The following is a 144179-nucleotide window of genomic DNA, read 5'->3' as shown; positions in this document are numbered from 1 at the left end:
TTTTCTGCATCATCGCAGCCTGGGCTATTCCTTAGAACATTTAGTGACTCATTTCGATCCTCGTTCTTCTGCTAGAAATGATGTGAAAGTAGATCGATGGTTTTGTGACCATTATGCTTATCTTTTGTCTCAAGCTAGGAAACGTAGTGTCCATCAATGGCCTAATGATTTCCAACAGTGGAAATCACAATTTCATTCACAACGTTGTCAGCCCTGTTCAAAGTAGTTAGTATTTGAAGAAAAAAATGTTTCTGATTTGAAAAAAATTGTTTGATGTTATAGTGTTGGATTATTGTTAAAAATGTTAGAAATGTTGTTGTTCAGTGTTAAGTGATTTTTGAATAAAAAATGTTGTGATTTGAAAAAAAATGCCTTTGTGGTTTGTTTAGCTATAAGAATATTGGATTGATGCTCTTTCATTTCTTACTATCCCTCTCATGAACGTTGCGGCTCGAAAACCGTGTGGGGAATGTTTTCCTTCACGTCCGCGCTTTAATTTTAAGAACTGGGTTGTTCCCAGTCTAACCATCCATTGTCGACTCATCCTCCTAAGAAGATGTGCTCCAAACTAGCTAAGCTCAACGAAGCCTACGTGAATTTGCATAGGGTCAGACACAGTTTGATACCGAAGCCAGAAGAAATAGAGAATGTGAGAATGTTAAAAATCACTGAAGACCTGATAGAAGAGCTCTTCAGAGAAGAAATGAACAAGGAGAAAGAAGAATGGACAGAGAAGTACAGACTTCAGAGACAGCAGCAACAGCAGCAACAACAACAGCAGCAGCAACAACCTGAAGCTGACAGAGGCTTTGTCGATTGTCGTATCGACACCAAAGAATTCTTCTTCTCTTTCCGAAGAAGCAGACCTATTACCAGAAAGTCTATCCTCAGAGGACATCGCATTCTTAGAAACTAAAAAAAGAATGCCATAGCAAAACAAAAAACAGCCCTTTTCAGGGCTACCCAATACTCTAGAAAAGAAATAACTATTAATTTGCCAATGTGTGTAGGTAGAGTAGTGTGAAAATAAACACTAACTCTTTCTTAAAAATTTTGAGGGTATGTGTTTGTGTGATTGTGATTGTAAGTGATAAAGTAGGTTGGTGTGGATAGTAGATTAAAATGATGTTAGTTTGTTTTTTTTGGGCTGCTTGAGGTGTATATTTGGGGTTAGATTGGATTGCTTTGAGTATGTGGATAGTCTATTGAAGTGATGGGTAGCATAAAAAAGTGAGCGAGTGTTTCTTTTAGGTCCGCGCGTTGTTCTGGTTAATGATCTAGGTAAGATGAATTTTATGTTTTTAGGGGGATGTTTTCCTTCACGTTCGCGCTTTCAGTATAAATTGAAACTCGTTCGGCAGTCCAGCTACCCTTGTTGATTGATCAACACAGCCAGAAGAATGACTAGCAGAATAGTGAAACTGTTAGAACTCCAGATGCACCTGGAATATGCCAGGCGGATAGTAAATGAACTATCAGCGGAGGCTATCGTAGAAGAAGCAAGAATAAAGAAGGAAGAAGAGGAGAGAAGACAGAGGGAAGAGGAGGAAAAGAAAAGAGAAGAGAGGATGTCGTTTAATATTCCTGAAACAGAGGATTGGGGTGCTGAAGCGAATCATCCTCCCTCTGCGCTCCCCAGAAGAAAGGTGAAAGAAGACTGGGGAAGAAGATGCGTGTGCGGCGCCAGGCCAGGAAGGTGCAACCATTAGATAGGTGCATCTGGAGTTTAAAAAAACAGCCCTTTTCAGGGCTACCCAATACTCTAGAAAAGAAATAACTATTAATTTGCCAATGTGTGTAGGTAGAGTAGTGTAAAAATAAACACTAACTCTTTTTTATGATAGTGTGAGGGTATGAGTTAGTGTGTTGGTGTGTTAGTAAGAGCTAAGGTATGTTTGTGTGAATAGTAGATTATGGGTTTTTTAGCAAATGTGGAGAGTATAGTTAGGGTTATATTATATGAAATGAGAAAGTAGGGGGATGTTTTCCTTCACGTACGCGCGATGTTGGGTCATAATCTAGGTAAGATCCATTTTATGTTTCAGGGGGATGTTTTCCTTCACGTTCGCGCTTTTCGTATAAGAACCCACAGTATTAGTTGTTCAAACCATTCTGCAAAGAATACAAATAAGATGGCGTCAAACCACCTTAACAAAATGGAAAAATTGCAAAACGTCATGGACAATTTAGGAATGTTTGAGCAAATGTTGGTTAACCTAAACGAGGATCACTACTCATATAGTCCCCATAGAGTGAAGATGGAGATAAACAATTTACGAAAAATGAAGGTAATCATTAGTGATCTGTTGAAAGAAATCAAGGAGGAAAAGGAGGATGAAGAGGAAAGGATAAGGATGAGAGAATGGAATGAAAAAATTGAAAAAGAAGAAGAAAATGAAAAGAGGAAGAAAGAAGAGGAGGAAGAGAAGAAGAAAGAAGAGGAGAAGAAAAAAAAGAAAGAGAAGAAGAGTGTAGGAGATAAAATAAGAACTTGGTGGAGGAAAAGAAGAAATTAGAAGAAGAAAACCCAAAGGCCCTTTTCAGGGCCAGCCATATTTCTCGAAAAGAGATAGCCTTTCCATTGCCTACCCCTTTTTTAAAAAAATTTTTTTTAAATTAAAAAAAAATCCCATGTTAAATTTCCCTTGTCCGTAGAGTGACCCACGATTTATTGCCATGTTCAATTCCCTTGTACGTAGAGTGACCCACGATTTATTCCCATGTTAATTCCCCTTGTACGTAGATTGACCCACGATTTTTCTCCATGTTAAATTTCCATTGTACGTAGATTGACCCAAGGGTGTTTTTAATGCTAATTCCCATTGTACGTAGAGTGCCCCCCTTCACTACTGCCGATCGTGGAGACGAGAAGCAATGAAATAGCAGAGACTACCCAAGTTAATACGGACCTACTTCCAGAAAAGTAGATACTTTGAATTGGGAGTTTTTGGATTTTCTTACCTCGCAAGAATTTGTTCTGGTACCAGTACCTTCTCCTTCTTTACCACTCGCTGATCATTTCAAACAGAGACAGAAAGAAGAATTGGAGAAATTTATACAGCAGCAAAATGAAGCAGAACAAGCTTCTTCAACAACAGCGAGAAGAAGAGATAAGAAGGAAACGACAGGAAGAAGAAACAAGGTAGTGAAAGTCAAACGGTCAAGGTACTCTTAGACATTTTAGCAGAGTTAAGGAGTCTGAAACAAATGTATCAGACTTCTTTATTACGGCCGAAGAGAATAAGACCTTCCCGAACTAAACAACCCAACCCTGTGACTACGCCTGCTGTACCACCTCCAGTGATTTATACCAAATCATCATCGACAGGAGGCAAACTAGAAGTAGGCCTTGGCTGTGGCAAAGGCTTAAGGCAGTTAAAGTTGAATTAAACAAACAAATACCCAAAGGCCCTTTTCAGGGCCACTCACTTCTCTCGAAAAGAGATAGTATTTCAGTTGCCAACATCAATTAACACTAAAAAAAGCCCCTGTTACCCATCATGTAGTGTGAATGTACGAGTGCATGAGTGTAGGTTCTATTCTAAAACTCAAAACCAAGAGACACTTACGTTTTATGCCTGGTCTATTGTGATCCAATTTTTACAATTCACATCACAAGTTCATAAGCTTCTTCTTTGTCTGTCTTCACTGTCTCTGTTTTTTAAATTTCTTCACTGTCACATTTTTTTCTTCTTCACTTCTTCCTCACTTTCTCCATGTCGTCTTTTCTTCTCCTGTTTCTCTTTCTGCACGTGTCTGGGTTCTTCCTTGGGGGAGGGTACCTCTCTTCTTCCTCTCCACAATCCCTCTCTTCTTCTTGCTTCTGTTGTTTCTTAGGGCAATCTGAAGACCAATGTGCTTTTTCTTGACAAGATAACAAGTATCTTGACTTTTGTCTCTTCTAGCCCCTGTTTTGCTTTTTGACGGTCTGGACACTCTGAAGACCAATGCCCTTTCTTCTTTCACATATAGGAAGTATCGTGACTTTTATCTCAAAAGGAGGGAGAGTAATCCGTCGGCTTGTCTGAAGAAAATTTTCTGATGACCCCTCGCAAAGCTCTGATCAAACGTTCGATCTGTGTAGGCTCTTCCATCGTTCTGCTCGGTTTGAGAGTGAAATGAATAGTGGAAGGCATGATACATCATTTATATATACGCTGGTCTGTCATGGATATAAAGTGACCCATGGTGTTTAACATGTAGTCGTTTGACTTTTTTGCAGCCACGATGAAACGATCGCATCAATTCGTGAAGAAAGAAGAAGAAAGTAAGAGGCAGAAACATGATGTATCGCCTCGTACAGTCGCTGAAGTCTTGGCATTTGAAGATGACATGAGTGAACCAGAATCCAGACCCAGAGAGTCTTCACCTAACCAAAGTTCACCAGTAAACCCTGAAAAATATAACCACATTCGAGAGACGGAAAAGCGCTCCTCTAGAAAATTTAGAACCACAGCTTACACCTTCACGGTGAAGTTTAAAGATTTCAAGTTCAACGTTCCGTTGGAGAAAGCAAGGGGCTTCATCACCGAGATGCGGGATTCTTTGTTCACCACACTGAAACACCAATGTCAAGCCAAAGAAGACGATCGCTTGAGACTATCCATACATCACGACAGTTTGAAATCCCCTGTTTGGATCGAGTTTAGCAGTCTCGCAGAACTGACACCTTCCAAAAGTCATCGACAAGATTCAACACGTGCAATGACCAGTTTCACATCACCGATGATAAAGCGACACTGTCCATGACCCACGTCTCTCTCCCCCAAGGGACCGGACAACGCAGAAAAGTGTTATTGGTGGACGACCTTCGTAGTATCAAGCGTAGCCTCGTCCAAATTAACAACCCTCAAGACCACATGTGTTTAGCCAGGGCTATCGTGGTGGGACGAGCTTATGCCGACAAGAACGACACGGTAGAATGGAAAAGAGCTTGGAAAACTATTCAACAATCTGACCGAGCCAAACAACGAAACGAAACAGAACTCCTGTTACAACAAGCGGGTCTGTCCAAAGACACACCCTGTGGCATTCCTGAAATGCACAAATTACAAGATGTCCTAGTTCCACGTTACACCTTGAAAGTGCACCCTCAAGAAGTGCGCTGACCTCTGTTGTTTCGAGGCAAAGATTTTAAGGATGGAAAATACATTCACGTCTATTATCACGACGAGCATTTCGATGCCATTACCAGTATCATCGCTCGAGAGCAACACACACACATTGTGGTTCGAAATGCTCAGGATGTTTGGCCTCTCAACCCTATCTGGACGAAGGACAAGAACGAGTGCATTGTCCAGCTTGTCAGCGCACTATTGTCAGCCCTACATGTTACAAACATCATCTAAAGACACAAGGTTCACAGAAGAAATGTGCTTGTCAACTCCTGAGATTGTGCCCTACGTGTGGACAAGGCATATGTACCAATAATACCAAGGCACACGTATGTTCAGGAAAGAAACGATGTCACATTTGTCACCACATCGTGGACTTGGAACACCAATGCTACATTAAAAAATACCAGACCCAACAGCAAGATGATGCGAACAAGAAGAAAGGCAATTTCATCTTTTTCGATTTCGAATGCATGCAAGAGACTGGCATTCACATTCCTAATTTCTTTGTGGCTCATCGAGCGTGCGAAAAGTGCATCCAAGAACCTATCTTTAGTCATTGCCCTAACTACAGCAAGATTTCTGGAGGACGTGAAAAAATATTTCGGGGACCGAACACGCTAGCCGAATTCTCTCAATGGATCTTAGACCCTATCGACGAGACGTTGAGCCAAGAGGACATCGAACATTACGGAGATTGTCATCGCCATGCCACGGTGATGGCTCACAATTTCTCGGGACACGATGGACAGTTTCTTCTCAGATACTATACGGAACAAGGCACCACACGTCCTAAAGTGACTTTGAACGGAGCCAAAAGCATTTCCATGCAAGTGGGACAAGTACAGTTTAAAGGTTCGATGAGCTACTTGGCCATGCCTTTGAGTCGAATGCCTAAAACGTTTGGAATGACAGAAATGGCCAAAGGATACTTTAGACACTTTTTCAATACCGAAGCCAATCAACATGCCGTCCTATCACATTTGCCTGAGTCTAAATACTACAACCCCGACAATATGAGTACCGAACAACGAGAAGCTTTCTACGCTTGGTACCAGGCTCACGCTTCGGACCCCTTCGACGTTCAGGAAGAAATGTTAAAGTATTGTCGTTCCGACGTGGACATTTTACGGCGTTGCTGTGGAAAATTTCGAGAACTGTTCATGGAACACGGAGGGGTCGATCCTTTGAAAAAAGCTTGCACCATTGCCAAAGCATGTATAGACAACGATTCATGCCTGAAAACACCCTGACTTTCATCAGTCCTCAAACGACCAACTTTGTTAAACGTCAATACTCGGTCAAAGCCCTACGATGGTTACATTACTTGTGCAACAAGGAAGTCAAATGGATTCAGCACGCCCACAACGGAGGGGGCGAAAAGACCATCGGAACATATTCGGTAGATGGCTGAGACTTAGAAAACCCCAAGATTGTGTACGAGTTTAACGTTTGCTTATTTCACGGATGTCCCGTCTGCTACCCTGAACGTGGCACCAAATATCAGTTTTTACAACGAACCATGGAAGACTTGTACCAGGCCACTTGTCAGCGACGCTTGAAGTTAGAACAGCAAGGATACCAAGTGATGGAAATGTGGGAACACGAATACGATCACCACTTGAAAACCGATCCCGAGTTTAAACGCATCGTGGAAAGTTGCAAATTGATAGCCCTCCTGAACCCGAGGGATAGTTTGTACGGAGGACGGACAAATGCTACCTGTTTTCTGTACCACGCCGACGAAGAGAAAGGAGAAGAAATCAAATACTTGGACGTGTGTTCGCTGTATCCTTACGTGTGCAAATATTGTCGCTTTCCTGCAGGGCACCCGCAATTGTTGACGGAACACATTGACCTGAACCACATTCGACAATACGAAGGCTTGATCAAGTGCAAAGTTTTGCCTCCCACGAACTTGTACCATCTCGTGTTACCTCACCATTGCCAAGGAAAACTTATATTTCCCTTGTGCCGTACTTGTGCCGAAATGTGCAACCAAGACCAGCCTTGTCAGCACACCCAGAAAGAACGCGCCTTAACGGTAACGTGGGTTAGCTCGGAATTGTTCAAAATTCTGGACATGGGATACCAACTGTTAGAAGTGTATGAAATTTACCACTTTCCCAATACATAACAATACCACAAGGGTGACCCCACTCAAAAAGGCATTTTCGCAGACTACGTGGATGCCTTTTTGAAACTGAAACAAGAAGCCAGCGGCTATCCTTCTTGGTGTCACACTCACGAAGACCAAAATACATTCAAAGAGAAATACTGGGAGCATGAAGGTATCACTTTAGACCACATCGAGAAAAACGAAGGCAGGCGATCGTTTGCCCAAGTGATGTTAAATTGCTTGTGGGGCAAAATGGCACAACGACCGTGTTTACCCAAGACAGAATATTTGACAGAACCTTCCCGTTACTTCCAGATGATTCACGACAAAACCAAATACATGAAACACGTGGACGTCGTTCGTGAGGATTTGATCTTAGTCAATTATGAAGAAAATCTGGACTTTGTACAAGCCGACGAATCTGGAAATGTCATCATTGCGGCTTATGTGACAGCCCATGCTCTCTTAAAATTGTACGAAGCTTTAGAACTGTTAGGAGACCGTGTCCTGTACTTTGACACGAACAAGACTGTACGTTAACCCACTCACCAAATCGTCAGTCAACCCTTGGAAAAGGTCTATCAAATCGCGTACCAGAAGCGAGTGAGGCTTCCCAACTACTTCACTTTGCCGTACGGGCACGTCCGTCGATATTGGTCAGCATATAAAAAGGGACAATGTCCAAGATCTATAGTTCATCCGGATTTTTCTACTTGGGCGCAGGGATAAAGTCAAGTGCTTCAGTTGCGGTGTGTCACTTCACCAGTGGAAACAACAAGATTCAGCATATCTAGAACATGCTCGATGGTCTCCGATTGTCACTACCTACTTTTAGTGGGACCAAGTCATTGAAGTGATCGACCATGTCGTTTGAAAAACCAGACATTACCCGATGTTGAGACTATAAGAACATTACACACTGTTCCTAGGACATATTGGTTACCCAAAACATGTTGTATAGAGACTTGTTTCTATTCCACTTTGATCGTTTTGATGTGCATTGTAACGTTGTACTTATCCCTTTGGCTTTTATGTATTTTAGTCTTTCGTGGTTTATTTTGGAACATCAATAAACGTGTCCTGAAAAAGTATATAAAATCTTGTCTTTTCTGTCTTCGTGTCACAAGTGACATTCCTTGCACTATGGCTACCTCTACTGTCTCTGCTCACTCTTCCTCCACTTTCAAAGTCATCGACGAACACTTAGATCGTGCCAGTTGGGAGGCTTTGTATCTTCATCATCCCTTAACATGCCCATTGCTGGACATAGCGGTTAAGGCAAAACCGAATTTGTTAAACGTTTGATCGAACATAAACATCATTTGATCGATCGTCCACATCAACGAATTGTGTGGTGTTACAAAGTGTGGCAATCGGCGTACAGCCTCTTGCGAGAAAGTCAAGGCGATTCCTTCGTGTTTGTGGAAGGCATTCCTAACGAAGACGACGTAATCGTGTCTGAACCCCGTCAAACCCATCAATTCATTTTCGACGACATGTTAGGAGAAGACGAAGAAGAAATTAAATTGTGGTTTACGCGCAAAGGGCATCACCGTAATGCCAGCGTCATTTACATCACTCAATATTTGTTTCAACAAAGTAAAGCCCATCGTATCCTCAGCCTCAATCTCATTACATGGTCTTGTTTAAAAGCCCTCGAGATAAATCTCAAGTGCAAGTCTTAGCCAAACGGTTTGGAACGCCTTGGCTAACTCATGTGTACGACGATGCCACTCAAACTTTTCACGCCTATTTACTCGTCGATTTGAAACCCACTACCCCCGATTATTTGCGATTTCGTACCCATTTGTTTCACCACTGGTGTCAGGACGGAGGGCCTGTCCTGTACATGTCTCCGTCCTCGACTTGACCAAAACAAATTATAAAAACCTCATACACTGTCAGCATGACGTATTTTCAGTCTCATCTTCCCGTCAAATTGATTCGTGCCTTGTATGCATCAGTCGCGAAAAGAATCCACAAATACGTTCTCGTGTCTTAGAAGCCAGTCTCAAAGAAGTCTTACGATGGTTTACGGTGACAGCACGTCAATTACTGCAAGGAACCATTCAGATTACTCATCAAACCAAACGCGTTGTTGATAGAAACAAAGGAGCCTTGACACAACTGGCCAATCCCCGTATCGGCAATTAAAACCAGAAAGCAAATCATTTTGAAACCTGGAGGGAGCGGTACTCTAGGTGTGTCATCATTCGCTCCCTCTTAAAATGGGATCATAATGCTCCCAAAGTTCTCCCCAAGAAAAAAGCCACTCCCAAAAAAGCCAAACGAAGTCCCAAGAAGAAAAAGAGCAACGGTATCAATACCAGGTCACAACCCCAGAAAAAGAAAAGCCCACAGAAAACAGTTTCTACCCGCAAGAGAGGCACTTCAGCCAGGACACAACCTTGCATTCGCAAGCCACGACCTGCAACGTCGGTGACTGCATCTCCGGTAGCCTCAGGTTCATCCACTTCTCCGATGCTGACGATGCCTGCCCAACCGCATTTGACACCCGTTCGTCCTCAGTTGATGACACCATGGAAACCGGTGTCTCCAAGAACTTCTCCTTCAGCGGTGACACCCTTCTTCTCTTTAGCTGCAGTGGCAGCTGCTTACAAAATACTTGCTCAAAATTTAAAGTCCAAGAGAGATCGGGCATGTTACAGAGTTTACTGGATTTGTCCAAGCAAGAACTGTCTCGATTTAGTGCGTTGCGAACCCCTCCACGACGCGTGATGCCTGTCATCAAGTTGATACGACGTAAAGACAATCAGTGGCGACGCGTTCCAGTATAAAAAAAGGTCTGAGACAAAGCATGGGTATCAGTGTTTTGTGCTCCTGAAGACCCAAAGATGTTATCCCCCAGAAAACATATCTCTTCTAAACACGAAGGAAAGAAAACTAAAGGACTGCCTCTTCGTTTAGTCAAACATGGGGACATGTTGTCTGTCCTGTCCAAAGCTTTTCCACCCATGCGAAAAAAATCCTCATTCAAACGGCCTCCAAAGATGTCATCGATACCGTGTGCGAATGTTGTTTGAACGTCTTGAAAGGCATGATCCCTTTGTCAAAACACCAGAAACAATGCTTTGGCAAACATCGTCACGTTCTTCGCCAAATGGTTCAAAAGAAAATCCCCATTCGTCAAAAAAGGAAGATGTTGGTCCAACGTGGAGGAATTTTGCCTCTATTGTTAGGACCTTTGCTGAAAGGAGTATTGGGAACCATGTTGGGAGGACTCGTGGGAGCAAGATAAAAAGGACCTCTGGAGTCGCAAGATCTCAGACGTGACCCTTGACATGGAATGGAAGGACGAAAACTAGCTTTAGTGCCATACAAACGGTGGATGGAATACCATCGTTGGCAAGATCAACGAACCCCGCATTTGCCTCCCAGTCCCAGCTTGAGCGAGATGTCAAAGTTACAACACGAACTGGAGTCGTTGATGGATCGCCACGATTTGTCCGAAACAGAAAAATCACAAAAGTACGGCCAACTCTTGCAACGACTGCAACTCTTTCACCAGAAAGCTTTACAAGAAACAGCTCTACCCACTCTGAAAGATTTTAAGTCCACCACCACCACCACTACTAGTGCCAGTGACCAAGACAGAAAAAAGAAGAAGAAGAAGAAGAAGAAGAATGGTTTCAAACTCCGCCAGAAAAGGTACGCAAGTTAACAACACCACCAGAGAAAGTAGGCAAGTTAACAACACCACCTATGTCACAAGATGAAGCCGGGTTGGGACTGGATTAGGGAAGACACCCAACGCAACTGCGTTAATAAGATATTTATCATAAACGCAAATTAAATATTAACAAAATCTGACACCATTATAAACAAAAAGATAAGTAAAATTATAAGGTTCCTAACTTGAAACTATCAACAACAAGTAACTCAACGAAAAAACTCAAACATGAATTTAACAAATGGAATTTCAAACAAACGTGAATTAAGTCCTATCCCCGATCAACAAAATAAAAGTATATGATTTACGCCCCAATATAAACAAAGTCTTGAATGTATCGTTCATATAACGATATTGAAATGCATGTAAATTTGAATGTATCATTCAAATGACGATATTGAAATGCATGTAAATTTGAATATATCGTTCAAATAACAATATTGAAATGCATGTAAATTTGAATGTATCGTTCAAATAACGATATTGAAATGCATGTAAATTTGAAATGCATAGTTCAAATAACGATATTGAAATACGTGTAAATTTGCTCAGATAGCAATAGTGAAAATGACAACATGGAACACATATATATAACTATCGTGGCGCCCATTTTGACGTCCATTTCCACTCGCTCTAGTCAATGGTCAGAGAAGCTTCCACGCACGGTCCGCCCCTCTCAGTCTGTTGACGGATCCCTCGAGAGCCCTCACATTTAACACAGACCCGATGGTTGCGAAGCCATGGTCCCTCGCATCGAGAACACCAGTACACTCTTCCGAACCAACGTCACCAGACACAGCGTTCACGTCACAAGAAACCACACAGAGTTCTGTGACTCCACATCAAACCATGTATAAGGCAGCAAAAATTATAACAAATAAACCGTGTAGTACATATGATACGGTTAAGTATTTCTGCATTGATATATGTTGCGCATGCGCGCACATGAATTCTTTACCCATTCTATCAATCGTTTAATGCATGCAGCGTATAATTAAATTCAATTTGTCTGTTCAGTTACAACAAATAGCTAACTCGAACCAGACTACAGTATTTCTAATATGGCGTTGTATAACCTAAGTATTGAATCTCCGTAGAATTTAGAATAAATTCTAAAACATCTAAAGTATGAAACAATTATGTCATAAACCGAATAGTAATAAAGAATACTTAAATTTCATTACCTCTACAGCTGGAGATTTGCTCCCGTAAAGGTGTTAACACCTCTTAGCCCCATCCCAACACATATGGTTGGTTAGGACATAGAAGTGGCACCCTGGTTTTTTCCAAATAGTGTTGTATGCTATGGGGTTCTCCCTGTCCACCCACCAATGTATTATACATGTTTGTGTTTTAAAATTAATAAAATAATATAAATAATTTAGCAGTGTTACTCTTTGTTTTGTTCGTCAAATGTTATTGGTTTGATTATCCCTTTGAGGTTTGGAGAGAATGTACTATCTTCCCTTTGCCTGGGCTGGCAGTGGGCCTGATTTCCATTTTCTCATAAGAACTTAGGAGAGTACTAGCTCCCTCTAAAGTTATATAAACTTTGAGGTAGTTTTCTTCCCCTTATTTTGCTTATCTGTTTGCTATATTAGTGACTCTGCCAGAGTCAGTAAAGTCCAGTGTGTGTTGTTCGTGGTGTTTATGTTGTATATTGTCCCCATATTTGTGTATGGACGGCATTATTTCGATCAAATTCATCTCAGTTTTTGTTCCTTATTTAAGGCTTAACATTTTTTAAAAGAGGCTTTGCCTTTAGATCCAAATGATAAAAATAATAAAGTGTCTATACTGCATTGTTTTACTGTTTGTGAGTGGGTGTTGCTTGTATCTATTTTATGCCTTAGCGTAAGTTACTTGTTTATTGTGTGTATCAAAAAGTTTGGTATATTTTGTGCCATAGCACTTGTTGTTTGGTCTAATCTGGATTTTCCATTAGGGATGAGTATTTATTTTATATTTGCATTTGCTTGTGTATTTAGTATTTGTTTTATTTGTTTTATGTGTTGGTTATACGAGTAGGTACCTTGGCACCTTTGCACAAAAAGGGAATGAAAGTCTCCATCACGCGGACGTGATGGAGAACATCCCCTTTTGTATTTAGATTTTCATTTTGAAGCATCTTGAGGCTTCATTTTTGAAAAGGGATTGAAATGTTCAATCACGCGGATGTGATTGAAAACATGTGTGTTAGTTTGGGCGCAAGATTGTTTTAGATTAGATTATTAGTTATGTTGCAACATGATCACGAGAATAATGCAATTGCTTAATTTTGGACATAGTTTAGTTGCTAGGCTTGGGATTATGTGTACCAAATAATATAAATAAATAATATATATAAGTAATATAAACATACAGTTCGATGGGTGGTCTGGGGTTACCGTGAATACTTTTTGTATGTGATATTGTGCCAAAATTGAGAATGAGTTCCAGATTGTCTAAGAGATATATGTTACCTTAATTGATGTTAGTTGTACAGTACCTTGGTGCTTGTACATTTTATTAGAATGTGTTTTTGTATTGTAGTGTTTTGTCATATTATTTGTTATATTTCATACGGGGGGGGGGGTCTGGGTTTTGCTCTTTTGAGTGCCTAAAAGGCATAAAACCCAGTCCTTCCTGTATTTTTGTGATTGTTCCATATCTGTATTAGTTCATAACCGTGGTTTTTTTGCGAGAGGGCAGCCAGAGTGTATATTTTGCTATAAATATAAGATATTTCTCTTGGTTCCGTTCAGGATAGCTAGTTTTATAGCTCTTCCAAGGTGTTTGCTTTTTAGCTAGCATGTAAGATGCTATTCACAAAAGGGATTGAAATCTTCAATCACGCGGACCTGATTGAAAACATGTTTGTTTGGATCTGTTTAGCTAGCTCATCTTATAGATGGCTATTCCAAACGGGTTTTTTAGTTATCATTTATCCATATATTTTCTCTCCTTAGATCAACTGCATCTAAGATAAAGTTTATTGTTTTATTATAAAGATTTTTTTCTGCAATCATATCTGTATATAGTAAGTTTTCTTCATTAAAGAGTCCTATCTTTTTGGAGATTTCGTTGGTTACTTCTCTTCTTTTTATTTCTAATTTTTCACAGGAAAGAATTATGTGTTTTTATTATCATACATTTTTTTACATAAAGGACATTTAGGCATTTTCCTTATTATTTTTTTCTCAAAGGCTTTTTCTCCTGTCCACCACGCGTCGTGGAGGTAGGTGTAAAGAATTGATTTTTTATTTAAATCCTTGATTTTTGATCATTTGCTCCAAATTTGATCCCAGTTCAAAAGGGGATGTTGTAATTCAACTTTGTTTTTTGGCAGTCTCAAATCTCGAATTATTTCATATATTTTTGTTTTATTGGTGGGGTTCCATAGTTCATTGTTGTTTCTGTATGTTTTTAGTGCTGGTGGTTTGATTATTTTGATTAATTTGTTGTTTTTGTAAATATCCTTTCTGTGTGGAATTAAGAAACCAAACCAGTAAATGTATAGGCCTTGCCAATAGTATTCTGGTTGGGTCGTTAGACTGTTTATTCTCTCTATATGGTTGGTTCTTTGTTTGCTTATTAAATTAGGGAGATTCAAACCTCCCTGTTCTTTTTCTTTTTGTAAGGTGAAATTTGAAACTTTACTTTTACTTTGGTTCCACATGAAGTTTTTTAGTATTAAGGACTCATTTTTTTTTATGTAGTATAATTCAAAATCTATAGTATTAAATTCATACCATATTGAATTGAATAGATAGGTTTTCGCAATCTGTGCTTTTTCCATTAGTTTTAAATATCTCTCATTCCAGATTTGTATATGTTTTAATAATTTTTTTCTCTATTTGTTTGAAGTTTAGCATTTTATTGTTTAAACCTAAGTAAACACCTAATACTTTTACATGGTTTTTAATTTTTTCTGGTGGTAGACCTGGATTGTTTGCTGCCCATTTTCCGATTAAGAGTATTTCTGTTTTGTCTTGGTTAATTTTGGAGCCTGAGGCAGTGCCAAAGGCTTTGTATTGATTAATTAGGTGTTGGTAGGACTGCTGCGTGGTGATGAAATTACAGCAGTCATCGGCGTGTTGGAATGTTTTGCACTCGGTTCTAATGTTGGGGATTTTTATTCCTGTTATTTTATTATCATGTTGGATAGCTAGGTTTAGTGTTTCTATGCTTAATACATAAGTAGCATTGAGATCGGGCAGCCTTGCCGCACCGATCTTTCAACTGGAAATTGTTCGGTTTTAGCTCCGTTCACTTGTGCTTTTGATTTGATGTCCTTATATAGTATTTCTATCCATTTAGAAAATACTGGGCCAAACCCAAATTTGTTAACAATATTTAAAATGAAATTAAGTTCAATTCTATCAAAAGCCTTTTCTGGTCAAGCTGGATTAAAGCGCCATTTATATTATTTGTTTCCATGTATTCTATAATGGTTTTTATTGATAGTATGCTATTTTGGATGTTTCTTCCTTTCTCTCCACAAGTTTGATTTTTATTTACTATATTTTCCAGGGTTAATTTTAGTCTATTTGCTAGTACAGTGCTTAAAATTTTGTAGTCTAAATTTAATAAGGAGATGGGTCTCCAATTTTTTAGATCCGTTTGATCTCCTTTGATTTTATATAATAATGTTATTAGTCCTATTTTCATACTATTTGTCATTTGTTTTTCATTGAAGCAGTTGTTATAAAGTTTTTTTTAAAAGGGGAGTTATTTCTTTAGAGAATTTTTGGTAGAATTCAGCCGTTATTCCATCCAGGCCAGGTGATTTATCCTTACCTAGATTTTTTAATAGCTTCTTCTATTTCTTTCTCCGTAATTTCTTTTTCGCATATTTCTCTTTCAGTTTCATTTATTTTGGGGAAATTTATTTCTTTAGTGTATTTATATATTATGTTGTTGTTTATTTTTTTAGATTTATATAGGTCGGTGTAAAAGTTTTTATGTGGTCTAAATGTTTATTTTTATCTTCTGTTTCCCCTTCATTTGTTTTTAATGTTGTGATCATGTTTTCTGTACCTTTTCTAATTTCTTCTCTTTTATAAATCTTTCTTTCGCTATTGAAAATGTCCTGGTGTAAACCAGTTCTTATTTTCTGGCCCTTTTCTCTAGAGTCATATATTTTATTTAATGTTTTTGAACTTTTTCTTTTAAAGTTGGCTCGGAGTTTTGGTTTTCGATTAACGTTTTACATTCCTTTTCAATAAATTTTTCATTTTCAGCTTTGATTCTAGCATATTTTTGACTAATTTTTGTAATTTCCAGTTTTATATCATCCCATAAATAGAAAGTATTATAATCTGATAAGGAGTATAGAAAATCATTCATTTCTTCTTGGTAATTGACTAGTTCTAGTATTACATTATTCATTTTCCAATGTGTTTTACCCCATTTGGGGTTTTGGGGAATTCAATTTCTAGTGTTGTTAAATTGTGATCTCCGATTTTTGCTTGTAGGATCTGACAGTTAAAGATGTTGTCTTTAAGCCTGGAGTTTGTGTAAATTTGGTCAATTCTTGTAGCCGAATTGTGTCTGATGCAAGTGTATTCCCTTTGAATTGGATGAAGACATCTAAATGTATCAATCAGATTGTTGTTGACAATTAAACCCTTAAGTATTTGTGATGTAAGCATGTCCCATTGTTCGATTCCTCTTAGTTTATCTATATCTTCTGATACTGTGTTGAAGTCACCTGTGATTATCATGTCTTCAACGTTGTATGTGTGTATATAATCTGATAGTCTGTAAAGGAAAGGATGTTTTTGACTTCTTCTGGCAGGGATGTACGCATTTATTATATGCATTTTATTTGTATAAATATGAAATAGTCTTCCTCTGAAAATTTTGGGAGTTTGAATATTTTTCCAGTCAGATAGTAATTGCGAGTTTTTGATAATAACTCCAACTCCTGGACTTGGGTTGGTATAGTCTTTTTGTACTATAAATAATGCATCTAATTTATCTTCAATGTAATCAATTGGTTTTTTTATATTGTGAATTTCTTGTAGACATATAACGTCATAGTTCCTTGCTAAGTTTATTAATTTGTTAGTTTTGTTTGGATTTAGACCGTTAACATTGCATGATAGTATTTTTATTCCTTTTTTATCCATGATATGAGAGAATTTGTTTGTTTTCTATTGTTTATATCGGTTTTGGTTTATAGGAGCATGATTAAATGGTCAATTATTATATTACGTTCTTCTGTTGTTGTTGTTGTTGGTGGTGGTGGTGGTGGTGGAGGTGGTGTTTTTTTTTTCTTCTGTGTTTTGTTTGTTTTGTTTTGATTGGACTTTTTTGGGTCCCTCAGGCACTTTTTGTTTCCTGGGGCTTATTGGTGGATTTTTGTAGTTTAGTGCTGTGTAGGTGTGATTGTTTGGTGGTGTAGTTGTTGCTTGTGTTGATGCTTGTGGTGTTGTTTCAGGTGCTGTTTGTTGTTCATTGATTGGGAGGATAACTGCTGTTGGTTGTGTCATTTCCTTTAACATTGTTATTATTTTCTTTGTTCCTTGTGTCATTTGTGTCTCTGTTGCTTCTGTTGGTGTAGGTGTTGTCTGAGGTGTCGTTTTTTCTGCTTCTTTTGTAGGTTTCCTTTTGTGTTCTTCTTGTTTAGGTGAATTTGCTCTTCGTTTGTTTCTTCTGCGTCTTGAGGTTGATGGTGTTGTTGGTGTAGTTGGTGTTGTGTTAGTCTCCATGTCAACGTTTTCTGGTGTTTGATTTTGTGGTGTGATAGTTGGTGTTTCGTCATTTTCTGCCTCAACCAACATTTCGTCTGGTTCTGTATCTGAATCTTGTTCTTGTTGTTGTGTTGTTTTTGGTGTGTTCTGTTTGGTTGGTGGTGGGTTTGCACTTGTCACCTGTGCATAAGTTGTGTTCTGTTGTGTTAATGAGTTGTCATCAGGTTCATTTTCTAGGTCAATTTCTAACTCATCTTGGTTCTGTTGTTTGGTTTTTTGTAAGTGCATCGTCATTTATCATGACCCTTTTTCCCACAGTTGCCACAAGGGCGTACCCTGTGGCAATTGTAGAACCAGGTTTGGACCGGTAATCCATAGATTTTGAAAAAATTTGGTATGTGTGCAGCATCCTGATAGTTTACTCTTACAATAATTTTCCTGGTGCAGAGCACTGGGATTGCCTTATATGTATAATCTTGACACTTTCTTTGTATTAATTTTGTGATTGGTGGTGGGGGGATCACTTTGGCCACCCTCTCACACAGGATTATATTGCCTTTGGGCAGTAGAAGCTCTTTCTTCTTGGGATATAGAATGAAAATTCCCCTCCCAATGTTAGACAGTGTATCCATGTTTTCAGAGTTAATCCCTCTAGCAGCTAGGGCTGCTATGACCTCCATTGTGGTAGGTCTTTCAGTGACGTTTACCTCAGAGAAATCGATTGCTTGTGCCCAAGGGTCACGGTATGCCTTAAAAAGGCGCCCTTGTTCAATTTCTTCTGCCTCTGTCTTGAAAAATTGCTTGAGGAATGCCTCGCCGCTTACATGTTTGTTTATATTAGGGGCCATTTTTTTTTTGGGGGGGGGGTAATAGCTCTTTAAGAAAAGGCTTAATTTAAAACCACGGATATGGCTAATAATCTTGGTGTACTGTTGTGTACGACCTAGTGTTGCTTGCGTCATAGCAGATAGAGATGTTTTATCTATCCTTTTTGATCGTACGGAAAAACTCGACCGGATGTTGATTGTAATGATATACCTTCTGTAGTTCAATGCAACTCCCGTAAAGGGGTAAGCTTCCTGACAAGACTCGTCGTAATGTAATTTGGTTATAGAGAATTTGCTCTATATGTATACTAGCTGTGACAGATATGCGCAGCTAGGTACTTAGGTTTTTCGCTGCAGGCAATTTGCACGTGCAGCATAGCCTGCGTTTCGCTCAGTATTTCGAAATAACTAGAGCCGAAAAAATACACAACCCTCGGGTGACGCTGTACGCGGCAACGAAACCCGAGTACATTTTTGACAACATATATATATATTGATATAGCTCATACACAATTCCGTGACAACCCACATACAGAATTGGATGGATTAAAAAGATGCTGACCACCCCTTCTTCATCAGAAGAGAAAAAGATGGTGAAGATAGAAGTGAAACAAGAACCGAATACCCCTGTTCCGACAACCTCCTTCTCGACACCTATCGCTTGCCGGACATGCAAAGCATTACAAACCAAGATAATACCACACGAGAAAAAAAAAAGAGTAGCATCAGCGAAGAGTGGGTGACTTATTAACAAAAAAGTGGAGAAGGTGTTAGACAGCATTTACTACAATCCATCCCATCCTGCAGGTTACGGAGGAGTTCAGAAATTGTATCGTGCTGCCAAAACCCGGCTGAAGAGTCTCCGTTTACCTCAAGTGCAACGATTGTTACAAGAACAAGCTACCTACACTTTGCACAAACCCATTCGACGCAAATTTTCCAGAAATCGCACCCAAGTAGAAGGCATCCATCATCAATGGCAAGCCGATTTAGCCGATATCTCTCATTTGGCCACCTACAATCGTGGCTACAAATATTTGTTTTGTGTCATCGACATCTTTTCCAAATTTGCCTGGGTCGTGCCATTGACTTCCAAATCGAGCAGTGAATTAGTGCGAGCCCTGCAACGGTTGTTGAAACAAAGTGGTCGTCACACTCTTCGATGGCAAACGGACAAAGGTTCTGAATTTCTGAACCAAGCTTTCCAAAAAGAATTAAAAAAACGTGACATTCATTTTTTCACCACCGAGAATCCCGAAACCAAAGCCAGCATCGTGGAACGTTTTCAACGCACTTTGAAAGACCGCATGTGGAAATATTTTATGCATCACCACACTCTCAAGTACATCGTCATCTTACCGGACCTGGTTCAAGCGTACAACGAATCTTACCATCGAAGCATTGGACGTGCCCCCCAAGATGTGACTCCCGACATCGAAATGCTGGTTTCTGATCGCCTGTATGGTACGTCCCCGACGGTGGCTGTCCCCAAGAAAAGTGGAGTTTTCTCCATAGGAGATTGGGTGCACATTGGCAAAACCAAACGCACATTCGACAAAGGTTACTTGCCCAACTGGACCACCGAATTTTTTCGTGTCACTGGACGAGTGCATGGCCGTCATCCTGCCGTATATAAATTGGAAGACATGAACGGAGAAGTGTTAAAAGGAACGTTTTTTTGTGCCTGAGTTACAGTTTGTCACGAAACAAGAAGACGACGTGTACGACGTCGAAAGCATTCGCGAACGCAGAACCCGAAATGTGGGCAAAAGACGTGTCAAAGAAGTCAAAGTGCGTTGGAAAGGATATCCTCCCAGTTTGTATTCTTGGATTAACGCTTCGCAAGTCATCGACAATAAAAAAGCGACCATCATACCATTTCACACAGCCTCAGTTACCGCTACCACTGCAGCGACCGCTCCTTCACCCAGTTCTTCTCTGCAACATCTATAGATACATCCCTTGTGGGTGTGATGTGCAGAACTTGTGCATAAAATGCAAATCGTCTTTTTCTGCCAAATCTTTGTGGTATATTGTGTCATCGGTGCGGCCATCGCCAATTTGAGTTTGCAACAAGGAGACAAACAATTGTGGACCATTTTATTGAACAGCTGCATCGGTTACCTGCTTCCCAACCCTTCCCTGAAATTCTTGAACGGTAACAACGGGAATATTGCGTCCAGTGTGAGTCACCACTCCTACAACAACAACCCCATTTTGGGCGGAGACACTCATCTGACTTCCAATAACTCCTTGGATAGTCACAGAACTCTGAAATTATGAACAACCATAAACAATTTTACTTAACCTTTCCCAGTGTCCATGGAGGTGTTTCCCAATAATACTTTGTGCTGTTACACGGCCAAATTACCTCAGGCCATCCAATTAGATCACGAAGCCCATTGGGAAGTGGCTTTGGTGGAAATCATTTACCCGACACAAATTAAAAACGTCACCGAAAAGCAGAACACCTTCCAGGTGGAAATCCTGAATGCCCAATTGTAAGAACAAATAAATAAAATCGAGTTTTTAGGGGACACAAGACCAGCAAGCAATCCATCCTTCAGTATCTACACATTGAAAATTCCTGCAGGGTTTTATTTTAGTGGTGAACATTTGGTGGACACTATTGTGGACAGGTTCGACTTAGCCTTTGGCAAAGCCCTGAACAGAGCCAAAAGATGTGTGAAGATTGAGTACCATAAAGTGGCTCATCGCCTCATGATCAAATTTCAGGATACGGACACATTGTCCATCAGGTTTAATGGTAGTTTGTTTGAAATTTTGGTGGACATGCACAAATGGTAACAAACAATTTGAGCCCCAAGATCAACATTAATATGGATTTCTAGAGGGCTTTTGGAAACCCGGTAGAACATAACGAAGGACTAAATTTGATCTTTGTGTACTCCGATGTGCTGGAGTACCATGTGGTGGGACACACCTCCGTGCCGTTACTGCATGCCATTACTTTGAAAGTGGATAGTACCACGACTAATGACCAGGAAGGTGCAAACACCTATCACGTACACCGTGAATTTGTACATCCTCACTATTTGCCCGTCAGTAAGTCGTATTTTGACACTGTCAACATTGCTAAAAAAGGAGATCTTGGACAAAATATTCCATTCTCCAAAAGAAAGTCACGGTGAAACGAATTCTAAGTCATGTATCCAGTGTACCGAGGCGTTGCTCGAGAGCGAGGACATGGTTTAGGAGATATGTTAAAATCAGCCTTTCGTTCGGTGGCTCCTGTGTTGAAACCGATGGTCACACGAGGATTGCATGCCTTGAAAGATGCAGCATTGAAACACGGTAAAGAATTTCTCTAAAATGTCATCATTGACAAACAAAATCCTAAAGAAGCATTCTTGAGGGCAGGCAAAAATGTCTTGCTGCAAACGGGCAAAGACATTTTGGGCCGACGAGAAACTCCTATAAATGCCCTGAACGCTACGGATTGAGGCATTCCTGCTTCCCTGACGCCACAGCAAGGACAAGGCAGAAAGAGACGACGAAGAAAACACCCCTTCACAAATCTTCACACTTCTAAAGCTAGAAAGACAAAGAAAAGAAGACGTGCTGGAGACTTTTTTATTATTAAATATTAGAAACAGAAATGATGCACCGAGTCTTGCGCCTGTTCCAAGTCGGAACTGGATCTGATTGCCATGCCTCCTACCATGATGACAATGCAAGAATCCCAATGGATCGAATTTCATCTCGTTTCCTCTTTGACGGATTCAGCTCCCATCGAGTTTGAAATCAAAGGACAACCCGAAGATTACATCGATCTGTATAGTAGTTACTTGTATCTGAAATTCAAAGTGATCAAAACGGACGACACTGTTCCAGGAGCCGATGCTAGAGTAGCTCCCGTCAACAATTTCATGCATTCCTTGTTCAGTGAAGTGGATTTGTATTTGAATAACAAACTGGTCAGCAGTAGCATGGATACTTACCCTTACCAAGCGTACCTGGAAAATCTCTTGACGTACGGAAAAGAGAGCAAGAACACTCATCTGGATGCTTGCGTGGTATGGAAAGCTGACACAGCAGGTGAGAACACGTTTAACGACATAGCCCTGAGATCAGATGACGATGCTCACAATGTAGGTTTTAACGACCGTAGAAAGAAAATCCTGCATGGACGAAGTTTAGATCTAATGGATCGTTTGCATTTGGACATGTGGTTGTAAGAGAAGTATTTGCTGAACGGTGTGGATATCCGCCTGAGACTGAATCGTAGCAGTACCGCATTTCATTTGATGGCCCATACTAACGAGTACAAAACCATCATCCAAGAAGCCAGACTCTACGTGCGTCGCGTGGAAGTGTTACCTAAAGTGGGAAACGACATCAGTCACACTTTGAGCAGAATGGCCGCCAAGTATCCGATACGACGCGTGGAAGTGAAAACTTTCACTATTGCCTCTGGACTCCGATCCAAGATCGAAGATCATCTGTTCCAAAAACAGTTACCCAAAAGTTTAATCGTTGGCATCGTGAGCAATGCAGCACTCAACGGAGCCCACGATCAAAATCCATTCCAGTTTAAGCACTACAGAGTCTGCAAAATCTAAGTCAGTCGCGATGGCAAGGCCTTGTGTACCCGACCTTTCAAACATAACTTTAACCAAAAGAATTACATGAGATCGTACTTGTCCCTTTACGAAGTCGCGGGACAGTTAGGAACCAACACCAGTCACGGCATTTCGTACGATGATTATACAGGAGGTTACACTTTGTGGGCTTTTGATTTCACTCCAGACCATGGCAGTGACGAGGGACATTTCCACCTTATAAAATCTGGTCAACTGCGTGTGGAACTTCAGTTTTCAGAAGCTGTACCCAAGACGGTGAACGTCATCCTGTATGCAGAATTCGATAATACCATAGAAATCAAAAGTTTGAGAGAAGTCATTCTAGACTATTAGAAGCCATGGAAGACTGTTATCCCTCTTTATATTGTGATATTCTTTGGACATGGAATGTGAGGAGACTGTGGAAGGAGAACCCCAAGACAAAGACGAAAAGGACTGCGTGATAAAGTCCAGATGGCAAGAACAAGAACAACATTTAGTCTCCTGTTTTGATACTTACCTGTCAGAAAAAAATAAGGAATTCATCAAATAAGATTGTTATGGATGTTCAAACGATCATCCCAGATAAATTCAACACGACAAATGTCTGATGTTGAGTCAAGAAGAAACATTTGACGAATATCTGGACGAAGCTTGGAGTCTCATCTCGGAAGAAGACGTGTTGAATCAGTGGTATAAAGGCTTGCGTGAACATTCTTGTCCTTCATTAACGACTCAAGAGATCGATCACATCGAAGCTCTCTTAGCTCCGAGTTGGGAGACGAGGCGAAGAAACGGTTACTTGTCAGACAAATTCAAAGAGTCTGGATTGAATCGATCACTTATAATTACCTGTGAAGAAAAACAAGAAAAAGATAAACAACACAAAAATGGATACCTGGGAACTTTATTACGTTTTGAACCACAGTTCGTACACTGCTTCTTGGAATCCTGTCGTGTGCGCTAAAGATGAACTGCCTCATCGCAAACCTCAAGACCATCAAGCTTATGTGATCAGCACGGATGGCAGCCATCTCCCAGAATCCCATTGGGTAGCCGTCTACTTTCCTCAAGAAGGATCTGTGGAGTATTTTGATTCGTATGGATTGCTGCCTTTGGAAGACGATATCATTGACTTTATGAGAAGAAATGCTCAGACAGCACGATTCAATAATGTGAAATTACAAGGCACAGATTCCTTGGTGTGTGGACAATATTGTGTGTATTTTCTGCATCAACGCAGTCTTTGATATTCTTTAGAATATTTAGTGACTTATTTTGATCGTCATTCTTCTAGAAACGACGAGAAAGTAGATAAATGGTTTTGTGACCATTATGGTTATCTTTTGTCTCTAGCTAGGAAACATAGTGTACATCAATGGCCCAATGACTTCCAACAGTGGAAATCTCAATTTAATTCACAACGTTGTCAACCTTGTCCAAAATAGATGATTATTGGAGAAAAATGTTTGTTATTCAATTGAATTGTTAATTTTAATGTTTTTTTTATTGATTGTTAGTTGTGAGTTATTTGAATAAAAAATGTTGTGTTTTGAAAAAAATGCGTATGTCATTTGTTTTGCCATTGGTATCATGAACCATGCTCTTTGACTTCTCTCTATACCTCACATCAAACTATTTTAGTGTGCCGACTCGAAACCGTGTTGGGATGTTTTCGCTCGCGTCGGCGCTTTTACCATAAAAGCAGAGGTAGTCTCCAGTCTGACCATCCACTGTCGACTCATTTTCCTACGAAGATGTGCTCAAGATTAGCCAAACTTGAACGAAGCCTACTTGAATTTGCATCGTGTCAGATAAAGTATGATACCAAAACCTGAAGAGATAGAGAATGTCAGAATGTTAAAAGTCACTGAAGACCTAATAGAAGAGCTCTTCAGAGAGGAAATAAACAGGGAAAAAGAAGAATGGACAGAGAAGTACAGACTTCAGAAACAGCAGAGAGAGCAACAGCAAGAGCAACAGGAACCTGACAGAGGTTTTGTCACCTGCCGTGTCGACACCAAAGCGTTCTCCTTCTCTTTCCGAATAAGCAGACCTTATTCTGTGAGAAAGTCTGTCACCAGAGGAGGCCGCAATCTTAGATCATAAAAGGTTGCCATCACTCCTCGTTCACAAAAAGCAGCCCTTTTCAGGGCTACCCCATACTCTAGAAAAGAAATAATCATTCCATGGCCTATGTTATGTTAGTCAATTAGAAAAAAAAACAGACGTGCATCTATAAGCACATTATTTCTTTATCTGAGTTAGAAAGTGTGACTCTAAGTCGTTCGTTTCCGCAGCTTGTCAAAAATGGTGAATGAGTGATTGTCAGTACAAAAAAGTGAGTGCGTGTTTCTTTTAGGTCCGCGTGTTTTCTGGTAATAATATGGGTAATGTAAGCTTGGATATCATTCAGTCTGCAGCGAACATAGAAGGAGCAACACAATGGAGCTAGCGACGGAGGAATTAATCCCTGCACAGGCGTTGACCGCTAATCAAGGCTTAGGTCTAACAATAGCCTCCGGCTGGAGCCTAAGAGCACAGGCAAACAGAACCACGCTCTTATTAATATGAGAGGACAAAGAAATTAAAAGAATTAGGCCCAGAACTCGCCGTGAAGGGAAGAAATATACGCAACAGCAGCGGGAGCAAGAAATGCAGACCCAGCCAGTTAGCACTCCACCCACCTCGAGACCACAAATAACATCTAGCCAACAGCCGACTATACCTAACAAACAACCCACCCAGGAAAGAGTGGTGGCAGAACAAAGGGCCAATTATTTTGAGAAGCGGCATGGCAAACTCAGACTCAATTATCGGAGGTGCTACGTTCTTCTCTCACTCCGATACTACAGGCAATCCCAGCTGAAAGAACAACCACAACAACAATAACAGCGACTGACACCATAGCAGCGGATTTGGAACTATCTACCTCAACTGAAGAATTAGTATCAGAACCGGCAGAGGAAATAGAGGCGGCTGAGGAAGAGAAGGGGGACACTGACCCCCTCGTTGAGAAGTACACCGAAATGGGGCTAGATCAAGCATTGTATGACGTCAACAAAGCAGGGCAGTTTATAAGAGCCATACAATACGTTGCCTACAGATCCCTAGACACATTTAAACCAAGACATTCTCAATGGGTATTTGGGGTCAGAGTTCTCCCCCAATTCTACAGACGAGCCTACACTGGATACCCACTCAGTCAACTGGTAGAAACCGCTTCTTACATTGCCGCCCATCATGGCTACGCATTTCCTGATATCAAGAATCAAGAGACTAGGAGTGCGGAAAAGATCGTGAGGGCGGAAGAAAGACGTGGTACCTTCTAGCAGAGAAAACAGCTCTTTTTAGGGCTCCAAAAGATTGCCTTTTATTAAATAGGGAACCATATTTGGCTTGGCATCCCTCCCTGACCAAACTATTCTCGAAACAAACTTGGCCCATTGGAACACCGCAACAAATTTAACAACTTGTTAAACCTAAAGTGACAAAACTTTTAAATGTCGCTTAGACATATTAATTTAAATAGGACCAGTAGGGCTATTTTTATGTACAGTACGTACTAATATTAGATAGATACGCTAGGAAGTAGGAAATTTAACAGACTCGTAAGATTTGAACTAATTGTACAGGTAGCATAAACTGGACTTGATTTGAAATAAGTACGGGCTGGCGTTTTGGGGAGTACTTAACATCCATGGCTGGCTTGCCGAGCACCTTTTACTCCTTTACCACGCTCGGACATCGTACACGTGGCAGAATGTGGAACGATTTCCACCTGCCACACGCCCAGGTGTCCTAGTGTGACGTCATCGCTGCTGACCAATCGTAGCGGGCGTTACATACGGCATGGGTTGACACCTGGGGCATTTCAATCCAACTAAGAAACATGAGTGTGTGGTGAGACTATTCCCACTCATGTTTAAAGCCTTTCAGTCAGGTTGTTAAGGACTAGTTAGTCCTACACCTGAGTGGCTAAATTTAAAAGTACTTTATAAGTACATAAAAGCCTGGGGGATGAGGCTGTCATTCCTTCCCCCAGGAGTAATTAAAAATCACGTGGTGCGTGAATAAAACAGTAATGTATACTCTAGAGAGCGAAAAAATCGCTATAATTCAACTAAGCAAGCAAGCAAGTTTGGATACACTGGACAACAAATTTTTACAAAAGTCATGTTACTGAAATAAAATTAGTCAATTCTTATCAATTTTTATGTGCTGAACACGAATATGACAGTCAAATTGCAAAATTGGCTCTAGTTTTTTTGTAATCTGCAAGAAATTAATGTTTACATAACGAAATGCATTCCAATAGTAAAAGGTCAACTGTAATAGCCTACCTATAAAAAATCAAGTCATTGACTACATCTTAGATTTCTTCGCCTGTCTCTTGTACAGCTGTTCGGGAGCATCTCTGAGGAGTGTCCAGCAGTAGTCAGCCAGCATTGTAGTGGACCATTTTCCCTGGTATCTTTGTTCCATTGTTGCGATATCTTGATGAAAACGTTCGCCGTGTTCATCACTAACAATACCACAGTTGCTAGGAAAGAAATCCAAATGGGAATGAAGGAAGTGAATCTTTAGAGACATATTGCAGCCAAGTTTCTTATACTTCATCAACATGTCTTCTACTAGTTCCTTATAGTTTTCTGCCCTAACATTTCCGAGGAAGTTTGTAGAAACTAGGCGAAAAGCATTCCATGCTTGTTTCGCGTCACCTTCCAGCAAGTTGTTGAACCGGTCATCTTTGAAAAGCTCTCGAATCTGAGGACCCACAAAAACTCCCTCTTTAATCTTTGCTTCGCTGAGTCGAGGGAATTTTTCATGCAGGTATCGGAATGCTGGCAAAGTCCGGTCAATGGCTTTCACGAAGTTCTTCATCAAACCTAGTTTGATGTGAAGGGGTGGTAGCAAGATTTTCTGAGCCTCAACCAGAGCTGGGTGTTGGATATTCTTCTCTCCAATGGCTACATTCTGCCTGTGAGTCCATTCCTTCCTCATGTAGTGCATTTCCCTTGCTCGGCTATCCCACTCGCATAAGAAACACATGTATTTTGTATATCCTTGCTGCAGTCCCATTAAAAGGGCAACTACCTTCAAATCACCACAGAGGTGCCAGCTGTACTTGTTATACTCAATGGAATTCAGTAGCTGCCTTAAGTTATCGTATGTCTCTTTCATGTGGACAGCATACGCTACTGGAATAGATGGAAGAATGTTTCCATTGTGCAAAAGCACAGCCTTGAGACTCAGTTTCGAAGAGTCCACAAATAGTCTCCATTCTTGTGGGTCATGAGTGATTTTTAAAGCATTCATGAGGCCCTCAATATCGGAACAGAATATCAGATTACTTTCCTTTCTGAAGAAAGGCTCCAATTGCTGGTGGCGCTTTCGATATGCAGTAATTGTGACATCTTCTTCTAGAAGATTCCATTGTTGGAGTCTTGATCCTAGCAATTCTGCCTTGTTCTTTGATAAGTCCAAATCACGAATCAGGTCATTTAGTTCTTCCTGTGTTATTCTGTGTGGGGTTGATGATGCACCACAGTGAAAATCTGGATCACTGCATGCTGATGGACCAGGAGAAGAACAGGTCGACTCACCTTTGTCTTCGTCAGATGAATCAAGAGAATATTCTGCTGGAGGTTCTGGAATAGGAAGTCCCTCACCATGTGGAACTGGTCTCAATGCAGACGGAATGTTTGGGTAGACTATTCTCGACTTCTTTCGCTTCGTTATTCCGCCGGAAAGAGGAGGAACCAAGCAGAAGTAACAGTCATTTAGGTGGTTGCTTGGCTCTCTCCACACCATTGGGACTGCAAACGGCATTGATGACCTTTTGCAATTCAACCACTGTGAAAGCTGTGTTGTACATGTAGCACAGCATATATGCGGAGCCCAAGGCTTGTCTTGGTCACCAACCTTGCATCCGAAGTAAAGATGATATGCCTTCTTCACTTGAGAATTGATACTTTTCTTCTGGTTGGCAAATGTCACTTCCCCACAAATATAGCAAAAATTGTCCGCGGAATTAACACACTTTCGAGGCATTACTGTTCTTTATTGTACGTAAATGGATAAAATAATAAGTTTTATGTAACAGTAGCTTGAACTGTCTCGCACAACGTCTAAAATATTTTAAATGCTGAACCTATCTGATTGGGCTTTATATAGTACACTGCTTACGTCAGCTTCAGCAGCCGCCTGGCATTAGTATAATAGGCCTACACATGTATAGTACACTGCTGACGTCAACTTACTTCAGCAGCCGCATGGCATTAGTATTGCATTGCATCAGAAAATGATGCAATCAACTGTGGATGATGTGAGCATGATGGTATTATGCAATGTTACATCATTATTCCGGATGTTGCTGCAGTCCTACTGGAGAAATTTACACAGTGAAACATAGAAAATGAGGTATATGAATATCTTCAAAACGAGAGCCAATACAAATTTTTCACGGTTATATTCGTGTTCGGCACACCAAAATACTACAGATTAGGGCCTTTTCAAGTCTGTAATGATATCACTGTTGACCAGTGATATCAGAGGAGGTTTTCCTTCACGTCTGTCTTAAAGTATTTATAAGAAACGCTCGGCAGTCTAGCTACCCATTGTCAACGAGACAAGATTGAAGAATGAGCAGTAGACTCGCAAAACTCTTGGAACAACAGATGCACCTGGAATACGCCAGGCGCCTCCTGAATGAGCTAGCAGCGGAGGCCATTGTAGAAGAAGGTAGGATTAAAGAAGAAGAGAATAAAAGGAAGAAGGAAGAGGAGAAAGAAAGAAAAAGAACGATCCTGCCTCACCTTATGATAAGACCATTGCATGAGGTCAAGCCATTGTCCCTCCATAGCCAGTACCAGTACCACAACTACAACAATAACGTCAACAACAACCTCAACCAGTAAAAATGCTAGTTGTTCACTAGAGAGAAAACTGGGAGGAGGAGCTAGAGAGAGAACAGGAACAAAGACAGGACATCATCCTAGGCTGCTGGATAGAAGAAGAAGAAGACAGAGGGAAGTTTTCACCATCCCAGAGACAGAAGAATGGGGTGATGAGGCTAATCATCAAGCCTCTGCACTCCCATCTGCTACAGTCAACTGGGATAATGACTGGAGCAGGAGATGTGTTTGTGGGGCAAGACCTGGAAGGTGTCATAACTGATAGGTGCATTTGGAGTTCAAGAAAAAACAGCCCTTTTCAGGGCAAACCAAAACTCTAGAAAAGAGACTATTCAAGTTGCCAATTTGTATGAGTGTGGAGTAGTGTTATAATAAACACTTACTCCTTTACTAATATGACTCTGTGTGTGTGTGTGTGTGTGTGTGTGTGTGTGTGTGTGTGTGTGTGTGTGTGTGTGTGTGTGTGTGAGTGTGTGTGTGTGTGTGTGTGTTTAACTTTGCTTCTTCGCGTGTGTGGATAGTATAGTTTGGGTTTGTTAATCTTCTCGGCGTGTGTGGATAGTATATTTTGGGGTTTGTAAGCACTCGCGTACGTTTGTGCGGATAGTAGATTATTGGGCTTTGCAAGCGCTCACGTACGTTTGTGTGGATAATAGAGTGTGAGGTTTTCTAACCTTTCCTTCTGTGTGGATGGAAGATGATGTGTTTGATTTTGCTTCTTCGTGTGTGTGGATAGTAAATTTTGGGTTTGATTTTGCTTCTTCGCGTGTGTGGATAGTAGATAATGGTTAGTTTTTTGCTTCTTCGCGTGTGTGGATAGTAGATTTTAGATTTGATTTGGCTTCTTCGCGTGTGTGTATGATAGATTATGGTTATGATTTGGCTTCTTCGTGTGTGTAGACAGTAAATTATAGTTATGGCTTTGCTTCTTCACGTGTGTGGATAGCAGAGTTTTGGGTTTAATTTTGCTTCTTCGCGTTGTTTGGATGGTCGGTTATGGTTATGATTTGGCTCCTTCGCGTGTGTGGATAGTAGATTTTGGTTATGTTTCTGCTTCTGCGTGTGTGTGGATAGTAGGGTTTGGTTATGGTTTTCCTTCTCCGCCTGTGTGGATAATATAGTTTGAGTTTGATTTTGCCTCTCGGCGTGTGTGGATAGTAGATTATTGGGGGTTGTAAATGCTCACGTACGTTTGTGTGGATTGTAGAGTGTGTGGTTGTTTAACTTTCCTTCTGTGTGGATGGTAAATTGGGTTTTGTTTTTGCTTCTCCGCGTGTGTGGATAGTACTGTTTGGGGTTTGTTTTTGCTTCTCAGCGTGTGTGGATAGTAGATTGTGATTATGTTTTTGCTTCTCCGCGTGTGTGGATAGTAAAGTTTGGTTATGTTTTTGCTTCTCCGCGTGTGTGGATAGTAGAGTTTGGGTTTGATTTTGCTTCTTGGCGTGTGTGGATAGTAGATTATTGGGGTTTGTAAGCGCTCGCGTACGTTTATTTGGATAGTAGAGTGTGTGGTTGTTTAACTTTCTTTCTGTGTGGATGGTAAATTGGGTTTTGTTTTTGCTTCTCAGCGTGTGTGGATAGTATAGTTTGTGGTTTGTTTTTGCTTCTCAGCGTGTGTGGATAGTAGATTGTGATTATGTTTTTGCTTCTCCGCGTGTGTGGATAGTATAGTCGGCTTATGTTTGTGCTTCTGCGCGTGTTTGGATAGTAGATTTTGGTTATGTTTCTGCTTCTCAGCGTGTGTGGATAGTATAGTTTGGGTGTTTGTTTTTGCTTCTCAACGTGTGTGGATAGTATAGTTTGGGTTTGATTTTTCTTCTCAGCGTGTGTGGATAGTATATAATGTGGTTAGTTTTTTGTCTCATTACCTTTGTGTGGATAGTAGATAATATGAGAAGAGAAAAGTAGGGGATGTTTTCCTATATGTCCGTGCGTTACACATGAAAACTCAAAGCGTTCGTCATTGCACCATTCTACGGAATAAGCGCAAAGAAGATGGTAGCAGTCATAGCTTTATTTAACAACTTAAAAGACAGTTGGTACTGGATAGTGGATGGAGCCTGTGTAGTAGAAAGGCTTGAACATGAATGGAGACATCCAGTTACCAAAGATTTTGTGACGAGTCAAGTAACCAGCATCAATGTAGCTATGGATCTTGTCCAGGGAATAATAGAGGAAGAAGTAAAGAGATTAAGAGGCTTCATTCACCCTCCCTATGTGAGAGTGGGAACATTGAAGGAGGCCATTGATCATGTCACGAGAGTCAGGTGCTTCTTAGAAGATATCTTGGAATGGAGTGAGTGGGCCTTTGTAAAGTGGGGAGTAGGTCAATTAAAGAAAGCAGAAGAACTGATGAGGAAAGTGCTGACAGAAGAAGTCAAGAAGATCAAAGAAACCTGGACTAAAGAGAGAAAGTAAAGAGACAATATAAAGAAAAAAAAAAAAGAAAAAAAGAGGTCTAACAATAATTGGATCAAAGTCCAGGAGAAGTTTAGAGCATTGGGCCATCTAGACTGGATGCCAGAGTCGGAAAAGAATAAGAAAGGAATATTGGGAAAGGTCAGGAAATGGATAAAATAGAAGAAGATCCCAAAGGCCCTTTTCAGGCACCCTCATATGCTTCGAAAAGAAATTGCTTTCTTGCCTCCCCAATTTTTTTGTTGTTTCATGTTGTATAAGTGTTTGTCCCTTGTCTCTGTTATCTCTGTACAACTCGCTCTTTCCTCAGTACTGTGACGTCACCTCCCCCTTAGTTGCCACATTGTTACTAATCTCCTCTACCGTGACGTCAGACGCTATACAGACCCAACTATTCATCTTGACACCATATCGTCCCAAGGGGGGGTCTATAATGCTAATTCCCATTGACGCTATAAATCTTGACGCCATATCTTCCCGGGGGTGGGGATGGGTCTGTAATGTATTTTCCCATTGACGCTATATCGTCCCACTTCACTACTCGCGAGCAAGCACTGGTCAAGCTTGATCCACTGTTACCAAATTATGTTCGAGCCATTATGATTGATCTGTCTGGGTCTGGTAAAATTCAGTTGTTGATCAACCTGATAATGAGGTGGCCTAAAGGGACAAACTTTATTTAGTGGCATCATCTGTGGATATCATTAATTACGTAAATGCATTTATTATAAAATATTTATTATATAATCAACCAGGAAAACCTCTGAGGATGAACAATTACAACAAGATGATCTCTTAGTTCAACTTGATGCTGAAAAAATCAACGATGATTTTGAAATGATACAGCAACGACTGGAAGAGAGCAGATCTATACTAGTAGCAAAATATCACGGATCTCCTCGATTGATATAGTCGAGATTTTATTCTTCCGTCGTCAGTAAGTACAACGATGTTATATTTGGGTGCGCCTGAATCTCGCAAGATAATATCAGCCCAGCGTTGATTTACCACCACTAACCCTGAATGATAACAACCGCGTTTCTTCTGTCACTGACGGAGTCATCATTGGCATCCATAATGCCAGTTTTGTTAGTGCTACTTTACCACCATCACCCCCACCAATCGCAGCGCGCCAGATTGCATCGTTATCGGCGACCTTTCTAACCAGTGCAACCGTATGTGTGCTTGGCTCCGAAGATAACTTTTCTAACATGTCTACAGAATCTGAAAATATGTGACAGTGGTATCACACATGAAAATCGAACATTGTTAACGAATCCACGTCTTTCGTCTGCAGCATATGCGGTATCATCTTTTTTGAAAAGTTTACCCTGAACTTCAATGATTGTCTCGTAATCAGAATGTCGACTCAGGCCTGCAAATATACGATCTATACATTGATGTATATTGGATTTGTAATTCGATTCGTCCACGTCGGTTTTGTTATCGTGCTTCATATGAATAATATGGATAACCCCGCACATACTGATCCTTGAGCACTGATACGTCCATGTCAAATGCTGGATCAGATACAAGCTTGAACATTTTCATTTATATTCGCTGTTGTCTGAAACGATGTTCTCACTTACCAGTAAGTGGTTGATCAGCAACGACGATGTTCCAAAACACTTCCCGTTATTAGGTTTGCGGTTATTTTATTTTTTTTCTATCTTGGCTACGGCTTGTTTTGTCAGTGACGGCCCGCCAGCTAATTCTTTCAACCGCTCATTTTGCAGCTTGATTTAATATTTTACTGACACTTGCTGGTATCACTTAGGTGCTGAGCAATTTTACCGGCTGTGGTTTTCATCGTACTAATCGCACAAGTATGCCCTTTATCGATGAGAATGCTTTACAAGCAACATCACCAACAGTGCCAATACTCTTATCACTAACAATATTCGATAGTTTCATGCTTAATTGTTTTGCAATCTGGATCACTTTTGGGGCTATCCTTCCAAATAAACCTTGAACAGCATCACCGAGTCCATCTCCGTAGATCGCTTTAAAAGCCGGTAATTGTTAATTTATCATCCTCACGTTTTCAGGTCTATGTTGGGTATTGTGTATAATCATGTTATTTTGTTATCACCAATCTAATTGATCAATCACTGTGGTTATTGTCAACAATTTCATCGATTAGTGCCCGATGGATGCTGCTGTCCATGACGCCATCAGTAAATAAACGCTGAAAGATAGCAACTGTTTCACTGATCATTTCTAAGAAATTATTTCCGGCTCGTCTTCCACCAAACAAAATTTCTAGCCAATCAGCATCAGCGATGATGTTATTGGGACAAAGTTTGTCATAAATCACCAGCAATGTTTGTTTTTTGCGCCGTCGATGTGTTTGAACATCACTGTGACAAGGCCACTTCCGGTTGCTTCTTCATCATCAATATTAGGTGGTCTGAGTGGTGATTGTTGGTGCGATAACATGTCTCCAGTAAATGCGCTTCTTTAGCTTCATTGACTTGTTTCTCAAGTTTTTTTTAAATTCGTCCTTATTTTTATCACTGATTCGATCTATACCCTGGTACTTTCAAATTACAAAACGAATCCAGCAATCGCTATGGGGTTGTCTCGAAGTTTATCGGAACTTTTCTTCGTAAATTGGGCAGGTAGGTTTTTTAACATGTTCTGGTTCAGGTGCAACAAGATCACTGTCATTGCTAATCTTAACGCAAGCTTGATTGATATCCTGAATCGCTTGCTGCAATTATTGCTTTAATTGTCGTTAAGCAGCTGTTACACTTGGAAGTTCTGGAACAATCTTTTCTGGGTTTTTGTTGTTGCTATTTCTGCTATTTCTCCAGTTGCTTTAGCGGTTTGTTCCAGGGACAGAAGAAGACCGTTTGTAGCTTTTGTGACCAGTTTAAATAACTGTTATGTACCTTCGGTAAATTCCACTCGAGCTTCATGACGCTGTTATCGATGCTGTTTGACAGAATCATAGACGGGGATATATTTCTTAATTGCCTCTAGTCGTTATTGGGCTAGGTTAGCCGTATGAGACTGCAGAGTTAGTGCAGAATCACTCATTATTAGTTTATCAAAAAACGATTTAATAATTTACAAATCACAGGTCAGCGGATACAAACGATCAAAGTATACAGTAGTGTACGTTGTTTATTTTACCCACAAACTACAACACTAGGACCTCACTGTAATGCAGTCAAAAACATCCTGCGAACAAGGCTTGTTATTGGCCTTTTGTAACAAAAGATCAACATTTTTTTAGGCACCTCAATTGCAGAATGGAGTCTTTTTTCCAGGTATTGAATTGTCTCAATTTTGTTGTCGACTATCTTCGGATAGTTTAGGCCTGATTACAAAGTCGACGTCACACATTTTGCCTGCGATCCTGTGCTCAAACCAGGCTTACATACAAGTCCCAGATTAGCCTTTCGTATTAAAAAAAATAACATTTTGTTTCGGCCGGGATTACAGAATCGGGCCTTTTTTGTGGAGGTGTTTCACCCTAAAAAAAAACGGATCGGCGACCCCCTCTTGCTTCTACTTAATACTTATTTTATTATTGATTTATTTTATTTTTAATGAAAAGTTCGTCAACCAATCGCAAATTTGATCAAATTTAGACAGTTTTGATAGAAAAATGGTATAGCGTCCTATATGTACAATTATATTTATGTGGCAATCAGAACATATTGTTCTGCATCATTGAATACCCTCAAATATGTATCTGATGAAAATACTAAACGATTGATAACATTCTGTATCAAAATTAAGAAAAATAATTACGATACAAAATTCTAAATTTTCATCCACTGTAGCAAAGAAGTTATAACATAATATAATTTTTTTATCTTGAATTCCAACTGAAATAAAACTAGTACCGGTAAAGCAAAGACCATATCTTCCAAACATAATTTCTAACTTTTTTATGATAACTTTGCTTTATATTCCTATGATTCATTTCAATTTCAAAGACGTACATCTTAACAAAATGCTTACAAATTCGTAAGGTAAAATTTCCGATAATATTTTTTAAAAAAAATCATGTTCGCACTGCAGTAAAATTACACATGTAAACGGTCAAACTGTACTGTAATGAACCTGTTGTGCACTGCGTGCATGAAAACCTCAGCACAACGAGACGCTCGTGCATTTCAAGCATGCCGGTATCGTCACACGCTCTATATAATTTTTTTTTTGCATGGAATAATGGTGAGTACATTTTAACTGTTTTAAGATTGTTAATATCACAACAGACGCAACTTATCTTAGGAACAACGGAGAGTTTTCAAGACTGATGCCTTTTACAAGCTACATGTTCTTTCGTACGAATACTACAATTCAGAAATGTATGCAAATTTTCTCTCAGGGCCTGAATACAAAGGAAATTAAGAGTTTCTGTAAATAGAAGGGGGGGGGGAGGTCCAACTTGTAATAGTATAATACAAAGAAAGACATGATTCCTTACCCCTCGTTATCTCCAAACACGTTAGCTTCTACTATTTTCATCTCCTGGTTTAAAATGTGCACGAGCTATAATCAGTAGTCGACAAATTTTGAAAACATCTCAAAACAAACATTTCATTTCTTGACGATTCTGGCCGTTTTGATATATTTAACAAGTACTGGAACGGAAGTTGCAAAAAAGCATTTATGTAGCCATGGATTTCACCAGTGACGGAAAGCAAGCTCCGAACAACTTCTATAATGAAATTCAGCACTGAATACAAGCAGACGATATAAAATGAAGAAATGGATCATTTTATTGTATCATGCAAATATATACATAGTAGTGTAAATAAATATAGTTATGCAAATGTTAAATATATTCAATAATTTTCATTAGTTTGGAAATGTTCTGTTTGGAAATACTGATGGTGTGGAATCGGTCTTTATTTGTGTTATCTTGTTACAGAATGGACCACCCCACCCACCCCGCCAATTCTCTATCCATTTATCAATAATCTTAATGTCCCTTGTGATTTTTGTATAACCGAATTGCAGTGCCTTCCTGCGAGCTACGATTTTTCAATAGCTCCTCTACTCAGCCAGACGAAAAACATCCATTAACTGCTGTCCTTTTAGCCTAATGATGTGATTTTATGGGAATTATCGTGAATTCTTGTTTAACATTCAGTGCTTATTTCAAAATCAGAGATATTTTCTTTTAAAGATGTCATTTCGACGAAGAAAGTTTGAAATGTATGGTGAAAACATATCCAGAATAATATATGTATATTCCATTTTACCTTACTTTCAGATTATCCCTATCAGAACTGCCTGTTTTACAACTGCTGTATTCATCATCTTGGTGGCACCCACACGTAACGAGGCTGTGACTTACTGTAAGTGTTTCCTTGAATGATTCGATCTATTTAACCTTATCGTCCTCGTGCTTTTTATTCATCATCATCATCATCATCATCAACAACAACAACAACATCATCATCAACCTCAGCATCTTCACCACCACCACCACCATCATCATCAACAACTGCACCACCACCACCAACATCATCATCAATCTCTTCATCATCATGATCATCATCACCACCATCATCATCGTCATCAGCATCATCATCAACCATGACCACCACTATAATCATCTTCATCTTCCTCGTCTCCTGCTCTCTATCTTCTTTTTCTTCTTCTTTAGTGGAGAAGCAGAGATTACAGGTATGAAGAAATGTGATCCCGACATGTTTGACGTTTTCGGTGTTTTGGTCCTGTATGTGACAAATATTACCCTTCTGTGGCTTTAAACTGCATACTGATAAATCAAACCAGTGCGAAGTTATTAAAAACGCACGAGTGTGAACTATGACTCGTGATTGTGTGGTTCTTAGTTTCAATATAGAAAAATATGTTGTATTAATACCTTTAAAGGAACCTTACTGCATAATTAAAAAAAAAATCCAGAAAACTTTAGGGAATTATAGTCCTTGTAAAAGCACGATTTTCTGATCCTTCAAGTATCAAACATTAGGGTATACATAAATAAACGAATTCAAATAGAGAGATTTTGTAAAGCATCGAGCTTCGTTTTTGAGTTCATAAATAGAGCATAGGATTAAGGTATAACACATTCGAACAACTGCAGCTGTTATCGTAGAAGCTGACGGTTCCATCTAAACAGCATGACGAAGAGGCGCGTCCTAGAAAAGGAAACCTGTTTTGAGGAAAAACCGTCTGTACAGATGGGATTAGTTGCACGACGGAGAAGGAGAAAAAATAAATAGCTGGAAGTACAGCAGATACAGTGGAGGTACATGCTCTCGGCCCGTGGGAAATGACGAGGAAAAGAAGAGCGTCTCAAAACACTAACTGCAAACGATCGATTATTAGGACACGCGGTACTAATAATATGGAAAAATGGGAACTAGTCTGGAAATGGGTGAACCTAAAATAGAGTATATAAGGGTTTGGCTGGCCAGGATTGGTTAACAATGTAAGTTACGGTGTAGGAAAAAGAATCTTTTGAGAGCTTATCCTGGTTGTAAGTGAAAAGAAATAGAAACATTGTTTTATTGATGGAATTTTAGTCCTTTAACAGTCTTGAGTTTGGAACAATCATTACTAAAATTAGCACCTGACTCTTTGGTGCGGAATCGAAAGCACATGTTTCCAACACATGCAGGTCCAGAAAATGTCGCGGCTCGTAGTCCTTTCCTCAACACAGAAGCTGATATCCAGATTTTATCTATACTGATAAACATAGGTTTGATCACGAGCACTCAAAAATTTTAAGTTATTGAATTTTTAATATCATGGTGTTTGCATGGGTTTACTATGGAAACTGAATTAGTACCGTGAGTCCATCAATGATGTAGTTGATAGCATGACTATTGAATAAGAAAATTTATATATTATGAACAATAGGAATATCATACTATTATATGCTCATTTTTTTCTCCGTTAACTTTACATTGTCAGAATCGTTCAGTACTTTACGATATTTCACACCTTTATATTACATTCACGAGCATAAAGGAACTACTTTCTATTGTAAACAAACAATGCACGCAGATGCCAGCACTTTCGATTTGTAAATAAATCATGCACAGTCGCGTAGTAGGAGCTTTACGTTTTGGTCGATGAAATTTGTTTCTGAATAACGTAAAGCAAATGTTTCGTGGACTGTCACATACGAGCTGCTTTGGCACATTCCGCGTTAACTTTTTGATACAATGTTTCGGATTTAGGCTAGCAATACAGTAGACGCCAGAAAGGGTCCTTACAAATATCATGCAAGTGACAAGGCATAAATTGTCTTTAGCTGGTAATAAAAATGGCAAAAAACAAAGATATACTTACAGTTTTACATCTGAATTTCCTCAAAATGTACTCTCTTAGTTCTGCAAATCCGAATTACGTAAGCCATGTCATAGGTTCTCAATCTTGATTACACATTTCGAAATTGTACTGTAATTTCGATGATAACTGCAATTACATCCTTCTTACTGCACTATAATTGATATAAACATTAAATTCCATAGCGTCTTCTTGATAATGGCAATTGAAAGACCTCATATTTTCCCCACATTATGATTTCAAACGTTCAATAACAGAAACCGAAACACATTTGCAGATGTCAACACGCCTCTCCCTCGCTTCTTCAAACCGGTGTATTTCATGTGGAATTGTGACATAAAAATCCAGTCCATTATCACGAAATTTCGTAGAATCGACAAAAATACCAAAATCTATTCATTCCAGATCAAATGGAAAACTTGTTGCAAAGCGCATTCATTCACAATATGACTCCAAATTTCAATTTTAAGTAGACAAAAACGCCATCTTCTTTCGAAACTATTGTCTAGCGCGCGACTAAGTTCAAATTTATCTGGGCGGAGTTATGTGCGCATTAATAATGTTGTTGTTGTCTAATGATGAATCTGCGCTTGTGTATTTAGTTTGGAATACGCCATACATTCATTTGCTTTGTTTCTTGTATTGTATTTTGTTTGTATAATTAAACCTTAGGTACAATAAGAAAATGAGCATATAAATAAATGGTTACTGCATTTGTATGGGAAAATATGAACTTGTTTTGTTGGATGGATATACTGCACTCTCAAGTTCGTGCGGTATTACATCCGAAAAACTCGTTAATATTTCCCCTTACAATTGCAGTAATCTATAATTATTGGGTTAGATGGTAAATAATGTTTCATTAAGAATTTATGTTGTTTATTGTTGTAATGAAAATATAATTAGCATTGAAAATTTGAAGAAAAGTCTAGTCATTATAGTTAATGCGTGTAAGTTATTAGTTATGTCACTAAGTTCAGAGATATATAAATTTGTGTTTTGATAGTCATAATGTTTATATAAAACATATTAACATGACTGTTATCCTCATGCAAGTTTTAAAAAGGTGGCGATTATGGTTTCATATGTGTCCGTCTGTCTGTCTGTCCATTAGTACTGCAATGTATCCCCTACACTATTAAAGACACAAACTTGAAACTTTGGGATGACACGATGGGTTTATTTATAGATATGCACAGTAGTTTTAGGATTTTCATTATAACTCATGGGATGAAACTAGTTTTTGGGAGTATTTATTGTTTTTAAAAATAATCTATTAATTTAAAGTCTTGTAGGTAGACATATTAAGTTTGTGTCATCTTCAGGGCCAAATTTGATTCTTTCAGTTCCATTAATCCAAATAAAATTGACTTAATGTCTTGAAAAGTAGTTAAGGGTTACGAACTGTTTAAAATATTCATTTTTATACTTTCATGTCAATAAGCTGGCGGTATATGGCATTTAATTTGTCCATCTTTGTGGGTTAATCTGTCTTCAATGTCGATGCTGAAACTCATCTACACTTGTTAATATCAAACTTTAACTACGGGTGAACTTTGTATTAGCATGTGTTTACCATGTAGAGAAACAGATTGAGGGCTCATACTTTCATGATTTTGAGAGAGAGAGAGAGAGAGAGAGAGAGAGATGTGGTAACGCGCTGATTTGAATACTGCTTTCTTATTGGCCAACTGAAAATAAGCTATAAATAAATGCATGACGTCATTTGTTAAGCCAGTGAGAGGACAGTATTTCATTCATAGGGATTTCACGTGCATATAAAGCGGGCGCTATCATAGTCATGTCGAGCAGTAGCGTGGATAAAATGGACTGGCATTTTTAAAAGTATGATTGTACGCCAAATTTTGGATAGGCATACAAAGCTGAATACCTGAGCTAAACATCGGTACCAAATTTGTTATGTTACGCGGAATGTAGCTTAAAATATCAGCGCTGATTCTTAAATAGGTCGCGCGAGAAAGGTCAGAAGTGTCCTCCCTTGAAATATTTTATACTATTTGTGTGACTTATAGTTAAATTATAAGCAATGATAAGGGCCTCTTTGCTTTAAATGCGATTTTAAACATTTTTAGATCCGATATAAGGTTAAACATTTTTCTGAACATTTGAATTTAACAGATAAAACGAAAGCAAATTAGAAAAGTTTGAAAAATGTATGCACTAATGCTCCTTTAAGAAGCTATCAACTGCAATCTGATTAAAATCAGATCTCCACTGTCTACGTAAAGATCTGACGGCGATCGCTTTGGGGTCATTTTCTGGCGACCTTTCAATTAGCTCATGGAAATGCAGCTTTCGGAAATTTGGAAGTGAATCAAATGATTTTGCACACATTGATCCTCTTCAGTCACACTGTTCCGTTTCCCAGACGCGACAGAATAAGACTTCATCTGAGTGGCTGATAAAATTAGCAGGTATGCTAATAACATAGGTCACCAGAACATGACCTCTACATGGTTGACAGTGGAGATCTGATTTTTAATCAGATTGCTATTAACTGACAACGACATTGTCTTAAGATTCTTAGAAATGTGGGAAACTAAGTGCTCAAGCTATACTCGCTCTGTGTTTGTGACATTGTTTTTCCTTCACTCGGTTTTAAGACGAACTTAGGGACAAACCAATTGGTTTCGGAGTGGGGATGGAAGGGCAAGGATTTTATACCAAAAAAAGTCAATTTTGGTCACACATAATTTAGAAATACTCCTGTAATTTTTACAAACAGAACTACTTCTAATTCTATCGATCATATTAGTCGTAAAAAAATTTCTAAAGACAAAAAGTGTCCTGGTTTTGAAAAAATATCGCAACACCCCTCCATCCCAAAAAGTGTGCGTGTGTGTGTCTATATATTAGGGTTGGTTTCGTTGTATAAAGAATATGGGTTGCGTAAACATTATGATTAATTAGTTTCGTTCTATAATGAATATTGGTTTTCTATATGCGCTGAAACCATTATGAGGTGGTGAAAGCTGGCAACTAATATGGAAAGGAGACGGATATACTACGATTGTCCGTCCGGCTTCCGTCACGGCTGAAAAGTTTGTCAGGGTTTATTTAAGTGTACTCTCAATATTTGAAAGATACATTACATTTTCTAATTCTGGCGTAGTTCAGCTTGTATGACATTATATTATTAGCTTTATACAAATGTTAAATAAGAATATTTAATAACTCGTCCAAAATGTTGATACCAATGTACCGTACTAACTCGTCTATACTATCAATACCAAGACAATGTTCAATACTAACTCGTCTATAATATCGATACCGGACAATGTACAAAACTCACTAGCCCATACTATCAATACTAGTCAATGTACAAAACTCACTAGCCCATACTATCAATACTAGTCAATGTACAAAACTCACTAGCCCATACTATCAATACTAGTCAATGTACAAAACTCACTAGCCGATACTATCAATACTAGCCAATATACAAAACTCACTAGCCCATACTATCAATACTAGCCAATATGCAAAACTAATTCGTCTTCACTATCCATTCAGACTATATAAAGTACTAACTCGTCTATAATATCAATACAGACAGTATACAATACTAAATCGCTTATAATATCAATTTAAATAATTTGCAAAACTAAATAGTCTATATTATAATTACTAGACAATGTACAATCCTAACTCGTTAGTATATCAATACCAGATAATATACAAATTTTACGAAGGGATTTTCCGCCAACTTTTACGAAAGAATTTCTTCACCAGCTTTTACGTGAAGAATTGCTTCGTAAACTCTAAGTCAATCCGTTTCTCAATTCCGAGAGAGAGAGAGAGAGAGAGAGAGAGAGAGAGAGAGAGAGAGAGAGAGAGGAAGGAAGTTCAAGTCATTTGATGTAGTGTCACTCGATGATGAAGACGTGACTACATTCTTGGGGAATTGAAGGTACTCGGGATCGAGCTGCAAAAGACAAAGCCTGCTTGAGCTTCTGGCCCGCAAAACTTTATTGAAATACTCAACATATAAACTCACATTTCAATATCAACTACAACAAGCTCAATTTTCGGATATAAGAAATACATATAAAACTACGATATTCTTTCACTTACCAACATCATACTTGTATAATATCTGCCGTTTAGAATGTAATACAGATAATTAAATGTCGAATAAATTCACGATAGCAAAAGAATCTAAAATTCAATATTTCAGACTAATACCGTAATTGAAATATATTTTACTGAATTAATTCTAAAATGTCAACATATTAAACTCTATTATTTAAAGAGTATTTTATTTCTAAATTAACTATTACTGAGTATGAAGTTGGTAGCGAACGTTGATTTTACTATAATCAATAATATAATTATAAGTAAATACAAGTTATTCAAACAGTTAAACTTTCTTATACATTATGTTAAATAATAGTAAAGAAATATTAAAATGATCTAATGTTTAAACATACTGATGTTAGGTTAACATCTTAACACTAAAAATTCTTATAACACTAAAAAGTCTTATACTATGAAAAACTGTACATAGACGGTTATCTTACCTGCAAAGACAAAGCCTGTTTGAGTTTCTGGCCAGCAAAACTGGTGTCGGCCCGTGGCTGGGGCTTTTTATACCCGCTTTCTTAAGACAACGCCAAATATGGCGCGTTCTTTAGCTCTTGCGAAGGCCAGAATCTCAAAGTGAGGCTTCGTAGTCTCTTACAGATTATTGTCTAGGTCTATGTACATTATTATGTAAGTACTTCTGCAAGATCAGCACATTTGCCCTCTAGAAAAATCTATGGAATCTGTCTAGCTCGTCTATTTACGTAACCTAATGAATGTACTTTTTTCTGAGTCTGAGATACAAGCAATGTGCGTATAAGACGGTTCGTACTTGATCATAATAGCGTAATCTTTGTTGAATAGTAGTATATAATTGTAACACAAATAAATGGATTCAATCTCTATATATTTTAGCAGAAAATTGCTTCCAATATAATTTATCAATTTACTTATAATACAGTTTAATCAAAACTTACTCTTAATACAATTTAGAGGAATTTTCAATCTTGTTACTTGTACTAAAAAGTTCTGTCCTAATACAAACGCCAGAGGGAGCCAGCAGCATAGTTTATATAAATGTAAATACAAATCGCGATGAGGGAGCAAATGTGGTAGTACTTATATTAGTAGTTGTTGTTGTTATAGGGTTTAACACCATTTTTCAGCACAAGATAGGCTATACATGGCGGCCAGTATTAATGGTGGAGGAAGAACCGGGAAAACCCCGGAAAGAACCACCGACCCACAAGAAGCTACCGGCAAGCTTTCTCACATATCCACGTTTGCCGAGCCCGAGAATCGAACCCACGCAGACAGAGGTGAGATGACAGTGATCCGTGACGGAGAGCGCTTTAGACCACTCGGTCACTCGGCCACTCGGGGACCCCCTTATATTAGTAGTTCCATTTGTAGTGGCAGTGGTACAAAAATTAGTAACAGCTTTTGTAGTGGTGGTAGAACCAGTAGCAGTGGTCGTAGTAGTTGTCGTTACTGCTATTGTAGCAGCGGTATAATTAGTATTAGTAGCAACAAATTGCCAGCAGCTTTAGTAGTAATGGTAGTAGTACTAGTAGCAGTGCAAGTAGTAGCATTATTAGTATTGGTGGTATTGGTACTAGTAGCAGTGGTATAGTCTGAAGATACTTCCCCATTTGCTTGTAAACCCACCACCACCACCGATTTCAAGAAGGGAAATATTTAATGTGATTAAAAGTACACAGAACTTTGTCATTTCATTCACTGATTTATAATTTCTAACCTGACTGTGACCAGACTGGCATCCGCCACGCCTTTCATGCCTAAGGGACTTATAAGCGAGTCTCTTTTCCTCAGGCAACATTGTGACGGAGTTCATCCTATTCGGTAACTGCCAGATAATTGACCTATCGCCACTTGTTAATCATGCTAACCCATTAACCAATCAGTGAACGTAAATTAGACACACCACCAGACATTGCTTTCGTCTGCCATTTGCCTCCGACAAGCTGCCTGTGGCAATAATGAATTGACTATGATAAGTATTTACAAATTTTGCAATAATTTGTTGATTTATCGATCGATAAGGGTGAGAGAAAAACAGTCAGTGGGAGCCTTGTAGTTCTTACAGTCGATATCCAGATCGTCTAAATGGAGGAACTGTATTTGTTCCTTTTCCGAAACATAGACAAAACTTCGATGGACAAATACTTTTTTGTGGTTGTGTGTACGATCAACTGAATATGGAAATAATTTATGGCTATTACATCATGTTTGTTTGCATAAACGTATGTAGAAAAGCATGTCCTGTTGATGTTTGAAGAAAAAAAAAAGAAACTGAAATTGAAAATATATACATATATAAACGGTTCTAGAATAAGAGTGGAGAATCCCCTAAATTTCGGGCTTTGATGTACATTATTTTCTTGTATAAAAAGTACTGAACCCCAGACTCCATTATTTGAAAGTTTGAAAATATTGACATTAATGTTGGCTTGTCTTAAAAGTAATGATTTATCGTCTCGATCTTTCAGACACTAGAGCGACGAGACTTTCTCATTGGGCTAAGGAGGGGATGGGATACAAAAATGTAATAAGAAAGAAATACAAAAACAATGTTTTCATATAATTAAAGTCCGATATATTAAGCATGCATTTACATGTTTCCATCAAAAGACATCATTGATCAAAATTCCATCTGACGAACAATAGAACTTTACAATTATTATGTACAACAGTATACTTCTAAATAGTAACTATTTAGGATTTTGTTATTAATGCTTAATTCATTTGCTTCCAAGGAAGAATAAACATAAGCCAGAAAAGATTCATAGGAAGATTATATAATAAATACATTAGCGTCATGAAAAATGTCTGCAGCAAATCTAAAGTTTATTTTTATTACTTACTGAGAAAAAAACACGTAGGTTATTATTATAGGAACTTGAACTACAAAGATAAATATTGTCTACTGCAGTATAATTTATGCAACCTCTTAATTTTACATTTGTAGGAATAATACAAACCAATTTTAATAAATATATCACTTAAACTGAAACATATTTCCTTGTCAAACACTGCTTGTTTGTCGGATGTTAACAGGTGGTCATGTCACGTGATTTGGTAGGCGGAGCGATCTATCATATCGCATAAGGTCATTTCCGTAAAGAGTTTAGCTTTGTATCTCTTTGCACACATGAACATAGAACTTGCACCGGTTGTTAAATCCACGGGAAAAGCAAATGTGTGGTTGTCATTCTTTTCGTATGCTTGATTCTATATTGTAAATATCAGAAGCAGACAACATAGTGTTTTCCTTCTATGTACTCTTATGTATATTTAATCTAATTGTTTGTTTGTTATAATTTGTTTATTTCATTACATATTATTGTAATATAACACTGTATACTGGACTTGACCTTGTCCAAAATTTAGTTCATTTCTACTTGACCTGATTGACCTTTTTAAAATTTTATTTATGTGAACAACTAATAATAGCTTCATTATTCTCTTTGTGTATGAGCTTAATATCAGGATTATTATTCAGGTAAACAAGAAGGAGTCAGTATGTTGATTTGGGTCAGGGTTTTGGACTTTCCTAAGTGAATTGTACAGATTATTGTGTTGTAAATAAACAAGACTCATTAGATCATTCTTGAAGGATATTTTCCATTAGGTGATATTTTTTGGAATTTCTAATTGTGACCTGAGATCAGGTAGAGAACTGTACAATCTTGTGACTGTGAGGACTTTACCAGTCGTGCTTTAACATCTAGCACCTTCAAGTTGTATTATGTTGTGACCAGTTTTGGGCTGAATTTTATATTCTTCAAGTTATTGAATTCAAGTGATATCTTTTCTGGAAGTACAAAAGTGCTCTGATAAAAATTATTGGATAATGACATTGACTGGAATTTATACTGCATTTAAACCTGGAATAATATTTTTGTGAGTCAACAATAGACTGTTAACACATCAGCACTCCGTAGGGCTTTAACAGACACGTCATCACCCTCCGTTTTGGATCTCTTGTTGACTTTTACAGAATTTTATTCAGGACTTGAAATTACTTCGACTCGTGTTTTTAATTCTTGGATTATTTTGGGATTTAATTCGCTATACCGTAAGTTCTTTTTTTCTTCTCGTTTTCAATTTGTATTTTAGGGAAATAAATTATTTGTTAAATTTTACAAAGCTTGTTGTCTTTCACTCTTTTCTGTTACTTATTTTAAGAGCATATACTCCTAACAGTACATACGTGTGTAGTCCTGCATATACCCCTTCGGTGAAAATGGACTTGTTCAGAACTGGAAATGACTGGCGAGCACGGTCATCTTTACACTAAAAACTTCCGTTTGGAGTAAAACGCGCCGAGAATAACGGTGCAAGGACCCACTTGGGCATAATCAGGGTTGAAATTATAAATCAATAAATGACCGGATTAAGTTCAGAGCATCTTTCATCGCATTTGTGGTTTTCGTTGGGTTTTTTTTTTTTAAATCGGAAGGGGGTTAAAATCAAACGGGGAAGAATATATATATATATATATATATATATATATATATATATATATATATATATATATAATTGAAGTGGTTGTTGTTGTTACTGTGTTACTGTTATTGTATAAATAGTACTAGTGGCAAGAAACTCACCAGCAGCTTTAGCAGAAGTAGTGGTAGTAGCACTAGTAGCAGTGGTAGTAGTATTACTAGTAGCAATGGTGGTAGTAGTAGTAGTTGTTGTTGCTGTTACTGTAACAACGGTATAAATAGAATTAGTGTCAACAAAATCAAAACAAGCTTAGTAGTAGCAATGGTAATATTAGTAGCTGTTGTTGTTGTAACAGCGGTGTAAATAGTAGTTGTGGCAGCAAAATACCAACAGCTTTAGTTGTAGTAATAGTACAACTATTAGCAGTGGAGTGTATTACTACTAGATGCAGTGGTAGTAGTAGTACTAGTAGCAGTGGTAGAAGTAGTTGTTGTTGTTGCTGTTGCCATTATTGAAGCAGCGGTATAAGTAGTAGTCATGGCAACAAAATCAACACTTTTAGTAGTAGCATTAGTAATAGTACTAGCAACAGTGGTATTAGTAGTAGCTGTTACTGCTGTTGTAGCAGCGGTACAAGTAGTATTACAGGCAATAAAATTAGCATCATCTGTCGTAGTAGAAGAGATAGTATTAAAACTTAGCATAGTGGTAGCTGCTGTTCTTGCTCTTATATTTGATTTGGGGGCACCAGGTAGCCGACTCGTCGAAGGCGCTCCTTTTTGGATCAAGGACATCTCACCTATGTCAACCTGGGTTCGAGTATCGAGATCGGAGAATGTGTGTATGTGAGACAACTTGCCAGTAGATTCCCCTAGGATCGGTGATTCTCCCTAGGGTTTTCACGGGTTCTTCCTCCACTAAATACACTGGCCGCCATGTCTAACCCATCACGTGCTGAAAAATCGCATTTAACCAACACAAAATCAAACCTGTATTAATTTATGTCTGTTTCATGTAACAGGGTGTTTTCCTAATAACAGCGTGGTGATAGACAATCCAGATTCTTCCCTGTATAATACAGCTATGGTCGAAACTACAGACGAAGTAGTATGTGATGTCGGCTGGAACGATAACGTCACTAAAGTCTTTTTAGTGATAACCGGATGTAATCAGGTAAAATATTTATTATAATATTTCAAACCCGAGCTTTATCTTAAAAAAGACTGCCTATAAAAAGCGCACACAAAAAAAAATACAAAAAAAGTTGTCTCTTATGTACATACAGTTTTCTGTTTGTAAACATTTTAGAGAGCACGAGTGAGACATAAGGTCTAAGGTTTGTGTCCTTTTTGGTCATTATACTAAGTACACACTGCTCACACGAAGTAATGTGGCCAGAATACACCGTATAATGACCAAGGAGGGCACATAAACGTTAAACTATTTCGGAATGGTCTGGCAAACTTTATATATAGCTCACCGTAAATATTCATGCACCAGCAATTATCAAAGGAATGCATTATTTACAGATGCTCTGTAAAAGTGAGATATTTGTGAACGACAAAACTGCACAACGCCACGTGCAATTCCGGTGAGTATGTACTCGTCAAACCAGTTTCAACCTGCCCAATTATAGCCTGCAAAAGATAAAAAGAACTAAAGACAATCGGAAGACCGTGACGTAGTGAAGAAGGAAGAGTATCAGACAACAAATGTAATCTGAATTGTACACAGTATTGCAGATGGCTTATAGTCCGTACTGTTGACAGTCAAACGTCACAAGATCTGGTGTTTTTCCAAAGCTTTTCATTTCCATTTACTGATTACGGGATTGCGGACTAAACGCAAGACCTACTTGACTTCGAAACTGAGTAGCTTAACACCGTGCACAAAACAACGCCTCAGAAACTGATGATGTAATGTTTATTTAATCTATATTATGCGCCTGATATTTGTCCATGACCGAGGATCGTGGATAGTTTTTTCATACATGACTTTTATCATGTTCGAAAGTTGTAAGCGAGATGGTTACTAGGATTTTAGTTAAAGGTTAGTGGAATTTTACATGGAAATTATTAGTTTTCAGAACATTGTATTGCGAATTAGGTCAAATAGGGATGTGTATAATGGGGACTTGGTAAACAAATTATTTATTCCTGTTTTAAGATCAGTATGTGCAATACTTTACAGTTGTGTTCAGGTATAATTTGAATCGCACCGGTGGTCTAGTGGTTAGAACGTCCTCCTTGGATGTGGGAGGACGCGGGATTGAACCCTGTCCGAGTCATATCAAAGACTTATGAAAATGGTACTAAAAGCTGCCTTGCTATGCACATAGCATTATGAGGTTAGTGTTAGGACTGGTCAGCCTGGTGTCAGGTTTATGTGACTGGGTTGGACATGATGATATATGTCTGCAGCATGATGCCCCAGTGCTAAACATCACTATAAACTGTCAAACTTCGTAGCGATATGACTGAAAATTGTTAAAGCTACATTAAAAATCCAAAACACACACACACACACAGAGATATATTTTTAGAGGAATTATTTGTTCTAAAAATTGGCATTGCAATTACAAAGTGCTCTTTGACTTTTAGACTAAAAGATTACTTTGGTATTATTGAGCACTTTTTGACAGACCTTCGGGAATGTATCATTGCAGTACATCAGGACATTTATTATTGGTTCACCAAGACATTCAAAACTATTGGAGTTTGTTCGGAACATTCTAAACTATTTGACTTGTGATACGACATTTAATATTATTTTGGATTTATTTAACAGTTCTGTAAGTGTCTCTTAAATGTTCTCTCTGTAATATATATATATATATATATATATATATATATATATATATATATATATATATATATATATATATATATATATATATATATATATATATATATACACACACACACACACACACACACACACACACACACACACGTTTATAATGTTTTTAGGCAGAAAAAGTGATTCAGTCAAATGAGTGATTGTGCTGATTTGACATTTTCAGCATCGGACAAAACATGAGAACGAATTTTATCGACCTCAAAAAGCCTTTGACAAAGTCAACCGTCGAGGCCTTTGGAACATCATGTCGAAATTTGGTTCCCCAGGGAAATTCAATAACTTGACTATGCAATTCCACGATGGTATGCTCGCTCGCGTTGTGGGGACGACGGCGAATCGTCTGAGCCATCCCCAGTCACCAACAGAGTCAAGCATGGCCTTGTTGGCCCCATCATTCTTCAGTACGATGTTCTCTGCTATGCGTACTAGTGCCTTCCGTAACTACGATACTAGTATCGACATTATATACCTGACTGATGACATGCTCTTCACTCTGAGGAGACTACATGAGAAGAAGTTACAGGAAGTGACTATTCGTAATCACATATTTGCTGACGACTGTTCCCCGAGTGCTAAATTTGAGTTTGATATGCAATAGAGTATGGACCATGTCTCTTAAGCTTGTTGCGATTGTGGCCTCACAATCAGTATAATAAAGAGAGAGATGTTGTATCAACTTGTGCCAATACTGCCTTACGGAGAGTCTACCACCACAGTTGTTGTTTTTGTTGTTATTGGGTTTAACGCCATTGTTAGCACAAGATGGGCTATACATTCAAGTCTAGCACTGAAGTCACCAAGGATGACGAGCTTGTCTCCATTTGGTACTGATGCAGTAAGGGTCTATAGGTCTTCATAAAATGAGTCCTTGTTCTCATCCGAGTTGGTCATTGTGTTTTCACAGTCACTAATAATAGTTGCATGTCTTTTTTTTCTTCTATTAATACAGTGGTAGTCTCGTTTGCATCATTCATGTCATTCACGACTTTGGTAGATTTGTAAGCTTGTTAATTAGCTGTGATTTGACGGAAACTCAATACCAGATTCACAGCACTCTTCTGTACTTCGGACACTCCATTTGGTGTGATTCATACTTCAGTGAGTTATGGTGGCCCCGAGTGGCCGAGTGGTCTAAAGAGCTCTCCGTTACGGATCACTGCCATCTCACCTCTGTCTGCGTGGGTTCGAGTCTAGGATTCGGCCAAGTACGTGAGAAAGCTTGCCAGTAGCTTCTCGTGGGTCGGTGGTTCTTCGCGGAGTTTTCCCGGGTTCTTCCTCCACCATTACTACTGGCCGCCATGCATAGCCTATCGAGTGCTGACAAATGGCGTTATACCCCACAACAACATCAGTGAGTTATCTTTCCTCGGCTCTGCTCGGTTAACACAGAGCTGCTATTTGGATGATGAATCTGGTCAGTTCTCTACCAATGAGAGCTGTTCCTCTCTCTCTCTTTATCCCCCTACCCCTCTCGTCTGCCAGTTCGCGTCTCGGATTCAGCCAATGTGGGTATGTGAGAAAGCTTGCCAGTAGCTTCTCGTGGGTCGGTGGTTCTTTCCGAGGTTTTCTCGGGTTCTTCCTCCACCATTAATACTGGCCGCCATGTATAGCCTATCGTATGCTGAAAAATGGCGTTAAACCCCACAACAACAACAACAAAATATCCTTTCTCACGACAAAATCATGAGATTCTTTTCGGCGAAGTTAATTTTGTTTCTTATAGTGGGATACCATTTATTTTCGTGGACAAAGCTCCAAAAACTGTTAACTGGTCACAGTTGTACATGTGTCTTAGTCATTTATATATCGCCCTTGCTACATTACTGAAACTACTCTTCTAAAATTCACACAATCAGAACGAAACCTAGGTGTTACTCTGGACAGTACTCTCACATTGCACCAACATATCATGAACATATGCAAGGCTGCATATCTTGAGCTGAGACGCATCAGCTCAATTCGCAAATATTTTTCAGTTGATGCCACTAAAACTCTTGTGTGTTCATTAGTACTTTCAAGACTGGACTATAGTAACTCAATTCTGTCTGGTTCATCTCAATATCTGCTCCAGAAACTAGAAAAGGTTCAAAACACAGCTGCTCGGATCATACTTAGAGTATCACGATCAGAGCACACCTCGCCGCTGCTCTGTACCCTAAACTGGCTATCCATTCGATCCAGAATCAAACACAAAACTTGTTCTCTGTGCTACATTTCACTGTCGGACTCTAGTCCAACATACCCATCCGACCTCACCCGTGTGTACACACCAGCAAGATACTTACGTTCCTCTTCTGACAATCGTATACGCATTATTCCAAGTATGAAAACAAAGTCATATGGACAGCGTTCTTTTGCATACCAGGGCCCAGCAACGTGGAATGAATTGCCCACTGAACTTAGACACAAAGACACAGTGATCACATTCAAGAGGGCTCTCAAAACTCACTTATTTCGACTGCAAGAACAAACTTAAAGACCTAATAATGTTTCCTACCTTAAATATTCTCAGCATGTTTTTTTTTAAAAAATGTTTTCTAATTTCATGGTGTTTGTTTTTGTAATCATATCATTATGTTCTTTATCTTATAGGTGTTGTCTAATGTTGTAAAGCGCTTAGAGCTTCTAAAGATTAGGCACTATACAAAGTCCTCATGATATGTGTCCCTTGATGTGTGTGTGTGTGTGAGAGAGAGAGAGAGAGAGAGAGAGAGAGAGAGATCATACTAGCTCGCAAATAAAATCATACGAAAACCAGATTTGAATGTTAAATCACTTGTAAAGACACACTAGGTCCATTTTCAGAATGGTACTCTGGTGGTATACTTTAATAGCCGGAAAACATGGGATGGAATTTTATCTGGAAAAGTCGCCATATTTTCATTGTTATGCACTGCAGCGAAGGACGGGGTCATCGGAACGATTACTATACGACAAGGAATCACACTACTGTAAGTAAGTAAATAAGTAAGTAAGGAAGTAAGTAAGGAAGGAAGGAAGGAAGGAAGGATGGATGGATGGATGGATGGATGCATGCATGCATGCATGCATGCATGTACCGAAGACAACGCTCTTGTCATAAATGTACGTCTGCGATGCGTCTGTTATTATTTGGAATTTTGGAATTTGACTGTATATGTATATTTTTAAACAGTACAATTTACTCCAAAATTTCTGTAACAGAGAAATCTCTTTTTGATTTTATACAATTAATATACCTATTTGCCTTTATCTTCCATATTGGGCGTTTCCTATTTTGGATTGATAGTTGTTGTTGTAGGGTTTAACGCCATTTTTCAGCACAAGATAGGATATAAATGACGGCCAGTATAAATGATGGAGGAACCCGGGGAAAAGCCCTAGCCCGTAATCCGTAACGGTGAAGGCTTTAGACCACTCGGCCACTCGGGGCCCCTGAATTGATAGTAATAAGTATATATTGCAAAATGTAATGAGCCCGTAACTTTTGATCCTAACTAACCATTTTGGAATAATGTGCAACAATGAGTTTAAAACGCATGTACGCTGCTTATTTAAGGATTAAATCAACGAAAAGTAATCAGAGAAAGAACTCACATTGGATTATAATGATAGTTGTCTAGGATGAATTCTATGCATATCAACAAAGGATGAAGTGTTTGCTCCAGTAATGGAGGTCAGCATTAGAAAGCAAATACCATCAAAAGTGCTATCGATCATTTGGATTTTTACGTACAAGAAAATTATGTCTTGTAATGTCTTTAAAGAAATGAGTACATCAATATCCAAATAACAGTGAATACCATTTATTTCTAAGACATTATACGCTCGGCCGTTATGAACCGCAATAAATAACATACCCCGTGTTTGTCGAAAATTCAAAATGAGTACATCCAGCTTAAGAGTGTTCAATGGTTATTATATTGGTAGAAACAGAGTCAAATGTTGGACTGGAAAAAAAATCCGCAAATTCCCATTCAGGGACAAATGATCTACTGAGCGAGTGAGTGAGTTTGTTATTTTTTTGTGTTGTTGTTTTCAAAGACGAGTGTAAACTTCAGATTTTGTCAGAGAAACCTCATTCAATGTCTTCCTATAATGTTATGCAAAGAACAGCTTTATATACAAGGTATACGTAAATTATCAATGTTTTTCAGTACTTCACCTGAAAGAAAAATACATATTTGCTAAATTCTACCCACATCTCACAACAAACTCGTACAAAAGCAACAATAATTCTGCAAAAAGTGTCAGAAAGATTTCACAAGGATAACCATATTGTTTCGTTTTTGTTTCAGTGCCTCATCCTTAAGGCCTGACATCGTGACGCCGGCTTTTATGCTGACAAGTAGGATTTATTCGGACTTCTCAAATACAACACAGGTCCAGACGGCTTACCTAGGGCAGCGACTTTATTGGTTCATCCGGGGACCTGGTAATATTAGCAAGGTCAAGGTTAAATAATTTATCGTATTTTTGGCACTGCAAAGTTCGGGTCCAATGATTTATATTATGTTTCTTATTTTCTCAGATTGCTACGTGAGTATGATCGTTATATCCAGTGTAGAACATCCCAGGGGAACATCACTATCTTTCATATAATTACGCGATACTCCACGCAATATCTAGTTTTCTCAGATTCCTACGTGTTTCCAGTGTAGAACGTCTACGGGGAACTTCACTATCTTTCATCATATAATCACATGATACTCCATTGCGATGACAGTGCAGATAAGCAGGTAAGATCTCCCTGATTTCCATCAGTACTTAATTATTCTTCCGCAAAAACCAAGATACATTATTTTCGGCACATTATAAATCGTACAGCGGTTGGAGTTAGTATTTTGCAACCAGTACATTGTCTTTGATCAACCAAGTAACATGCACAAATTCAGCTGTCCGACTTCGAATTGAATAATGTCGTTGTTGTAATTTTTTTGAATTCATCTTATTATTATTTATTAGATGAAAATCGATTCTAGATCAAAAGGCTACTCGGTGATTATATCGTTACCTTTTCAGTCCAGTTAAAAATAAGTGATACCACGAGTGGACTATTTGTTGACCTGTTCAAATTTTGTACCACTGCGCAAGAATTCTCCTGCACAAAGTTCACGCGTTGTATATTGCCATTTATTCGAAGGTCTTGATCACACTTTTTGGAACGATATTTTACATAAAATGTAAACTTTACTCAGAATTAACAATACGCCATTTTGGCCTTCAACTCTCATTTTTCGTTTAGGAATATGAGAAGAATACGCGTCCACTGTCCATCAGTGTAGGATAGGAAAACTGCTGCCCTTGGGATAAGAATTTTGATTCGGACACTCAGCCTAATATTGTGTCTGATGGAAAATGCTAGCCCAATGGTGGAATTCTCTTATCGTACACACAAATATACGAAGCATTCTATGAGTCTGCCACTACAAGATATAATTCAAATATCTGTTTTTTTTATAGAATCTACCCACTAGCGTGCCTGTTTTCAACCCTTGCCCTATAAATGTGACCTTTCGCTCCTATCCCCATCACCGAGGGCCTTTCATTCTTCTCCACCTCTACTCCCACGGGCTGCATTAAAAAACTCTAATGGATAATAAAAAAAGGTATAAAATTTAAGGAATCTATAAAGGAGTGTTGTCCTTGTAAAAATACAACTTTCTGCCCATAAAGTTCACGTGGAACATTTGGACAGGCATAGCTAATCAAAGTGCAACTTCCAGATTTAAAAACAAAAACGTCTGCGTTAGTTTTGAGACCAGTAAATCACACCAAAGTAGCATTTGATTCCATGTAAGTACTAAGATTATCGAAGACGCACATCCCAAAATAATTAATGTAGTTTGTAAAAAAACTCCTTATACATAACGAAATTATTTTTGTCAAGAAGACGAAGAAATAAGAAACAGAAAACAGGACAAAAGATACATTGGAGCAATACGCTTCCGATCTCAATGGAGAATGGCTTAAATAAGCTGATACGAGACAACGAGGGGTGTCTCAATGCTGACATTGCTTTAAACGGTACTGTAATTTCCAATCGATGCTTTACTCAACATTTATTTGCTGTGCATTGTGCTTATCTTGGTACCCTTCACAGCCAGATGAGAAACACAAGGTTCACACCTTCCAAACCAATTCATGTAATAGTATCAAACTGTTAACAAATGTTCACATGTGACACATTTTAGTTAATGTTGTTTTGCATGACTCCATAGCAACCAATCATTTTTGACATCAGCCAGGTAAAATCTTGTTTAAATATTCTTAAAATATTTAATGGCAATTAGATTCAAACTTAAGAAATAAAAAAGTATCTTTTACATTTTCTGCAATTGTTGTATGTATGGAGAATAAAATACTGTCTGCCAAGGGACAGACCAATTATTTTGGCTGAGAGGTGTGTGCCCTTAGATTTATTTTCAAATCAGAAATATTTTTCTCTGTTATCTCCAGATATTTAAATTAATATAACTGGATATAACTGTTTCCACAAATCAGAACTGTGTTGGTTTTTTTTAAAGCTATCAGAAAGCTGGAAAAGTTTTTTTTTTTTTTTTTTTTTTGGTATTAAAATATTTCCCACCCCCTCAACCCTTTAGAACCAATTGGCAGTTCTGGAGTTCAATGCCAAAAATTAGAAAAATCTCTAAACCAAGTGCAATTTATTTTTACTGCTATTTCAGTGAAAGCTTATTGAGCCATACTTGGTTCTAATAAAGACTAATTCCTTTACCCATTGATAATTTTCTTGTTTCTGAAAGGAGCAGAGAATTACACACGTTCAAAATATTTATGTTTATAATATGTCATTATGATGACGGTCATACCATAGACGGCCTGTGTTTAATGCATTTATAATTTATTTATTCTTGAACTGTGAAGGATGTTTAATGGTAATTTCAGTCTTGAAGTTAACATTCCAGCCCAGTTGATCTTTGTTTTGGTGTTCCACAAGGCTCCGTTCTCGGCCCAGTTCTCTTCATTCTATACGATTGGCCACTCTCATGTGTGGACCGCTCCGGTGGCCTAGTGGTTAGAGCGTCCGCCTCGGATGCTGGAGGTCGTGGTTCGATCCCCGGCCGAGTCATACCAAAGACTTACAAAAATGGTACTAACAGTTGCCTCGCTTGGCGTTCAGCATTAAGGGGTTAGTGTTAGGACTGGTCGACCTGGTGTCAGGATAATATGATTGGGTGGGACATCATGCTACATGTCTGCGGCATGATGCCACAGTGCTAGACATTACTGTAAACTGCCACATTGCAGACATCGTAGCGATATGACTGAACTTTTTTCAAGCTACGTTAAAAATCCAAATCATATCACATCACATAGATCATAGATCAACATCCGGTTTCTCACCTATTGTAGGCTGATGACGCTCAGATATGCAAATCTAGCTGCGCAACTGACGTTGAGTCTGCCATCCAAGACGTATAGAGGTGCATTTCCTATATAAAGTCATGGATGACATGTAATAAGCTGCAGATGGATGATTTTAAACCTGAAGCCATCCTGATCAGCACGCGAAGAATTCCTCATTCATATCCTTTACCTGAAACAATAAGTATCAGCAATATCAACATTCAGTTTAGTCAGTTCGAAACCTAGGTGTCACTCTCAACAGCACGCTCTCGTTACTCCAACATGTAACGAACATATGCAGGGCTGTGTATCTGGAGCTGAGACACATTAGCTCCATTCCCAACTTTTATCGGTTGATGCCACTAAAACACTTGTGTGTTCCTTAGTACTTGCAAGACTTGATTACTGTCCTTCTCTTCTCTTTGGTTCGTCTCAGTATCTACTATAGAAACTAAAAAAAGTTCAAAACAGGGCTGTTCATATCATCTTTGGAGTATGAATAACTGTGCACACCTAACTCTCCCTCTGTAACGTTCCATGACTACCCGTTCGATCCTCGAATCAAACACAAACTATATTCACTATGCTGCATTTCGCTGACTGATTCCAATCCAATATACCTATCTGATCTCACTCATGTGTACACCCCACCCCCAACAACACCAGAAACTTGCACTATTCTTCCATCTGTCAAATTCGCATTTTTCCACTGTTTAAACGAAGTCTTACGGACAACGTTATTTTGGGTACCGGGGTCCAGATACGTGGAACAAATTGTCCATAGATCTTGGACACAATGGCACTGTGATCTCTTTTAAGGGTGCACTCAAAACTCAACTGTTTTGACGACAAGAACAGACTTAATAATGTTAACTTTCTTAATTATTGTCAGCATGTTTTGTTTTGTTATTTCATGGTGTTTTTCTTTGTAATCTTGCTGTTGTACATGTCTTTATGTGTTATCTAATATTATAAAACTCTTAGAGGTTCTAAAGATTAGGCGGTGTACTAAGTCCAAACTATTATTATTATTATTATTATTATTATTATTATTATTTTCATCTGTGTATGTGGATCCATTTGTCTTACCTATTCATGATAAAACTCTTCTAAAACTTCACTTATTAACATTAAAACTTGTACAATAAGTGAATTTAGGATGAGTAGGCTGACGTGCTATATAAATAGATAGAGAGCTCATCCGTTGATTATTTTATGAGAGAATGAGCGCGCGCCCGCGAGAGAGAGAGAGATTACTACGTGCATTTTCATTCCGAAACACACTGAGATGTCACCCATGATCTTATTTAACAACAAAATACTTGCTTTATCCACTGATCTAAAACTGCATATTAAAACTGCTATTCTCAATGGAGAGCACACTATTATGTATTAAAACTTTCTCCTCCCATATGCGACACCATTACATAGTCTTTTATTATCACGTAGATTAATGTAAAAGGATCAAGTCTCTCTCACGTTGTAGATTATTATTTTGATCTGTGCACGTGATCGTATAAGTGTAGTCAAGGTCTGTGTTTACTATTTTTAGACTAGGAAACCGCTGCGTACGTCAAGGTTTGGCCTAATGTAAGGGCTCTTTTTAGCCTTATTAGATTAAAATTGAGCTTAATTACGAACTTTTTCGACATATTGAATCAACCAGAGAAAACGAAAGCCAAGTTAATAGGTTTTGTAAATTTTTCAGGATAGCCCTTTAAGGACTCGAAGACTTTCATCCTTTGGAAACTTGATACCAAACTTTTTAGAAAAAATTCACCTCTGAAGCAGGTATACTGCTGAACAAGACAAGTTAACCCCTTCAATGGTGTTTGTCAGAAATCTCGAAATGGACTTCACTATATCTTAGTTATTTCATTGCCTCGTGTGTTAAGGGTCAGACATATATATCGACATTTTCAGCGGAGATGACGTCGTGATCAGTAATATTAAGCATTCTGCGCCATAATTGTTTGAAAATCTCATCTGCATTAATTGTTGTCTTTATTTAGACTTAAGTAGATTGTTACTATATGGTGCATATTTGATATGGTAGGATTTGTCAGCTGCGTTAGCACACATACGTAATTACAACGCTATTCACACACGAGTCATCGCGAGCCATGAACCTTTTGTTTTATTTATTTATTTATTTTATTTATTTATTTTACAGAGGAGTATGACAATCTTCCCGTTAACTGCACAGCTTACCCGGGAAATGTGGTTGGTGGTTACCAGTCAATAACCTTTATACAGAAAGGGTAAATGACACAAATCATTCTCATTTCTTGTACAAACATCTCCTGTCGGTTTACGTTTGTCTGCCTATTGTGTAGTCTTTTGGTTATCATCAGTGTGGACTTGAGATAATGGGAAAATGGAGGTTACTTAATGTCATGTTGTAGGATTTCTTTTCCGAGTATTTCGGGACCGTAATATAGCACTTTATTAAACTTGCTTAGTCGCAATATGACACTATCGCAAGTAAGCATGCGAGATTGTCTTTCTTCTGTTCATCTCTGTGTCTGAGTTGTCTTATCTTTGCTTATATTGTGAGGCCTTATTTTACCACCAAAAGCACTAGTATTACATTTATCTGATTTTGATTAAATCGATATAAAATCTTACAAACTTCGACGGAAAGAGGACATATTAGGCTCACATTTTTCGATAGTGTCAAAAAAGAAGCAAGATGTTCACAGTCATTGCTACAGGAAAAGATATTATTTTTGAAAAAAATACTTTTACATCAAATTGTTTACCATATTTGAGATTTCATTATCTTTTTAGTTTTTTATTATAAGTATGCACACAGCCAATTCTTGAAATCTCAATACATAAAGATCCTGTTCTTGTTTCGTTTAAACTCTCATATTTATCCTCAGTATGAGATTTCCACCTCACGATCTCCTTGTAAACAGCACAGCAGAATAAGCTCAGCTTGATACCTCTTTTTGAATCAAAACGGTTCATCGAATATTTAGTCAGAAATAAATTTGAACTGTTTGAAATTGTGCTTCCAACGGAAACAATAATAAGGACCGATGAAATAAACAAAAAACCAAAGGAAAAAAAAAGAAAGAAAAAAAACAAAACAAGAAAACCAAATTAAAAACAAACACAGGAAGAAAACTGAAATAAAAATCTGTTAATTTACAGTTTACGATATTCTTGAAAAGCAGAGGCAGATGGAGCAATGCGATGTATGAATTACACAGCGTTGTTTTGTATGAATTACACAGCGTTGTTTTGTATGAATTACGCAGCGTTGTTTTGTATGAATTACACAGTGTTGTTTTGTATGAATTACACAGCGTTGTTTTACACAGCGTTGTTTTGTATGAATTACACAGCGTTGTTTTGTATGTTTTACACAGCGTTGTTTTGTATGAATTACACAGCGTCGTTTTGTATGAATTACACAGCGTTGTTTTGTATGAATTACACAACGTTGTTTTGTATGAATTACACAGCATTGTTTTGTATGAATTACACAGCGTTGTTTTGTATGAATACACAGCGTTGTTTTGTATGAATTACACAGCGTTGTTTTGTATGACTACACAGCGTTGTTTTGTATGAATTACACAGCGTTGTTTTGTATGTTTTACACAGCGTTGTTTTGTATGAATTACACAGCGTTGTTTTGTATGAATTACACAGCGTTGTTTTGTATGAATTACACAGCGTTGTTTTGTATGAATACACAGCGTTGTTTTGTTTGAATACACAGCGTTGTTTTGTATGAATTACATAGCGTTGTTTTGTATGAATTACACAGCGTTGTTTTGTATGAATTACACAGCGTTGTTTTGTATGAATACACAGCGCTGTTTTGTATGAATACACAGCGTTGTTTTGTATGATACACAGCGTTGTTTTGTATGAATACACAGCGTTGTTTTGTTGATTCAGGCCTTAAAATGTCCTTATTTTACATTCACTGATGCAAATTTGACGAAAGAAAAACGAACAAATAATGTCATTTATTAATAGTTTATGCACGAAAGCTGCAGTAATCTAAATCGCGTTTCGAGAGAAGTGAACACGTCACACGGGGAGCATTTCATTGATTCACTGTTGAAAATTTGACAACAACATTATGATTTAACTGCTGATTGCAAAGTCATTCAAAAAAGACTGCCAGTGTGTTTCGTTCGGATCAGGTTTAATCCATCTATGAAAGTAGCATTAGGTTTGAATTTTGTTTGAACCATGTGTCCTTATCACAATTAGGGCTAGAATTTACATTGGGCAGGGCTCCTGATGGCCGAATATTCTAAAGGACTCGTCTTGAACAATCGATGTCATCTCACTTCTGTCCGCGTGGGTCCGAATATCTATTAGGTGCCGTAGCGGACAAAAGCTGGTCCAAAGAGAAAGTTGCAGTTGAAACTTCGATGTTGTATGTCGAGAAATCCAAAATCACGTGTTGGATCGAATTGCATGTCCTTAAAGTTCCATTTTCTAGATCGAGATTTTACATTGTATCTGTAGAATTAAACAGTATTTTTGATACAGCACGTAAAATTGGAATTCTGGACATACGACATTAAAATGTCAACCATAACGTTCTGATTGGACCAGATTTTGTCCTCTACGGCTGGGCTAATGTGGGTACGTGAGAAAACTTGCCAGTAGCGTCAAGTGGTTCGGTTCTTTAACCAGGGGTTCCCCGGTTTTTCTTCCAACAGTTATACTGGCCCCCATATGTAGCCTATCATGCCCTGAAAATGGCGTTAAACCCCAAACAACAACTACATCGAGTTGGAAGTCGACTAATAACGTGATTAAGCTCGGACGGTCACGTGAGCGTCACCATTTCTTATAAACAATAGTCTTAATTTATAACTGGATTCAATCAAATATGACGAAGATACATCTTAATAACGACTAGTACATGCTAAATTGTAATATCCGTTAACAGTTGTCGGTGTCATGGCCCTTTTTGATGTAAAGTCATGATAATGCTCGTTACCCTTACTTATCTGATTTTTAATTAAATTTTATATGAGGATGTATCTTTGCAATATCTCAGATGAATATTATAATTTGCTATTACTTCCAAAATTTGACTAGGTTACTTTTGTCCACAAAATGCAGTAAAACGTTGTTGTCAATACTCCACGATGTTGTCAGATGTCATCCAAATGAAGAACTGGATACATCCCACTAATATCACGAACAAGATCAATAATCACCTTTTCCGTCCGTATTCGAGTTGTGACTCTCGCACAACTCACTAGGCATAAAAATGTTGGTATTCTGCAACATACCTCTGAAGCTATTATTCGATCATTTCAAAGTAAGCAAATTTGGAAGGCTACCTTTGATGCTGCAATTTGACTGGCTAAAATTCTCTGCAATACACCTCCGACTCTTCTGAACAGCTGTCACAATATTGAAATGCAGATTCTTTTTAATGGTTTCTGTGGCATATTAGGTTGTTAAATGCTAATGTACAAACGTGAAAAGATTGCAGCGTTTTGATTGGATGAGCTCATTTGAACATCTTAAATTAAATTTGCTACAAGATGAAAACACCTTTTTAATCTCACTATTGAATGTTCCAATTGCAAATCGACTTTTTCACCTCTGGTGCTTTCTTCTTGGAAAAGTTACGACGAAATGGCAAATAGAAACAGACATATTAGAGTAAATATTTCTCACTTGATGCAGTTTTCAACGTCTGATTTGACTCCTACATATATAGTATAATATTCATACAGAAAATGGCAGAAAATGTGCACTGCAAGTCATCATCACTGTATAGAATGAGAACATATGGTGATTCTTGTAGTCCAAAAAAAAAAAAAATACGGAACATAACGCACGCACTCACACGAGCTGCAATCCGTTGTGAAACGGAGCTTCTATAGAGTAGAAGAAAATATATTGCTGCAATCGGCGTCATATTCCTCCAATCGGCACTATTGTTGTTGTTTCAGGTGCAGCCTTGACCCCGACTTGGCATCTGGATTCAAAAGAAGGGATAAATATGGATACGAAATAATGTCCTATCTTTATGCCTTCCGGTTTTACAATAGTGGTTACATTATAATTGATTGCCTCGTGAGAATATGTCTGAGAGGGCAGCCTAACTGTCGACTGGTAAGTAGTAATTGTGGCGTCTTATTTTCTTATTCTTCTCCCTCCCAAGAGTATGTCCCATTTAAGTGTTCCATTGGTTGGATATTAAAGGGTTTCATATTCCCGTCATTTCTTAATTAAATATTGTATGGCTTACTTTATGGAAGAAAATGAGCACTATAACTACACCCAAGTAGACAGATACGGACTGAACAGTCATTTTTGCGCACACAAAAAACGACAACAGCCTACCTTCCCCCACCCCCGCAAAAAAAGCATTGATCATATAGAGACATACAACTTTAATCTATTTTCAATATAGTACTTGCGCGAACCTACTAAAGGAAGCTGCTGTGCCTACAATATTCTTTTGATAAAAATGACACCATTAAAACGCTACATCTTTGTGCTCAGCCACGTGACATGTTAGTGGCAAGTAACGTTCGACGTCTCTCTTTTACAGTATAGTCTGCTTGTCACTTTAGAGCAATTTATTACATGGGCAGCACTAGATCAAAGTGAAATTGTTATCACGACCGCGTCGTTTCTAGGGTAGTACTCGCCTACCATCTTAATTTTGTCTCTTGTGAGAAAGTTGTATTTTTCATTCTCTGTCCCTCTCTCTGTGTCTGTACGTCTACAAAAGTTTCTTACCTAACTTTATATGATCATTTTGCATTTGAAATACTTCGCACAATGTTGCAGATGAGCTCCTGGATCTTTCTATTGGCTCATATAAAATAAAATCAGAATTTATTGTCCTAGACACTAAACATGGATCACACCTTGGAAATTCCATTAATTTTGTCCTTATCTGCATTATGCTCCATTAACTCAGAGGATTATATCATCTCAACGTAATATTAAATTCCCATAACTTCCATGCTGGCCCAAAAGGATACGTTAAATTCCCATACAAGCCTGTAGTGACATTGTGACTTTTAAGTTCTGTTTTACTCCATATTGCCCTCTATTACCACTTATATGTGATGTTTATCCTCTAGACCCTGTTCCTAAGCCTCGGATTTGCTAGTGTATAGACACATCCATTTTTCCATCTTTCTACCCTAATCAACCCCACTAAATGCTGGTTCCATATCTCACAAAACCAAATACGATGCTCGTGTTCTCTTGAAACTGTTAAATATGTGTGCGTGTGTATCTATACACACACACACACACACACACACACACACACACACACACACACACACACACACACACACACACACACATATATATATATATATATATATATATATATATATATATATATATATATATATATATATGATATGATATGCTCATTTTTTCATCCCGTTAACTTTACATTGTCAGAATCGTTCAGTATTACCCGATACTGAACTCGCGCGACAATACGCATATAGGATTCACGTGCATAAAGGAAATACTTTCTATTATAAACAAACAATGGACGCTGACACCAGCACTTTTGATTTGTACACCTATCATGTACACTCGCGTAAGAGGCTCTTTACGTTGTGGTTGTTTAAATTTATTTCTGAATGAACTAAAACAGATGTTTCGTGGACTGCCACATACCAGCTGTTTTGGCACATTCCGCGTTAATACAATGTTACTCATTTAGGCTAGCTACAGTATATAACAGACGCAAGATAAGGTCCTTACAAATATCATACAAGTGACAAGTCATATACTCTCTTCTTTAGCTTGTGATAAGAATGGCCAAATAAAATACACTTACAGTTTTACATCATGAATTTCCTCAAAATGTATTTTCTTAATTCTGCAAATCCGAATTACATGAGCCATGTCATAGGTTTCCAATCTGTATCACACATTTCGAAATTGTGCTGTAATTTCGATGATAAGTGCAATTGCATCCTCCTTACTGTTGATAATTGCAATTGAAACTCTTCTTATTTTTCCCACATTATGATTTCAAACATTGAATGACAGAAATAGAAACACATTTGCAGATGTCAACACGCTTCTTCCTAGCTTATTAAATCTCATGTATTTCATGTGGAATCGTCACCTACAAATCCAGTCCATAATCACGAAATTTCCTAGAATCGAGAAAAATACCAAAATCTATTAATTCCAGATCAAGCAATGCACATTCATTCACAATATGATTCCAAATTTCAATTTTAATTAGACATGCCATTTTCTTTCCAAAGTTATGTCGAGCGCGCGACTAAGTTCAGATTTATCTGGGCGGAGTTATGTGCACAGTAATAATGTTGATTTGTGTAATGATGAATATGTGCTTGTGTATTTAGTTTGGAATGCGGCATACAATCATTTACGTTGTTTCTTGTAGTGTATTGTGCTTATATAATTAAACCTTAGGTAGAATAAAAAAATGAGCATATAATAAAAAGGTTACTGCATTAGTATGGGAAAATATGTACTCGTTTTGTCGGAAGGATATACTGCACTCCCAAGGCCGTGCAGTATTCCATCACAAAACTCGCTCATATTTTCCCATACAAATGCAGTAACACACACACACACACACACACACACACACACACATATATATATATATATATATATATATATATATATATATATATATATATATATATATATATATATATATATATATATATATATATATATATATAGATAGATAGATAGATAGATAGATAGATAGATAGATAGATTCTAATATCATGTCAGGTGTAGAGTTTATAAATATGAACACTATACCTAATTTGTTAATTCATTCCGTCGACATTGGATAAGGGGCCCCGAGTAGCCGAGTGGTCTAAAGCGCTCTCCGTTACGGATCACTGCCATCTCACCTCTGCCTGCGTGGGTTCGAGTCTCGGATTCAGCCAATGTGGGTATGCGAGAACGCTTGCCAGTTGCTTCTTGTGGGTCGGTGGTTCTTTCTGGGGATTTTCCCGGGTTTTTCCTCCACCATTAATACTGGCCGCCAACAACAACAACAACAACAACAACGACATTGGATAAAGAAAACTTTCAGGACACATTTTAGTTTGCATATTGCTGAGCTTCTTTGAATTCGCTGATAACCTTTCTATTTCAATTGCACTCAGTTTACAAGAATGATTGCTCTGGTTTTTGCTTTTAATTAAAATATTCCCAAGATGACAGCTATTTAGACTGTACCATTCTTTTCTCTTTCTGTAGAACTGCTTTGATGGAAAACGCCGGAGGTCTAGTTTTCCTGATGAAGCAGTGAGTGATAATATTGAATTATTAAAACTGCAGCTTTACGTAGAGTTACCAGATCAGTTAACAGATGGTGGTACTCAAGGTTAGTATTAACTCAATTGATATCGTTGCATTTATAATGGATGAAGATATTGTCCTTCTTTCAGTTTTTATCTTCTACTCATCATCATCATCATCATCTTCATCTTCATAATCATCATCTTCATCTTCTTCTTCTTCGTCATCTTCATCACCATTGTCATCATCATCATCTTAATTCAATCCATTTACAATGTTGATTATAATAGCAAGACTTGATGACAAAGTCCGGGCAACAATTTTAGAAAGACGCATTTTCTCCAAATTGTATCAGCTAATATGGCGCCATTGCACATATTTTGCTTTATTTCTTCTTGTAACCGCTTCGGTGGCCGTCCGCCTCGGATGCAAAAGAGTGGGGGTTGGAACCCCAGCCGAGTCATATCAAACACTCGTAAAAATTATACTAGCAGCTGCCTTGCTTTGCAATCAGCATTAATAGGTTAGTGTTAAGAATGGTCGGCCTGGTGTCATGATAATGTGACTGAGGTGGGACACAAACCTTCATGTCTGCAGCATGATGCGTCATTGCCAGACATCACTATAAATTGCCACACTGCAGACGTCGTAGCAATATGACAGGAAATTTTGTTAAAGCTACATTAAAAATTACACACACACACACACACACACACTCACTCACTCACTCACTCACTCACTCTCTCTCTCTCTCTCTCTCTCTCTCTCTCTCTCTCTCTCTCTCTCTCTTTTCTTCCTTTCTTTCTTCCTTCTCATAAAGCTTAATTCAGTTCCTTTTTATTCGTTTGCTTGTGACTGATTACTATGTTATCCTTTCTTGTTTCTGAATAAAAGCCAAGACCCATTTTCAGTATTTTTAAGATGAAAGAATCGTTATTAGTCATAATATCAAAATATTTAAGTTACTAAATTCATTCAGCTTATTATTCCTTAGTCTTCTTCTGTGTAATTACATACATCTTATTAAGTATTAATGTTTTGTTCTTCCAGAATTGTATAGGCAGCGGGGGGGGGGGGGGCGACCAGAAAAGACCGATTTTTGATTTTAGAATCTGAGGCTAAAAATATATATTTTTCAGACAAGTAATGGCGCCTCATTAACTATCCAGAGGTCGACACGAAGCTTGTATGTAATCCTGGTACTATTCATAAAGGGGGCCGACCACATCAATTGACCTCCCATCAAGGCACTAGTTTGCAAATCCGGGACTAAATAAAATGCTATTTTAGCCAGGGCAATGTTGACTTTTTAGTCAAAATATCCAAATGGCCAATCCGAGGAATGTATGCAAGTCTAGTCATACAAAACCGCGTTTTCGTAACCGACCCATTTTTATTATTAACCCAGTTACTTAATTATGAGGCCTCTAAGATGTTTTGTTTCCACTTGATAACAATGGCCAACAACAATTAATGTCTTTCCGGTCAACAGATCACTGATAATTCTTTGCACACGCAGACCCCTGGCGAGACCAGCCGGGTGCAAAATCGCAACATCACGTTGCTCGGAGTGGTGGAAGGTGCGCGCGAACAGTCAGTGATAAGTATTTCTTTTGATTTTGGGGCTCTACACCCCTCACCCTTTCATACTTTTTTTTTTCAAACGCGGACAATATGTCAGTCATACTCTTGGAAATCGAACACGTGAGGCAAGTTTCCACAGTCTACATTAAGAATATACGGCTTAAATAATTTACATGAACTATACCAGCGGTGCTGTTATATCAGTACCTTCGCACTTGCAGATAAAAAAATTAGTGTACACACATTTAACAGAATTTACTAAGCATTTGAGTTCTATTATCACAACAGGTATTCATTTTGCCGATTGTGGGAAACTCAGTATGCTAGTATTGGCTATCAATTTATAACATGTATTTTTAGCTGCTTGGCACGTAGGCCGGGGCAATGTCTGAATGTGTGTCGAACTAGAATTCCGGCAATTCGCTGCGGTGAAACGTACGCTACTGATATACTAACATCTTTTATGCTGGTTGACTCAGTGATCTTTAATTAAATCGTTGTTGTAATAATAATAATAATGAGCGTTTCTGCGCTAACTGTTGAATCTCCTACAGCTAGATTACCTAGAAAGCTACTAGATGCAATCAAGAAATATATTCCAGTCCGTTATTCAGTACAATAGTAGCTTCAACAACGCCAGGAAGCTCATGTGGAGTATGCAGAGGGCACAGCGCGGTACTTAAACCAACTGTTGAACAAACGATTTTTTTATACAGCAACTGAGGCAACATTGAAAACTCTTGAGACATTACCTGGTGGTATAGCTGACCGTCTTCACCCCTCCCACCACTTCCACCAGTTCAGTCACCACCCGAAGTTTATCAACAACAACCACAACCAGTTAAAGTTAAAACCGACATGATGTATTAATTTTCTGAGGAAATTATTGTCGCTATCATGGATAAAACCCACATACTTCAAATTGCCGCGTTTGGGTGGCAGGAAAAAGAAAAATATGTGAAACCTGAATATCTTAAAACTGAATAGTAGTCAGTGGCGTAAATACATATTTCGCTTTTATTCCGGTGCTAAGCAGGTCAAAAGTGATGATGAAAATTTTACAGATTTTAACAGGATAGTATATGAGCATCATGAACAAGTAAAGCAGGAAAGATAACAAAAAGAAACAAACAATTAGGAGTCGACTTCAAGAAGTAAGAAAAAAGAAAATCGAATGTAAAACCTAGGTCTAAAACAACGAGGAAAAAGAGAAAAGCTGAGTCAGAGGCACTCCAGCAGCACTCTCCAGATCCACAGGACAATCCACCTGAATGAGCAACTGGAAGTGACCTTGCCACTCGCGATTGACATCGTAAAAACAAACCTTGCCGGTGATTCAGGGTAAACTTTGTACAAATAATATCCAAGCTGATGTTGCTCGACTGGAAATTTTCATTGGCGGAAGACGAGCAGGCAATAAATTCCACAAAATCATGAATAAAGCAGCTCCTATTTTTCGGCGTTTATTTACCAGTGGCTTCATGGACATAAGTGTTTATCGGGCATTGATCAATGCAATTACCGACGATTACCACAGTGATTGGTCAATTGGATCGCAGATAAGAAAATAACACGATTATACACAATGACCAACGTGGACCTGAAAATGTCAGGGTGATAAAATCATAATTACCGGAAATTCTGATCGGTGGAAGACTAACAGGCAATACTTCTCACGAAATCATCAATGAACGAGCTCCTATTTGTCAGCGTTTATTTACCAGTGGTGTCATGGACAGAAGTGTTTATCGGGCACTGATCGATGAACTTTCCGATGATTACCACAGTGATTAGTCAATTAGATTGGCTATAACAAAATAACATGATTATACACAATGCCCAACGTTGACCTGAATATGTATGGGTGATAAATCCACGTTTACCAGTTTATAACGCAACCTACGGAAAGGGTTGCAACGATGTTATTCAGGGTTTATTTAGAAAGATAGCCCCAAAAGCAATCCCGAGTGCAACACAATTAGGCATGAAAGCCATCGAAGTTGTTCGTGATACGGGTATTGGTACTGAATGCTGATGTTGCTGATAAACCAGTATCAGCGATCAAAGACAGACTCGCATGAATAGCGCGACGAAAACCATCATCATCATCATCAGTCTCATGACCTAGTGTGGTCGTTGAGGCACTGTGCTGCTGAACATCTGACCAGTTCCCTCCACTTGTCACGATCATGTGCCAATGCCTGTGTCTCCACAAAACTTTTCCTGATCCATTCTGTGATGTTGTCAGTCCACTTTTTTCTCTGTCTACCTCTCCTTCTGCCACCCTGGACGCTGCCCTGTAGGACTGTTGTGGATAGACTATTGGCTCTAGTGACATGGCCATACCATTTCAGCTTTCTCTCTTTGACGGTGGTGAGGACGTCCTCATATTGGCCTACTTCGCGCCTGATAGTGTTACGCACTTTTTCATTTGTGATGTGGTCCGTGTAAGAGATACCAAGGATGGTTCTGTAGCATCTCATTTCAAGTGACTGGATTCTTCGTTGTAATTCTGCTGTCAGGGTCCATGCCTCACATGAGTACAAAAAGACTGAGATGACTAGAGCTCGCAATAGTCTGATTTTAGTTTTCAGACAGATATTCTTGTCTCTCCAGATGGGTCTTAGCTTTGACATAGCTGCCATTGTTTGTGCTGCTCTTGACAAAATTTCTGCTCTTGATCCCTCTTCAGTGATTATGGAACCAAGATATTTGAACTGGCTCACTGTTTCCAGTTCATGTCCTCTGACTTTAATCTTGTTTGAGATTTGTTTGCCACTATTTGTCATCAGTTTTGTCTTCTTAGCGCTTATCTCCATGTCAAATCTGGAAGATGTTTCATCCAGGTTCTTCACTAAGGTGGCTAGCTCGTCTTAACTGCCTGCCAGCCCATCAATGTTGTCTGCAAAGCGTAGGTTGTTGATGTTACGCCCTCCAATGCTGACTGTCCCACAGTGGTTTTCCAGGGCTTCACTCATGATGCGCTCTAAGTAGATGTTGAAAAGCGTGGGTGACAGGAGACAGCCTTGACGCACTCCCACTGTTGTCTGGAACCAGTCCCCCACAGCACCTTGGGCAATTACTGCACTGGTAGCCTTGGCGTACAGCTGCTTGATGGTATTGGTTAACTTTTGACCCATGTTATACTTCTTCATTGTGGCCCACAATGCCTCATGCCACACGCTGTCAAAGGCCTTTTTGAAATCGATGAACACATGATAGATGTCTTGTTGGTGCTGCGAGTACTTTTCGCACAGAACCCTGAGAACGAACATGTGTTCTGTTGTGCTTCTTCCACTCCGGAACCCGGCCTGTTCTTCAGCGATTATTTCTTCAGCTTGTGGTTTCAGTCTGTTCAAGATGATCTTCAGCATTACCTTACTAGCATGGCTTATCAAACTGATAGTTGTGTAATTTTTGCACAGCTGGAGATTGCCTTTTTTGGGAAGTGTTATAATCAGTGACTGGGTCCACTGTGTTGACCATTCACCTGTCTGCCAGATCTTGTTGCAGATTTTTGTTAGTAGCTCTTTCACTGATTCTCCCCCATTCTTGATAAGTTCAGCTGGGATGTTGTCTACTCAGCTGCCTTCCCATTCTTCAGTACTCTTATTGCTGACTCCACCTCTTCTTTGAGAATGGGGAAGTCATCATCATTTGAGGAGTTTGGAACTTCAAGCACCTCTGTGTCTCCTGTGGACTGATGGTTGTAGAGTTCTTTGCAATACTCAGTCCATCTTTCTGCAATGTCACTCGCTTCTGTGAGACATTTTCCATTTTTGTCTTGAATTGTACTGACTCTTTGGTTGTTTCTGTCTGGTGAATGCCCTTTTGCTGTTATTCTTTATCAGACTGTTCTCCATTTCTATGCACTTTTGTCGAATCCAATTTCTTTTGCTTTGATCAAGTTTTTTCTGATATTCTTGTTTATTTCTCGGTACTTCATTGCACCTGTTGTGTGTCTGGTGTTTTTTAGTTCTCTTCGGGCATCACACAACTTCAGAATCTCTTCTGTAACCCAGGGTTTTTTCTTCGGGCGATGGAGGCCAATGATGTCTTTGGCAGCTGCTGTCATGGCTGTGTTGAAGGTGTCTGTCATCTCATTGACATCACCATCCATCACAAGGAGTGGAGCAAATTTTCCTCCATTTGTGGCCTGGAATGACTTGCAGATGTTAGGGTCCTTCAGTTGTTCAAGGTTAAATTTGAGTCTAATGTTCTTTGGCTTGTTAATTTTCTTCAGCCTCACTCGGAAGTTCATAATCACGAGGTCGTGATCACTCCAACATCAGAACCTGGCAATGTCCTTGTTTTTGCTCTATTGATGCCAGATCGGTAACGGTTTTGAACCATTATGTAGTCGATCTCGTTGTTATGGGTTCCATTTGGTGAGTGCCATGTCCAGCATCGTGAAGCTTTATATTGTCCCAGGGTGTTGGCTAGTACCAAGTTGTTGTAGCTTGCGAACTCGAGCAGCCGTCTCCCTCTTTCATTGATAAGCTCATTGCAAGAAGGTCCACAATGTACTTCCCAGTCTTTTAGAGCATCCTTGCCAACTTTGGCATTCCAGTCGCCTTGGACGATGAGGATATCTTTCTTACTGACCATGTTTAGAATACCCTGTAGTTTGATCGGTAGTTGGAGCATAGACTTGGATAATTGTGATGCTAAAGGGAGATGCTTTCAGACGAATGGAAATGATTCTGCTAGATATGGGGCAGCATTCAAGCACAGATCCCTTGATGGCTTTGTTTACAAGGAAGCCTACTCCATTTATGGACTTGTCACATTCTCCACTATAGTATAATATATGCCCATCTTCGGTTTGGTGTTCTCCTAGGGATTTCCATCTAACTTCACAGAGTCCCAGAATGTGCCATGTGTAGTGTTCCAGCTCATGTGTCAACTCTTGGAGTCTTCCAATTTGCGCCAGAGTTCTAACCACAGCCGGTAAAACTGACCAGCACCGAAGTGATGCCATCAAGTGTCAGTAAAACCATAAATCAAGCTGCAAATGAGCCGTTGAAAGAAATAGCTGGTGGGCCATCACTGACAAAACAAGCCGCAGCCGAAATGGAAAAATATATAACCGCAAACCTAATAGCGCGTAATGGTCTGGCCTGTTGTCGTCAGTGACCTTGCTCGGGGATAGTACATCATTCAGACAGCAGCGAATATACTCGAAATGTTCAAGCGTGTGTTTCACCCCGTATTTGGCTTGGATGCACCAATACTCAAAGATAAGTGGATACGTGATTATCACTTTTATTCTTATGAAGCACGAGAAACAGACTAACGTGGACGAAGCAAATTGCAAGTCCAAGATACATAATGTATTTCTCTCCAGTTAAGGCTTTAAAGTTAAACTTGTGAAAACTGATTATACCGCATACGCTGCAAATGAACGTTGTGAATTCGTTAACAATGGTATTATGCATTGTTTAATGGTGCCAGATATATTATTGATGGTAGAGAACTGAACTCGAAGCATGCCTCAATAACGTTGACATTGCTACTATAATTATCACTTTTACAAGATACTCCGGTAACTGTTCACGGTCCGCCGGTCCAGCCATGATATTCGCGAAGGACTTTACCGACTACCCTTACAATACGCAGGATTTCATGGTACAAATAACACTGGCTAGCACTGTTGATTAACAGCCAGCTGGAATGATCCCCCGACCAGGTCCGGGTGGTACTACGACACTGCCGGACACCAATCCAAAATTCAACTTAGGATGAACATCGCGACGATTTCAGGTTAACGCTGTTGGTGTATTTTCATGTGTGATACCATTGTCACATATCTTCGGATTCCGCAGCATGTTAGAAATGTTATATTCGGAGACATTGACACGGTTTCACTGGTTCGAAGGGTCACAGACGACGATGCTATATGGTATGCTGAAATTGGTTGGGGTGATTGATGCTGGTAAAGTAACACTAACAAAACTAGCGTTATAGATGTCAACGATGGCTTCATCACTGACAAAATAAGGGCGATTGTTATCGTTCATGGATAGTGGCGGTAAATCGACGATGTCGTGGCTGACAATGAACACAGACACATCTCCAGGCACAGCAGGAACATTTTCATGGTAGATCGCATCACAGCAAGGAATATCAGCACCATGACATATATTCGTTGCAATTTAGCGTGCCACCAAGTACAACGATCAGATAGCAAAATATATGGTGTTTGATAGAATAGCAGTGTCTACGATTTCGCTGAGTATAAGTAGTCATAAAGAACCATCTGAAGGCACAATACTGAATTTTGACCAAAATAACGTAGCACGTGCATATCATAGTCTGATGAGATTAATGGGGCGTGATCAGAATGTCGACTCAGGAGTGCTGATATCTCAGTGGGATATCTCGATGTTGTATCCAATTTAGAACGTTTCGTTGGTACATCAGGATTTGTTTAGAAAAATATGTCGTTGACGTACAAGTGTGAACTAATGATGGTCCTGCGCTGGCTGGTGGTTAACGATCAATCGCTGTGATACTATCGGACAAAGCAACGTTGCTCGAAGGTGTTGGCGGACAAATGAGAGTCATTGATGCCCCCGTGGAAAACATGTAAGTGATTTCCAAATTTGTAATTATAATTCATAATATTAAAATGTCATATGATTACGTCAACATTACTTTGACACCCGGACAGATTAAATAGGTCCAATCGACATCAGAGACGAATTCTTGGGTAAAATTATCTCTGAAATCAGGGGAGTTGCAGGGCCCCAAATAGATTAATCGCTGACCGAACGTGCCGTTGGAACAGCTGCCGGTATGGCATTGAAAAGGCGACGGGACTAGGTCTAAAGGCCTCAGATAAAGATACGAGGATGAAGATTACCCGAAATGTGTACGGTCGAGGTCTGAGACCGCCTGGGTCGTTTCGTTAAAGCTACCCATGTCGAATTTTGATTTACACAATGCTGCTCGACGATTGAACATAAACCACTTCAGAGTTGTTTTCATTTGTGATCAGTTACCGGAAGAACCAAACCCTGTTGAAACTGTTACTATTGATCTCGATGGCCGTTCAGGTCCAGGTATTCATTGGGTTGCATACGTGGTTGACCCACATAGCCTTGTTTATTTTTATTCGTACGGACTGCCACCAGCGGACGAATTTTTAAAATATGTGAGCTGACTCGCAGGCGATTCTGTCTAGCATTCAACATTACCTATGTAGACAATAACGGATCCACCAATATGCGGTCTAGAAGCACTTGCCGTACTTAATGCCGTGTCAAGGTCATCGGCGCGTCTCATAAAGTCGTGCATGATCATATCAGCAAAGGCCATTGTTTTAAACAAGTTAATAGTTTATATAGGTATATATTTACAGAAGATCTGCTAGCGGTAAGGCACAGGGTGACATTGATCTGTGAGCGTATGCAACACGAGATGAACTTGTTGTTCTTTTGCGTCTCGCCGAGATTGATCCAGATGAAGATGTTAAAGACGAGCAATATCAAATGGATCGATATTATCATGCCAGTCCCAGGCGCAACCAGTAATAACATCGTGATATGTACCGTCGAGGGGAGAAAAAGCTTCGGCGCATCACTCACGATTATCCAGTTATCTCAGTAGCCGTGTTGCTAAAGCCGGAAATGCAATGACTGGCGAATCTAGCATGGGTGGAAATAGTATTGCTAATGTGAACGAACCAGGATCTGACGATGACGCTGAAAAGAAGACAACAACGAATTCGCAATAAGAACCTCGTTAAAAATGATCAGTGGAGTCGGACCATATCCAGAACTTAATATATCAATCACGTGAACACGTTTGCAAATTTTCACAGCTTCTTAAATAGACCCGTTAATGATTTATTTGGAAATGTAACGGTTGTCTACATTTGGTTTTCTAAAATTCGCATACGTCTATATAACAGCTCCCGAAAATATCAAAACGATTCAGGATCGTGTTGTTCATCCGACTCGCTCATCAAAGCGGTATACACAGTAGCATCGAGATCAGCAATGTGGTCAAAAACAAAACAAGTCACTCAAACATACCGCTGGGGTCACCTGGGTGTAGAGGCTTTCCATGTTCAGCGCAGATAAATTTAGAATACGTACGACATATCTATGGCGTCAGTCCACCTATAGATTTTTCGGAGTGTCGGTAGTGTTAAATCAAAATACTGAGGGAACATTCATACTACAACTATCAAATAAAGACTTAACCGCAATGACATATTGGTGGTGTCTGGAATTCGTTGCGAAAACACCTCAGTTGGTAACTTAATATACACATAATGAATTTCATGCAGTTCTTTCGGTGTAATCAAGCATATACATGGAAGGCATCGCTGAAATAAATCATCGACCGGTACATGATGAAACAAAACAAAATATCACAGACGAATCATCGTCGTCGACAATGTATACGCGGTCTCCTCTCTGGTCGCTGACACAGCAACATTAATTGGCACGTTATCAGCGGCACGTCTGCTATCGCCCGTCGTTGGAATCGTTGTCGTTGTTGTCAGTGTTGCCGGTACCATCACTATTATTGCGAAAAAGATATCTACATGTGACAGCAAGAAATTACGTAAACACACAGAAATAACGTATTCATTGCCTGTATAAATATATGATCGATATTGTCAGCGGGGTTAAAAGAAGGTGCAATATCGGACAATGAATTTACTGCGATGAGAGATATTCATTATCGGTATCACAAGAACGCAAACATACCTCCGCCAACTTTGCCCGCATCACATTTAGAATCCCCAAATAGATAATAATGACCACAGAAATAACTACACGACTGTAGCAGATTATCGCTAACACCAAGCCGCCGACTACCACAATGATACCAGCGATTTCAACGCGACCGAGTTTGATATTGGTTTTCCAACTCCAATAAAAGCACCCATGGGACCTGGAGGGTCCAGTCGTTCACTTGAGATCGCAATGTCAAATTACTTTATTATAGTTGGCCACAAATTAGAAGAAAAAAATCATTTGGTGGATGATGCGCTAAAAATTCAGTGGTATTCTCCGGTAAAATTGAGTTGGAAGGGGGCCTGGCAGCCTCAGTCATGGAAGTTGTCAGCATACCAACAGGAATCGAACAAATCACTGATGAACTTGAGCGTAGAATCAATTCTATAACGGGGAAAGAATCGAAGATAGTTATCAAAGTAAACGAGTCAACGCTAAGTGCCGCCATTGAAATATTAACGCCTGATCCAGAACTCCTTCGAAAAACTATGATAGAAAAAGTAATTCACACGTGTGATCATATTAGAAGTGCAAATGGTGTAATATACAAAAAGTTATTTCTTGATCATTTTAAGATTACCGAAGACCAATTGCGTACGTATAAACTACCTGGTTCGAATATCGATAAAATGCAGGAGGGTCTCGATTACATAATTGGCGAATATTTTTCAAAGAGTTATGCGGCATGGGGCAAAATAACCGGCTCTCCATATATTATCCGACATAACAACGTTCAACAGTTTGTGGTCGCTTTGTATCTCCGGGCATTGGCAATATCACGTTGACCATTTCCGTCAATCTAGTCTGAGTGACGCAATCAGTGGTAGCTATAACACGTCTAGGCAGGCAGCCTAAAAGCATGCTCAGCAGGAATATTTTCTTAACAGCTTGTCTCCGGAGATCCCACAGGGTCATTTGATTGTGCCAGTGCCCGTTAATCCTGTTTTTATACAATGTCATAATCCATCACTGGCACGAAGACTTTTTCGTCTAACCGACCAAGAAATCAATTTATTGAACACGCGTCGTGAAGAATTGACTGTTGGTTTGTACGTGCGTGGCAGACCATAAACATCCCCACATGCATAACTTCTCTTGGCCATAATGAACAATAAAAAACATTTGTTTGGTCTTTTTTCTACGATCTCAACATTTTTGTACTGGTGAAGTCGCTGTTATGTGGATTTGGGACTCCTAACGGATTCCAACACAAGTTTTTTTTATAACTGTCATCGTATTTTCTCAATATCTCTTACCAGTGGAACACATTTAGCTTTATTATGTTGTTCGTGTCAATCCGCCATTGACAATCCCTTTTCTCTTTGGAATAATTTGATAAAACTATATTCTACTGCTATTGTAAATCAGCCTATTTGCCGTCGCTTCTCTATCATCTCAAAAACATGGTTGCGGTTTTCAAGTTGAACCGCGAGACCGTCTTGCTGAAATTGCTCAATCTCAGAGATGCTCTTATTAATATTGTCGTGGTTCATTATACAATAAATGCATTTTGTTTAGTAAAATATTTTGTCAAGACCAATTCGATAGCATGTTCCTTGATCATGTAAACTTATCGTGATGAATTCTAAGCATATGCAAAGGCGTTTATGTCCATGTTGCCGGGACACCAAGTCTAATGAATATTTCCCAACGTAAGTGTGTCAACATCGTTAATGATAAAAAATAGAGTTGTCTCTTGATCACTTTGATGATTTGAGTGTACCGCTGTGTTAGGTAAATTACGTATGTGCTTTTACGCCTGCCTTGTGAAAATATTATGGACTAATTTGCTTGTTTGTAAAGAATGACATCATGGTAAACCAATAGTATGTTGATATCCCGTCAAGATTCTCGACGGACGGGGCTTCATCTGTCAGCGATAAACTCAATAACGACGTTGTTTTCTAAACCAGCTGACGATTCACTGAATTCTTTAAGAACATCACGCATCGTTGGTGATCAGCGGATGGCGCCGATAGATCAAGTTCGTCCCATCTAAGCCACCTCATTATCAGGTTGAGCAACAAATAAGTCTTTCTGTAACAGGACGGACATATTAAGAAGCTCGAATGGAATTTGGTAACACTGGATGATACATGATCGGTGCCTGCTTGCGTTTCGCTACAAAGTCAATCACGTTCATATTGTACAAATATAGAGTTTATATTGTGTTCGATGCAAGACGATTACTGATACAACTGGTTTGGGCACAACCACGTTGAAAACTAACGTGCGGGCACTCACAGGCAAGTGTGTAAAATGTGGCATTAAAATATAAGTTTGTGATCAGCAATGCAAGCATTGCCGGCGACACAGTCAATGGCTGTGATATTGGTGGGACATTGGGAAAATTACCAGGGTTAGAATTTTGAAGAAATATTTTTCCCGGCTTTCCTAACTGGTTATACTGGCTATTAAAAAAAGACCTTGCATATCTTAGATATAGTTCAAAGAACCTTTCATTCCCTTTATTATGGTGTACGAGGGATGCTTGTAATATGGGTTATGGAGTATACAGTTTGGCCTTATTCCAGATGTGCATCTTTCAAAAAAGTCCAAGCTCCACTTGGTCATTTTTACTTCCTGAACTTCAGAGGTCAATTGTATTAAAAAAGCCGATAACCTTTTAACATTTTATATATTCGGTAATTCATTCAATGCACTTTCTGAAGCTTATACTGTCTAGTCTGCAAAGATTCATTTTCCCTATTTTAATAGCTACTAATGATAGTGTAGTTTAGATAATTCAGGCAGATTTCTTTAGCACAAGGGAGCAACCATTTTAGTTAACAGTGTGCTTAAATCATGTACAATTTCCAAAAATAAATTTATTCAGAGAAATGTCAGCCACATTACATTAAAATATCATAGAGGTATGCCAAACATTCTCTCCACTGTGCATGTTTTAAATGCAAACAACTTCACCTTATATACGTCACTCTCACAAACGTGTTTATAACTGGCGAGTGCTCCCTAAATACAAAGATATGCAACAAAGACATATCGCGGACGTCAAGTTGATTCACACGCTAAAGTCGATAAAAAATAAAAACGTACGAGAATCACTCACGAACTTGTTCATAAGATCGGCGTGGTAAACAACTGCTTTGCACATAGAAGTCCCCACGACTGGTAATTAAACGCCTACAATTTCATAATAGAGTCGATTTATTATAGTTCAAGAGGATACTGGAGAGATACAGCTGCTATTAGCCAAGTCGATGTTCGGCGGGTATCATACGTGCCGTTGCCGCGGATTCGATGTCACGACAGGCAATATGGCAAATTTTATCTACCACGTCCCAAAACAATTCAGCATGGACGGTTTGATGCCAACGCGCCCAACGAAGTTGATCAGACAGATATCTTGTTTCTACCATATGATGTCGTTGGCACATCACGCACACGTCGCACCTACAAATCGGAGTTGATTGTCATAGACTTTGCAAGAAGTTAAAAGCAAGCGAAACCGCTATGGACTAAAATAGCAACTGAAGTTTCAGCACGTTTTAACGAATTGATTCACGTGTCAGCCACAGCGATGGTCACATTTTCTACAGGTTGACACTGGCAAGGAATTGCTCTGAACAGTAACGGCGCTGATGCAACAACTTAATTTTAAAGTCGGACGCAGGACACATCACGTTACATCTTGATGTAATAAATAATTTGCACAGCAACTGTCTGGACGCCAATACGCGTGGGAATTACTGAGCAAGGACAAATCTCGTAAATGGGTTGCGAGACTAATTCAAGTGATAACCACATTAAACAACGAGGTCACAAGTATAATTAACATGAAACCCGTCGATGCAATCTCAACAAAAAAAAAAACACACACCACGACGAATATCGACAGGAAATCAACTACAACAACCTGATTTTGGAAGCAATGTGATAGTCGGGTATGAACCTGGCTGCGTAGGAAGATCATCTGATTCCATATGGAGAGTAACAACGCATACAAATTTTAGAGTGGTAAGATCTACTGCGAGTCCACTAATCTACAGACTATATTCAACAGTTCCTCAACGTGGATTTGTCTGCGAACAATTACAGGCGATTCCTGAAAAGACTCTGTTACCACCGGGTTCGATTCGGTGTCGCAGAGGCGCATCCTCAGACTCGCTAGCACTAAGGAGCGAAGCTCGAAGGAGTTACCTCGCAGGAGCGAAGCTCCTTGACATCTGTAACATTCAAGACATGTCAAGACATGTCCGAGTGACATTTTCGCGTGTGTGGCCTAGACTACTATTGGTTCTGTCCACGATAAATTGTCGTACGTTGTTAGGAAAACATTGTCATAGCATCACTGTGTGACAACAGGCGCAGTGATTATTTTGTCGTTATTCTAGCGTCATGATAAATTCAACATCAGGATCAAACTGGCCCTGTCTTTTTATGTCTTCTTGCTTATAACCAGTTATTTGTTTCTTTATAGTGCCGGTGACTATCGTTAGCGGGGCCAGTGGCGGTGGCTCTGCCCCCGCCAAGTCGTCGGCTTTGCCTCTGTAGTCTATCTTGAAATTGTCTATCACAATTCGTCGCAGTTGAGATACTTTTGCGACTCTCGACATTGCCAAATATACTAAATTCGATCATTCGATGCAATCTTCGACAATCCAGATATTGGTATCTGAGATTGTTAGCCCCTGCACCGAATGAACAGTTATCGCATATACTAGTATCGAGGACAATGGTTGAGGCTCCTGTCACGGAGCGACTTCCGCTTGCGTTTTTGATGCCGACAGTACCTGCTATACAGCGTCTATTGGAACATCGACGATATCATTAAGAACCAGTGACAGTTGTGCATCGGTTCCTGTAATGTCAACGTAAATATGTTTTCTACGCCTATCCGCTGAAAGATAACACAATGTAACTGGCAGCTTTGCAAACTTTCCTCGTTGAAGGTTAAACAATCTACGCTGAAGTGAATCATGTACAATTTACCTGGATACAACTATCAGATCATTATGTTGACGTGAGTTCCAGAAATTGGACATTAGTGTCTCTTGAATTTTGGTACGCATTTTTAACACTGAATCTCGACCGGTTGGAATCTGATTAGCGATTTCAACTGTCGTAATGTTTCGTCGAGCGATGGCTGGTCATACAATAGTTATTCATAGTGCCTAATGTAATTACGCTGCCAGTCATGCGGTAATTCTCCTGTAAACGGAGGAGGCTGTCCAAGATTTCCACACATGATAATTGAAGTGTTTTTCGTCGACAGCCAGTCGAGAAACATTTTTAAATCACCTCTGAACACAGTGCATATTTTCAAATAATTATTTTCAGTATGTATTTTTGTCACATACAATCGGGCGTCCACGCAGCACCACGCCATCTAAAGAAACTGTGATACGTGTACGATTTGATTCCAGGCTGTTTTATATCTCTGGCAAAACGGTGAGTTACCGTTAGCACTATCGTGGCCGAGTTCTTAAATATTTCTATCGCACGTGTTGTTTTACCCGAACCACTAGGACCATTACATTAGATTGTGCTATGACTCGTGGTTGGATCAGTCATTGACGGTTCTGATAATTTATCGTTTGGGTAATAAGCGCTGACTGATTTAACATCGGCCGATTCAATATAATTATGTATTTGTTCGCGCTTCATTCTTCAAAGACCCCAGGGAGTCTGTCTGAGATAGCGTCGTTAGCGTTGGTAACGCAGTTACTGCTGCTAGCGTCTTCCACACCATCGTGACACGTAGCGTCTGTACACGGCGGAGATGCGTCGATAAATGGTTTCACAATATCCATATTCGATCGAATTATATAAAATTAATCCGTGGCGACTATAACAGCATCTGCTTAAAACCAGTTAATCATCGATAACATATTTATTGAAGAATATACGAATATCGAAGATCTCAAATGGGTGAACTGGTGAGAATCACCATCGTAGTAGCTAACAACCGTGCTAATATGTGTACCGTCGCCTAAACATACACGCTGCCTTGACACCAATAAACCTCTTGACATCATATTTTCAATCACAAAATCTAGTTCTGCCGGATCCATGATTAATCTTGTACAGCGACGTTTATTATCAGACGACGCACAGAACGTGAACATACCGATAATTGTTATGCACATATATTTATCATCCTGCTGTAACCAAACTGTTATCCCCTTCCTGTACGAAATATCGCAGAAGTTACAGTCAACGATGTAAGGATCTTGGCGTGCAACATATATCGTAACATCAGCATCGGAGCCTAGGCACGTTGATTTTCTGCGTAACAATCGTTGAGAATAATTTTTTATGTCCGGCTTAATAAATGACCATCAAACCAAACTGGTACAATCGGATGAATACTCTTTGGGAACTTGAGTGACTCAATCTCAGAAAATTTGGCTAGATCGTAGTCCAAGGTAAAATTACCGTTTATCTTTACTCTGGTAATTTCGTGTGTTGGATGACCGAATCGTTCAAAGTACGTTTGACATTCGCCGAGTCCTAGAAATTCCGCAGAGTAGAAAGCTACGATGTCAACCATGATCATGTCGACGGAATTTTAATGTGTGTTCCAGAGACACAAGATCGTGATCTATCGTTGAGAATTTTTTTTGGAGCTGGAAACCATCACTTTTTGTTGTTGTACTTTAAGCCACGAACGACGACGTGGTAAAACATGTATTGAGTAATTTATCATTGTCGCCGTCAAATTTTACCGCAGTCTCTTTCATCGCACGTTGGAGAGATTCCTTCCGATAAAGTACACCAGACGGTAGCACAAATTGATCCAATGTTGATTTATCTGTAGCAGATTTATCTGCCAGAGATGTATCTTTATCGTCATCGTGAAATAGACAGACAATTGCAGGGTCACGCACGCTAATATTGTAAATCTCATCAAAAATATCGGCGTCATAAATTCATAGTGTTCTTTTCAGCGGAAACCTTGTTACTGATTCAGTCGAGGCAGGACTATTATGATCAAATTTTGCTATTGGGGCGCCCTTACTTCAATAGTTGCCGAGATTGTACAAAGTCTCGTTTGTAATTGTTTTTACCACGATTGGAAACTTCAGCGTTTTTTTCCAACACTGCTACGTCATTCATTTTAGCTTAGTCGATGAGAGAATCTTACTGTTGTGCCATTTTTAATTCTCAATTCTGTAAGTCCGTTTTAACGTCTCGAGTTACTAAAATGTTTTCTGACAAGCTGAGTTACGCAATTTAATGTGCTTGTGCATGCACCACGCATCGGAGCAAGAGCATTGCTATCAGGATCGTTTAAACGGTATAGTGCGTAAACCACTGCTGGCACTGCATACGCTTTATTGTAGTATTGTATTATTGTTTGTCTATTCATGGAAACGTGTCTGGTTTGGAGATTTTACCTATTGTCACGACATTGTCATGTCGCTGTGATTCCTTAACTTGGTCCAGTTCATCACGAATAATGCAGGTTGGACAATCGTGGATGATATGTTCGTCAAATATTTTTATTTTAATTATGTACTTGCTGTTATCCACACGATTATCAACAATAGTCGCTGATCATTTGTCGTTCATGGTGGAGTCAACGAAAATAGCATCGCCGTCTATCTTGAACGTTGACCAGACATGGACAGCGCCATCTTGCGCAAACTCATTTTTGGCCATTTTGATAAAATCGTGTAATTGCAACAACTCAAATGGTGGACGCTTTTTGTCGTTCTTTAATCTGCCTAAGTCAAATCTAGTGCTGTGCTGCGGTTCAATCTACAATTTAGTTTTCATTCTCGTTCAAAACTCTTGTCTCTGCTTTTCTTTGGTTCGATCGCCAATAATCTCTCAATACCAATCGTGGTTAATAATGCATTTATTTCTTTTCGTAAATTGTTCTGTGCAGTTTTCGACCTTGGGAAGCTGGTTTTATCCCGGTTAGACTAAAATACTTTTCGCATCACCTGCCTTGGAACAGTAGAATTAGTCATTGCTATATAATTAGGAAAAAGTAATTTCTTTAATTTAACTTTCTCCAAATAATATATTATGGAAAGAGAAACAAATAGTTGTCGTTGGCTCGTGATCAGATCAACCCGACCTTGTGGAAAAGAGTATCGTGGCGAGTAATGCGGCTATCACATGGTTAGTGTTCATCGTGGCAGTACTGGACCACAACCATGTCTGAAATGCAGCGCTTTGATCAAGGGAAAAACACAACGATGTGTATCCTGTGGCGCTTAAACGATATTACGAGATACAAAACGCTTTTGATGATGTAATAATAAAAGACGCCAAAGATGATCTCAACAGATATTTCTCTGCTAAAAATTAGTTATATTAGAGGGAAAATATGTGAATTTAGATATTATCCGATACACATGAATTATGATGCGAGCAGAGCCGGTGTTAAACGAAGTTGTCTTAAATACCTCCTGGAAATATCACCAATACAGGTTATATACGGTTTGGTATCGCGATTGCCGGTAGCAAAGAAATATATATTTCACACACCGATTATTTACAAGTGTTTCAATGTCTTATTAAAGATGGATTAGTTATTGATCGCGTGAACTATAAAAAAAACCCCAAGACAATAATCTTGAAAATGCACTGGTTGTCGCACAGAGAAAAAAATACAACACGTGGAAAGACAGGCCAATACAAAAAAACAAAACAAAACAAAACAAAACAAAACAAACAAACAAACAAGCAATTAGATCAACTAATCTTGAAAAAGGAGAAATAAGAAATTTTAGTTAAATGTCAGCTGCTGAAGAATATTTTCACACTAATCCAGATTCAGTGCAGCTTCTCGCAAATGGTATTTTTAAATCAGCTTTGTCAAAGCTGCTTAACCACAACATTCAATTCGCATATATCACACAGTACAAATCTCTGCTACCAGGGCCCCAAGAGCTCTAAAGTCAACAGGAAAACATATTGATCACTGATAATTCACGCACACCTTTCACCACATTGAGCAACGTGGTGGTGCGATTTTGTACCCAGCGGGTCTCGCCTGGGGGTGCGTGTGTCATTGTTATCAAATGGAAACATAACAAAACATCACGGAGGCCTCATAATTAAGTAACTGGGCTAATACCAAGGGGCCGGTTACGAAAACGGGGTAAAGCATGACCAGACTTACATACAATCCTCGGAGTGGCCATTGGATAATTAATGAGTCAGCATTGCTTGGCTGAAATAACAATATTATTTTGCCCCCGTTTAGCAAAATTGGGCCTTGATCGGGGGTGTGCCCATTTATTTGGTGGGCCCACTTCATGAATAATCCCAGGATTATATACAAACCTCGTATTTGGCCCTTGAATAGGTAATGAGTCAACATTACTTGTCTGAAAAATAGATTTTTTTTAGCCTCAGGATCTAAAAACGAAGATTGATTGTTGGCCAATCCCCCCAAGTCTGCCTCACCCCAGCCCCTTTTTTGGAGTCCCCCCTTCTGCTGCTGCAAATGTATATGTCGTTTATTTGTTGTTACGGTCTTTGGTATAAAAAAGGGCATTCTTTTATGGCAAGTACACGTTGGATATTAATAAAAACTTAGTAAAACTCTTGTAATATCTAATAATACTATCGGACGAAGACTACACTTATGCAAGAATGATTAAACTGTATAGTTTAGGATTTTAAGCGTCTTATTGAGCAATCTAAGGAAAACACCGTCTCTCGGGACCCTGGGTGACCGAGTTGTCTCAAGAGCTCGCCATAACCGATCACTGCCATCTCACTTCTGCCCATGTAGATTCGAGTCTCGGGCTCGGCTAATATGGGTATGTGAAAAAAGCTGCCAGTAGCTTCCCGTGGATGGTCCTTCGCACCAATTATACTGGCCGTCATGTATAACCTAACTTGCGTTGAGAAATGGCGTTAAACCCCAAAAATAACAACAACAAAAAACATTGACTCTCAAGCTGTGTGTGCTTTGACAAACGAGATGAAATAATATAGATGATTGAGTAAAATCACTACATATGGCGTCTGTTTTATTTTTTTCTGTGAACATATACAGTTTGGGCAGATTCCTTGGAAGTAAGATTCGCTGACGATTAAATTGATTCGTTTAAAACTATTTTGCATACTTTCTTTTAAAAGATACTTTTATATACATATCCATATAATTTGGCACAATTTCATATTTTTCAGGAGTTCAAGATTCTGCTGACAGCCTTCTCAAAATGATATACCTTCATCTTATTGGGATTATCATCGTCGGCAGATAGAGAAAATAAATGATATACCTTTATCTTATTGGGATTATCATCGTCGGCAGATAGAGAAAAACAAATGATATACCTGCATCTTTGGGGGATTATCATCGTCGGCAGATAGAGAATAAAATGATATACTTTCATCTTATTGGGATTATCATCGTCGGCAGATAGAGAATAAAAATGATATACCTTCATCTTTTGGGGATTATCATCGTCGGCAGATAGAGAATAAAATGATATACCTTCGTCTTTTTGAGATTATCGTCGTCGGCAGATAGAGAAAAAATGATATACCTTCATCTTTTTGGGATTATCATCGACGGCAGATAGAGAATAAAATGATATACCTTCATCTTATTGGGATTATCATCGACGGCAGATAGAGAATAAAATGATATACCTTCGTCTTATTGGGATTATCATCGTCGGCGGATAGAGAATAAAAAATGATATACCTTCATCTTATTGGGATTATCATCGTCGGCAGATAGAGAATAAAAAATGATATACCTTCATCTTATTGGGATTATCATCGTCGGCAGATAGAAAAAATATAAATTCAGCTAAGTTTGATCCAGTTTGTAACGCGTGTACATAGAAAACATACTGTATGGAATTTATTTATATTATTACTGGTTGTAAAAATATAACTGAAAGCTTCACTGTCTCCGTTTATCATAAATTTCACCATTCTTCCAATCTAACTAAAGTTTGGGAGGAAGTAAATTATTTGTTCAAAAGATACAAATGACATAAATCGTTCTTTTTTTAAATGATGAAGATGTTACGTTCCAACTTCAGTGTCGAATTAAGAAATGCCAATCCTTAATTCAGTCAACAAAGTGGCTCGTAATTCAGCCCTTTTTTTTCCAGAATGCTCTAAAAGTAGTGATGTGATACATTCGAGAAATTCCGTTAGAGATTAATCAAATATAACAACTTTCCCACGTGGCGCACACATTAATTCGAGAGAGAATTAAGATAGCCGTTCCAGCTTTTGTCAACTCGGATCTGAAGAAAACAAGCGTGCATTAGAGGCTAATAAGACTCGAGTGAATATTCGTGATCAGCTGGGTCGCAATAATATACACTGAAGGGTGAACATGGGCCGAAGACAATCCGACATAGCGTGGCGTTAGTTCATACCCCTCCGTTCCGTTTTCCTCAGTCGATGTCTGTGTAATGCAGTAATATTATAAAATATGAACAAAAGATAAATATGTACAGTTATCTATCTTTTTTATTTATTTCACTTTACCCAACTACATTTTTGTATAATAAATAAAAACAACAACAATTATTTTAAATAATGAAAATATAATATTGATGAAATGTACGCGGAAATAGCAGAATCTACTCGATTCTTTCGGCATGGGGAAAAAAAAAATGGAGTGCTAATTACGATATTTATTCACTGAATCATACAGTATGTCATTATAACGTATTTATCGTAATTGTAATTACGAACATACATTGATAGAGAATGCTACACTACAGCCTTCGATCGATCGATCGAGAGAGAGAGAAACCCAATACACACACACACAAGAGATTTGCCGAGTGAAGACTTCCATATTATTCCCCTAATGGATTATTGTTTTCAGGTGTTCACCTTTTCCAAATAAAGTCGGAAAATCGAACTGTTCCTACTATTAATTTTTGTAAGAAATAGAATAAGAATAACCATGGGGAATTTCATTGTAGTTGAAAACGCTTATATTTGGTGGAGATAGTGAAATTGCTTTGTAGATTTCCAGCCAGTTTCTTGTAGCTATTAAAACTTGTTTAGAACGAGGACTTGTGCACCGAAAATATGAAGTTTTTCAGCTGAAAGAAGAGGCATGGGAACAATGTATAGCCCTTCTATTACTCTCAGCTCTTTGAACTACTTTATTTAAAACAGCTTGGAACACAAGGAAACGTGTAAGACCTACAAAAAATGTGTATGTGTGAATTGGGGCTTTAGGGCACATCTTCATAATACTAACCACAAACTGCAGGCCAAAAGGCAAGTTAATGTAAAGATAAATAATAACAAAAGTAAGTTGAGCAGAGAAAAGAGCGTCGGAAAGATGTGGAACAAAGTACAAGTGATGTAAAAAAAATGATCATGAAAAATATTGAATGGCATATTACTGCATATTGGAAATGCTTGATATTAAATGGCATATTATTATATGCTCATTTTTTTTTCTCGTTAACTTTACATTGTCAGTATCGTTCACCATTTTACGATATTGCACACCATCATATTGCATTCACGTGCATAAAGGAATTACTTTCCATTGCAAACAAACGATGGACGCAGACGCCAGCACTTTTGATTTGTAAAAAAATCATGTACACTCGCGTAGTAGGCGCTTTACGTTTTGGTTGATTAAATTTGTTTCTGAATGAACTAAAGCAGATGTTTCGTGGACTGCCACATACCAGCTGATTTGGCACATTCCGCGTTCACTTTTTTTGATACAATGTTTCGGATTTAGACTAGCTATACAGTAGGCGCCAGAAAGGGTCTTTACAAATGACATACAAGTGACAAGGCATAGACTGTCTTCTTTAGCTGGTAATAAGAATGGAAAAAAATACTTAGTTTTACATCCTGAATTTCCTCAAAATGTACTTTCTTAGTTCTGCAAATCCGAATTACATGAGCCATGTCATAGGTTCTCAATGTTGATTACACATTTTGATATGGTACTGTAATTTCGAATATAGGTTCATGTACACCCTCCTTACTGCATTAAAAGGAAATAAGCCTTAAATTCCATAGCGGCTTTTTGATAATTGCAATTGAATGACTTCATATTTTTCCCACATTACAATTTCAAACATTCAGTTACAAAAACAGAAACACATTTGCAGATGTAAACACGTTTCTCCCTCGCTTCTTCAATCCGATGCATTTTATGTGGAGTTATCACATATAAATCCAGTCCATAATCACGAAATTTAGTAGAATCTAAAAAAATACCAAAATCTATTAATTCCAAATGAAATGAACGAATTGTTGCAATGCGCATTCATTCACAATATGACTCTTTAAGTAGACAAAAACGCATTTTCTTTAGAAAGTTATGTCAAGCGCGCGAATAAGTTCAAATTTATCTGGGCGGAGTTATGTGCGCAGTAATAATGTTGTTGTTGTATAATGATGAATCTGCGCTTGTGTATTTAGTTTGGAATACGGCATACATTCAGTTACTTTGTTTCTTGTAGTGTATTTTGTTAATATAATTAACAATTAGGTAGAATAACAAAATGGGCATATAATAAAAAGGTTACTGAATTTGTATGAAAAATATGAACCCGATTTGTCGGATGGATATACTTCACTCCCAAGGTCGTGCAGTATTTACATATAGCATTCATGTGCATAAAGGAACTACTTTCTATTGTAAACAAACAATGGACGCAGACGCCAGCACTTTTGATTTGTACACAAATCATGTCCACTCGCGAAGGATGCTCTTTACAATGTGGTTGTTTAAATTTTTTCTGAATGAACTAAAACAGATGTTTCGTGGACTGCCACATAACAGCTGCTTTGGTACATTCCGCATTGATACAATGTTTCGGATTTAGGCTAGCTACAGTACATAACGGACGCAAGATAAGGTCCTTACAAATAACATACAAGTGACAAGTCATATACTCTCTCCTTTAGCTGGTGACAAGAAGGGCAAAATAAAATATACTTAGTTTTACATCCTGAATTTCCTCAAAATGTATTTTCTTAATTCTGCAAATCCGAATTACATGAACCATGTCATAGGTTCTCAATCTGGCTTATACATTTCGAAATTGTACTCTAATTTCGATGATTGCAATTGAAAGACTTCATATTTTCCCACATTTATGATTTCAAGCATTCAATTACGGAAACAGAAACACATTTACATATGTCAACACGATTCTCCCTAGCTTCTTCAGTCTGATCTATTTCATGTGGAATTGTCACATACAAATCCAGTACATAATCACGAAATTTCCTAGAATCGAGAAAAATGCAAAAATCTATTCATTCCAGATCAAATGGAAAAGTTGTTGCAATGCACATTCATTCACAATATGACTCCCAAGGTCGTGCAATATTCCATCCAAAAACTCGTTCATATTTTCCAATACAAATGCAGTAACCTATAATTATTGGAAATCCTTGATATTGAATGGCATATTACTGCATATTGGAAATCATTGATACCAAATGGCTAAATGTAAGTATAAGCGTGTTACGTCGATAAAATGCATTGCAAACACAGTATTTCGCAAAGGAAACTCGCTAGACACAGAAAGTGAATCTGAGAATCACCAAAAGGAGTATATCATACAGTTACTAATGAGAAATTTCACAGACGGTTAAAAAAGGAACAGCAAATAAACTGAGCAACAAACAGTACAGTAAATATGTCACAGTATAAAACAAATTTAGAGAGATGCGAGAGATATCCTGAAGAGATCATAATAAGGTTTGTTTGTGATTAGCACGCAAGAAACTTTTGACGCCATGTCAGTCAATTAATACTGAATAAAACCTGGTCAGCAATCAATTATTACTAACCTGCAGATTCTTTACAGAAGTTTGGTGTTTCTAACAGACAGTTTGTAATGAGAAGTATCGGTGTGCAAAAGGTTGGAGTAATACAACGTTAAAATATTAAGTAACAATCCAGGCACAGAAACTGAGTGAATATCATTTTCAACAGGATCTAACATCATGGATACGATATTTTCTCACTTTACGTGGTATTTGATCGAAAATGTCGTCATTTTGTTTTGTTTTGTTTTTGTTTTGTCCCTTGCATACCTTTAAGCACTCCTCCGTTCATATATTCCAATATACAGGCTGGTCACGTCAACGAAAGAACAGTACATTTTAATTTTCCAATGCGAATCCAATCTTCGGAATTTAACAATTCTTTCTTTTTCTGGTCTTTCACGTTCCAAAGAATTGATCGAATAGGGTTACTCCTCGCTTGAGGTGTGGCTTTACTGGGAACACATCCCGTACTATAATGACACGATTGACTATAAGCTTTTACCAGATATGGAAACACATCGATGTATTTAAGATTATATCAGTGACAGAAAACAAATATGTGTGACCTCATTTGTTCAAAGCATAATGAGAGGCTTGCCATTGTTAATAGATTCTTGCTATTTTAGTTTGACTTCATGAAGATGTATAATATATACGCCAATGCAACTATCATTGCACACCTTGCAGACTTAGACTTGTGAGTTTGTCTTTGGTTTCATGATACAAGTTTGATTATTCAAAATTGTAGTAGATGCTAGCTAAACGTGTTCCCGTAATAATAATGTCACCTAATGTTCTATACTCGTCTTGGGTTTGTACAGTATTTTAAATTGAATGCTGGACGTGTCCGACGAGCAATAGGATAGTAGAAAAAGAAGCTTCCACAAAATTTGAATGTTCTTTCACCACTTTTTTCTCTTGTTGATTTCTGGTTCTCTTCTATCGTCCATTCTTTTCTGTTTTCTTCTGCTGCAGATCGCGTTTACATAATTTTTGTTCCATACCTTCCTTATTATAGCTTCTGAGTAGGGGAAGGTTTCAACAGGGATGCCACACTGGTGGAATAAAGGTGTTTGAATACACCGAGTTTTAAACACTATTCCTGTTTCTTTCTCTTCTTCCATTCCCTTTGTCGATTCTTTAAAGGTCTTTGAAGCTGCTTCAACTTTCTTTTGCTTTTCGTGACACTCTTGAAATTTCGTAGAGTAGGTCCACCCGTCTCGTCTAAGGCTTTCTGGTGAAACAGTTGAAGTCGTTGCAATAATTTTCATTACCGTTGCGATGTATATGTTCCAATCAGATATGTTCGATCCGTCAAAGACTGTAACTCTTGTTGTATGTTTTGTTGTCTCAGTGGGATTAGGATTCAGTGGTATGTGATGCATCCCTTGTTCGTACCAACGATGGTGTTCCATCCACCGTTTCTAAGGAACTACAGTAGTCAATTTGGGTTAGTACATAAGATCAGGCTTGATGTCCCTTCAGAAAGTCTGTCCTTTTCATCTTCACCTCATTACTCTTCCTAAGAGTCCAGCAATCAATCTTAACAAGGCGGCAGCGACTTTTAACAACGGGCTTTTAAGCACGGCAATAACTCGTCACTTGTTAAAGAAGCAATTTTTTCTTTTGACAGGTTAAAAAAGTCGTTTCCACCATTTGCAAAGAAATGACGATGTCGTCAGAGTCGTCGTTTCTGTATCTTGGTAAATGTAGTTGGTAGTTTCAAGACGCTCCAACAAAATCAGCACCATGTCAATGATATTTTCATTTTTTTAATTTAAAGTTTTTGTTTGTGCGCTGGCTTTGGTAAATATTGACAGAACATCCTAATGTTTAACTGAACGAAGAGAGTAGGTCTTGTTCTTTCCTTTCGGCAATGATGTTAACTGGGAGAAGAATAAACTTTTCATTCAGTGAAACTGCTGTGCATTGTATCCAACACTTCTTTTATGCTAGATTTATTTCCTCTGATTGTCCGAACGTCGTACTAACATGGCTTTAGGCTGTATTGGAGGACGAAGGTTTATGAAAGGATTAAATCGTGCCGGTTCTTGTTTGGACAAATCCAGTAACTCGAGCACACATGTTCTGTTATGCGCGTTTTCGTTACGGGATGTTACCTTTTTGACTGCAGCAACAGCAGCTGAAGTGGACATCGACACAGGTGAAATAGAAATAGAAGTCACTTTTAAAATGGGTTTTCATTCTTTCTCATAAGATGGGGAAACACTTGTCTTAAATGAGGTTTGGTTGGCGTCGTCATAAACGAAGAAGTAGAAACAGAAGTGGAAACGAGAGAAGAGGAGATGGAGACGATCATAGAGTGATGTTTTCGTAGGGACGTGCACTTTCTAGCTGCAGAAGCTCCCTTTATTGAAAGGGAAGTTTATGTTTTGTTTTTCTTCTTGTGAGATCATTTCGAGTATGAACTCGTTGCTTCTAGATTTAGTGTTTGATTTTTTTATCTGCGGTATTAGGAGCATATCGTAGAGGCTAACAAATAAAGAGGACACCTGGGGATATACTTCCAACTGGTTTCAAAATAATTTGTTTCTTGCATTCAGTAGTAATGTTTGGAAAAGCTACTTTATGTGTTTTTAAAATAAAACGTTTTGTTTCATGACTTGGAGAGAATAGTTCTTTGTAGTAACTGACGTGGTGTCGATGCACAGGTGCGTTTATTTTGCGATGGTGGTAGTAAGAACACTAATCAGTTTAGCAGGAATACGATATTGGAAAACAGTCGTGGTTTTTTTAGTAGTTTTTGGACAGAAGAAAGTGAGGAAGGCGAGGTGTAGTTGATTGGAAAAACTTCTTGGATCCGATCTTGAAACATATCCGTGTAAAACCCCATGATCTGGAATACTAGGTTTTAAATGGTTTTAGCAAATATAAAATATGACAATTTAGTTGCATAGCCATAAGCATAATTCAGACAATGTGTTCCTAATGGTTATGTCTAGACTACAGCATTAAATATATATCTTCAGCTTTTAAACAACACTGCTTAATGAGCATTGAAACTAACAGTGCGAGAAGGTTTGCATTGTTAAAATACATTTTAAGTCATGCAAATAATACTAAGATTACGATAATGCAATAGTTGAGTAATCCAAAGATTCACATCTAATTCGTCTTCTCCGAACATGTTAAAGTTGAAGAGATCCATTTGACTAGCGTCAGACACGATTCCATCGTCTTCGCAACATTGATGACCTAACATTTTGCAATTCCATTTGATAAGAGTGGATTTAGGCATAACTCTGGAGTAGTTTGGAGATTTCTGAAATAATTACCAAAAAACACGAAACATTTTATATTTGTTTCACTCTTCATGGTACAATATAAATATTCACATTTCATAGATAATATTTTCTTTCTTGCATCTGCCACATGCGATATATTGTTTCCATGCTTCGATTACAAAACTTTACCAGTCACAGGCATTCCTCCAGTCGTAAATCTGTTGGCGTACATCACGGGCCATACACACACACGTCTTAGTAAGTTTGAAAGTTACATGAAATATGAAGCATTTCCTATGGTACACATCGAGAGAGAATTAAAATTCATCACTAAGTGAAGCATTTTTAACACAGCGAGATTTGTAGGCACATAAATTTTAGCTGTCATTACTTGGCATATACTGATGTTGCATTTGAAACGGAGAATTTGTTAGCAAAAGAAATCCACGAAATTTACTCACTGACAGGCATACGACACGTCTTTCAAAATTCAAGGGAATCGTATCGTCGTGTAGAAAACGATTCTTTTAAAAGTACTTGGTACTCGAAGTTTTAATGTGACATTGACCTCCTGCCATGGAATATGGCGTAACACTAATTGATTGCTTACGTCGTGTGATGGCAAGTCTTATAAGAGTTGCTCAAGGTCTGACTGTAGATCCTCACTCGGTTCTTCCGAACTATCCGTTCACAGGACTTTCTTTATGATGAAATCACCAGTTGGGATCTACTGGTAATTCATATAAGAAGTTAAGTCATTAGCACACACACACCATATATTATCATTTAGTCTCGCCTTGGGACAATAACTCTCTTAAAAGTAGTTTATAATCATGTTAGTCTTTAATCTTTTCCTGGACTTCTTTCAATGAATTTTGTGCATGCCCGTAAACACTTTAGATAGAAGTCGTGGAATCCAATATATTACAACATACATTGGGCTCATCAACCTCTTATATTTTAAACACTATGAAAGTAATCAGTCGTCCTATATAACAGTAAGATACCAACGGGTATAACGTCTCTGTCGTAGAGGATGGAATTGTTCATTTCGTTTCACTTGAATATGCACATAGGCTCTGTAAATGAATTACCGCAGTTCCAAAGATAGGTTCTGAATGAGTTCTTTTAAACTGTCTATTCGTACTCTGGAACCATCAAGAGAATGTAGCGAGAGCAGGGAGACCATCTGAGTGTTGAAAGCAAGTTGTATCTTTATGGTGCCATTTTAAAGCTTCACACAACAACTCGAACACCTTACTTGGACTCCTTTACCCACGTAGACTAACTAGGCTCGATCTAAAGATTTGGGAGAGGGTTCTGCACTATATTTGGACCAATACTCTATGATTGCAGTTGCATCAGTTGATAAGACCTAATCGCGTTTATTTCTGTATAAACTGTAAAGAGAACGACTTTATACTAACTTCTATTGAGTCATATGCTAAGTAACTAACGTAAATACTGAACTGGAATGCATACACACTGCATGCCTTTAAAACGAAATAAAAACGGTGGGTTGCTTTGCTGTTTTTCTGAATATAATTCTTTCTTTGACTAGATTTGAAACAGAAAAGCTGGGAAACTCAAAATCTGCTAAGAACATTGGGGCTACAGTACTTTCACTGCAGCTCCTTACAAATGAATTTATAACTATAGGTAAACGGATATAGGGATTGGGAGGAGGTGGGGGTCAAAAACTTGCATTATAACAATTGGATTTACAGTCCTACAATTTAAAACGTCGACCTTGATAGTTAGGATGTGGGTTTTTCTTCGGAGATCCGTTATACCCCCATCGTAATTCAGTGTCGATGTGTTTCACTGTTTGACTATTAGACTTTATCACTATAATCATTTACTGATCGTCCTAATTTTACTTGTTGTTGTTGTTGTTGTTGTAGGGTTTAACGCCATCTTTCAGCACAAGATAGTTTGTACATGGCGGCTAGTGTAATTGGTGCAGGAAAAACCCTGTAAAAGCCCGGGAAAAACCACCGACCCACGAGAAGCTACTGGCAAGCTTTCTCACGTACCAACGTTAGCCGAGCCTGAGACTCGAACTCGAGCAGGCAGAGGTGAGATGGCAGTGATCCGTAACGGAAAGCGCTTTAGACCACTCGGCAGTTTGATTTGTAAGTAGCCCATTTAGCTAGCCTAAACTATTAATCAACACAAAAATATATTTAAAGACGCAAAAATTGGCTACTCGTGTGAGTAGTATGGTGGGACGGTCTAGGGACTAGGGGAGTTCCATGTTAAAAAGGCAATATCCACTCTGGGGACTACGTAAATTTAACATGGGAAGCAATATCCACTCTGGGGACTATATAAATTTAACATGGGGAAAAAAGGCATCCACTCTGGGGACAAGGGAATTTAACATGGGAGAAAAGAAATATCCATTCTAGGGACAAAGGCAATTGAACAATGGGAGAAAAAAATATCCATTCTAGGGACAAAGGCAATTGAAACATGGGATTTTTAAATTAAAAAAAAATAAAAAAGAGGGTTGGCAATGGAAAGCCAACCTCTTTTCGAGACCTATGAGTGGCCCTGAAAAGGGCCTTTGGATTTATGTTAATATGCCCTTAACATAAAGGGCATCTGCGGCATCTTCTTGTCCTTAGGCTGCGTCTCACTGTAGGACCGTAAATTAGGACTCTTGAGGCATCCTTGTCTTTGTACGTAGATCCTACGTATCAACAGACTGGTGTTTGTCCTGTGGACAGCTGTCCACTTGGACCGGACATACATGGGTATGTCCGTCCGGAACATCATTGAAGACACAAGCGTAGAAGATTGCACATCGGTCCACATCTTGAGGCGCCGAGAACAGGTGAATCAATGCAGTGAGCTGCGCTTATTTATAGGTAGAGGAAGGATTGAAACGGATTGAGTTCATTGACCAATCCAAACACGCGTTACAAAATTCAGTCAGCCCGCATCCAATCCGAAGAGATCAGTCTGTGACGTCACGTGGTCTATATAGATTCGCTAGCGCCTGTGTGCAGTCAATCTATGCGACAGTGATTCAACATGACGGAAACTCAGAAAACGACCCATTGGGGTGCACCAGCAGTGGAGACCGCCCAAGGGAACCCGGACTTACTTTCAGAAGAGGTAAATTGGGATTTTGTGGATTTTCTTACCTCGCAAGAATTTGTTCCGGAACCTTCGTCACCTTCATTACCGCAAGTGGAGAATTTTAGACAGAGACAGAAAGAAGAATTGGAGAAATTTATACAACGACAAAAGGAAGCGGAACAAGCTTTTCTCCTACAGCAACAGCAGCAAGAAGAAGAGGTAAGAAAAAACAACAAGAAGAAGTAGCAGCAAAGAAACAAGAGGGTGAAAATCAAACGGTCACGGTACTGTTGGACATTTTAGCGGAGTTAAGAAGTCTGAAACAAATGTATCAGACTTCTTTATTACGACCGAAGAGAATACGACCTTCCCGAGCTAAACACGTCAACCCTGTGACTAAGCCTACCGTACCATCCTTAGTGATTTCAACCAAATCATCATCATCATCAACAGTACGCAGTCCAGAAGTAGGCCATGGCCGTGGCAAAGGCTTAAGGCAGTTAAAGTTGATTGCTTAAACTCACCCCTACACCAAAAAAAGGCCCTTTTAAGGGCCACCCACGTCTCTCGAAAAGAGATACACTTTCAATTGCCAATAACTCAAAAAAAAAAAAAAAACCATTTTACCCCTTTAGTACGTGTATATGAGTGCGTGATTGTAGCTTCTTATTTTAAAATCAAAACTCAAAGACACTTACCTTATATAATTAATGTATTCTTTACTCAATAGTTACAATCCAATTCACAATTCATAACATAACACTTTAAAAAGTTCATAGACTTCTTCTATCTCATTGTTTACTCTCTCTGTTTTTTCAATTTCTTCACCGTCACAGTCTTTTCCTCTTCTTCCTCCTCACGTTCTTCCCTTCTTCTTTTCTTCTCCTGTTTCTTTTTCTTCACCTGGCTGCTTTCTTCCTCTGAAGAATCCCTCTCTTCTTCTGAAGAATCCCTCTTTTCTTCTGACTCCTCTTGTTTCTTTTTTGGGCAATCTGGAGACCAATGTCCTTTTTCTTTACAATAATAACAGGTATCTTGACTTTTGTCTTTTTAGCCCCTGTTTCTCTTTTTTGACGGTCTGGACACTCTGAAGACCAATGCCCTTTCTTTTGACAGATATAGCAAGTATCTTGACTTTTATCTTGAAAGGAAGGAGAATAGTCCGTCGGATGGTCTGAAGAGAATTTTCTAATGACCCCTCGCAAAGTTTTGATGAAACGTTCGATTTGGCTAGTCTCTTCCATCGTTGTGCTCGGTTTGAGAGTGAAATGAATAGTGAAAGGACAAGACACACACCCTTTTATATACGCTGGTCTGCCAGGACTATAAATTAGTCTATGGTGTTTAAACTTGAGTCATTTGACGTTTTTCACTCAAGATGAAACGATCCTATTCATTCGAGAAGAAAGAAGAAGAAAGTAAGAGGCAGAAACGTGATCTATCGCCTCGTACCAGGGCCGAAGTCTTGGCACAAATTCATGCCAGTGATTTTGAAGAGGACACGAGTGAACCAGAATCCGAACCCTCTAAACAAAGTTCACCACCCTTAGTCAACCCTGAAAAGTACTATTCCATTCGAGAGACGGAAAAGCGCTCCTCTAGAAAATTTAGAACCACGGCTTACAAATACATGGTGAAGTTTAAAGATTTCAAGGCTGAAGTACCGTTAGAGAAAGCAGAAGGGTTCATCATTGGGGTGTGGGATTCTTTGCTCACTGCCCTCAAGCGACAATGTCAACCCAAAGAAGACGATCGCTTGAGACTTTCCATACAACACGACGGTTTGAAATCCCCTGTTTGGATCGAGTTCAGCACCCCTGCAGAATTGACTGCTTCCAAAGTCATGGACAAGATTCAACACGTGCAACAATCTAATGACCAGTTTGACATCACCGATGGAAAAGCCACACTCGACATGACCCACGTCTCTCCTCCTCAAGGGACCGGAAAACGCAATAAGGTGTTTCTGGTGAACGACCTTCGCATCACCAAAACGAGCCTCGTCCAAATTCACAACCCTCAAGACCAGATGTGTTTAGCCAGGGCTATCGTGATGGAACGAACCTATGCCAACAAGAACGACACGGTAGAATGGAAAAGAGCCTGGGAGAACATTCGAAAATCGAACCAAGCCAAACAACGAAGTGAAGCAGAACTCCTGTTACAACAAGCTGACCTGTCCAAAGACACACCCTTCGGTATTCCTGAAATGCAAACATTGCAAGATGTCCTAGCTCCATTCTACACCTTGAAAGTGCACCCTCAAGAAGTGCGCGGACCTCTGTTGTTTCGAGGCCAATACTTTAAGGATGGAAAATACATTCACCTTTATCATCACGATGACCATTTCGATACCATTACCACTATCACCGGATTCCTGGGATACAAATATTACTGTGAGAAATGTGACTATGGTTATAATAATCGAGAGCAACACAAACATTGCGGATGGAAATGCTCAAGATGTTTGGCCTCTCCACCCTGTCTGAGCGAAGGACAAGAAAGAGTACATTGTCGTGCTTCTCTGCGCACGTTTGTCAGCCCTGCCTGTTACCAACAACATCTGAAGACGCAAGGTTCACAGCAGAAATGTGCTTGTCAACTGCTGAGATTGTGCCCTACGTGTGGACAAGGCATACGTACCAATAATGCCAAGACACACCTATGTTCAGGAAAAGAAAAAATGTCACATTTCTCACCACATCGTGGACTTGGAACACGAATGCTACGTGCAAAAATACCAGCCCCCACCAGAGAAAGAGGACGGTCACAAGAAGAAAGGCAATTTCATCTTTTTTGATTTCGAATGCATGCAAGAGACCGGTATTCACATTCCTAATTTCTGCGTGGCTCATCGAGCGTGCGAGAAGTGCATTCAAGAACCTATCTTCAGTCATTGCCCTCACTGCAGCAAGATTCCTGGAGGACATGAAAAAATCTTTCGAGGACCGAACACGCTAGCCGATTTTGCCCAATGGGTCTTAGACCCCATCGACCAGACGTGGAGCCAAGAGGACATCGAACGTTACGGAGATTGTCATCGTCATGCCACAGTGATGGCTCACAATTTCTCCGGATACGATGGACAGTTTCTTCTCAGATACTATACGGAACAAGGCACCGAGCGTTCTAAAGTGACTTTGAACGGAGCCAAAATCATTTTTATGCAAGTGGGACAAGTACAGTTTAAAGATTCGATGAGTTACTTGGCCATGCCTTTGAGCCGAATGCTTAAAACGTTTGGAATGACAGAAATGGCTAAAGGGTACTTTCCACACTTTTTCAATACGGAAGCCAATCAACATGCTGTTCTACCCCATTTGCCTGAGGCTCACTATTACGACCCCGACAACATGCGTACCGAACAACGAGAAGCTTTCTACGCTTGGTTCCAGGCTCACGCCTGAGACCCTTTCGACTTTCAGGAAGAAATGCTAAAGTATTGTCGTTCCGACGTGGACATTTTACGGCGTTGCTGTGGAAATTTCGAGAACTGTTCATGGAACACGGAGGGGTCGATCCTTTGAAAGAAGCTTGCACCATTGCCAAAGCGTGTTCCTTAGTGTACAGGCAACGATTCATGCCTGAAAACACCGTGGCTGTCATCAGTCCTCAAACGACCCACTATGTCAAACGTCAATACTCGGTCAAAGCCCTACGCTGGTTACATTACTTGTGCGACAAGGAAGACAAATGGATTCAGCATGCCCGCAATGGAGGAGGTGAAAAGACCATCGGAACGTATTCGGTCGATGGCTGGGACTTAGAAAACCCCAAGATCGTGTACGAGTTTAACGGTTGCTTATTTCACGGATGTCCCGTCTGTTACCCTGGCCGCGACACCAAAAATCAGTTTTTACAACGAACCATGGAAGACTTGTACCAGGCCACTTGTCAGCGACGCCTAAAGTTAGAACAGCAAGGATACAAAGTGGTGGAAATGTGGGAACACGAGTAGGATCACCGTTTGAAAACCGATCTCGAGTTTAAACGCCTCGTGGAAAGTCAACAGTTCATTGACCCCCTGAACCCGAGGGATAGTTTGTACGGAGGAAGGACCAATGCCACCTGTTTGCTGTAACAAGCCGACGAAGAGAAAGGAGAAGAAATCAAATACTTGGACGTGTGCTCGCTGTATCCCTACGTGTGCAAATATTGTCGCTTTCCTGCAGGGCACCCACAATTGTTCACGGAACACATCGACCTGAAAAACATTCGACAATACGAAGGTCTGATCAAGTGTAAAGTTTTGCCGCCCACGGACTTGTACCATCCCGTGTTACCTCACCATTGCCAAGGCAAACTGATGTTTCCTTTGTGCCGTACTTGTGCCGAAACGTGCAACCAAGACCAACCTTGTCAGCACATCCAGGAAGAACGGGCCTTGACGGGAACCTGGGTCAGCGTAGAATTGTTCAAAGCTCTGGACATGGGATACCAACTGTTAGAAGTGTACGAAATTTGCCACTTTCCCAAGACACAACAATACCACAAGGGTGACCGCAGTCAGAAAGGCATTTTCGCCGACTACGTGGATGCCTTTTTGAAACTGAAGCAAGAAGCCAGCGGCTATCCTTCCTGGTGTCACACTCCCGAAGACCAAATAAAATTCAAAGAGAAATACTATGAACAAGAAGGCATCTCTTTAGACCACATCGAGAAAAACGAAGGCAGGCGATCGCTTGCCAAAGTGATGTTAAATTGCTTGTGGGGTAAAATGGCACAACGCCCGTGTTTACCCAAGACGGAGTATTTGACCGAACCTTCCCCTACTTCCAGACGATTCACGACAAAACCAAATTCATGAAACACGTGGACGTCGTTCATGAGGATTTGATCTTGGTCAATTACGAAGAAGATCTGGACTTTGTACAAGACGACCCTTTTGGAAATGTCATCATTGCGGCTTACGTGACTGCTCATGCTCGCTTAAAATTGTACGAAGCTTTAGAACTGTTAGGGGAACGCGTCCTGTACTTTGACACGGGCAGTTGCATTTACATCCATCACCCGAGTCAACAGCACCCTGACATCGAAGGAGAGCATCCCGACGACAAGATTCTAAGTTTCGTCAGTGGCGGTCCCAAAAATTACGGTTACGAATACCGAGACCCACAAGGAGAAGTGCACACGACGTGCAAAGTGAAAGGATTGACTCTGAATTATCGTACCAGTCGAGTGGTCAACTTTGGGGTATTGAAAGAAGCCTTGCAATCCGGAGAGGATGAACATTTTAAAGTGACCACCTATCAACCGAACAAGATTGTACGTTTACCCACTCACCACATCGTCAGTCGACCCTTGGAAAAGGTCTATCAAATCGTGTACCAGAAGCGAGTGCGACTTCCCAATCATTTCACTTTGCCGTATGGACATGTTGGTATAAAACTTTGGTTGTAAGCGGATAGCCACCCACCAGAAGGATGACTTCGCCACAGCAAGAATCGAGTGAGAAACCCGATGAGAACTCCAAGTTCAAACCCTACCATTTTCCGGTTTTCTTGCCTGACTATTGTGATTGTGCCCGTCGATTGGACACGTTTCAAGCATGGCCTACGGATAGGAAAGGATTACCTTCTTCGCATATTTTAGCTAGAACAGGATTTGTCTGCTTGGGACCCGAGTCTGGATTGGGATACGAAGTACAGTGTTTCGCTTGCGGACTGAAGTTACGAATGGATCTATGTATCTATAAAGATTCAGCCATTCTGGAACATACTCGATGGTCTCCGCACTACCCTTACCTTTCTATGGCCTTTCCACCCATGACATTACGGTACAATGATGACGGTACCTTAGAGACGGTACCTTCCAAAACAAGACATAAAAAACATAAAAAGGAACGATGTACAAGCTTCAGACTGCATTGCGCCTAGTATAAAAAGGGGCTATGGTCAAGATCGATGGTTCATTGGGACTACCAAGACCGAGCGAACAAGATGAATACTTTCAGAGAAACACAAAACAAGTTTAGACATGCACAATTCAAGTGTGGGGCTTCGGAAGTGGAATGCGATTGTGAGCCTTGCGATGGGTACGATGCTGTACGTTGTGACCTTAGCGATGCCGTAAAGCATCATGGGAACTTTGTTCTCACTACCCCTATCATGGAACGGGATGCCGTGCGTGTCAAACCTGAGGGATGCGAAAGCGATGCCACTCGTCCTCTTGGACATTTTACTGGGTTTCGTTTTAAAAGTGGATGTTCACCTTCACGTCTACCCCCCTACGGATGTCATCCAGCTCTGAGGAAACTCCTGTCCATGTCACCCAACCCTCATCGAAACGAACCTGTGAAAGACGAATATTCGTTTCCTGTGCGTTTGTCGGAATACTGTGACTTTGAAAATCGTCTTCAATCGTTCAAAGGAAAATGGCCTAAGTATCTGGGAGGACCGACCCCCGAAGAATTAGCCAGAGCCGGATTGTTCTACTTGGGCGAAGGAGATGAAGTCAAGTGCTTCAGTTGCGGTGTGTCACTTCACCACTGGGAACCGCAAGATTTGGCCTACGTAGAATATGCTCGATGGTCACCGAATTGTCATTACTTACCTTTAGTGGGACCGAGACATTGAAGTAACTTACCATGTCGTTGACGAAGAAGAAACCAGACTGGTTAGGAGTCAAATGTTGGACATCACCGAGACTAGTATTTAAACTTCATTTCAAAAACGATATTGAATCATTACCTAAAGAACTGCAAGAGAAGATTTACAAGGAAGTGTGGCAGGGGTTTGCCAGAGTGAAATCTCAATGGGTCACTGTAGAACTTTTGTGCCGAGAAATTCACAAGAGGAAAGTGAAAAAGGTCAACCAGTGTGTTAGATTTCTCTGGGTCAAGTGTGCATTCGTCCTATTATATCACTCTAGACCGTTTACATCAAAAGAGTTCAGTGAGATTCTTGGACGCTACCCTGAATGGCAGTGGTCAGAAATTACTTACTATGTGGATTACTTTTGCTCTAGAAGAAGATTGTAAATTGTACGGACTGACCTATTCATGGATACTTTGCTAGAGAACATTCGTGCTTTGCCTGTGGAGTTAAGAGACCGCATTTACCGAGAACTGATCAAAATACAAGTGAAACGCAAACGCAAAGTTATTCATCCGTTTTTGAATTATGCTCTGTTCCAAAGTATAAGAAGACTGATTATGAGTGGATATTACATCAGCCACAAAAGTAAACGAGGCTATTGGCCACCACCCAAGGATTCCAAAAACAGTATATATACTTATGGATACTTTACAAGAGAACATTTTGGGCTTGCCTGTGGAGTTGAGAGAACGCATTTACCGAGAGCTGGTCAAAATACAAGTCAAACGTAAAGAACAGCTGCATCCGTTACGTCACCAGATCTTTAACCACTGGTACCTGAATGGTATAAGAGGACTGATTCGTCAGAAATTGTTTCAGTGGTCAGAACTTGTTGAACACTTTCAGTTAGTGAATGAACTAAACGTTCGTAATTTTGGCTACATCGAGATTCACCTACTGCAACGTATTGAGGAAGACGAGTTAAAGGATTACCAACATATTTTACGTGGAATCTGCTTAACGGAAGACGAAACGTCTAGACAAACTCTTACGTTTCGGTTACAGTATGCAAGATTTAGATTCCCTACTGGAGAACGAAGATGTCTAGTTAGAAATTACCTTTATTGCTTCCGAAACAAAGAGACTATAAAATCAGGCTGCCATGCCACGGATTATGTCACATGTTATTGAACAGATTCCGTGGAAGGAACTCAATGACCATATTCAAACCTTGGATCATTACCATCGATTATTACAAGAACTGTATCCATTCAATTTGGGTCGACAAGTGGTATGTGTCTTAGTGACTTGTTTTCTAGGATTTCGTTTACCAGCCGATTCCTTGTGGACTCTTTACGATCAGTACTTACCACACCCCCATGGCCTTAAATGGTCACGAAAGACTCCTTTTGCTCAAAGCCTTGCGGTTTCATCTGGATACTTCTCGACCTCTACGGGAAAAAAAGATTCGTCAGCTTTTAGCTACCCAAGACGTGTATGACGATGTGTGTGTAGCTTGTGACTTACACCCCCATTGGACAGATGTCCGTGCCTGGAAAGAATGGGATTTTGAGGCTTGGACCCAAGAAGTGGCCCAGTATGTACGAGAGTTGTTCAAGGAAAAATGTTACTTTTCAACCTGTGTTAGTGACGGTGCCAGAAGAACCCGTCACCCAGGACAGGACTGTCGTGGACAGGCCTGAAAGACCCTTTCGGGAGGACACTTGTGTGACCTTACCCCCTATAGAACTGGTCAGAACTTTACCCAAAACATGTTGTACAGACACTTGTTTTTATTCCACGTTGATGGCTATCATGTGCCTTTTATCCTTGTACTTAAGCCTTTGGCTTTTATGTATTTTTGTCTTTCGTATTCATGTTTAAAACATTTAATAAACGTGTCCTGAAAAAAAAATATATAAACTCTTGTCTTGTTTGTTTTCGTGTCACAAGTGACATTCCTAACACTATGGCTACCTCTGCTGTCTCTGCTCCCTCTTCCTCTACTGTCAAAGTCATCGACGAACACTTAGATCGTGCCAGTTGGGAGGCTTTGTATCTTCGCCATCCCTTTAACATGCTCATTGCTGGACCTAGCGGTTCAGGCAAAACCGAATTCGTCAAACGTTTGATCGAACATAAACATCATTTGATCGATCGGCCACCTCAGCGGATCGTGTGGTGTTACAAAGAGTGGCAATCGGCGTACAGCCTCTTGCGAGAAAGTCAAGGCGATTCCATCGTGTTTGTGGAAGGCATTCCTAAAGAAGACGACGGCATCGTCTCTGACTCCCGTCAAACCCATTTGGTCATTTTTGACGACATGTTAGGAGAAGACGAAGAAGAAATTAAACTGTGGTTCACGCGCAAAGGGCATCACCGTAATGCCAGTGTCGTTTACATCGCCCAAAATTTGTTTCAACAAAGTAAAGCCCATCGTACCATCAGTCTCAATGCGCATTACGTGGTCTTGTTTAAAAGCCCTCGAGATAAATCGCAAGTGCAAGTCTTAGCCAAACAGTTAGGAACGCCTTGGCTGACTCAGGCGTACGACGATGCCACTCAAACTCCACACGCCTATTTACTCGTCGATTTGAAACCTACGACCCCGATGATTTGCGATTTCGTACCCACTTGTTTCACCACTGGTGCCAAGACGGAGGGCCTGTCCTGTACACGTCTCCGTCCTCGACTTAATTTCACTCCACAAAAAAAATCTATAAAAACCTCAGACCCTTTTCGTCTGTCTCACACAACGTCAACATGACGTCCCTTCAGTCGCATCTTCCCGTCAAATTGATTCGTGCCTTGTATGGCATCAGTCGAGAAAAAAATCCACAAATACGAGCTCGTGTCTTAGAAGCTAGTCTCTAAGAAGTCTTACGATGGTTCACGGTGACAGCACGTCAATTACACCAAGGGATCATTCAGATTCCTCATCAAACCAAATGCTTTTCTGATCGAAACAAAGTCGCTTTGACCCAACTGGCCGATCCCCGCATCGACACTCAAACCAAAAAACAAATCATTTTGAAACCTGGAGGGAGCGGTACTCTCGGAGGGGTCATCATTCGCTCTCTCTTAAGATGGGATCCTAATGCCCCCAAACTTCTCCACAAGAAAAAAGTCAAACGAAGCCCCAAGAAGAAGAAGAAAAAGACCAGGTCCCCAAGGAGAACTTCTCCAGTGGCGGGACCCTCCTCTTACCAGACACCACCCCGGAAAAAGAAAAGAAGCCCCCAGAAAAAGAAACAGAGAAAAAGTCCCCAGAAAAAGAAAAGCCCACAGAAGAAAACTAGTCGCAAGAGAGGCATTTCAGCCAGGACGCAACCTTACACTCGCAAACCACGACCTGCCACGGTGGTGACTGCGTCTACGGCAGCCTCACGTTCATCCACTTCCCCGTTGATGACACCAAGAACTGAAGAGTACTTGGAGACGTTGATCACACCAAGAACTTCTCCGTTGATGACCCCAAGAACTTCCCCAGTGGCAGGACCCTCCCATTTAGTGACAGTGTCTGCTGCTCACAAAGTACCTGCTCCCAAAATCAAAGTCCAAGAAAGATAGGGCATGTTACAAAGTTTACTGGATTTGTCCAAGCAAGAACTGGCTCGATTTAGTCCGTTGCGTACCCCTGCACGACGTGTCATGCCTGTCCTGAAGCTGATACGACGTAAAGACAATCAGTGGCGACGCGTTCCAGTATAAAAAAGGCCTGTGACCAAGTCGGAGTATCAGTGTTTTTGGTGCTGAAGACTCAAAGATGTCACCCTCCAGAAAACATCCCTCTTCTAAACAACCCCAAGGAAAGAAAAGAAAAGGACTGCCTCCTCGTTTAGTCAAACACGGGGACATGTTATCTGTCCTGTCCAAAGCTTCTCCACCCCTACGAAAAAAACTCATTCAATCAGCCCCCAAAGAGGTCATCGATATCGTGTGCGATTGCTGTTTGAACGTCTTGAAAGGCACGATCCCTTTGTCCAAACACCAGAAACAATGCTTAGGCAAACATCGTCACGTTCTCCGCCAAATGGTTCAAAAGAAAATTCCCATTCGTCAAAAGAAGAAGATGTTGGTCCAACGTGGAGGCATTTTACCCCTCTTGTTAGGTCCCTTACTGAAAGGAGTCTTGGGAACCATGTTGGGAGGACTGGTGGGTGCAAGATAAAAAGGCCCTCGGAAGTCCCAAGATCTCAGAATCGACCGCTGACAACCCCATGGAAGGACGAAAACTAGCTTTAGTGCCTTACAAACGATGGATGGAATACCATCGTTGGCAAGAACAACGCACCCCGCATTTACCTCCCGATCCCCATTTGAGTGAGATGTCCCAGTTACAACACGAACTGCAGTCCTTGATGGATCGCCAAGATTTGTCCAAAACAGAAAAATCGCAGAAGTACGGTCAACTCTTGCAACGACTGCAACTCTTTCACCAGAAAGCTTTAGATGAAACAGCTCTACCCACTCTGAAAGATTTTAAGACCTTGATGAAAAGTCCAGCACCATCACCAGTACCAGTACCACCACTACCAGTGACCAAGACAGAAAAAGGAGAAGAAGAAGAAGGGTTTCAAACTCCACCAGAAAAAGTACGCAAGTTAACAACACCACCTACCTCCAGAATTGGATGGATTAAAAAGATGATGGCCACCCCTTCTTTCTCACAAGAGAAAAAGAAAGTGAAGACAGAAGTGAAGACAGAAGTGAAACAAGAACCGATATCCCCCGCTCAGACATCCTCCTCCTCGACACCTATTGCCGGTCGCACACGCAAAGCATTGCAATCCAAGAAAATACCCCAAGAGAAAAAGAGTAGCATCCTCCAAGAGTGGGTGTCTTATTAACACACAAACACAAAAAAAATGGAAAAAAGTGTTAGTCAGCATTTACTACGATCCCTCCCATCCTGCAGGTTAAGCAGGAGTTCAAAAATTGTATCGTACTGCCAAAACTCGAGTGAAAAGTCTCCGTTTACCGCAAGTGCAACGATGGTTACAAGAACAAGCTACCTACACTTTACACAAACCCATTCGACGCAAGTTTTCCAGAAGTCGCATCCGAGTGGAAGGCATCGATCATCAATGGCAAGCCGATTTAGCCGATGTCTCTCATTTGGCCAGCTACAATCGTGGCTACAAATATTTGTTTTGTGTCATCGACGTCTTTTCCAAATTTGCCTGGGTCGTGCCCTTGACTTCCAAATCGAGCAGCGAGTTAGTGCGAGCCCTGCAACGGGTGTTGAAACAAAGTGGTCGTCACCCTCTTCGATGGCAAACGGACAAAGGTACCGAATTTCTGAACCAAGCTTTCCAAAAAGAATTAAAGAAACGTGACATTCATTTTTTTACCACCGAGAATCCTGAAACCAAAGCCAGCATCGTGGAACGTTTTCAACGCACTTTGAAAGAACGCATGTGGAAATATTTTACGCATCACCACACTCTTATATACATCGACATCTTACCGCACCTGGTGCAAGCGTACAACCAATCTTACCATCGAAGCATCGGACGTGCCCCGCAAGAAGTGACTCCCGACAACGAAGTGTTGGTGTTTGAGCGCCTGTTTGGTACGTCCCCGACGAGGGCTGTCCCCAAGAAAAGTGGAGAGCTGACCGTAGGAGATTGGGTGCGCATTGGCAAAACCAAACGCACTTTTGACAAAGGTTACTTACCTAACTGGATGACCGAACTGTTTCGTGTCACTGGACGAGTGCATGGCCGTCATCCTGCCGTCTATAAATTGGAAGACATGAACGGAGAAGTGCTCAAAGGAACGTTTTATTTGCCCGAGTTACAACGTGTGACCAAAAAAGAAGACGACGTGTACGACATCGAAAGCATTCTCGAACGCAGAACCCGTAAAGTGGGCAAACGACGAGTCAAAGAAGTCAAAGTACGTTGGAAAGGATATCCACCCAGTTTTGATTCTTGGATCGACGCTTCGCAAGTCATCGACTATAAAAAGAAGTGACCATCATGCCCTTTCACACAGACGCAGCTACTACGGCTACCAATCCTTCACCCAGTTCTTCTCTACAAGATTTGCAAAAACAACCCTTGTGGGTGTGGTGCGGAGAACGTGTGCCTAAAACGCAAATCGTCTTTTTCTGCCAAATCTTCGTGGTGTATTGTGTCATCGGGGCAGCCATTGTCAATTTGAGTTTGCAAGAAGGAGACAAAGAATTGTGGACCATTTTATTGAGCAGTTGCATCGGTTACCTGCTTCCCAATCCCTCCCTGAAATTCTCCTCGAACGGGAACCACGGGAACCTTGTGTCCAGTGCCAGTGCCAGTCACCACTCCAATAACAACAACAACGACCCCATTTTAGGCGGAGACACGCCTCTGACGTCCAGTAACCCCTCGGACAGCCACAGAACTCTGGAATTATGAGTCACCAAAACCAATTTTACTTAACCTTACCCAGTGACAGTTCCATGGAGGTGTTTCCCAACAACACGTTGTGCTGTTACACGGCCAAATTACCTCAGGCCATCCCATTAGATCACGAAGCCCATTGGGATGTGGCTTTAGTAGAAATCATTCACCCGACCCAAGTCCTCAATGTCCTTCCTAATCAAAATTTTTTTGATGTGGAAGTTCATGACGAACCATTGCAACAGTACTTGGATACCTATGGCAAATATGACAAGAAAACCCCTGGCACAAAAAATCAAAAGTACACCACCTATCACTTGTTCATTCCTCCAGGCTATTATTTTAGTGGTCAACATTTGGTGAGCACCATAGCCTCCAGGTTTAATGTCGTGTTTCTTAAAGCTTTGGAAAGTGTCAAAAAAAGTGTCACCATGGAATACCACAAAGCAGCTCGTCGCTTCTTGATGAAATTTGACGGGAGTAAAATCCTGTCCATTTTATTTTGTCATGAATTGTTTGACATGTTGGGCGGAGACATGGACATGAGAATGGCCATGATCAAGAAAAAGGAATTACCAATCATTTACGACAACGAGTCTTTTAGCAAGTTATTTCGTGCCCCGGTAGAACTGAACCAAGGACTGAATTTGATGTTCGTGTATTCCGATGTGGTGGAGTACAACGTGGTGGGACACACCTCTGTGCCGTTACTGCGTGTCATTCCTTTCAAAGTGGATTCTGCCACGAACGCTGACGAGGAAGGTGGAAACACTTATCACGTCCACCGCGAATTTGTACATCCTCACTATTTGCCTGTCAGCAAGTCGTATTTGGACACGGTCAACATTGCTGTAAAAGGAGATCTGGGACAAAATATTTCATTCACCAAAGGAAAAGTCACGGTGAAACTCCATTTTCGAAAACGGTTCTCTCACGACTCGTAAGTCATGTATCCAGTGTACCGAGGGGTTGCTCGACAGCGAGGACACGGTTTAGGAGATATGTTAAAATCGGCCTTTCGTTCGGTGGCCCCTGTGTTGAAACCGATGGTGACACGCGGATTGCACGCCTTGAAAGATGCGGCACTGACGCAAGGCAAAGAATTTCTCCAAAATGTCATCATCGACAAACAAAACCCTAAAGAAGCCTTCATGAGGGCAGGCAAAAATGTCTTGCTGCAAACGGGCAAAGACCTTTTGGGCCGCCGAGAAACACCTATAAATGCCCTGCACGCTACCGAGTCAGGCATTCAGCAAGGACAAGGCAGAAAGAGACGACGAAGAAAACACCCTTTCACCAGACTTCACACTTCTAAAGCGAGAAAGGCAAAGAAAAGAAGAACCGTTTGAGACTTAGACGTTTTCGATTATTGAGAAACAGAACAAAATGATGCACCGAGAATCTTGCGCTTGTTCCAAGTCGGAACTGGATCTGTTTGCCATGCCCCCCACGATGATGACGATGCAAGAATCCCAGTGGGTGGAATTTCACCCCGTCTCCTCACTGACCGATTCCGCTCCCATCGAGTTTGAAATCAAAGGACAGCCCGAAGATTACATCGATCTGAATAGCAGTTACCTATACTTGAAAGTGAAAGTGATCGAACCACCCAACGCTAACCTAGACAATGATGATGCAGTAGCTCCCGTCAACAATTTCATGCATTCCTTGTTTAGCGAAGTGGACTTGTACTTAAATAACAAACTGGTCAGCAGCAGCATGGATACTTACCCTTATCGAGCGTACCTGGAAAATCTCTTGACGTACGGAAAAGAAGCCAAGAACACTCATCTGGATGCTTGCATGGTATGGAAACCTGACAAAGCGACTAAGTTCAACGGCCTTACACTTGCCGGGGATGGTTCAAATACAACGGGATTTGTAGAACGACGAACGAAAATTCATCTAAGTCGTAGTTTAGAACTGATGGATCGCTTGCATCTAGACATGTGGTTACAGGAAAAGTATTTGCTGAACGGGGTGGATATCCGCTTGAAACTGAATCGCAGCAGTGCCGCTTTCCATTTGATGGCTGCTGATGGTTCCACTTACAAAACCATCATCCAAGAAGCCAGACTCTACGTGCGTCGTGTGGAAGTGTTACCTAAAGTGGGAAACGACGTCAGTCAGACGTTGAGCAGAACGACCGCCAAGTATCCGATACGTCGCGTGGAAGTGAAAACCTTCACCATTCCTGCTGGACAGCGATACATGATCGAAGATCATCTGTTCCAAGGACAGTTACCTAAGCGTTTGATTGTTGGTATCGTCGAGAATTCAGCCTTCAACGGAGCCTACCATGAAAATCCTTTCAACTTTCATCATTACAATGTGTCCAAGATTGAAGTCAGTTGCGATGGAAAGACCTTGTGTACCTGACCCTTTGAGCCTAACTTTGGTGACAGGAATTATTTGAGATCGTACTTGTCGCTGTACGATACCACCGGACAGTTAGGAACCAACACCAGTCACGGTATTACGTACGAGGATTATGCAGGAGGCTATGCTTTGTGGGCTTTCGATTTCACTCCAGACCAAGGCAGCAACGAGGGACATTTCCACCCAATAAAATCCGGCCAAATTCGTGTGGAAATTCAGTTTGCGAGTCCACTGGATGCAGGGAACACAGTGAACGTCATCCTGTATGCCGAATTCGATAATACTATAGAAATCAACAGTTTGAGAGAAGTCATTGTAGATTATTAGAAGCTATGGAAGACTGTTATCCCTCTTTACCTAGTGAAGAAACTTTGGACATGAAATGTGAGGAGTCCATGGAAGAAGAAGAAGATTCCCAAGACGAAGAAGTTATCATGATGAAGTCAAGATGGCCAGAACAAGAAGCCCATTTAGACTCCTGTTTTGCCAAACACTTGGTCGAAAAAATGACGGAATTGATCAAGAAAGATTGCTATGGATGTCAAAACGATCATCCCAGTCAAATTCAACACGATAAATGCCTGATGTTGAGTCAAGAAGAAAAACTGGATGAGTATCTGGACGAAGCTTGGAGTCTCATCTCGGACGAAGTCGTGTTGCATCAGTGGTATAAAGACTTGCGTGAACATTCTTGTCCACCATTAACCACTCAAGAGATCCATCGTATCGAAGCTCTCCTGAATCAGAGTGAGGAGACGAAGCGAAGAAACGGTTATTTGTCAGACATTTTCAAGCAAAAAGTCAGGATCGAATTGATGACTTATTATTATCTGTGAAGAAGAAAACACACAAATCAATGGATACCTGGGAACTTTATTACCTTTTGAACCACAGTTCGTACACGGCTTCTTGGAATCCTGTCGTATGTGCTAAAGATGAACTCCCTTATTGCAAACCTCAAGACCATCGAGCTTATGTGATCAACACGGACGACAGTCATCTCCCAGGAACCCACTGGGTAGCCGTCTACTTTCCTCAAGAAGGATGTGTGGAATATTTTGATTCGTACGGATTGCCCCCTTTGGAAGACGATATCATTGACCTTGTGAGAAGAAATGCTCAGACTACCCGATTCAATAATGTGAAATTACAAAGCACAGATTCCTTGGTGTGTGGATAGTACTGTGTGTATTTTCTGCATCATCGCAGCCTGGGCTATTCCTTAGAACATTTAGTGACTCATTTTGATCCTCGTTCTTCTTCAAGAAACGATGTGAAAGTAGATCGATGGTTTTGTGACCATTATGCTTATCTTTTGTCTCTAGCTAGGAAACGTAGTGTCCATCAATGGCCTAATGACTTCCAACAATGGAAATCACAATTTCATTCACAACGTTTCCAACCCTGTCCAAAATAATGTGTAAATTGAAAAAAAATGTTTGATGTTATATTGTTGGATTATTGTTAAAAATGTTAGAGTTGTTTGTTAGTGTTAAGTGATTTTGAATGGAAAAATGCCTTTGTCTTTTGTTTGGCTATAAGAATTTGATTCATGCTCTTTGACTTCTTACTATCCCTCTCATGACACTCATTGAACGTTGCGGCTCGAAAACCGTAGAGAGATGTTTTCCTTCACGACCGCGCTTTGACTTTAAGAACCGGGGTAGTTTCCAGTCTAACCATCCATTGTCGACTCATCCTCCTACGAAGATGTGCTCCAAACTAGTAAGCTAAACGAAGCCTACATGAATTTGCATAGGGTCAGACACAGTCTGATACCGAAGCCAGAAGAGATAGACAATGTGAGAATGTTAAAAGTCACTGAAGACCTGATAGAAGAGCTCTTCAGAGAAGAAGTGAACAGGGAGAAAGAAGAATGGACAGAGAAGTACAGACTTCAGAGACAGCAGCAACAGCAACAACAACAACAGCAGCAGCAGCAGCAGCAGCAGCAGCAACCTGAACCAGACAGAGGCTTTGTCGATTGTCGTATCGACACCAAAGAGTTCTTCTTCTCTTTCCGAAGAAGCAGACCTATCGTCAGAAAGTCTATCCTCAGAGGACGTCGCATTCTTAGAAACTAAAAGATTGCCATAGCAAACAAAAAACAGCCCTTTTCATGGCTACCCAATACTCTAGAAAAGAAATAACAATCCATTTGCCCATGTGTGTAGGTAGAGTAGTGTGAATATAAACACTAACTCTTTTTTATAGTGTGAGGGTATGTGTTTGTGTATAGGATTGTGTGTTTGTAAGTGCTCACGTACGTTGGTGTGGATAGTAGATTAAGATTATGTTTTTTTGCTGTTTGAGGTGTGGGGAGAGTAGATTTGGGGTTTGATTGGGTTGCTTTCCGTATGTGGATAGTATATTATTTGTTTAATAAAATTTTTTAGAATAGTAATGGGTAGTATAAAAAAGTGAGTGTTTCTTTTAGGTCCGCGCGTTTGTTCGGTTATGATCTAGGTAAGATCAATTTTGTTTTAGGGGGATGTTTTCCATCACGTCCGCGCTTTTAGTATAAATTGAAACTCGTTCGGCAGTCTAGCTACCCTTGTTGATTGATCAAGAGAATGAACACCAGACTAGCAAAACTGCTTGAACTTCATGTACACCTGGAATATGCCAGGCGTATAGTGAATGAGCTGGCTGCAGAGGCCCTAGTAGAAGAGGGAAGGATGAAAGAGGAGGAGAGAAGAAACAAAGAAGAGGAGAGAGGAAATTTCAGAATCCCAGAGACAGAAAATTGGGATTCTGAAGCCACTTATCTGCTCTTCCCAACAAAAAAGTGAAAAGAGACTGGGGAAGAAGATGTGTGTGTGGTGCCAGGCCTGGAAGGTGCCATCATTAACCAGGTGTCATGGAGTTCAAAAAAAAAAAAACAGCCCTTTTCAGGGCTAGCCCCAATCTCTAGAAAAGAAATAACAATCGATTTGCCAATTTGTGTAGGTAGAGTAGTGTGAATATAAACACTGACTCTTTTATTAATAGTGTTTGTGTTTGTGTTTGTAAGCGCTGACGTAGGTTTGTGTGGATAGTAGATTTGGGTTTCATTTTAATGCTTTGCGTGTGTAAATAGTAGATTAGGGTTAGTTTATTGATGCTTCACGTATGTGGATAGTAGATCATATGAAATGAGAAAAAAAGTAGGGATGTTTTCCTTCACGTCCGCGCGTTGTTAGGTTATGATTTAGGTAATACCAATTTTATGTCTTATGGGGATGTTTTCCATCACGTCCGCGCTTTTACTATAAGAACCCACAGTATTCGTCGTTCAAACCATTCTACAAAGAATAAAAAAGAAGATGGCTTCGAACCAGCTTAATAAAATGAAAACATTGCAAGACGTCCTGGACAATTTGGGTATGATGGAGCAAATGTTAGTGAGGTTAAACGAGGATCACTATTCTTATAGTCCCCATCGAGTGAAGATGGAGATTAACAACTTAAGAAAAGTAAAGGAAATGATAAGTGCTGTGATGAAAGAAATAAAGGAGGATGAAGGGGAAAGGATAAGGATAAGAGCATGGAAGGAAAAAATTGAAAAAGAAGAAGAAAATGAGAAGAGGAAGAAAGAAGAGGAGGAGAAGAAGAAAGAAGAGAAAAAAAGGAAGAAAAGAAAGAAAAGAAGAGAAAGAGTGTAGGACAGAAAATAAGAAGTTGGTGGAGAAATAGAAGAAATTAGAAGCAGAAGAAACCCAAAGGCCCTTTTCAGGGCCACTCATAGGTCTCGAAAAGAGATTGACTTTCCATTGCCAACCCTCTTTTTTTTCTTTTTTTTTATTTAAAAATCCCATGTTTCAATTGCCTTTGTCCCTAGAATGGATATTTGTTTCTCCCATTGTTCAATTGCCTTTGTCCCTAGAATGGATATTTCTTTTCTCCTATGTTAAATTCCCTTGTCCCCAGAGTGGATGCCTTTTTTTTCCCATGTTAAATTTATATAGTCCCCAGAGTGGATATTGCTTCCCATGTTAAATTTACGTAGTCCCCAGAGTGGATATTGCCTTTTTAACATGGAACTCCCCTAGTCCCTAGACCGTCCCACCATACTACTCGTGTGTCTGAACAAAACGGTTCGGCAAAGTCACAATGGACTAGTGATGGCATAAAATCCAGGAGTCATTCGTTTGTCTAAAAAAAAAACCGACATCATTTGCTTTGAATATTGAACTTCTACTCCACACACATATACTAATTTAGATAAAAGATTGAGATCATACTGTGGAATGTTCGATACCTTAGATCGCCTACCACTGGTAGAGTTCTTTGTTTGATATTTACGTAGCTATTACGTTGCAGATGGAGAATCCCCTACCTTATAAATAGCTATTATAAATAGCTACGTAGCAGACGACTCAACAAGAATTCATAGGTTTAAACATGCTCTAAAACTGACAGGAAATAGCTCTTTAACAAAATAACAATAAAACATAAATTGTTGTAGGGGTTAACGCAATTTTTCCGCACAAGATAGCTATACATGGCTGCCAGTATAACTGGTGGAGGACGAACCAACGACCCACGAGAAACTAGTGGCAGGCGTTCTCACGTACCCACAATAGCCGAGCCTTAGACTCTAACACAGGTGAGATGGCAGTGATCCGGAATGTTGAGCGCTTTAGACCACTCAGCCACTCGGAGCCCCATATTAAAGAAATAAAATTATAAACAATTGCAATTATACAAGTTTAACGTTGTTTTGTCTGAGTTTATCGTGGCATAAACCTGTCAGTTGCCGACTCGCAAGTTATTAGGGCGTTATTTGCTGTCAGTCGACAGCAAAGAGTTTGTACCACGATAAATTCAGAAAAAAGCCAACGTTAAACTCTTAATGGAACGCGTGGAATTGACCGGTGAAATTTGTCTAGCCAAAAAAAGTAACGGCAAAAAATTCGTTGTTTAAGGTGCCAAGAATTATTTGTGAGTGTGTGGATAAAGATAATTTACGCGAACAGCAGAATGGTAGAGAGATGCCATGCTTCATCATTGTTGTCGGATGGCTCATTTTCACTTTGGTTGCAGGCACAGCATCACACTCAGTCTCATTACACTTGGAATTCATTTCATTGTTTCAGTGTTGAATTAATCTCTCTTGGTGTCACAGTGGTCTTTTTGTCTTGGATCTTTGACCTTTCTTTTTCTGAAACCTGGTACAAATATGGCACCGTGTTCCAATAGATGAACCGAGTGCACGGAGACCATAAGGCGTGTTTAAGTAAAGTCGAATCATTATACTCCGACCTGAGCTCAGTACCACAAATGAAACACTGTACTTGTCCGCCTCGTCCCAGGTAGATAAATCCTGCTCTCACTAACGATTTCGGTGTTGGGGGCATCCATTAAAGTGGGTAATTCCCTTAAACGTCTGGAATCGACTGGCAAAATCACAATGGTCATACAAAGCCACACGAAACGTGTAATCTTGGTTTTTGTAATTCTCGATAAGCTTGTGAATTCCAAAGCAATTTGATACATGCATGGATGACATGCATATATGGACACAAAACTAATATTTTCATACAAACGATATAGCTTGACTTGCACAAACGATCGTATTCCTTCCTTCTGTATGTTGGAAGATGATGTTTTCAAAGGATCGATACTGTTCAAATAGTTGATCTGTTCCTTCTCTATCGTGAGATCAGGAAGAATAACCATTGTTTGTTTCCGTTTCAGAAACTTGTTATCTTAAACTGCAAAAAAAATCCACGTCGATGTGTTTTGTTTCCTTTAGGAAATCAATCATATTTACACAGCTAAGGATACAAAAAAACACATTGATATATCTGATTTGTTCTCCTTGAGTTTCATCAGCTTCGTACAATAAACTTGTACTTGTTATTTGTTTGGGCATGTGTTCGTCCTCCACACAAACCATAGTGTGGATTAAAATTTAGATGACGTTGGTAGCTGACGTGTTCCGACATTACTACCATGTGAGAGCCTTGACGTTTCCAACGTTGGCATGGTGTTGGCGCACAACCCTTCCATAGTGAACCCTGCAAAGTGTTTATGTATGTAATTTCTCATCTTAACCCCCGCCCACGTATCTGTTTGAGTGTGTGTGTGTGTGTGTGTGTGTATGCGCGCGCGCGCGCGTGAGAGAGAGAGAGAGAGAGACACAACTTGTGTTTGATGGTATACAATTATATTTGTGTGCATAGTGTATGTATGTTCCTATCCTTTTTCTCTCCTTATACTGTTACGTGTTTAGGCTCGCATAAACAGTAACACAAGAAGGCGTGAAAACAACAAGCGTTGAAAAATATAACAAATAATTTATTTCCCTGGAAATATTCTGTAAAAATGAAAATATATGAACTTACGGTTTCCAGAATCAAATCCAAAAATAATCCAAGATTAATCCACGAACACAGTTGTAGAAGTCCTAATATTGAAATGTTCTAATGATTCCATGTTCGAGTCCTGACGAAGAATGCAAGATGGAAGGCGATAACGTATGCTGTAGCCTGTACTATGTTGAGCAGCAGGGGGGCGAATCGGACAATATTCCGACAAATTTTCGATTAAGGCCTCAAAACGACAAATAGAACCTTCCTTCGAAATCTCACTTTTCAAACAAAAAAAAAAATAAAGGCTCCGTTTGGCAAATGGAGACTTAGCGTTTTTTGCTCGAAAACGCTATATTTCGCGACAACGTTTTCCCGTGGTAATCATCGGGTGTCCCGCGTCGATGTCATTGCGCCCCCCCTGCTGCTATGATCTTACAAACAGAGTGATCACTAGCTCCTCCGGGGGGGGGGGGGGCGAATCGGACATTTTGTCCAATCGTTATTTTGCTTAATTATTACTTCTGCACTCAGCGGATCCGGTGTAGTCAGCGCTGGTAAAAAAAAAAAACGACGACGTCGTTGGGGGATCGTCGCGTCGTCATTTGGTTTAATTAACACCTTCTGCGCGCCGATCCCCAGCGTCGTCAGCGTCCGGTAAGCACAGCGACGACCGCGTCGATGTCATCGCCCCCCCTGCTGCTATGATCTTACAAACAGAGTGATCACTAACTCCTCCTCTTGCAGATCAATTAGGTTATTTGACTGATCGGTAATTCTAAAATTAATTCTCGTTAAAAACCGATCATGGCATCGCATATAGACCGGATTAATCGGACTCTCAATGATCAAAAATCCCGGAGGGGCTGTTGGTGAAAACGAATAAAGGATATATCCCTGTTGAGCCTGATTTGATTGCTTGGTATCCACCTGGTAACTTCCTTCGATAGCATCACACACTAGATTAATCGCTATCACCGATGCAATATTTACGTTGTATGGAGCAATATGCCTGCCATCATCTCCGTTATCGTGTCTGAGGACAGTTGATGGGGGCGCGTCCGCGGGTGGATTCTTAGGCCATCCTAGTATGGTTCTTATTGAACTGTTATAAATATCAACCATATACCCCGGTGTACTTATTTCAATCGTCGACGATAACGTCGGTTCATGAACCGTAATAGCGATTTTTGATTCCTTTCCTGTGATCGATTTTATCCTGCGTTGAAATTCTTTATTGATTTGCTCTATTTGGTATGACCCAGTTGGTATTGTAACCTCCTCCCAGTTTGGGGTTCCATCGGGTTTATTTGTCCGTGCAAAAACCAGCGAGTTATTAGGTTGTTGTCCGTTAAATGCGTCCGCTCGAATATTAGGCCAACTGTGATATACTCGCAATTTTGCCAGCGCTATTTCCTTCACTGGAACCGGCGACGGGAAGTTCACACTGAATTCTGGCTTCGTTGACGTTATCGATATCATATTTGTTTGTACCGGAGTGGTGTTCTCCGCGATCCGCTGAAGCAACTGAAACCCTTCGGGGTTCAGCGACATTATTATTATTCGTTGTTTTTAGTGTCTAATTTCAACAACCAGGTGGTTCCGGCTTCCAGTTGAAAATCCTCGATTTTTGACATCGCGGAGCTATACAACTGGACCATCGTGGAGAATTCAACATCGGATATGAACAAATTATCAATCGATAATGAGATCAACCCGGATAATTTCGAGTACGCGTCGGATACTATTTGATGTTTTACTGTATACTCGTCGAGTTTTTTCTGAAAACACGATGATATCTTTTTAGTGATTGCGTTGGCGACTCCAGCAATTGTTGTCATCGCGGAGATAGCGATTGGAACAGCGACCGGGGCTATCGTGGTCACCGTGGATAAAATAACACCGGTACCGGCTACTATACCCGACACCGAGTACACGACCGCGTCGATGGTGGTTATTTTTCTGCGGTATTTTTTTATTTTTGCGCGGTATTGTTGGGAAAGCGTTTTCAAATTCGCGGAGAATTCTTTTGCGGTATCGAATCGATATTGATGTGACGTCGGTGATACCGCTGATTCAATTACCCTGGTGGTCATTTTATTCTAAAAGAGCTAGTGTTTTTAATTACTTAGATTCGCTACAAATTCCACATACCATGTGATGTTTGCCCGGGCTAAATTTCCATCAACGGCATAAATTGTAAACTGTTCAGTTGCGTTCTTGTCTATAATTGTTGATATTGTATTGTTAAACCCGGATGAACTCGACGATAATATATTAAACTGCATCATTGAAACCAGTGTCAATCGATAAATGCCCTTAACAGTTGCGGTAGTATTTACTGTATTCTGTGTAGGAGTCCAATCGAATGATCCATGCCGAATTGTGTATACTGTGTTGATGGTGTTCTTATGAGGGATTTTTATTTTTTCGAATTGCTCTACTACTCTCGGTAGTTCGTCTTTAATCGCTTCAACATCAGTTCTGATCGTTCTTATGTTCTGTGCATACCCGTCTATATTAATCTTGTTCACTGTAATATCAGTTTTGATCGTTCTTATTTCCCGTTCATGCGCGTCTACACTCCCTTTGTTCGCTGCAACATCAGTTTTGATTGTTTCTATTTCCCGTGTATTCTCGGTCATACTTTTTTTGTTCGCTGCGACATCAAGTTTGATTGTTCCTATTTCATATGTATGCACGTCTATACCTTTTTTGTTCGCTGCAACATCAGTTTTGATTATTCCTATTCCCCGCCAATACGCGTCTACATTTTTTTTGTTCGCTTCAACATCAGTTTTGATTGTTCCTATTTCCTGTGTATGCGCGTCCACACCTTTTTTGTTCGCTTCAATATCAGTTTTGATTGTTCCTATTTCCTGTGTATGCGCGTCCATATTATTTATGATCGTTGTAACATCAGTTTTGATTGTTTCTATTTTCCGTCCATGCGAGTCTACATTATTTATGATCGTTGCAACATTAGCGCCGATTATTTCTATTTCCCGCTCATGCGCGCCTACATTATTTCTGTTCGTTGCAACATCAGCTTTGATTATTTTTATTTCCTGTCCATACGCAGTGATATCATTTATAGTTATTGTAATCTCATCCAGCTTGGTATTTTTTTTACCAAAAAATTTATCAAAGTTGTCATCGATCCTGTTAACATTTTTTCGTAACGTGTAAAATTGGCCCGACAGCGTCGTAAACTCCAAAATAGTATTTTTTATTGTTGCAAGATTTGGTTCGGTCACCGTCGGGGTCCCAAAAAAACTAGCGGTAGTGAGTTGTATATCGGTGATAGATTTTTTCACCTCGGCGACAGATTTTTTCACCTGCGCGTCAAGTTCGGTCACCGATCTATCTAACTTTATAAAACCGTCCTGGACTAATGTTACCCTATCCGTCACCGTCGATATATGTTCACCCGGTTTGAGTCGTCCGTCGCCGGTATACAGCGCGATAGTGTCCTCGGCGGCATCACGCCGTCGTATTAAAACGTCATTCAGCGACACATTACCGGATTTCAATTTACCCTGGCGGTCTTGAAATACAACTATTTCACCCGGGTCAACACTGGTTAAATTCAACGTATCAGCGATTTCATCCTCGATTAGTTTTTTTATGTCGGCGGCGGCCGTTTCCGTGGATTCTTTCAGCGCCGAAACCGGTCGTCCCCAAATATCAATCATCGTTATCGTAAAAAAAAACGGCGTTTCTAATTAACCCGCCGGGCCTCTACGACCCCACTAGTGTATTCGTTTACAACCACATGAGGTGGTTTTCGCGATGATGAAATCGCCGCGAGTACGTTCAATACCTCACGGCCACATATCGGTGGGTCGCTTAATCGCTGTGTTGGCAGCGTGGAATAAAAAGCCCGGGCTGAACACGCCCGGATATACCGCATGAACTCTTTCGGCGGGGCTAACCCGTATGAATCAAAATAGACGATCACACGCGGATCAATCGCGTATGCAACCCAATGAGTTCCCGCTCCGGAGGACCCATCGAGGTTAATTATGCCGGTTTCAATATTCCTTGGCGTCGCCGGTAATTGATCCCTCATAAAAACACCTCTGAAGTTTTTTATCGCTAGCGCGTTTGCGGCGTCTATTAAATCAAAATTAGACATGGGAGTCATTGACTCCTGCGTTAATAAACGGTCCCCGGTAGTCTTAGACCCTTTCCCGAGTACCATGAATACGGGGTTCCCGGTAGTCTTAGACCCTTTCCGGCTACGGGTCGTTTTTTTTTATAGCCCTTCCCGGTTGCCTTTTTCAGTGCCATTCCCGCCGCGGTACCAACGGCCCCCAACGCAGCCGCCTTAGCCACTGCTGGGGCCGCCGCGGCAATCAACGCTGGAATTGCGGCTAACAGCGGAAATATCCCACCGGTCTTTTCCATGTTTTTAATCGCTGCGGCCGAGAAATCTATTTGAACACCCTTTCTATTCTTCATCGCATTATTGAAATGTTTTATTTGACGCGCCGTCAACGATATCTTATGATTACCACCTGCCATCTGTGACGGCTTCAGCGTTATTGTGGTTCCGCATTGTTTAGCCGACTTTGATCGTAATTTCTTGACTTGACCATCAGTCAACTCTACACTGACGACACTATACGACATTTTATTGTAAACGCGTTTTGTGCTTTCAATTACATGTTTTCCACTGGCGCATCAACGATTCTCATTCGTCCGCCAGCACCTTCTAGCAGCATTGATTTATCGCTGAGGATGACAGCAATAGCTCTATAATTAGCAATAACGCCGCGAGTTACATTAGCTCGGAAGTGTATATCAACGACGGACTGTCTTGTTAAATCAAGATGTTCCAGCGAAAAGTAATAGATCGGATATAGTTCTTTGAAATCATATTGTGATATTTGCAAACCAGTGTCGACGTTTTGATCACGACTCATATATGACAGCAACCGATGGTACACACGTGCGACATGGTTTTGACCGTAATTAAGTTGTATATCCTCGGATGGTTCCTGCTGGCCGTTTATTCTCAGCGAGACGTCAGTAACGCCTAATCGATCAAATATCATATGGCTGAATAATTGATTATCAACTCTCGTCATATCCTGCAACGCAACAAATATATGACGCGGAGCCGAAATGCCTTGTTGTGATGCCAGGTTCCATGTGAATATACCATTGATATTTGATTGCTTAGTATCTGTTGTTGTTGTTAACCAACTTAGTAATGATTTTCCTCCCTGCTCCATAAAGGATAGCAATCGTGCCTCTGTGGTAATGGATGGAGTCATTACTGGCATCCACAATAATATTTTAGTTAAAACGACTTTACCAGGGTCATTATTTGGATTTGCAGGATCCGCTAGAATTCTCCAAATTGCATTTCTATCATCACCTTTTCGCACAAGCACCACGGTATGCTTTGCTCCGTAGATAACTTTTCGCACGTTCCTACAAAATCCAAATATATGATGCAGTGGAATCGCGCATGAGAAAGATCTACGCGCCCCTGTTAACATTGATATGCGTGTTGCAGCTCCGATGTTAAAATTAGGATCGCTGTTTATAATCATATTCTCAACATCAGCATCAGCGTTATTAGCATTATTTCTTGGTCGTCTTACCACAAATTGCGAGTTTCCAGCAGTGTTTTTAGTATCCTTTGCAAACATCATAGATGGACCCGCTGATCTTGTATAATCGTCGGAATATCTTGCTAGCCCGATTATTGTTGTAGCAACATCAACATCGCGTTCTATAGACTCGATCTCTCGCCCGTCAATGAGATATTTTGCGCTCTCAAATAGCGCCATTACGCCGTTATTGACTAAGCCAACTTTGGTACCATCTGGATACGGTGCTGGTACAGCAGGAGTATCGGCCTCTGTTACAAGTTCTCCTTCGATTTCAATAAACGCTTCACACGGTAAAAAATATTTACTGGTATCATGGACTTGAAGTTCAATTCGCGATCGTATGTTGGGTTGTACTGCATGATAGGAATAAAATTGATAATTACGGACAGAATCATCCTTGTGCACTGGTGCGTCCATATCAAACGCCGGGTCAGCTGTTCGTTTAAACATTTTATTTAATAATACGCTGATGCATCTAAATCATCGTCGTGGTTTTAAACCACTTCCCGCTATTATGTTTGCGATGTTATCTTGATTATTGTTTACCAACGACGCTAGTTTTTCTTCCACGGCGTTATTTATTACTTTACTGACATTCGCAGGCATCACTGTCGTTGATGGCATCACCGGTGGTTTCTGTTTTTTTCTCCTCACCAACGACATTAGTTTGTCCTTTGCTGCAGAAAGCGCCTTTCCGGCAACATCTCCAATAGCACTAATACCCTTATCACGAATAACATCAATAGCCTTCATTCCTAATTGTTTGGCTAACGGCGCTACTTTTGGAGCCATTCTTGTAAATAACCCCGCAATGGTGCTACCGAGACCATCTCCATAGTACGCGAGGTAAACAGGCAATCGCGAGTTTACCACGTAGACGAGTACTGGTTTATCGTGGTTGTAGTGTATGATCATCTTTATTATAAAAACACCGGTTTTTCAATTAGTGATTGTGATCACCAGTGATTGATCACCCCCCCCCCCCGCCGTGTGGAAAACCGGAATAAATTTTATCAAAATTTCCTGGGGTTTTTGCCCTCGATAAAAATCCGGTTTTTTCTTGATTTCTAGTCATTTTTGGTCATTTTTTGTTGCCTATAGTCGTTTTTTTTTCGATTTTTCAGCAAAAACATCGATTTTCTCTAAATGATTTCCTGGGGTTTTTGCCCTCAAAAAATTGCCAAAATCGACCAAAAAACTGACAATTTTTTTAATCATCCACGAGTTCGTCTATGAGCGTTCGATATGCATTAATGTCCATGATACCGCCTGCAAATAACCGCTTGCAAATATCAGCGGCCTCATTGATTATTTCCGGAGAGTTATTTCCGGCTCGTTTTCCTCCGATTAGTACCTCTAGCCGTGATATATCACTGAGAACACTGTTAGGACAAGCGTTTTCAACTAGACCACTACCACTTGGATACCCCTCTCCGCTTGTTTTTTTAGAACCAGCTTTTTTTGGACGTTTTTCTTTTCGCTGTTCTTGTTGTTGTTTTATATCATAATCATCAATTCCTTTTTTAAATTCTTTATATCTCAATTCTTTTGTATCCAAGCGATCAACCCCTTTATTCGTTTTATACAACCAATTAACCCAGTCATCTCGTTTTATATTACTGTTTTTATACTCGTCTTTTAAAAAGTCTTTTCTTGAATGATAGCTTTGAGCGGCAAAATTACCAAAAACCCTATAATCGTCGGATTTCAGTAATTGAGGTCGTTTTATTTCCTCTATAGCCCCTTCAGTGAGTTTATCTATAAAGGGGACTCCTTTTTGAGTGGAAATTTTTTGAAGTTCACCAACATCACCCTGTTCAGAATCATCAATATCAGCTAATCGTTCATACTCTCGTTGGGTTTTTATATCACTGGAAAGTTGTTTTATCCGTTGCTGTGTTTGTTCTGTCTCTGCTGCTATCTTTTCAAGTACAGGAAGAAGAGGCGCCTCTTTCCGTTCGCCCTCCTTAGGAATATCCCCGTATATTGCTCGTTCTGTTGCAGCTGTAACATCCTTAGTCGCTTTAGTTACCGGGGCAAAGAGTTGTTCGCTTCCAACAGTAAAATCGGTTTGCATTTGTTGTCGCGTTTGAAGTTTCTCTCTCACTCTGTCTCGTAACGGTATGAACTTTTTAAGCGCTGCTAGCCGCTCTCTGGCTAGCCGAGTAGTAAGTGATTCACCTACCATTATTGTAAATTGATCCGCAATTTTCTAATTTTCCGCCGAGTGTACCATCGGGGGCTCCACGGAGTTTTCGTCTATAATCCTTCTAATGTTTTTGATCTTACTAGAAATCTCCCGGCGTCGTTCATAAACACGTCCGAGTTTTTTTCGTATTATTTCAACGGCAGTAAATAGTCCAATGAATGCATTTGCGTCATTGTGGTACAAGTTTTCATTGATCGTATGTTGTAATCGTTTTATAAAAAAATACTCGCGGGCCAGGGTAAAACGCCCCCGTTTCGATTGTTCGTTAATAATTTCATAATCGGATAATATTTTTTCACTGTCGAGACCATCAGATAATTCAATTCCTTGATTTTTTAATTTTGAAATCTCGGCTAATATATTATTGATGTCTTCGATATTCATTATTCTTATAAAACATCTTGTTTTTAAATAAAAAAAAATGAAACCCCCGTGTATCAATTCCGAAGGTGTTTAATAATTCGTCAGCGCCATAGGCGCCGGTGACCTTGTCACTCGCTGATATGAAAATCGAATTCTATGCCCGGTCTTTTTTGAGATCGCTGAATTCTGTATTCCTTCTGCAACAAATCGTATCGAGGCTCCACAAATGTCAAAATATTTTCCTGCCTCATTCATCGACTGAAATATTTTTTCCTCGTGAGTTGTTGTATCAAATGACTTTACGGGTTTTGCTTTCTTTGAGTATTTACCAGTTTCGCCTTTTTTGGTATTCTGACTTTGCGAGATAGCTTGCAAGTTTGTAAGAGAATTATCAGTCTTATTATTATTAATATGATCAATCACAAGCCCATTTTCGATTAATCCGTTGAATGCTTCAAATACAATCCTGTGAACATAATAGTTTTTTCCTCCTGCAGTAAATTGCAAGTATCCCTGATTACTTACGGTGCCAACTGGTTTCTTCAGTTTGCGGTTTCTAACAACGCCGTCGCAAGATGCCTCGTAATTAACGAGCACAGGATGCGGCTGAAATTCTTGGTTCATTTGTATAATAATACTACTTGTCTAATTTATTATTTGGTTTAATTATAAATCTTTCAACGTAGTCTTGGGGGGTTTTGATGACGAAGTCTGCGGTGGGGTCAATGACGGCGTTTTTTATTCGTTTGTCATAATAGCGTTTTAGTTCCCTGTATCGTTTGCCGCCACAATTGATACACAACTGCGATTTTCCTCTTACACCGACGTGACAAACCAAGCACGGGAGGGGGCCAAGAGAACCATTACGAACGCTTTGTAAATGATACCCGCAGAATTCACCTCTACATGATTTATTGCACGGGGTTGTCGACCCAATCATCAACCATTTGCATTTATTCATTATACTATATTCTTTCATTTAAATACTTGTTTTAATTATATGGATGAGTTCGAGAGATTAGCAGCAATTAAGCCCTGGAAAAATATTAAGTTCAATCTCGATAGAGTCCTCAAGGACGCACCAAAAGCGTTAATAAACGATAGAACCCTGTTGAGTAAAATACGCGATTGTATCAATGAATTCAAGCGTGATGGTGCATCTCATAGTTGGTCAACATTTCGAATTGATGGCGTTGTTGATGCTACCATGAACGACAACCGCGCAGCAACGATAATGTCACAACTTGACGGTAAAAAGTATTTCTTCAGAGTAAAATTCATTGTCCGGGTGGAATCAGGTAATTGGATCATACGTGATAAATTTGAACCAGTTCTCAGCGACAAGAAAACAGTCATTGTTAGCCGCGACTCCAAGCCGGGGCTGTTAACCGGAATTGACAGACCATACTATGAACGAGCGTATCCTGAAACAGCAGTTGTTTATGGAATATACCCGTTAAATAAGAAACCTAATATCGGAAAACTAGCGCCGATGAAACAGTCAACGGGGATAAATTGTGTAGCAGAACGAATAATAGAGCATTTTACAAATGCATGTCGAGGAAACAAATTGACTGATTTACGACGTAGCAAAATCAACCAGTGGGAACTAACCGTAAAAGAGCGTGGAGCGACCATCAGCGACATAGCGAGATTAGAAACGTCGTTGAGATTTCCAATAACCGTTACAACGATAACCGGTGAAGTATTATACGAATCGAAGTATACATCGAAGGGAGCCCCAATCAAAATTATCGATCATAACGAACACGCATGGACGCCCGTGATCACAATATTTCCACGGGATAGAACAGTAAAGTATATACCCGAAGAATTTTTAGGAGAAGAATTCTCCAGGGATGGTTTTCTCGCGGAGAGGAAACTATTTGATGCTATTGCCTACTTGTGTAAAAACGACCCTGTATCAGTGTGGTTACTTCGCAGCGCTGATACTTTTGATCAGTTTGTAAGACCAAACGGTGAATTATACCGCACTGAAGCATTTCACAGCAGGATGAAAAAAACCGCCATAGAATTTGAGGAGCATGATGAACAACTGCTAACAAATTGTTTCACGATTTCATCGGTTGCGGCTCATGTTGCAGCAAGGAAAAATGCGTGGAGCCCAACGCGCAAGGAATTTCTACCGGATGTACAATCCAGTTGTTTGGAGTACTATCACGGTGGACTATGGAACACTGAATACAACCGCGACGCTATGATCTCGGTTGATATGGTTGCCTGTTATCCAGCGAGTTTTCTCGGGTATGGATCCGCCGCCGAGTATTTCAAACGATTTGGACACCCCAGACATGAAATGACTCGTGTTGCTATTAATGGACCACTGCCTGATTTTGATTTAACCGGATTCGCTCGCATAGTATCATTTGAATTCGCGGCAGGACTCCATCGCTGTTGCTATATTTGGATCGGTAGACACATGGCTGAAAAGAAGTGGTTGCCAATAGCGCTGCTACGGTATATGATTGATTGTAAAATGCTAGTTTCGTTGATTGTCAGTGACGCGATTATATCATACCGGGCGCAGACTGAAGTCTGGTTACCAGAACCGGAGCGTCTAGATAGCATAATTGACGAGTCCAGAAAGCACATTGATGCCGACGAGGAATATATCATCGAATGGTCCAGGAGGGTATTCAACCAACGAAACCACGAGGCAAAAGATCTCGGTAGAAGAATAATTGGTAAGTTTACACAAGGTGGAAAAAACTGCGATTACAAACGATATTGCTCACGGCTGATTATAGATGACGCAGAATATGATTTCGTAATCAAGGACGCAGTGGCGAAAAATAGATACGTGAACTGCAAAACAGCTTTCTTATCCAATGGAACAAGGTTGGGTACAGTTGTTACCTACAGCGATGGAGACAGCCCGGCATACCCGCATTTGAGGGCGTCTATGCTGGGTTATGCAGCTATTAATTTATTCTCGATGATAAATAGATTTCCTGACACCGCGGTTAGAGTAGCCGTTGATTCATTTTATATTGACGTAGCATATAAGGGAAACGTAGCCGAGTTTACTAGTCCGGACGAGAGTTGGGGTACATGGAGAATTAAAAATGAAATACGACGCGATTATTCCCCGTCAGCAGATGTCACCGTTGAGAACAACTACTTACGCGGTGATAAATTGTCAGAATGGTCTAATGCACCATCGTGTTCTGATCCAATTTGTAGACACAAGACGGTTTATTTAAGCGGCTGTGGCGGGTGAGGAAAGACGACTCGGGCAATTGAATTATTTCGAACGCGGGCAAGTATAATCGTGCTTACACCGACCCATAGACTAGCGCGAGAGATAAAACAACGAAATGTTGACGCCGTTACTTATCACAGCTTTTTTCGATACAGCGGCGGTGAGTGGACTCCTGATCGAATGGGTGAAAAATTTATTCCCGACATTATCATCTGGGATGAGATATGTACTGTTTCGTTAGATACTTTACAAATGTTTCTTGAGTGGTTGTTGCGCGCGAATACAGCGGTAATCATGTGTGGGGACCATGGCCAACCACCACCATTTGTCGGCGAGGGTCCACATGATTGGTTGAGCGGGTTCGTGGACTATTATGAAGAAACCGATACTGATTACCGAGCACTTGATGAACAACTGCGCGAGGTTAAAAAACTAATCAGATTACAGCCGGATAGAGTTCAGTGTGAAATAATCCGCGAGGTAATTCCGGAAACGCCGTTAAATGAATTCTGGGAAACATGGAGACCAAACGATTTGATTGTAGCGAGTAGAAAGATAGTCAGAGACACACTTCAGCGGAAGTTGTTTACGTTGCATAAGGAAAAGTTTCCAACGCGTCCAGTGCCGTTATGTTATAGACCCGCGGACACACGGCGGCAGAACATTGAAGTTGAAATTCCAGCCCCGACAGCGTCAGGGACAAAAAAACAAATTCTCGTGCTGAATGATATTGTGCTCGTTGATATCGGTGTCGTCGAGGACGCGCTACGTGCTGATAAATCCCCGTGGACGCTAGGATACGCAACAACAATACATTCCTCGCAGGGACTAACCATCACGGACACAATTGTTTGGATAGTTGATAATCGCATCGAATGGTCGAATCTAGTCTATCTTGCAGTGTCCAGAGTACGAAGGATAAATCAGCTTCGAAGAATTGTTGTTGACGGAGTCAGTGACGGAGTCACTGACGAAGCCGGCGACAAAGTCACCATCGATGCAAGCGTCATTGATAGAAAACTCTCGGGTTACCGCCAACAGGATAAAAAAAAACAGCGGCGTTTTGATATTGATGCCGAATTAATAATCTCGCTACGACAACAACAGAATAATCACTGCGCGAGTTGCAATTGTATAATGAGTTGGCGTTATTCGAATAAAGACACTCGCCAATTTACCGTGGATAGGATCGATAACAGTCTCGGTCATGTCAAAAACAATGTGAGGTTGACCTGTCTTGAGTGCAATAGACGCAACGGCGCTAGTTAAGACCACGTGGGGGCAATTGAGTATCGTTAGGTATCACTTGTAGTTGCTCGCGTGTAAATCCGCGCTGAGGAGCAGTTGAATCCAGTCTATAGATCGGTGGTCTACCAGTTGATCGTGTTATCGTTGATATGTTATGTGTGGTAACACTCCAAATAGGATCAGTAGCTCTTTTTTTACCGCCTTCAAGCTCTCCTGGTTCATACAGATATCTCACGGTAACATCGCCAAGAATCGGCTTGGAAACGCTATCTATTTTTGATCTTTTAGGTATATACTCGTATTTAATCGCGTCGCTGGGCTTCATGTTGATTGCTCGGGTAATCTCGTTATTTAACGCTGCAATTACGCCTGGCAACCTTTTGACCCATTCACGAGATCGTTTTTCTTGGATGAATTCCTTCGCGTATTGATATCCAAATAACCGTTCAGCGAGAGTCCGATTGAATCGTTCAACAATTGCCTGATCACGATGTAGCGCAGTATGACCTCGTCGTATCGCGACGCTATGATGTTTCAGCGTTGATAAAACAGCGCCGCGAAATTCACTACCGGGATCAACTTGTAATAGATTTGGCCAGCGCAGAGGGCCTCTTCGATAAATTCTTTCAAACGCAGCGGCTACTTCAGTTGCCGACTTTGTTTTTAACGGCTCCGCTTGTTTGTATCGACTCGCAACATCAACTACGGTTAGCGCGTATTTGTAACCGTTGTCATGCGGCAAAAATAGTATATCAGCCTGATGAACTTCATTAGGTACGCTGACATCAAAGCGCGAGAAGTTGATTTGTTTAGGCGGTGGTAGATAGATTTGCCATATAGCCTGTTTGGATAACCAATTAGCCGCAGTGGCCTTTGTTACCTTTGCAGCGCTTGCAAGCTTACCAATTGCGGCCTTCCCCTTCCAGTATCCTCTCGGAGAATAATAGATGGATTCCATGTTGTTATTATAAACGCTATCGTTTTCAATTACCAGCGCCAGAAGCTCCGCTTCCAATCATTAATTTACCTTTCATAGCCGATTTTACCAACCATGAGGCCAATTTTTCTTTGACGGATTTATCGGGAATAGCATTTAGCGCGTGAATTAATTTTACATCCGCGATATGACGCTGTTGCAGATCGCTACTTTTGTAAGCAACATCATGAGCATGACACGCCTTATCGATAGCGTTTATTGGATACTCACCGGGTTTGGGCTGATTTTGATCATCGAGTCTAATATCTAATCGTGTTCCGGGGCCACAGTAGCTATATCCTGGGAGGTGCTTTTCTCCTGGATACTTTGCCCACGGTGTTCCGGGGAGTTTTGCCAATTTGGCTGCGATGTCACCTCCTCGCTTTTTTTTAAAACATCTCCGGGTCTAATAGAAATAAATCTAAATTTCTTTGTACCGCATTGTACACACTTGCCAGTAAGGGCCGATCTGTTATTTCTTGTTGTAGCGGTTGTCATATCATTTGTGCCAGTACGTACTCTACACTTCACACAATATAGATCCATAATTTATGTATAGAGATATGAATATAATTGATTTTTCGGCGACTAAAACAAGAGAACCAGTTAAGCATGTTGCAGCGTTACCAAACTCGATCCGGATGATTATCATCGGACCATCTGGATCCGGCAAGACGCAATTGTTACTCAATTTAATAATGAGATGGATGAAGTGGGATAAGTTGTATTTGGTTGCTCCTAGCGTAGATGATCAACGATGCTACGAGGTGTTGAAAGATTTCAACGAGAATGCATCAGCGATCGCTAAAAAAAATGTCATCGAGTTTATTACAGATATCAATGATGCACCGGGTATTGATGATATTGATGGCGACGTTAACAATCTAGTCGTGTACGATGATGTTATGTTAGACAATCAAAAAAACCCAGCTAGGATATTTTCCAGAGGCAGGCATAAAAACACTGACGTGATATATGTCACTCAACGATACACTCAGATTCCAAAAGTAATTAGAGACAACTGTAATATTCTTGCTGTGTTCAACGGCGTTGATACACACACGCTACGAAATATTTGGCAGACATGGTGCGGCGGTGACATGGACTTTAATGTTTTTCGAAACTTTTTTAGTCATGCTCAGTCGACCCCACATGGATTTGTAACGATAAATTTACATGACCCTCGGACACGATATCGTATCGGACTTGACCAAATATTCGGTTAGTTGTAAATAATTTTCATTGTAAATAGCCACTTAGCAGCAGGGGGGGCGATGACATCGACGCGGTCGTCGCTGTGCTTACCGGACGCTGACGACGCTGGGGATCGGCGCGCAGAAGGTGTTAATTAAACCAAATGACGACGCGACGATCCCCCAACGACGTCGTCGTTTTTTTTTTTTACCAGCGCTGACTACACCGGATCCGCTGAGTGCAGAAGTAATAATTAAGCAAAATAACGATTGGACAAAATGTCCGATTCGCCCCCCCCCCCCCCCCCGGAGGAGCTAGTGATCACTCTGTTTGTAAGATCATAGCAGCAGGGGGGGGCGCAATGACATCGACGCGGGACACCCGATGATTACCACGGGAAAACGTTGTCGCGAAATATAGCGTTTTCGAGCAAAAAACGCTAAGTCTCCATTTGCCAAACGGAGCCTTTATTTTTTTTTTTTGTTTGAAAAGTGAGATTTCGAAGGAAGGTTCTATTTGTCGTTTTGAGGCCTTAATCGAAAATTTGTCGGAATATTGTCCGATTCGCCCCCCCTGCTGCTTGTTGACGTCTACAGTTCCTTGTACAAACACAATATTTTAACCTCCAGCTTTGGAAATCCAAAGAAATTTTCAAGAAATGTCCTTGTTGAAGAATTCTGTATGAATACAATAATATTTCCAGAGAAACGAATTAATCTTTAAGAGTCCAAATAATCTGACGAAAGATTAACATATAACTAAAAAACTCAAAAAATCAACTCAATACTGGTCACAACAGAAAAAATCAACTTGACATCAAGTGTTTAAAAGCCCGGACTCTCTCTCTCTCTCTCTCTCTCTCTCTCTCTCTCTCTCAACATTACTAAGTATTTCGCAATTTCGGAAATACCTAATTGCGAAATAGAGGATGACGTGATCATGTTTACATGTAAAAGTCACATAGCTCCTGTATGTCCTTGATAAGAACCAATCATTTTACTCCGAGAAAATGTTGTTTACTTGACACTCAATCAAGACCAAGAACTAAGTCAAAAATAGAAACCTGTGTTTCTATTATTAGGTATCTAAGGAAAAACTCAGGTCGAACTGATTTTTCTGGAAAATATCAGATTCCTAATAAACAAAATTCCATTACATTGACATGGAAAGAAAATACAAAGATTCCAAAACCAACAAACAATCAAATCAAACAAACACAACTTAAATCAAATATAAATTGAATCAAATATATATATAACAACGCTTCACCACTACGGTTATAAAAGAATTATAATAGTGTTTTGTTTTGTTTAGAAGGAGATAATATATACGTTTATGGGGAAGTTTTAATTTCATTTGTAAGGGTTTTCGATTCTTTTTCGTTCCACGTCTTTAACAGCCTACCATTTGTGTACGCAAGCACATAAGTGGACGATGGTCAGCCCCAATGGAGTGTTTGTTAGTAATTTTACGTTTTGGATAGCATAATAGTTGGTGTTGGTCACTCAAAACGGCGTGTTGGTTAGTAGACGTTGTGTTAACATTGCATTATCAGCATCGAAACGTCATGTTAATTTCCCTTCTCCATAGAGAGCCACTGTATTGTTAAATTTCCCATGTCCGTATATTGACATTTATTTAAGTATAGTGATATCCGTTCCAAATTGAGAACCGTGCTGTTAGTTACCTATGTCTGAATAGTCATATTTTTTCCCCTATATCTGAGTCATCCATTCTTTCAATATACTTGGAGTCATAGTTGAATGATAGTCTCGCATGTACGAGAACTTTCTTGATCATAGTACGTTACTTCAAAAAACTCATCTTCTTAAGGTATTTTCTATGAATTCCTTAGTGATAATCTCTGCATTTTTCATTAAAATAATATAAAATATATTTCAGAATGATGTTGTATAAACCGCAATATATTTATGTAGGAGCTTGTGGCATTTACTCTTTCGACCATTCAAGGTTTGGAATGGTAAGAATATTTTGACAAAAATTTTCAATTCTGACAACATTGAAATAGCCAGCACGAATTTCCTTCCTACTGGCAAATGTAAACTTGAAAGACCAACCCGCATAAGAAAATTATTAAAAGATTCGATGTATTTATGCCGTAAAAAATGTGGCTGTTCATGAAATGGCGCACATATCTAAATCACTGTGAAACAATCAAGACTTTAAAATCGTCATCACTGACAGTAAATACTGAAGGTTACTTGTATACGTTTCTGTTTAAACTTGCTTTTTAAAATTCCATTATTTTGAAATTTTATTGTACGCCTTTCTAATTATTGCTTTTAGAAACTTCTATGCTTTTTTTCATGGATTGTATTTTCCAAACGTTACTTCATATACGGCACATCGAGAAAATAAATGCATCAAATATCCATATCAGGTAGATAAGAACTCTTTCAAAATAAACCGCAATTCTTTAAGACTAAACGTTCCACTGCAAATGTCAGAACAGGTGGTACCTGCTCCTGGTATACAATGTGGAAGTAACGTATTAATAGAAAAGAGAGATTATAATATAGGAAATTTTGAATAGATTGTTAAATGAACGGTGATCTGGTGGAAATTTAAGAAATGAAACAATTATTGCTAAAATTTCAGTGAATATGTTTATGGATAGATAAAGAGAAAGAGAAGACTTAATTATTGACAGTTGTTGGGAAGGAGTTATGACTAAGCCGTGCATTCAAAAGAGAAGTAACATCTCGGCTTTTGCGAGATTTACGTTGCATCGTAAGTCACAGTGAGGAAAAATGACGACGAGGTATATATTCTTTGTTCAAAATAATAAACAAAAGCGCTTTGACAGTAAACCGCAATTATTTGATATCTGCGATGCCACTCCACCTCAACTATCACACCTTCTCTCCAAAGATAACCTTTTGCCACATTCTGCTTCATATTTGTAATGTGTATATTTCCTCTCTCTCTCTCTCTCTCTCTCTCTCTCTCTCTCCAATGATAATTTCCAAAATGATACGTTTAAATAAATTTTTCACGTTATTTTGGTAATTCCATAGCATGGAAGATACTGTAGAATTTTCAATTTCAGATTTTATACGCATGAAGAAAATTTAGAATTATTAGTAATTTAGGCAGGGCCGTCTTAACAACATTGTAGGCTCTGGGCAAAGCAATGCGCTGGGATACCCTACCGGCCCTACCCACCCACAGGAATTCCGCTAGATGTCACTAATTTTTAAAATTGGGAAACGTGCTTCCCACTGCACTTTTAAAGCAAATTAAATTGCCAAAAGATCTTTCAATATTCATTAATAATTTGAGCAGCATGATGCCCCTAGAAGTGTGAGGCCCTGGGCAACTGCCCAGTGTGTCCATGCTTTAAGACGGCACTGAATTTAGGTCCTTACGATACTTCTCATAGTAAATCTATTTTAATCGGTTCATCCAATTTGTATCGCATTGGTTTCTTTAGAAATAAAGAGAAACGAAAATTGTCCTTTTTAATGTTTACTTTTTTAAAATTCGTTTAATTATTACACATAGTGACAGAATGATGTGTTTAAACGTTAGTTTTATTTGAAATGAATGTTCAACCAATGCACATCTACATCAATAGATAATCAGTTCTGGTATGGCGTTACTCATAACAAACCGAGCATAAATCCAGTATTGTAATGAATTGGGTCATTGTAAGACGATTAAACCATTCATTAGTTACCATAATTTGGTGAGAGCAAATGTTATCGCATGTGCAGATTTTAACTTGACACGTATTATTCTATAATAAAAAATAGGCAAACTTGAACTTGCTTAAGCTTTGCTTTATTTTTTGTTCTTTAAATCAGATGGTTTCTTGATGATGTTCGTCCACGTTAGACAATGCCAGATATAAAATGATCATGAAATCATTTGTCAGTTTGATACAACCCAGTAAGCGGTGTAAGATAATGAAGCGCATTGATGCGTGTATGGTGGGTGGGTGGGTGGCTAATATAGATATTACCTCATTAGTAGACGGAAAAAAAGGAAGGACAAAGGTAAACAAAACAAATATTTGTGCGGAGGTTAAAAAAAATGTTCAGATATAAAAGTTTGTTCATACGCGTAAACACGACCTGACAAAAATATTTAATTTGTCTGCTTGTCTGTTGTCAATTAGTTTTTAAAATATAACCTGTCTAGCCCATTACGAATAATCAGACTTTTGTATTTTTTATCCTATAATCCACGTTTTTGGTAACGTGCTTGCCCAACACTAACTTACTGCTATGTTTCATATCGTAACTGTACTTATAAACATGTGATGGGTTGAAGCATATCTATTACTGTCCTGTTTGTGCCGATTTGCTGTCAGAGTTCGTTTGAACACTTCTTTTCTGTTGATGTCACCATTACTTTTTAGGTTTATATATACCTCATCCATAGTCCTAGAGTCACTCTCGTTTAAACACTTTATATTTTGTCATGTGTTGCCAACTTTGTCAATCGTGTGACATTGCATAAAATATGGTGCTATAGGCTACTATGAGTTGCTTTCGATTTTGAGATGCAATAGCATCATGATACCGAAAGGGCAAATCTTTCTATGATTCTTGTATACACATATCCACCATTGATATTTATAGTCTGGTGATGAGTTTTATGAACGAGCATGCCCATATATGCTTTATTATGAAGAAATGCCACTGCTTTCCATACATGTTTTTAACGGGGGTGTTTTGCTCTTAATCCACACGGGTAGTATTTCATTTTCTTTCCTACTCTCTCCCCCTCAATGCACAAGAGTAGTATTTCATTTTCTTTCCTACTCTCCCCCCCCCCCCACACACACACACACATCTTCAACAACTAGTAATTAAAAAAAAACGTCTTTCCATTTATTATGACATCGGCACTAATGAAACGAGTAGAGAAATCAACTGTTGGGAAGTTTTTCGTGTCTTTAATATACATTTGGAACAAGTCTAATCAGTGAATATTAGCATTGATCATAAAATTAGATGATCCTTATAACAAATTATTTGTAGTCACGGATATAAAGAAGTAATTTAGATTGTGGACTAACTTCCTACGCTGTTAATTATAGTATTTGCATGTAAATATGTCATGGTATGCAATTTCTATAGCATCGCCATAAGCACGCACTGGATTATCTCTCACGAGGTTCAGTTATGAATAATTATTTAAATTAATACATTTATTAATAAATCTAATATGCACAATATATACTTTCCTGATAACAAAAAAGAAATAGACAGACACGTATGTGTTCTATTTACTTCTTACGCTAGAATAGTTATTTGCACGTTTTACTGAATCAGGGAGTGTACTCCACACATGAATAGAGGAGTGTGAAATTTTAATCTGTACTTATGTTGAGCCTTGTATTAGTTAAAAAATAATTATTCATATTTCAAAAGATTATACCTGCATGTCTCACCAGCTAATAGGGATAGACGGTTATGAAGATAAGGAGAGACGCCGTATAAAAACTTATGAAAGTAAGTTCATTCAGATTTTTCTTCTCTCTGCCAAAATCGGTCAAACGCTTTCTTAATTATAATAATAATAATAATAATAATAATAATAATAATAATAATAATGATAATAATAATAATAAGAAGAAGAAGAAGAAGAAACACGTCTAGTAAGACCAGTCACAATTATCCCTACTTCTAATTGTGATTTTTTTTTTCTAGTTTGAGATGGTAGTCAGCCGTACAGCCATCTTATACAAGATCAGCATATTCAGGTAAAGAGACGGCTGTATTTCAGTTATACCCTATCTAACATTTGTCGGCTAATTTATATAAAAATATTATCAAAGTATTTATCTTTTTTAGGTCGACTAAAATATGCTATCAATGCATGAGCGCGCGTCGCATAGGTCAAGGGGGTCACGTGAAGCCCAGTCATACTGCATATATATATTATTCCGACAAGTGTAATCATACAAATGAAGCTGAAAATATGTCACTAGATTCTGTTTAAAACGCTCAGTAAATATTAGCTTTAGTTTCAGACTACTTACGCACGGAAAAACGCAACTAACTCTCCCGGCCATGACTGCCTGCCCTCCCCCCCCCACCACCACCGAGTTAAATCTGCAGGCGCCCATGTATCAGTGTGTTTGGTCCAGCTATCTAGACTAGTTTAAGTTATATCTAGATTGAAATTAGTTTTTAAATTTTAATTCAGGACAAACGGGTTCCAAATCACGAGCGAAAAAAACATTACCTGAGTTTAGATTGGATTAAATTCCACAAACCACTGATTTGACACATCGGCAATCATTTGTAAATTTGTATTCAATACATTTTAATATGGTAAGTATGAAGTAAGAACAGGCATGTTTAATACAATGCTACGTGTTTACCATTTCTTTGAGTAGAAGTAATATGTTTTATCCATAAAAAATATATTGTGGGTGGACAAGGTATTGATTATTTTAAAAAATTATTGTTCTGCTATCTCTATATTGGTAAGGCTATTATTAGTTCCCAAGTATACGGCAGATTGTCATTCATCTTTTCAACCTTTGCTATAGTAGGGAAAAGGAATTGAGTTATTCCGCTTTCAAAATGAAAAACTGCCACATACAGCAAACTGTTCGTATTATCGCTCTAAGTTGCGATATTGTGGTTGAAACGTTTTGTTTAAAATAAATTACTCACATATTTCCCGTAGTCATTCGAGATTACATTAATAGAATTATTTTCCGAGTTACGAATACATTTTTTTTTCTTTTTTGCCAGCTTTATCTCACGCCATATTGATTTCTCCACGTATTCTGTTAAACAAACCGTCTGTACTCGCTTATAAGTCCAATCCATGTGCGAACTACAAAGACCCCGATCTGCCGTCGCATAATGCGCCGGTTGATCTGGGACTGTGCAGCTTGATAGGGATAATCAGTAGTATCAGCAGAACAAACGACGTAGACCCTTATCTGTAGGCGCATTATGCTACGGCAGATCATTATTTTTGTTGTTTGTAGTTTGAGTACAGAGGGTGCTAATATTTGTCCTAACTGTGCGAAATGGATTGTACTCTTTTACAAATTGAATTTACGCTGAAATAAAAGTCACTACGTCATCACTGATGTCATTGATATCACATGTCCTTAGCTTAGATAGCTAGCCCCTATGTCTGTTCAAAGATTATTTCAACTTCTAAAATCCGTCTTATTATGGGGCTGTCCTCTCTTGTGACAGGTTGGTGATCATTAATGCAGGCATGCAATGGAATAAAAAGCCTTGAGATGACCTGCTTAAGCATCATTAGAACTAAAGCACAAAATGGAGAAGAACTTAAATGATGCGCAATAATATTAGTAACGTCAGTAATGTACCTGAATATCATAATGATGTACATGTATGAAAAAGTCACGCGGATGTAAATGGATTGATACAGATTACAACAATTAGCGCATATTAAAGTTAATTAAACTAAAGTCATTAGTCAGGTCATGATAAAGGGAGAAAGAGAGAGAGAGAGATTCAGAATTGATATGAATTAATTAGAAGGGATATGGAGGATAATTATTATGAATGAGGAATATTTACTATAAGTTTTTTTGTATATTGGATACTTGCAGTTTTATAAGATGATTTCGTTTCTATTCAAAGTCTACTGGAAGAAAATGACCGTAGAGCAACAATAAAATAGAGAAGGACTATCTACCTATTGGGGTTAAGTCTCAGAACCATTCGAAATCTTTCGGTGTTTTCTGCCTTATCAAATAAACCAACTGTAGAGATTATCTCCTCTAAGTAATGCTGATTTGTACCTTCACAATCTGGACGTCACAGATAAGTTTAGGAAAGTTATTGTTAATTGTGAGCTGCTTTTGCAACTACTTCCTTGGTCTGCATAACTCCCTCCTATTGACCTCTCCGGTGGACTAGTGGTTAATGGATCCGGTTCAGTAGGTCGCTGTTTCGAACCTCGGCCTAGTCATACCAAAGACTTATACAAATAGTACTAACAGCTGCCTCGCTGGGCGCTCAGCATTAAGAGGCTAGTGTTAGGACTGGTCGGCCTGGTGAGTGGGTGGGACATCATGCTAAATATCTGTGGCATGATGCCTCAGTGCTAGACGTCACTATAAACTGCCACACTGCAGGCATGTTAGCGATATGACTGAAAATTTGTTAAAACCTCGCTAAAAATCCAAATCACACACACGCACGCACACACACACCTACTGCTTCAATATGCGACCTTTAAAGCGTCCACACTGCACCGCTTGCAGCAGCATTATTCATTGTGCATGATAAACATATACATTACATTGATTTTCCCGTCTTTGTCGTCTATGTTAATATGTTCATAACAACGACTATTCATACTGCATGACAAAAGACACCATAGAAGCACGTGCAACAGGGAGTGGTTCCATTAGTCACAAATAATAATCATTAGAAGAATTGTTGGTGTTGTTGATATAATCGAGAAACATGTACCTCAAACTTTATTACACACCCATTCATTCTCACATAGCTGAGCTGTCTCTCCATGCAGATGTTCAATATGCGATGCCATATCGCTCACCTAAACTTTACAAGTTGAAATATTAAATAATAATCCACTTATAAAATATCGGGAATAATTTATTGCTATGCATTTTAAATTATTCAAAAATGCCAATACATGTTTGTAATTTTCAGAATTGCAGTCATATTGGGTGAAAGTAGTCGCTTTTGTCGCTGGCGATAACAGGGGAGTACCGC

At 39.6% G+C, this 144179-nt stretch overlaps 1 protein-coding gene across 1 annotated transcript; it reads left to right on the top strand.

Moving 5' to 3' along the window:
• The first annotated feature begins 31923 nt into the window (after nucleotides 1-31923).
• On the top strand, nucleotides 31924-89389 carry LOC149781864 (uncharacterized). Its single transcript, XM_089935021.1, has 9 exons — nucleotides 31924-32109; nucleotides 37583-37667; nucleotides 49169-49320; nucleotides 53812-53957; nucleotides 55284-55420; nucleotides 60530-60617; nucleotides 64305-64467; nucleotides 67594-67720; nucleotides 88092-89389. The coding sequence occupies exons 1-9, from the start codon at nucleotides 31924-31926 to the stop codon at nucleotides 88166-88168; spliced, it is 1161 nt and encodes a 386-aa protein (XP_089791147.1). The 3' UTR covers nucleotides 88169-89389.
• The last annotated feature ends 54790 nt before the right edge of the window (nucleotides 89390-144179 follow it).

This window comes from Sinohyriopsis cumingii, chromosome 15 (assembly GCF_028554795.1).
Source record: "Sinohyriopsis cumingii isolate HCF-2022 chromosome 15, ASM2855479v2, whole genome shotgun sequence".
In the NCBI taxonomy this organism is placed as follows: domain Eukaryota; kingdom Metazoa; phylum Mollusca; class Bivalvia; order Unionida; family Unionidae; genus Sinohyriopsis; species Sinohyriopsis cumingii.
The sequence above is the reverse complement of the archived record's forward strand: the minus strand, read 5'-3'. Positions and strand labels throughout refer to the sequence as shown.

What these genes read in the sequence shown, in the direction of transcription:
- LOC149781864 (XM_089935021.1), top strand. Translation starts at nt 31,924, where the DNA reads ATGGTAGCAGTCATAGCTTTATTTAACAACTTAAAAGACAGTTGGTAC. An exon ending in TGATAACCGGATGTAATCAG is followed by an intron (nt 49,321 to 53,811) that starts GTAAAATATTTA and finishes GTCCATTTTCAG; the next exon opens with AATGGTACTCTGGTGGTATA. An exon ending in CGACAAGGAATCACACTACT is followed by an intron (nt 53,958 to 55,283) that starts GTAAGTAAGTAA and finishes TTTTTGTTTCAG; the next exon opens with TGCCTCATCCTTAAGGCCTG.